Source organism: Vitis vinifera, chromosome 13 (genome assembly GCF_030704535.1).
Source record: "Vitis vinifera cultivar Pinot Noir 40024 chromosome 13, ASM3070453v1".
Taxonomy (NCBI): Eukaryota; Viridiplantae; Streptophyta; class Magnoliopsida; order Vitales; family Vitaceae; genus Vitis; species Vitis vinifera.
Genome location: NC_081817.1, coordinates 8,417,645 through 8,561,823, shown reverse-complemented (window position 1 = coordinate 8,561,823; position 144,179 = coordinate 8,417,645). Strand labels below are relative to the sequence as shown.

At 34.2% G+C, this 144,179-nt stretch overlaps 5 protein-coding genes and 1 non-coding gene across 18 annotated transcripts; 3 read left to right on the top strand and 3 right to left on the bottom strand.

Annotated features, from left to right (window-relative positions):
• Window positions 1-4,383: 4,383 nt before the first annotated feature.
• LOC100247223 (transcriptional activator DEMETER) lies at window positions 4,384-16,345 on the top strand. 3 transcript variants are annotated; one of them, XM_002267274.4, is made up of 20 exons: window positions 4,401-4,536; window positions 4,986-6,549; window positions 7,126-8,991; window positions 9,107-9,451; window positions 9,583-9,673; window positions 9,778-11,209; window positions 11,344-11,423; window positions 11,623-11,707; window positions 11,802-11,893; window positions 11,966-12,034; window positions 12,208-12,244; window positions 12,330-12,412; window positions 12,674-13,111; window positions 13,384-13,420; window positions 13,512-13,569; window positions 13,855-13,994; window positions 14,100-14,165; window positions 14,408-14,522; window positions 14,622-14,660; window positions 15,913-16,345. In XM_002267274.4, the coding sequence occupies exons 2-20, from the start codon at window positions 5,139-5,141 to the stop codon at window positions 16,023-16,025; spliced, it is 6,597 nt and encodes a 2,198-aa protein (XP_002267310.1). In that variant the 5' UTR covers window positions 4,401-4,536; window positions 4,986-5,138; the 3' UTR covers window positions 16,026-16,345. The 3 variants fall into 3 exon arrangements, with proteins under 3 accessions (XP_059598302.1, XP_010658708.2, XP_002267310.1); XM_059742319.1 differs by lacking the exon at window positions 15,913-16,345 and having other exon boundaries at window positions 4,384-4,536; window positions 14,622-14,939; XM_010660406.3 differs by lacking the exon at window positions 15,913-16,345 and having other exon boundaries at window positions 4,388-4,499; window positions 14,622-14,939.
• Window positions 16,346-43,437: 27,092 nt separating this feature from the next.
• LOC100250588 (uncharacterized) lies at window positions 43,438-51,147 on the top strand. 6 transcript variants are annotated; one of them, XM_059741873.1, is made up of 5 exons: window positions 43,438-45,704; window positions 49,538-49,640; window positions 49,722-49,778; window positions 50,111-50,607; window positions 50,797-51,147. In XM_059741873.1, exon 1 carries the CDS (start codon window positions 43,455-43,457, stop codon window positions 44,898-44,900), a length of 1,446 nt encoding a protein of 481 aa, XP_059597856.1. In that variant the 5' UTR covers window positions 43,438-43,454; the 3' UTR covers window positions 44,901-45,704; window positions 49,538-49,640; window positions 49,722-49,778; window positions 50,111-50,607; window positions 50,797-51,147. The 6 variants fall into 6 exon arrangements, with proteins under 6 accessions (XP_059597856.1, XP_059597855.1, XP_059597854.1 ...); XM_059741872.1 differs by having other exon boundaries at window positions 50,388-51,147; XM_059741871.1 differs by having other exon boundaries at window positions 50,111-51,147.
• Window positions 51,148-52,753: 1,606 nt separating this feature from the next.
• Window positions 52,754-102,695, top strand: LOC100264370 (serine/threonine-protein kinase CTR1). 5 transcript variants are annotated; one of them, XR_009467299.1, is made up of 17 exons: window positions 52,754-53,299; window positions 54,437-54,738; window positions 54,827-54,971; window positions 55,266-55,369; window positions 72,744-72,952; window positions 74,890-75,327; window positions 75,454-75,494; window positions 81,294-81,362; window positions 81,519-81,619; window positions 81,731-81,815; window positions 82,023-82,121; window positions 99,983-100,051; window positions 100,165-100,296; window positions 101,821-101,915; window positions 102,007-102,214; window positions 102,436-102,462; window positions 102,551-102,695. XR_009467299.1 is itself a non-coding variant. In XM_059741544.1 (15 exons), the coding sequence occupies exons 1-15, from the start codon at window positions 53,030-53,032 to the stop codon at window positions 102,122-102,124; spliced, it is 2,277 nt and encodes a 758-aa protein (XP_059597527.1). In that variant the 5' UTR covers window positions 52,754-53,029; the 3' UTR covers window positions 102,125-102,695. The 5 variants fall into 5 exon arrangements, 1 of the variants encoding a protein (XP_059597527.1); XR_009467298.1 differs by having other exon boundaries at window positions 102,431-102,462; XR_009467297.1 differs by having other exon boundaries at window positions 102,436-102,695.
• Window positions 102,696-104,425: 1,730 nt separating this feature from the next.
• Window positions 104,426-105,195, bottom strand: LOC104881173 (uncharacterized). Its single transcript, XM_010660395.3, has one exon. It carries the CDS (start codon window positions 105,087-105,089, stop codon window positions 104,508-104,510), a length of 582 nt encoding a protein of 193 aa, XP_010658697.1. The 5' UTR covers window positions 105,090-105,195; the 3' UTR covers window positions 104,426-104,507.
• Window positions 105,196-108,559: 3,364 nt separating this feature from the next.
• Window positions 108,560-114,379, bottom strand: LOC100854686 (pentatricopeptide repeat-containing protein At4g02750). 2 transcript variants are annotated; one of them, XM_010660394.3, is made up of 3 exons: window positions 111,305-114,379; window positions 110,111-110,409; window positions 108,560-108,937 (listed from the first exon to the last, which is right to left on the bottom strand). In XM_010660394.3, exon 1 carries the CDS (start codon window positions 114,173-114,175, stop codon window positions 111,395-111,397), a length of 2,781 nt encoding a protein of 926 aa, XP_010658696.1. In that variant the 5' UTR covers window positions 114,176-114,379; the 3' UTR covers window positions 108,560-108,937; window positions 110,111-110,409; window positions 111,305-111,394. The 2 variants fall into 2 exon arrangements, with proteins under 2 accessions (XP_010658696.1, XP_019079480.1); XM_019223935.2 differs by having other exon boundaries at window positions 110,233-110,409.
• Window positions 114,380-142,383: 28,004 nt separating this feature from the next.
• On the bottom strand, window positions 142,384-142,457 carry TRNAR-UCG (transfer RNA arginine (anticodon UCG)). The gene has a single exon. It is a non-coding gene; the product is annotated as a tRNA-Arg (tRNA).
• Between the last annotated feature and the right edge of the window lie 1,722 nt (window positions 142,458-144,179).

Here is a 144,179-nt window from a genome sequence, read left to right as displayed (position 1 = left end):
CAATCAATATCATCAAGTGATCCAAAATCCCCATATTAAGCGGGAGAGGGGTAATTACATGTGCATTTATTGTAATATTTTTTGCCAAAAAATTCCTTGAATGTCATGATTTATTCAATTTATAAGAAATTATGAACTTTCAATTAGCTCATTGTCAAATTGGTGTAACTAATAAGCAAGAAAGGAACTTTCTATTAGATCAATAGTAGAGAGTTATTTTTGGATCGGTCAAACAACGTCATTAGGTGGGTCAAAACCCTCGTATAAAAAGATAGAGGTCTCTATGGAAACACGTCATATATATATATATGAGAACATATACAACTATTAACATTAATACGTTACCTCCATTTTATCAATAATTTGTTGTCTCCCTATTTGAATCTAGTTGTTGTATATATGGAAATGCTTAATCGAACAATATTCACATGATTGAATAAGGTATCAATTACAACTTTTCTTTGATGTATTTTTACTTAAAGTAAAATAACTATTTATAATTAAAGTAAAATAATTATTTCTATGTGATACTTGATTTTTATGAAAAAGAAAAATTATTGCATTTTTTCTTTTTGTAATTATTACCCGTTCAACATACTACTTATCTCAAAGGCTTGGAGGCTCTTACCATTGTCATCAATTCACTGAAGGAAAAATTTGATTTTAAGTCTTTTGGTTAAAGAAAAATAATAATTTAATTGCTTTCAAAAAAACTTTTAACCTTTGTTGAGGAAAATAATACTCTTTGTGATTGAATTGTGTCATCTCTTAATAGTATTTTGGATTGATGAGGCATAAACCAAAGGTGTATTTCTAGTTGCCAAATTAATTGAAATTAGGAGATTGTTTTATGAATTGTACTATATATTGGTAGTCCATTGTGGTATAGATATATATGCTTAGATTCAAATTCAAATTATGTTATTTTATTTTATATATTGGATCATTTATCAAATTATGCTAAGATCTCTTTTTCAAATCAAAATCCTAATATTGGGTATCCTCTATTTATGGTAATGAAATACAAGTGTAACTACAACCTATTGCATACAAATTATATAATTCATTTATATGTTTACAACGACGATTGTCTTTTGTGTAAAAAAAAAATTACCTAATTGTTACCAAAATTACATTTTAAATTATATAAGTAAAACCTTAAACTTCTAATACTATGTTAATATTTAAATGGGTTGATTTCAACGAGACTCCCAAAGGTTTGATGTAAATACACCTAACCATAGTTTATTTCAACTTTCGTCAATTGGCAACTCTATAAAAAAAATTTGTTTATAAAAATTATTATTTTTTTAGAGAGATTTGAAGTAGGTGTGTTTAATAATAACTAAAATAAATAAATTTTATATATGTAATATATATATATATATATATATATATATATATATATATATTTGAAGATAAAATAGGAGTATTCTACTAGAATTTTCAATTATAAGTTGTATAATTATAAATTTAGGTGTTGTTTTTTTCTCTAATTTTTTGTTGAAAACAACTTATTTTCAAATTTTAGATCGTTTGTTTTTTACTCTTTATTAACTTATTATTTATTTATTAAATTTTTTAATTGAATAGAAAAAATTCAAAATATTTGATTTTTTCTTAATGTTAAAAATAATATTGATTGTTTTTTACTTTTAATACTTAATAAAAATAAAATACTAAAAAAATAAATAATTTAATACTTAACACTATTTAATTTTAAGTTCTATATAAAATTAAGTAAAAAAAAAAACTAGCATCAACTTAATTTGTCAATATCTTAAAAAATAAAATGGAAAGACTAACTTGATTTGAAAAAAAAATTGTTTAATTAAAATTTTTTTTAAATTTTTAAACATAAAAATTTAATTAAACAACAATAGCAGGTGCTCCAATTTTAACTTTTAAATTTTTTAACATAAAAGTGTATTTGGTAATAATTATAAAAAAATATTTTTAATTTTTATAATATATAAAAAATAAAAAACTTTAGTTATTAAAAATATTAAAAATATTTTCTAAAATCATTATCAAACACACTCTAACTCTTTAATCCATTTGAATTTCTTTATTTTTCAAGTTTGGAATCCATCAAAATTCAGATGGAAACATGAATTTTATTACATATACTATAGCTTAAAAATGAATCTTATTATTCTCTATTCCAACTGCGTTTGGACGCCAAGAAAATAAAGTAATTTCAAAACATCCAAATTTTTTACATCCTTTTATAAAATAAAAATAAAAAAAATATATATATATATATGCCGCATGGGCACCTTGTTAGATTCCAAAAGTGGCCGTCGTTCACCTTTCCCATCATTCCTTTGTTTAACGTTCATTAAAAACCCTAATGCGCCATGCCTAACTTTGTGATTTACTGAAACAATCCTAAGATTTTTAAAATTAAAAAATAAATAATAATAAAAAAATCTGTTGTACCCCACTTGTACGGACATCATCATTATCAGAAAAGAAAAAAAAAAATCCATTAAATGCCGGCATATGGGTGGATTACTTCTCCCATGTGTTTTCAGGTGTCTCCATCTTGCCTATCTTCTTCACTATGCTTTCTAAGATTTAGAAATGAAAGAAACCATAAGCAAATTTTGACTTTTTTTTTTTTTTTAAAAAAAAAAAAGCATACTTTTTTACATGATAATATTTAAAATTTATACTAAATATCTCCCACCCCTGTATTTTGCATGATTTTTTTTTTTTTTTTTTGGTGCGAGATTTAGGAGGATATTGGTCGTACGTGAAATCTTTCGGTGGAAGCATCAATTTTGTCGGTGGCAATTGCAATTTGCCTTGCAGACAGACAGTGTCATCAGAATCTCTCCACGCTGGTCGTCGCAGACTATTAACGTAGAGCATAGCACAGGGTAGCATAACCTCGGTGGTCCATCCACCGTGGGATGGAAGCTGAGAGTCGTTTTCATACGACGCACGACACGGACTAAATAAAACGTGGCGTCTTCTAGAAGTAAGGGGACCACTGGCTATTCTCCTCGTCACTGATACCATTACGAAGTCACGGACCAATAGGACTGCAGCATTTCATGCGTTCTGCCTGGTCAAACATCAGGACTTAAACCCTAGACCCACTCTCCTCGTGGCACGTGCAAAACCTGTGGTCTATAGTTAGGTGGTGAGAGAAAAGTCCTAGATTACCACAACTGCAGGCCATTTAGGTTTTGGCCTTTTAGGGTAGGGGCCCACCCAGGAATTGAAAATTCTGCCTAACCACTTTTGCTCTTAATTAGCGTGGAGGTGAATGTATAGGATTTTTCTGCCCCGTTGCAGAGTGAGTGAGGGGCAGGTGTCACCCTAACAAATCACACTCTCAATCATTCGTGGTAATTTTGATTGGATTGGTAATGATTTCATGGTGATTATATTAAACGGACTAAATATTTTTAAAATTGTGAAATAAGATTGGTACATTGAATTTAACAACTTTTTTATTTTCCTCCATGTTTTTCAGTGTCACGCATTTCTCAATTTTAGCCGCTTTCTTTTTGTAGCATCATTGACTAGAATATCATGTTTAAACGTTTTCCCATATGTAACTTTTGTTTCACGTGCCCATTATTAAAAGCAAGACAAGACAAAAACTCATCGAATTTTATTATTTATAGCATTTGAATATGAAATTTTAAAATTTTATTATTTTATAAATTTTTTAAATGATCATTAGTTTAAAAAGGATAATTTAAAAATATATAAAAATTATTTGTTCAATTTATGGAATTAAAATATTGTGATTATTCCACAAAATTTAATTTTCAATGCATTACCTTATAATACGTTAAGAAAGAATGGAAAATTTGACAATTCAAAGAGAAAGATCAGTACACACATCACGTGAAAGAAAAACAAAAATAAAAACCAAACAAAAAAAATTGACTTGATTTGTTTGCTTATTTGTTGAATCACGTGGGTGTGGGCGGTGTCTCACGCTTACCATAGTGGGGCCAAGACACGCGAGACACGCGGACCCCAATAGGGTAAATTTATAAAATTTACAGCGCGGTTGTCCTTGGCAGTGAAATGTTTTTAGGGAAAATACGGAAAATACACCGAATCTTTTACTGAACTCACAATTACTTTGAGGAAAGGAAATATTGAAGAGAGAAAAGGACGAGAAAATGTTACTTCCTAACTAGTCTTTTATGCGTGTTGAGAAACTCAATTCCGGCACTTCCCATTTCGTACGTAGCCACACCACCGCCTCCTGTTGAAATGACGAAAGAGTCCGCTTTGAGCAGGGAGCAAAAGGAGGGTGATTGCGACATTTCGGATGTGATTGGAAAAAAGGGGTGAAGTGCCCAAAGTAGTGAAACTTTATATATATATGCATTAATATATTAATATATATATATATATATATAAAAGTGTGGTCTATCTTTTCTTTTTTTCTCTCTCTCTTCCTTCTCTTCTCTTTTTCTGTAAAGATGGACGACTATATGCTTCTCCGGCATTGACTCGTCTCTCAGGTACCTAACTCAGGCCATCTCACACACAGAGAGATCGGTGAGCTCAACTGTAGTTGAATTTTTTTTTTGTAATTTTCTTCAATTTTTTTTTTTGGTTGTGGGTTTGTTTAATTGATTGGTATTGACCAAGACCCTTGTATGTGGTTGTGTTTGTTGCAATATCAAAGGAAGATTCTTTGGAGATTTTTGTTGATTTTATTTGGTCAATATTATCCGTTAAAAAGAGTATTAAATCTAGGAATATATTCTGATTTCACAAGTTTTTTTTTGTATTTATCAGTTATGTATTTCATATTTTGAATATGGCTGTTTTAATTGTTGAGAAATATTTGGCTTTAAAGCAGAGTGCTGGGCATCAATGGAGGATGCAATTGCGATTTTTTAGTGGAAAAACAATGCTTTATTTTGTTTTTCTTCTTTAATGCTTGCATGTTTGATTTGATAGAATTTGTTTGATTGGGAAATTGATTTTTGGGGCTTTAACAGGTTAGGTTCTGGCAATGGGGTAGGGGAGAAGGGTTTACAGAGAAATCATCAGAGGATTTTTGGAAGATAAAAAGCTTTTAGAAGAGTGGGATGTGTTGGAACAAATAGGAGGGAAGAAAAAGTTGGATTGCTTGTGGCACACAAATCCAAAGGATGAATTTTGGAAAAGGGATTTCAATCTCACAGGAAAATGACATGCTGATCGGGGGTAATTGGCTCCCAGCAGGCACTGATAAGCAATTTCTGGTGAGATCTCAGCCGGTTCCAGTTGACAAGCAGGTGAACCAGGCAGGAAGAACCAATTGGCAAGCACTCTTGGGTTTTCCTGGTGGGCATGAAACTCAGAATTGCAATGGGGTGGTTCAGAATCTGAATCTAGTTGATCTTGGAGGTCTGAGTCAGACATTATATAATTGGGATGGCAATTTTGCAGAAAAGAATCGATTGATCAATCACATTGCAGGTTCCTACAATCAAAACTTTGTCAATGGTGACACCAGCACCTACAAACATATCTTCACTGATGGTGGCAGCAGAGTCTCCCAGAGTCAGCCTTTTGCGAATAGTGATGGCACAGGTACCTACAGTCAGGCCTTGGCTAATGTCGGCCCAGGCATTTACAGTCAGGCCTTGGCTAATGGTTGCACAGTCCCCTACAGTCAGGCCTTGGCTAATGGTAGCACAATCCCCTACAGTCAGGCCTTGGCTAATGGTGGCACAGTCCCCTACAGTCAGGCCTTGGCTAATGGTGGCACAATCCCCTACAGTCAGGCCTTGGCTAATGGTGGCACCAACAATTACGGTCAGGCTGGCACCAACAATTACAGTCAGGCCTTGGCCTTGGCTAACGGTGGCACCAACAATTACAGTCAGACCTTGGCCTTGGCTAATGGTGGCACCAGCACTTACAGTCAGGCCTTGGCCAATGGGGGCACCATCTACTATCAGGGTTTGGGCAATGGCAGCACCATCTATGATCAGGGTTTGGCCAATAGTGGCACTAGCTCCTACAGTCAAGCCTTTGTTAATGGCAGTCCTGGAGCCTACAGTCGGCTCATCGGAAATGGGAGTGCTGGCTCCGGCAACCTGGCCATTGGCAATGGGGATGCTGCCTTGTATAGTCAGGCCATGCACAATGGTGATATTGATCTGAATGAATATTCTCTACAGGATCTTTTGGGACTGGCATCAAGTGCCTCAGTGGACAGAAGCAGCGTTCAGGCAGCAAATAGACCTCCGGCTCTGAAGCCATCTGTGAGTGAAGCACTGAGCAGAAGCATCCATACTGCCAACAGACCTCTAGTTCTAAAGACATCAGCGAGTGAAGCACAGAACAGAAATTTCCATGTGGCAAATGGGCCTCTAGTTCGAAAGGCAACCACAGGTGAAGCCCCAGAAAGAAGTCTTCTGAATGCAAGTAGGCCTCAGGTTCCAAATTCACATTCTCAGTTTGAGATCAATTGGGGGGAAGATAATTCCATTGACATGTTGCTCGGTAAAGAAAATCAATGCTCAGGTTCAAGCATGTGGAAGAACAGTAATGGCTTACTGCAGATACCTGAGTGTAAGTGGCTTGATCCCTTTTTCTTTGATTCATTTCTCTCTACCTTCTAATTTCCCTTTTAGTGATTACACTAGGCACTAATCATATATAACTTAAACAGGGATGTTGAGACACAATCGCATCACTGGTTCTAACTTGAATTCACAGAACTTGGGAACAAAGCTCTTTTATGTAAAATGTAGTCAGGTCCTAAATGAAAGACAAGCTCATTGAGAATTCTAACACACCATTAAGAAATCCAGTCTCTTCAAATAGTGCAAAAAGCCAAAATCAGGCCAAAAATGTCATGGGAAGCAGATGGAATTTTTCTAAATGAACACAAAATACAAATATTGAATGCCATAAAAAAGAAATAAATTCAATTTTCTTTAGTAGTAAAGAACCTCAGGCTGTGTCAGTTTTATCATATCAATGAAAATATTGCATTTGCTACAGAAACGAATTTTATTCTACACTGGACACCACAGACCTCTTTATAAATGGAGAACTTTCTCCAAGGATGTCAAAAACAATATAATTTACTAATTTAATGCTTTTACCATTTAACAGTCAATTGATGAAACTGTCTTTCTGCAGATGGATTCCCCATTCCATACCAACCTAGTTTCAATCTCAATTCACCACCAGGTGTGGAAGCCGATGCCACCTCCAGCATCACCAATTCCTTCCCATGTCCACCTGTCACTCCAGAACGGCCAAAGAAAATACTGAATTTTTCTGCAGATGAGGGCTCAAGCCCTGATAAAAATCAGGAGTACATCACATCAACAACAAATGGAGCTACTGAAAACCGCTGTGATGAACTCTTACACAACATTGTGGCATCATCCAGTGCTGCCCCTCCCAGTCCGTGCAAAGGAAAGAATATAGTTGCAAAGGAAGGTGATGAAGGCATCGACCTGAACAAGACACCTAAGCAAAAACAGCCAAAGAAGAGAAAGCATAGGCCAAAAGTTGTAATTGAAGGAAAACCAAAGAAGACTCCCAAGCCAAAAGTTGTAATTGAAGGAAAACCGAAGAAGACTCCCAAGCCAAAAGTTCCAAGTAATTCTAATCCTAAAGAAAATCCAACTGGAAAAAGGAAGTATGTTCGGAAGAATAATCCCAAAGTCCCTGTAACAGATCCTACAGATGTTAGGAAGGAGATACTAGATCCTTCCTTTGCTAGCGCCACAGCAAAATCATGCAAGAGAGTTTTAAATTTTGGGGAGGAAAAATCAGGTGACGGCCAGCATGACGTAGCTAGTCAGCAGGGGGTGATGCAACAAGATAATGAGCCCACTTTTACTTTGAATTTGACTTCTCAAACCAAAGAACCATGTACACGCATTAACATCATCTCTGGAACAAAAGTCGCTATGCAGAATGACCAACAGAATGAACTGGTGGTGAAAAGCCAGCAAATGTCAGCGGTGGAAAGTCAGCAAATTTCAGCTGATTATATAGCAATGCTCAAAAGGTACACTCCTGCAGCCCAACCAACAACCGAGAACCTGCAATTGGGCAATTTAAATGTCATATCAAGGACTGTGAACAAAGGAAATACCGATCCACGCCAAAGAAATAGCAAAAATGCTTATGTTCCCATACCTCAACACATCCATGCAGATGGAATAGGCCAAATTGTCATTCAACCACTAACTACTCAGGAAAATCTTGACAGCTCCAGAAGGCAGATGATGCAGAGTACATCTCAAACAAATAAGTTTGCAAATTCCAATCAAGCAACGGGATCCAAGAGGGATTATTGCCACACTATTGAGCAGTCACAGGCCCATGCTGCACATCTGATTGGCCCCTCTCTTTGCCAAGAGATATTTCAGGTCAATGAATATAACAGCAGCAATCTCTGCAAAGTTTTTTCAGATATGCAGAAGAAAAGGAAAACTGAGAAGGCTGCATATACAAACATGTCTACCATGGCTTCTTACACTACGGCTGGGGAGGATGAACTGCATCAAGCTGAAGCAAAGAGCGTGAATCAGTTGACATCACAAATCAACCATGGAATTCTTAACATTTGCTTTGAAGGTAACAACGATTCACAAAACCTGGCCAATGGAGTGAACAAGACTACCAGGGATTCATCTATGCATCAGACTACTGCTGGCAATTCTATGTGGAAGCATCATATTTCAAATGAATGGCCATCACAGACAGAAGACATGAGAGAGAAACAAGTAAATGGATGCACTCAGCTCCACAGATTAACTGTTCTTACTGCAGCTGCAAAAGATAAACTGCAGCCACCAGCTCCCATAAAAGCCCGATCATATAGTAGTGGGCAGCACAGCATTGAATCTTGTCGTGTCATTACATTAGCAGAGAAGCAGAAAGAACCTCTCTTCTCCAACTCACACTCATCCAGCACATATAAGCCATTTCTGCAAGAACCCAAGGACAAGTTGTATGACTACCACCAACCATCCATAAAGAAAAGAGGTAATTCTCTTGTTTTGAGACTTTTAAGAAACTTGACATTTAAAAAGGTTTACATGCATTTTCTACGACATTGAATTCTCATTAGTGTAGCCACTGAAGCGTGCAATTGGTGCAGGTCGACCAGCTAAGAAGAAACAACCAGATCCAATTGATGCTATAATAGAACGATTGAAAAGTCTAGAACTCAATGATACAAGCAATGAGACTGTGAGCCAAGAGGAAAATGCAATCATCTTATACAAAGGAGATGGTGCAATCATTCCATATGAGATAAAAAAACGGAAACCAAGACCTAAAGTGGATCTTGACTTGGAGACAGAAAGAGTATGGAAACTCTTAATGGGGGCAGAACAAGATGTTGGAGATTCAGATGAAAGAAAGGCAAAATGGTGGGAAGAAGAAAGAGAAGTGTTTCGTGGACGAGCTGACTCATTTATTGCACGCATGCACCTTGTTCAAGGTACTGGTATTTTTCAGCTGTTCAATCACGAGACATGACATATAAACCAGACACTGATTTTCTTTGATCGAGCACATAATTATTTATCCACATGCATATTAACCCAAAAATCATTGATATACATTTAACAGGAGATAGACGCTTCTCTCCATGGAAAGGATCAGTGGTTGACTCCGTCATAGGAGTATTTCTTACCCAGAATGTTTCAGACCACCTTTCTAGGTATACTTGAGGTTTTAGTTCAGTAACAAGATCAAAACCCTCTTGATTAACATTTGAAGTTTATATAAATGGATTATTACACTAACTTCTTTCTTGCCATGCAGCTCTGCCTTCATGTCACTTGTATCACGATTTCCTCTTCATCCAGAAAGCAACAAAACAAGTTACAGTAATGAAGCTAGCATATTGGTTGAAGAACCAGAGGTCTGCATAATGAACCCAGATGATACTATCAAATGGCATGAAAAGGTATCTCATCAACAAGTCTACAATCAAGCCTTTGTTGCATATTCTGAATCATCAGAGCATAGAAGAGACAGTCCAGATTCAGGAACAAGTGAAACAAGCTTAGTAGGAGCACCTAACCAGAGAGCAGAGGAAGAAGTCATGTCATCACAAGATTCTGTCAACTCATCTGTTGTCCAAACTACTGTACTGAGATCCTGCTCAGGATCCAACTCAGAAGCAGAAGATCCAACAACTGGGCACAAAACCAACAAGGTTCAAGCTTCAGCTTCAACAAACATTTTGTACATGGAAAAAACTTTCATGTCTCAAGAATGTCAGTATCATGCAAATAAAAGCTCGAACTTTGATGAGAACACTATGAGGTACAGAAAGCAAAACCCAAGATTGGACAGAGTGGAGAACCACACAGAGTCTTCTTCCCTTACCTATCTAATCAATTCTGGCAATTCCAATAAACAAGCACCAGCTGTTCCTTCCAGTAATTATCGATTGCACATGACCCCAGATTCAGGCATACTGGAAGTAGAATGTCTTCAAGTGTTGGGAGAAGAAAGTATATCATCTTGGCCTTCAGCTGCTTCTGGAATTGCCAACCCAAAAGATGTCAATTGGACAAGCAAAGGGACTCAACAAATGACAGAAAGTATTAGAAAAACCACTGCCCAACAAAATGGACTAATGAACCTCCAAGAAGCTACAGTAGGGAACCCGAATGCATTGCTAAGGAATTATCCTATGCAACAAAGTAGCATGCAACCAGGATGTACAACTGAAAATGATAAACAATCCTGCAAGAATCATGATCTTGAAAGGACAAAGACCTTTCAAATGCAAAGCATGCCAAGCAGAGAGCCTCTAAAACCTGCTGAAGCACTGGATACAAGACGAGACACTACCATGCATCAAATTCCAAATGTCCCTGAGCTTACAGAAGAAGCATCTAATGTCAGGGAGAGAGATTCTGCAGTGGATAAGCAAATATGCTTGGAGAATGAAGTGCTTGAACCACTGTCAAGAGAGCAAGTCCATTCTTCTAACAAGGAAAGTGGAGGGACAACTACAAATATTTTGAAACCTAAAAAGGAAAAGGTTGAAGGAACGAAAAAGAAAGCATTTGATTGGGATAGTTTAAGGAAGCAAGTTCAGGCCAATGGTAGAAAAAGAGAAAGAAGCAAAGATACAATGGACTCACTGGACTATGAAGCTATAAGATGTGCCCATGTTAATGTTATTTCTGAAGCTATCAAAGAACGAGGAATGAACAATATGCTAGCAGAACGAATAAAGGTATGGGCATGAATTCAATCTCAAAAGTCTTCAAACTTGTTAGAACTCACTAAACATGGCTTCTCCAATATGATGTTAACCATTAAATGTGTGCACTCTTAAATTAGATTAACACTAATAGCACAATTTTGCAGGACTTCCTTAATCGATTGGTCAGAGAACATGGAAGCATTGACCTTGAATGGTTAAGAGATTCTCCACCTGACAAAGCAAAGTAAGCCCTCCCAAATATTTTTGTTCCTTCTATCAAATAGAAAGAAAAACACAGATTTCAATTCCTTGTAAACACATGCATAATTCATCCCTTAACGAAATGACCATACATGGCTAGCATCCACAGGCTGTATGACAAATATTTTGTTGCATCTATCAAATTTATACTATTTGGTTTATAAAAATGTCTGGTGCTGTAGGGATTATCTGTTAAGTATACGAGGATTGGGTTTGAAAAGTGTGGAATGTGTGAGGCTGTTAACACTTCATCAACTTGCTTTCCCGGTAAAGCTTATACAGATAATACATATTATTTATAAACTTAATAGAGCAACCAAAATTGCATCACTCAGGATCTTGTTTTTGTATCTTTATAAAGGTGGACACAAATGTTGGTCGAATTGCTGTGAGATTAGGATGGGTCCCTCTCCAACCACTACCAGAGTCACTTCAGTTGCATCTCCTGGAACTGTAAGTAGTATAAGACAAGTAATCAACACCAAATTTTTCATTCCAAAAAACACCTAATCATGTCCCTGGTAGGTACCCTATGCTGGAGTCCATTCAAAAGTACCTCTGGCCAAGACTCTGCAAACTGGATCAGCGAACATTGTAACCCCTTAACACTTTCTTGGAGTAATTAATGTTAATAGTCTTCTTTTATTTCTTTGGTGCCAACAAGATATTCATGTTAAAGAAAGTATATTTATCTCACAAAAAACAGAATAAAGAACTACTATAACATTCTCTAAAAGTTTATTGATTTATGTAATATTTGGCACCAGGTATGAGCTACACTATCAGTTGATTACATTTGGAAAGGTATGTCATTACATTTGCTTATATGGGCTACTGCATTCATTAAAAACACGTTTTCATTTTGCCTCATTTGTTGATACTTATGTAGGTTTTCTGCACCAAACATAAACCAAATTGCAATGCATGCCCAATGAGGGGAGAGTGCAGACACTTTGCAAGTGCTTTTGCAAGGTTTGTACACCAATCTCTATATAATTACCATTCATCCTTACACCAGTATGCAGACAGATAACCTGAACACAAAACACATTAGAACCTCTATATGTATCAATAGGAAGGGGTCAATAGATCCAATGACTGCAATCCCTAAATCTCTGTTAATCACATAAGAGATGCTGGAGAGCAGGAAATCCTTTTACTAACCACTAAATCTTCAAATATTCAGTACTATTAACGATTAATGAGATTAACAGTTAAGCCTATTTGGCACAGTGCAAGGCTTGCCCTGCCAGCACCAGAAGAGAAGAGCATCGTGAGTTCAACTGCACCCAGTGTGGCAGACAGAAACCCCACAGCATTCATCAACCCTATTCCACTGCCTTCACTTGAAAGCAACCTACTTGGAAAAGAAGAGCAAGACACTAGTAAGTGTGAACCTATCATCGAAGTACCTGCTACACCAGAACCGCAATGCATAGAAACATTAGAAAGTGATATTGAGGATGCATTCTATGAGGATCCTGATGAGATTCCTACAATCAAACTGAACTTCGAGGAATTCACACTCAATCTACAAAATTATATGCAAGAAAACATGGAACTCCAAGAAGGGGATATGTCCAAGGCTTTAGTTGCTTTGGATCCCAAAGCTACCTCAATCCCTACTCCCAAATTGAAGAATGTCAGTCGGTTAAGGACAGAGCACCAAGTGTAAGTAACTTCTTTTCATTATCACAAAACAAAGGAATTTTATTAGACAAGCACCCATACAAGTCTCAACTGGTCCAACTTAATCTGGATACCTTCTGAACTGAACTTTCTAGTTTGACTGAATCTACAAGAAGTTGAACATTAAGAAAACATCCATGTTGCATCCAAAAAAAAAATCCACTGGCCCTAGTAAAACTGGTACTAAAGCTTTAATAACAGATAAAATCCTTCATGTTGCATTCTAACCTCCCTCCCATCCTGATCCGATGCAGGTATGAACTTCCAGATTCACACCCTCTGTTAAAAGGGGTTAGTTATTGCTCTTCTTTGTTCTATATTTGCAGAGCACTTTAAGTACCAAACTTGCCTTTATTCAACTGTCAATTTATAACTATTACAGATGGATATACGAGAACCTGATGATCCAAGCCCATACCTTCTTGCTATATGGACACCAGGTAAGGAAAATATAAAATAAATCTGAAATTATTGCTCAATGTACAATGTTTTAAGTGATATCAACAGTAACCCAGAAAAAGTTCCTCATAGGACAACATTCAGTGCAGAAAAAATGAGATCCTGCATCTTAGAATAGACCTCTTCCAGTGTTTGTGATAACATGTGAACATAATTAGAACTCAATATACATGATGAGAAGAATCTGTTAGTTAACATTTTTGCCTTAGAAAGCACTAACATTTTATAAATTTGTGGTAACAAAACTTGGAAACATTCATGACTAGGTGAAACTGCAAATTCAAGTCAACCACCAGAAAGGAGGTGTGAGTCCCAAGAACCAGGCAAGCTGTGCAATGAGAAGACATGTTTTTCATGCAATAGCCTCAGAGAAGCAAATTCACAGACAGTCAGGGGGACACTTCTGGTGAGGAAATCAATACTGTAGATGAAAAATAGCAACCGTTAAAGCTAATAGACATAATAAGCTGCTAGAAATTGTTTATTGATATTTCTGTTAACTCATTCACAGATACCATGTAGAACAGCCATGAGAGGTAGCTTTCCACTCAATGGCACATATTTTCAAGTTAATGAGGTAAATCTTATTCTTTCTCTCTGCTGAACATATTTTCTGTTAACTCTTTGGATGGTAGCACCACCACTCCCTAAAATGAGTTTAAAAACATGGAACCAACCATATTTGATCATCCAAAAAGAGCATGCCTCAATGACCAGGATGGAGAGACTTATCTACCCAATTTTTCTCCCTGCCACCTTTCAAAGACATTTATTTCCTGATCAGGTGGTTCTCTTACAAAAAATGATATTACCATGCAGGTATTTGCAGACCATGATTCTAGTATTAACCCAATTGATGTTCCAAGAGCATGGATATGGAACCTCCCAAGAAGAACCGTGTACTTTGGAACCTCTGTGACCTCAATATTTAGAGGTAAAAGAATAAAATACATATATACTGTATGCTAATTTAGAAATCGTAGTAAGGAGGTAGAGGAGAAAGAATTAACAAAATGATTCCTATGTTTATTAGGCTTGCCAACAGAGGGAATCCAATACTGCTTCTGGAGAGGTATGGGAATGCTACTTTTGATTGTTCTAGTTGCCTTATCCACTATGTTCAAAGTAGTGCATATGCTACCTGTGCCTGTGCTTATGCATGTGTCAAAACATGGAATAAAGAAGAAATTATGTGATATTCTGCCTTTACCTTATATTTCTAGACTCAGTTCTTGTATCTTCTTGTCCCCAACATCTAGATTTTTTTGTTAGGAAAAAGACAATGCAAGATCATGTGAATGACCAAAATAACCTTACTTTAAATGAATGCTCAATAAGTTTCAAGTTTCAATTTATCAAGCTTGTTAAAGCACGCATGCATAAGAGAAAGTAAGCACGGCCTAAACAGTATTATATTATTCTTTTCATATGAGGATAATTTACAGATACAATAGCATGTATATGTTTACAATAGAACCATGTCCCTATGACATGCTACCATGTCTTCAATTTAATGAACAAACACAAGCAAATGCATAAACCATGTGGCACTCTTGTGGAAGATGCACCATGATATGCATTCTAGATTAAGTTTCAACCAACTTGTGTGCCTAACCATGCTAGAACTTCACCTATACAAGCCACTGGAGGCAGTTGCATGATCCATTGTGTGCAAGGAATAAAAGGGTACCTAAGAACCTCCCAATGCACTCTAAGAAGTGTCTTAAAAATTGTGGTTACACAACAACTAAAAAACAAAAAGACCTGGAAAAAGGAAGAAATGGAAAAAACAAAACTATGTAGGACAAACCACATAGTAATATTTAGAAACAATTAAATGATGGACCATTCTTTAGGAGACGTTATGGTGGAAGAGAAATATTGCAGTTTAAAAATTCTACAGCCAGAATAAAGGTTTGCACTAAATAAGCTGCTAAAGATATAGTCATTGCAGTACAAAAATACTTCAATATAATATTCTATAAATAATAATAATAAAATAATAAAATTAGAAATGTTAGATAATTTTTTGGCTTAAATTAGCTAACCGTGTATAAATAGTTATTTTTCTGGTTGTCCTCACCAATGTACAAACTATGTGCTAGTTATTTCCTATTTGAATGTTCTCTATCCCCAATACTATTTCTTAAGACACTTCATCCAATATATCATATTTCCATGCACAGTTAAGGGTAGGCACAGCTAAAATTTCGCAAAAGATGTTCAACTTTTTGAGGAATCAGCATCAGTCCCATAAGTATCAGCAATGGATTATTCTTCAACCATGTTGTACATGCTAACTGTTGTAAAACAACATTTTGCAGGATTTGTTTGTGTGAGGGGATTTGACCAGAAATCAAGAGCACCCCGACCTCTGATGGCTAGATTGCACCTTTCAGCAAATAAGTTGTCCAAGACAAAAAATGAAAACAATTGATAAGTAAGACAGGACCCAGATAAAAAATTGCCAGCTACAGGTGCTAACCAGGGTCTCTCCAGGCTGGAGGAGATGGAGATTGCTAAGTACAAAAACAGGTCATTGCTAACATGTTGTACATTCAAATATTCCTCTAACATGAGATGCATTCACATGTTGCCCAGGTTGCAGGAGAAATTTTTTTCAAATTTATTTGTAAGAGCCCATGACAAGGGGCATGTAGCCTGTACATGACTAAAATGATGATCATTTTTTCAATTCATGCTCAAAACTGAGCCATTATTAATCCATTACACAATCATAGTGTAGCTTCAAAGCAACTTGACACCATTTTCTATTTGATGTATGTCTTGCAGAATGAACAAAAAATACATTAGTGATGCCTCTGCCACATACTTCTTAATAAAAACAATAATAATAACCAGATAATAATAATAATTATAATATAACCTTATCTATTTGATGTTGATCATCATTATCTAGAAGGAAGGCCCGACTACTGGACCTATAATCATCATCTAGAGGGGCAAGGAGAACTACTGGACCTATTTTCTGGGTTGTTAGAAGGATGAGTGGGGAGGGAGGGCAGCAGTGGGCCCATTTTCTGGGATGGAACTCATCATGGGATCTGATGAGGTTTTTCTGGACAGTCTCTGCATTATGGATATAGTAGTATATGTACTAAACGGAGGCAATTACAAAGTTTAAACAATTAGCTATAATCTTGTAGCAAATGAGAGGACCAAAATGAGTCCAATATCCGAACAATCACAATTCCAACACTTACGCATCTTCTATTTGTGTTGACTCTAACCTAGGTTAAAACAAAGCAGGCCACTGTGGAGCAGATGAAGTTTTAGCACAATTTGAATAGTGCATGGCATGACTTTCAATTGCATCTTATAATCGGCAGAACAAATAACCACTCCCAGTTGAAAAGCGACATGTATGGCAATCACATTCCACTCACCTCAATTGGAGGTTGGCAGGTGGCGTTTTGAGTCAGAAAGATAAATAATTATGTCTAATGAGCAATAATTTGCTATCCTAATAATTGGAATATCTCAAATCAAATAAAAAATTTTGAGTCACTATATGAATTAACTCGATGAAAACAATACATTTAAGTGTACCTCTCAAAAACAAACATCTTCCAGTTACTGATTAAAGACCCCAACACCTTCAGATGATCATTGCTCAATAGCTCAGAGGCAATAAGTAAAATATGGAGACTAAACCTGATTACGTTCAAGATGAAATCACAAACCCAAACAAGAGCAAAGTAAACATGAATGCTAAAGCCACTTATGTTCCAGATGAAATTACCAACCTAGCACTCCTCACTTATATATATATATATATATATATATATATATGACATGCAACACTTTCTTTGGGGTCACTGCTAGGACTAGAACCTGGAACCACCCAAACCATGCCAGTTGAGCCAGGGCTTAAGGGTAGTAGTAAGATTCTTACTTTCTGAACTAACCCAGCGTGAACCTCCATTCTAAGTAAAATCACTTGGTTTAACTGTTAATAAAGATATTGATTTTATTTTCATTTGTTCCAGTTCTACATTCATCATTACTCCAATGATCATTACTTAAGAGCTCTATAGATTTTATAATTTCAGTGATCTTGCAAAATTGTCTCAAACATCCTGAAGTCTTAGATGGAACATCAGAAGAGAGATTAAAACACATTTTGTTGATTTTCTTCTAATTTTCCTTTCTACTAGATAATTGCCCCACTTAAAAGTAAGCATGTCTTCCTTATCCTCAAACTATGCATTTTTTCTTCTATATGCCGAGATAAAGTAAATCAATCATATTCTGGGAGGCTTTAGAGAACAAGCAGAGATAGTACATTCAGCAGGAAATTACAGACATCTAACAAATGTAGTTTCCTAATATTCCTGAATATTGGATAATGTTCATGCTTGCATGCACTTGTAGAAACTCACCAAATTTAGTACTCATATACCATATCTTCTGTTCCCTCCTTTACCAATGAGAGTCTGGACGTGGATGCCCAAGACTATAGACTCTCAAAGCTTCCAGTAACATAATGGAGTCACTCCTCCAAGAACTTGACCTGCAATTATCCAGGATTTCATCAGAGAAAATAGTAGTACCATCGAGGAATTTAGACAAGCATCAACACATTTCTCTTGAAGACTGATGATTCATGCTTCAACTAGCCTTAAGACATATCAAGAGATTAAATATTGTTTTAAAAATGCTTTGTAAAGCATCATCATTTTCTGCAACTATTTTCTTCATCATATTACCCCTTTTGATGGTATTAATAGAACAATCTGATATCAAAGTGAGGAAAAAGAAGCATCATAGCAACATAGTAAGTAGCCATCCCAACTAAATGGGAATTAGAATCAGATTTTAAGATAATAAGCATGATGTGATGAGAATTAGCCTTGTTCGCTATAATTGGGTCAAAGACAAGACTTCGGGATATCTATTATCTCAACTTTAAACTGCAAGTGAATGCTCATACTTCAAAGCAGGCAAAACCCATGATTCTCTAGTAGCATAATTGCTTGCAAAGAACAACAAAACCTCAATAAATTTAAGTTACAAAAAACTCAATTTCTCTCATTAATATATATATATATATATATATATGAATATGAATATGAATATGAGAGAGAGAGAGAGAGAGAGAGGTAGGAGAATGAATAATATAAAAGGCATCCTACTTCAAACTTGCTATTCGAAGATTTTCCATAATTATAATCAACATTTTGTGCAAGCACTCAAATATTTTTGAAAAATGAAAAGGAATATAAGATTGTTATATTGTTTAGATCTACAACCTCAAAACAATAATAAAAATGTTCTCTAATTATTCCTGTTTTATTTTTTCTCATAGAAACACATTACACTATCCAATACATTTCAATATTTTCCTAATTATTCCAAGAATTTATTAATTGTTCATACTAATTGAAGAACAAGAACGCCCTGTTTTTGTTTCTTATATCGTGCACTTTGTCATATGCCCAAGTTTTGGACTTTCTCTAATTATTCCAGGTATTTTGCCAAATAAATCCTGAATTTCAAATTATTTCTGCACATTAATACCAAATTTGTTATTGTGCTTCTGTTAAGGCCACTATTTCCTACCTTTGCTCCATTCCCTTTCTCCTGCACATCATGCTTCTAGCCCAAATGACAGGAATCACACAAATACTCAGAAAGAATCATAGTAAATACTTCTACTAGCAATCAAATAAGAAAATCAGAAAAAACATAGACTTATTACTCTTCAAAGTGGTATTCTGACAAAGTGTAAACCATTTGGCAAACTCATATTTCCCAAAATAACATGAGGACACAGGAGAAATCTTAAAATACATAAATCAAACACTGTGATAAAAAGCTAACAGAAAATTAATATGAGAAAAGGAGAGAAGTAGAGAGAGACAAAGATGTTTCACATGTTCACTCCTTTATTATACCATTTCTAATCTTACTCATAAAATAAAAAGAAAATTACATGTTGCTCAATATTATACAACATTCAAGTTAAATGCCTTCTAAAATAATTCCAACAAATCTAACAAACCAAGGCGTGGGTGGTTCTCAGACATTTTTTTCCAATACCAATAGCTGGGCTGAATTAATAGAATTAAAATTGGGTGGGGGAGAATAACCCAGTTCAAATGGGTGACAAATACTTCTAGCGAACCAAACTTAGCTTTACTCTAATGTATCCCTTATTCCTTAAGAACAAGCAGTATCTATACTAATAGGTCGCCCGGTTCAATAACTTCTGTCATCACAGACATTACCTTCAATGACTTTTAACCAAGCATCTAACAAAAATATTCAAATAGAAATGTAATTCCCCATTAGGACATAAAATTAATTTATTTCACAGAAAAAAAGAAAGAAAAAATAAAACAAACAAACACCAGAGATGTAGATTTAGAGTTGCAAAAACCAAACTATCAACAGCGCCTTCATTCAAAATCATGCCAGTTCACACAGTTAAGACAAAACTAGCCTAGACTAAGCATGACTAATGAAGCAAACAAACTCTGAACCAAAAAAAAAAAAAATCATGTTTGGTTTCCGAGAAAATGCATGAAAAGCAAGAGAAAATGAAGATCGAAGATTTAGATTTCTCATTGACATGGAATCCAACTAAACAAAAACCTCCACCTAATTGGACATTGAACCGCACAAAAATAAAACACGATTCAAATTTAAAAAAGAAAAGAAAACATAATGAGAATTCAAAGTTTGTCTTTCAGCCTGTTTTCTCGGGAACCATATAAAGGATCATGGATCAAAATTCAGAATCAGAATGAAGAAGAGAAGGCACTTGCCTCGATCGGAAAGAGAAAGCGTTGGAGCTGCGACTCCCTCTCTCGAATGAGTAGTGACGAAGGATGAGGGGATTCGATATTTGGATTTTCAAGTAACAATGGAGAGAAATGTTTTGCCGCCTTTTGCTCTTCCCCTCCATTTCATTTCCCTCTCTTTTTTCACTGATGGGCTCATGGGCCCTACACTGTTGGATTGCGGCTCTCTGGAAGCATCCGTAAATAAGATAATCTCTAAATACGAAAATTAATTGTTAATTTAAAAGAAACAAAAAATGTGCCTTTTTTTTTTCATTAATGGTTTCAAGCCCATCACACATTTTGAAAAAGATGATAATAAATGTATTGTCTTTCTCTCTCTCTCTATGTCTATTTTATTTTCTTTTTTTTTAAATACAAATTATATATAAAATAGTAAAAATACCTAAAATAATTTTTTATTATAAGATACGGGATTTGTTCCGCATCTCGTTTTTTTAAATAATTTTTTATTCTCTAAAATAAAAAACCATAAAAACATATTTGATAATCAAAAATTATTTTTTGTTTAAAAAATAGGTGTTTTCAAATAATATCTTTTAATTGTTTCATTTATTTTTTTATGATTGTTTTAAAAAAAATAATTATATAAATATTTAGAATGATTAAAAATAAAATATTAGATATAAAAATTATTTTTAGTATATATTTAAAAATATTTTAAATTTCAAGCAAACTTTTATTTAGTAAAATATTATAGAACAATTTTTAAAGATAATTCATAAAAACTAAATTTGGTAACTATTTTCGAAAATAATTATCAAATAAACCCATGATATTTTTAGATACAATTTTCATATTTTTTTCCACTCATTTTTTAAAAACTATTCAATAAATAATTATATAATATAAAAAATTATTTTTAAAACATATCTAAATACATAAAAATTAAATTAAAAATATTTAAAATTTCCAAACAAAAATTATTCAATAATTTATTAAAAAAATAATTTTAAAAAATTATTCTTTGTGATTACTTTTAGAATTGTTTTCGATAAAGATATTTTTCCCTTTTTTTTATCTTTAAAGAATTTTTAGCAAAAATACCTTTTTTTCCAACCTCTCCAAAGCCATTTATCCAAAAGTTCCTAACTCATCAACGTTTCCCGTTCCTTCCTTTCTGTTCTTTTGCTTCCCTACCCGATCATCTTCTCCCTCAAATATGTATATATAGAATTCACGACTAGGCTGCCCACCGTGAGTTGCGGCAGCGCCAGGTCCGGCAGCAACATGATTTTTTTTTCTTTTTTTAGTGTAAAAAAAATGGAAATTTGGGGAAGAAGATGAAATGGAAGGAAAGGAAATGAAGAAAAATGAGGATTAGGGTTTTCAACATTTTATAAGTAAACTTAGTTTTAGAAAAATGAATTTTTTTTTCCTTGTATTTCCCTTTTCTTCCCTTCTTCAAATACAAATTTTTGTTTTTCTTTTGATTTTACTTACAAAATAAAAAATAGGAAAAAGGAAAAAGATATGAAAAATAATGGAAAATGACTAGGATTAAGTGATATTTTTTGGATAAAATTAATTGATTAAAATAAATAAAATAATTTTTATATTTATGAATTTAACCTTTAGTCAATTTTTAATATAAATGTTTTGACTATCTCACAGGTATTTTTGTTAAAATATAGCAAAAAAAAATGATAGGATATTAAATTTTTAATGACTCTTTTAATCAAATGACTTTTTTAGATGTTATAAATAATTTTTATTTATAAAAATAAATATAGGGAGAAGTAGGTGTATTTAATACCACAATTTATAAAAAAGAACACCTACAAGTTTTTTTTTTTTTTAAATAACCACATTTATAATTTTAAAAATAAAGGTCATTTTTTCAAAATAGAGAAAATATGATACCATAATAACGAAATTTTGTTACTAATAATGTATCACGTGTTCTAAAAAAATTATTAAATATATATAAATTTATTAGTAAATTTAAAATTATTTAGAAAAAATTTTATGTTCTTCTTAAAAATATTAAATACGAGATGTGTATGTAATTGGAATCAACTCATGAAAAAGAAATTTAAAAAACTTGTGAATTTTATTTTCTTCATTTGTTTGGTATTTAAAGGAATAAAATTTATTTTTTTATTCAGGGTTATAATATAAATGGAAAAAAAATGATCTTTTATTTGATAAAAAGGATTAAATAAGAAAATGATGAATTTTTATTTAATAAAAAATTGAAATATTTTCAAATTTTGAAAAATAGTATCCTCTTTAAAAAAATTTATATACTATAAGAAATTTATGAATATGATAAGAATTTACATTGATGTGATTTTAATTTACTATTAACAACCATTCCACTCTATTTAAAATAATATTATCTTAAAATATCTATAACAATATCATTGTATTATGAGGTTTTGGTTTTATTTTTTAATATCAAATATTAATATTAAGGTATCACTAACTCAACCAATTTCCTAATTTATATTAGATTGCCTCATCGTGGGCATTGATGATCAATTATATTGATGTAAATCGCTTTGTAACTTTCTATAAAAATGACGGGTCACTAATGAAACATTCATTTAGTTTTTTTCTTAATATTTTATTTTTTTCAATTTTTTTTCCATTTATTCTCCTTCCACTTTAGTTTTTACAACACATTACCAACACGAGTCAACATTGTTGAACCAACATTTGAAGACTTCTACTCTGTAGAATAGGTGAGAAGATTTATTATCTACATCAAACTCTAAACACTCCTACATCAATTTCATAATAAAGTACATCATGATATGATTTATTTTATTTTTTATAGTAGTTATAATTGTCAATTTTTGTATATTATTATAATATAATTAAAATTTTCATTATTCCTAGCTTGAAACTATATAAAAGAGAAAGATCTAGTAAATTAATAAATGTCAAAACTCATAGGCATAAGTTATATGTTACCAATTAAAATTATGCGTAACCAAAATCTCTATCAATTTTTTGTCCTTGATTGAGAATTATTAATTCCATGAAATGATACTTGTAATTTGAATTATTTTATTATGAAGAAAAGTAGGATTTTTTTGTTGGAATTTCACCATGCCAAAGAGAAGTATGTAATTACTAAAATGTATGACTTTATTTGCCCAAGATACTACAAACTTCTCTTTATGTCCAAGTAACCATTGAACTATGCAATATCTTGTTGCTTTTGTGTACTTTTGGTTTTGTCCCCCAAAGGCACTAAGATGGTACTCCAACATCTCTTTAGTTTCAACAAGCACCAAAACGTTTCATGTGGAAATAAAAGCCTACCTTGCCTTTCACTCAAAATGTTTCTTGCAATTTGCAAAAATATTTTTTGATGTATGCTATCTATATAAAAGATGTGAGGAGGTTGGTACACATTATGTAATGCATTTATAAGCGCAAGTTTCTTATTAATGATAACTACTCTTTGAAGGAACTCTTCATGCGTCAAACTTCTCAAATTTTGTAAGGCTCATGTATAGTTATTTTCTTTTTCACCTTCAACTTTTCATATTTTACAAACCAATGTGAGCAGTTGAATTTGAATATTCTACTTCATTTATTAGAATTGACCTTTTTTCATACAAAAGATTTTTCATTTGTTCAAGATCTAGCTATCTTAATTGATCCTTATCAACTATCCAAAATTCAATCACATCAGTGCATGAATAATCAATGGGATCATAGCTCTTTTTCTTGTTGTAAAACCTAAAAATGAAAAGTATATGATTATTAATAATTGTTAAAACAAAAATTTATATTCAAAACAACTAAGAAGTTATTTATATCGATTTTTTAGCCGTAAGTTGTAATGAATGTATACAAGATCATTAAGTATTTGATGTTCCAATCTATTCCTCTTTTTGGTGTGTATATGTTCAAACACAATCCAATTCCTTTCACACCTAGAAGAAAATGGAGTTTGACTTAATATTTGAATTGCCAACTTTTCCAAATTTGGTGCACTATATCCATGTAGCCTCTACCATTCATCTAGATATCATTTTCACATAAAATAAAAAAAAATAAAATAAAAAAAGCATTAGCAAATTTTAAAATATAATAATCTATATTTTAAAGCACACTACTAACTAATGAAAAATAGCAAACACACTAATGAATTATCTTTTACCTTGTTCAAGTATTTCATGTGAAAAATAAGGAAGCTCTCTTTCAAAACTTTCTAATCAATCACGAAACAACTTCAATTCATACATCACTTTATGCTTATTTTTCATAACTTTTTGCTCAATAACTTCCATGTCACCTCCAATAACTTCTAACTTGTTACAAAAATTTTCCTAGTCATATTGGAAGCATGAATTCAACTAATAAGTTGCTACAAGAATGTTTATTTTTGCATAAATGAAATTGTTAGAGCTAAAACCAATCTAAACAGGCCAAAAGCATATATTACCATTCTAATCATGCTCAAAACACCACAAGGGCTCTATTTATATTCACTTTTCTCATCACAGAGCCTATTCCATAATGTATGGTTGTTAATGGCAATCAAAAGGAAAACTAGATCAATGGGAATCCTATAATATTATGAACTAGATTTCTAAATCCATTTAGGAAAGTCTAGCGTTATTCTTAGAATTGATGGAAGATTATGAGCTAGATTTCATTTAGGAAAATTTAACATTCTCTTACTTGGTTCATTTATTCCATCATTCACCATAGTAAGAAACAAAATACACGAATCATGGTGTTAGGTTCTCTAAAATGAGTATTATCTTCCATGTATCACAATGCATTATGTCTTTTAAACACTCACCTTCGTTACTTAATGGATAAACCTTATGTCTATTATAGGTCCAAACATTAGCAATATTTCTCCAATGAATGAATGTGTACACAAATTATAAACAAATACAAGAAATTGTTACCACATAAATAGAGTTTCATCACAAATAACATTCATTTTTACAATGAAAATCATATAAAGGAACCAAGTCCACATGATCTTTGAATTTCGATGGTGGCATGCCTTTTATTAAAGGATCAATTATCATCAATTTAGTGCTAATGTATTCAATAACCATTGTTTTCTCCTTAACATGTTCCCTTATGGCTAAATACTTGATATTGATGTGTTTGCTTCGACTACCACTATTGTTGTTTTTAGCCATAAAAACTGTAACTGAATTGTCATAATATATTCTCAATGACCTGGAAATTGAATCCACAATTCTAAGCCCAGAAATGAAACTCTTCATCCATACACCATGCAAGGTAGCCTCAAAACAAGATATGAACTCAACTTCCATAGAAGTAGTAGTCAAAGTCCACTTTATAGTTCTCCATAATACAATTCCATCGGCAAACATAAAAATGTATCCAAATGTTGATTTTCGTGAATCAACATAGCCAATGAAGTTTGAATCTGAGTAGCTAAGTACCTCCAGATTATCAAATTGTCTATACATAAGCATGTAGTCTTTTGCCTCTTGAATGTACCTTAACACTTTTTTTGCAACTCTCTAGTGGTTTGTACCTGGATTACTCTGACATCTTCTTAACATCCCAATAATAAATGCATTTTCAAGTCTTGAGCATACCTAAGCATACATTAGGTTTCTAACAACAAAAGCATATGGAATGTTATTCATTTCTTCCACTTCAATATCATTTTTCGGGCATTGGTTCAAATTGAACCTGTCACACTTCACAATGGGAGTTATACTTGGTGAACAATCTTTCATCTGAAATCTCTCTAAAACTTTGTTCATATAGGTCTCTTGAGACAAACCCAAAATTCCTCGAAATCTATTTCTATGTATCATAATGCCAATAACATAAGATGCATCACCCATATCTTTCATGTCAAAGTTTTTGGATAGAAATTGTTTCACCTCATATAGCAAACCCTTATCATTGGTTGCAAGTAAAATGACATCTACATATAGAATAAGGAAATAGATTTTACTTCGATTAATTTTCTGGTATATACATTCATCCATAATGTTCACTACAAAACCAAATGAAGAAATAACATCATGGAATTTCAAGTACCACTGATAGGAGGCTTGCTTCAATCCATATATGGTTTTTTTGAGCTTGCACACCAAATGTTCACCATCTTTAAAGGAAAATCCTTCTAGTTGTTTCATGTAAACTTCTTCCTTTAAATCTCCATTGATGAAAGTCGTTTTCACATCCATTTGTTGCAACTCTAAATCAAAATTTGCAATTAACGTCATAATAATACAAAAAAAATCTTTCTTGGATACAGGAAAGAAGGACTCCTTGTAGTCAATTACTTCATTTTGAGTGAATACTTTAGGAATGAGTCTTGCTTTATATCTTTCAATGTTGCCTAATGAGTTTTTCTTTGTCATAAAGACCGATTTACATCCTATGGCTTTTGCACCATCAGGTAACTCAACAAGATTCCATACTCTTTTAGATGCCATAGAATTCATCTCATTTTTCATGGCATCATACCATAAATTTGATTCTTTGCAACTCATGGCTTGTGAAAACATTTCAGGATCATTTTCGATTCCAATGTTATAGTCAAATTCTTGTAGATATATGATATAATCACTAGGAATTGTTGATTTTCTTACTCTAGTAGATCTCCTTGATGTTGAATCAACATTTTTCTGAGAATCATGTTGTTCAACAATTTTTGGCATTTCCTAAACAACTTGATCTATTGGATTATTCTCATTAGCTTGTATAACTTCAACGATTGGTTGCTCAACTCCCATTTGAACTTAAGAGGTGCTATAAATTATAACCAACCTTTCACTTGAGGTGGAATGTTGATTTGTCTTAAAGACTGTGCTTTGGGATTGATCACTCTCACTAAATAAGTCATTCTTAAGAAATTTTGCATTTCTTGATTCCAATCCTAGTGTTGTGGGATGGACAATAGAATATGTACCCTTTAGACCTTTCGGCATATCTAACGAAAAATTCACTAATGGTCCTTGGGTCTAATTTCTTTTCTTAAGGGTTGTAAAAACTCTTACTTCAAACGAGCATCCCCAAATGCGCATATGTCGCAAACTTGGTTTTCAACATTTCTATAATTCAAATGGCGTCTTTGGGACATCCTTAGTTTGAACTCGGTTCAATATATACATTGTTGGTTTAAGAATTTCAGTTCACAAGGATTTAGGAAGCTTGGAGTTGCTAAGCATACTCTACACCATGTTCAACAACATTTAATTTCTTTTCTCTTCTACACCATTCTAGTTTGGGGAACTAGGCATGGCATATTGGGCAAATGGACCAGGTGCTTGTCCATCCTTAGTGTATCTACCATAATATTCTCCACTTTTATCTATTCTCACTATCTTAATTTGCTTTCCACATTGGTTTTCTACTTCAGCCTCAAAAACCTTAAAAACATCTTATGATTCATTCTTGTTATGAAGTAAGTAGAGATACATGTATCATGAGTAATCATCTATGAAAGATGTGAAGTATTTCGAACCATACAAGTCCATGTCTAGACTATAAATTTCTAAATGTATGATCTCCAATATGTCAATGTTTCTCTTGGCACATTTCTTTGACCTGTTGGTCTACTTTCCCTTAATGTAGTCTACACAAGTGTCAAAATTAATAAAATCCAAAATACCAAGTACTTCATCATTTATTGATCTCTTAATTCTTTCTATGGAGATATGCCCCAATCTTTGGTGCCACAACATAGAGGAATCATTATTCATAACACATCGTTTAACACCAGTGTGGACATGCATAACATTGAGTAGTATCATTTTGCAAACTAATAGAGAAAAGATCATCAGACAATATATCATTCCTAATAAGATCAAATTTATAAAATAAACTAAATGATGTTTCTAAAAATTTAAATAAATAACTAAAAGGTATAAGTCTTGAAACTGAAATCAAATTCCTAGAGAAACTTAGAATATAAAATGTCTTTTCCAAATTTAAAATAAACCACTACTTAAAACTAAAGTGCATGTCCCAATAGCCTCCACATGTGAACGCATCTTGTTTCTTGAATAGATGTACTGCTCACTTCCCACTGGCTTTCTTAGGTTTTGCATACCCTGCAAGGTATTTGAAATATGAATTGTAAAACCAAAATCAATTCACCGTGTTATGATTAACATCAACCATATTAGATTCATAGCAAACAAATGAGATTTGATTACCTTTTTTTCTCAAGCCATGTTTGAAATTTGAAGTAATCTTTCTTCATGTATCCCTTTTTTTTGTAGAAACACTTGGATTTCCTTTTGATTTCTCCTTGGGGTAGTATTTTACCTTTCCTCTTTTGTTGGACTTGGTTCTAGTTCTTTCCTTGTGTTGCCAATAATGCACTCTCACACATTTCCATTACTAGTTTTCCTTCCTCTTGGACGCACATAGTCAAAAGTTCATTGATTGACCATTATCCTTATGTGTGTTATAAGTAATGATTGAAATGTTGGGATAAATTGGTGAAATTTCACTGATATTTCGATTATCAACGAGGTTGAACAAGATGTTTCGGCATTTATCGGCTCTTTTGTCGATTTTTTGAGAAATTTCCCAATTTTTTTGGCTAAGCGGTAGCTAAGGGATTCGAACCTAGCCAAAAGGCTTGGGTTGAAGCCTAAATACCACTAGGATAACTTCATCCTTGTTTATATATCTACATAAACATCAATATATTAAAGTCTATTATTAGAAGAATATTTTAATAAATTAATTAATTCTAATTATTTTTTTAAAAAACTTTATTTAATTGATTATTAAAAGTATTAAAACCATCATTATAATTTTCTTAAAAAATCTTTTATTATATCAATTATAATTAAATATAAAAAATATAAATATTAAAAAAAATCATATATGTATCGTAATTTATTTTACATTATTGAATGCATTTGAATTAAATAAATTATAGTTTTAATATTGAATGTATCATCATTTCACTTTTAATTTTTTTTATATTTATCCTTTTAATTTTATTTAATTTTGAATGTTTTTATTTAAAATATTAAAATATAAATTTATTCAAAAATTACTAAAATGTAAAAAAAAAAATAATGAAGTTCTAATATTTTATAAATTAAAATTAATTTGACAAGATAAATAATTAATATAATTCTTAATAATTTTAATTATTTAAATAAATTAATATCAATAGCAAAAAGTTGTCACCACAAGTAATAAAATTTTACAAATTTAAACTCAAATAAAATATTTTATATAAATGGCTTTAATTTTTTATTTAAAACATAATAAAACATTTTTAGTAAAAGTAGTTTTTTATTTTTAAAATAAATGAATGAGAATATATCAAAGGAATTTGAGATAATTTTTTCTATAAAAAAATTGATAAATATTATGCTTCACAATATTTACATTAATTACTTTTACAAAATAACTTTAACATATCTTAATTATTTTATGATTTAAAGTTTTTCTAAGTATTTTCATAAATTTTGAACAATTACCGTCTCATTAATATTTTTGTCAAAATATCTATCTATATTTATGATATAGTCGTAAAATCCAAGTACCAATATATCTGTATTTATCGATATTTTCATCCTTGGTCATAAGAGATTTTGAAGGGTCTATATTGTTACAGAAGAGTGTTCACTATATAGTGCACAAGGAAAGATTTAGACATCCCAACCTAAAGAGTTTTCAATTGACCCACAATGTCCCTCGTTTGCATGATGTGCCCATGCACACTTCTCACATTGGTGAACCTTAAGGATGAAAACTTCATAATCAGGATCGTGGTAAGTGTCTTATTTGAAGTCTCAAATTGTTCATCAATAGCCTTCAATAATGTCTTAACTTTATCATGTTGATCGATTGAACCTCAAATACTAGTAGAAATCTTGGTCTTTATGAACATCACACTAAGGTGATTGGATCGCTCCCATCGTTCATAAAGAGCATTTTCATCTGCAATGTTGGTCGCAATAATGATCAGTTTGTCTTTCCTAATAACATAATCAATGTTCATCCACCCTAAATGAAAAATAATTCTTTCTTTCCATACTTTATAGTTGTCACCCTTTAGTTCGGGAATATCACATCTTATATAAGAAAAGTTCGCAAGTTGCATGACTACATAAAAATTAAACATAAATGCTTATATAACAATAATTTGAGGCTAATAAACATATATCATATTTTACCAATGTAAATCATGTTTCAAAAACATGAATCTAGTGACATAAAACTTGTTTGTGGGTTAAAGTTCTAATTCAGTTAGATCCATCTAACTTTATGATAAAATTATCAAATTATGTTCATTTCCTAATTTTTGTGGGTAAATTAAGAATATAATTTGATATTATATCATAATTAATCATACAAATATAATAAAAATTCTTGTGGGATAAAATTTATTATATTTAAATATGATTAATTACAATCAATGTCATTTTTCTATATGTGATCCTAAAGCACTTAATATATAATTTTGCATAATTAAAGATGTTATGACTAATCCCAAATTAATTAAAATTATATGGATTACTAGACATCTAATTTTATTCACAAAATTGTTCATATAAATTGCATGTAACTATAATCAATCTTTACATACATGAACATTATCTAAATTAATGTACTAAAAATTCAAATTGCATGTATAATGAAAACAATAAATTATACATACAAAAAGGACATAATTTTAAGCACATAAATGTCCATATCTCAAATCCACAAAATGGTATTCATTAAATGACAAATTTATGAATTTTTCATAAAAACACCAAACATATGAAATTTTTTCACAAAAATACCAAATTTATGAAATTTTCACAAAATACCTAAATTTTTAAATTTCTGGAAAAATTTTAATTTTATTTTATTTTTATTATGATAAACTTGATCTCTTAACACTCTTCCAACAAAAAGAGAGTGTCATGGACACAAAAGGAAGCAAAAAAAGAATAAAAGAATAAAATAAAATAAAATAATCAAGACACATAATCAATTTTTCCAGATTGCACATAATTAAGGCAAAGACAATAAAATGACTTTAATATCAATTGTTAGAGTTAAAACTAATCTAAACAGGCTAAAAGCATATGTCACCAATCTAATCATGCTCAAAACCTTAATAGCATATATCAAATGTGGAAATAAAAGAAGAACCAAAATATAATTCCAGTCATTGATGGTTTGAGAATTCAGAAATCAAATTTGATATTCAAATAGGTTGGAGTGCTTTTAAACCCTTAATCAATCTCAAACGATGGTGTATATATGTCTAAATAGAGATTGAAGGCCTAGGGACCTAACCACAAGGGCTCTATTTATATTCACTATGCCCATCACAGAGTATATGCCATAATTTATGGTTGTTAATGGTAATAAAAAGGAAAACTAGATCAACAAAATTCTAGAATATTATGAGCCAGATTTTTGGACCCATTTAGGAAAGTCTAACATTATTCTTAGAATTGATGAAAAATTATGGGCCATATTTCATTTAGGAAAATCTATCAAAAATTATTTTTCTTTAAGTCTCTTGAGAAGCCTCCAATACTTGTAAGCATTAAACTCTAACTTATGATTGAATTTGGAATATGTCCATGACAAATATTTACTGTTACTATTTTTTAGGATTTAAGAATTAACTTACATAAAAATTGAAATTCTTAATATGTAGGTGAAGTAATTTTTGGAGTATGGAACCAATTGTTTAGAGATGCATGTGGCTACTGCTCACCTTGAAGAGTGGGCTTTGGTAATTGAGAATTTGGTAGCTACCAATGGGACCCTCTCTGAAGCAACAAGACTTTTTGGTAAGTTGAGGACCATTTCTTATACTATGTGGTCTACTTATTTCAGACACTCTTTAAAATATTTTGTACATTCTAGAAAAATTTTTGTTTTGGTAGAATGAGTGGGGGTTGAAGTGATCAAATGTGCATGTGTTGTTGGGTTGCCTGAAGTCGAGGTAGTGCTTAAACTATATAATTCATATGTGTATTATCTCATTTGTTAATATCACTACTTGGTTCAACCTCTAGTCCTATTATTTATTATTTTCATAGGGTATATGTGTAGAATACTTTCATCATCTAATAGCCAACCATGAATAGCAAGTCATTTTATAATACCACTAGTTTGGTATATACCTTAGCTTGAATAAAATAATTAACAAAAGTAGCAACCATTTTCCTAAAGGTCGAGTTTCCAATAATTGAAATCCAATAGTTGGGGTTCCCCCACTTAATACCTAGATCACTATAAGCTCTCAATGGAACTAGTTTATTTAACCCAATGACCGATATCCCTCTAACGACCAAATTGGTTTAAAGGCATTGGATGGAGTGATAGTTCTTACCATAAATGGCTTTCATGAGAGCTTGGGTAAGGACACAAAAAAGACCAATATGTGGTCCAATAAGCTCAAGAACTGGAAAAAAATATACATCACAAATAATAGTTCTTTAAGAAAGGTGTGATAGCAATAAACACATTTTTTTCCCAAAAATTTGTTTCAATACAATATTAAAAGAGAGCATGGTGGTTTGAATTTGTTTTAGAGTTTGTTTCTTTATTTCTAGAACTAGCTAGCTTAGGCACAAACAAAGTGGCTACAACACATAGCCTTTAAAAAAACATATTGTTCATTATTTTTTGCTCATAATTGTGAGTTGGATTTAGTTCCAACACTCGATCCTTTGCTAGATTTTCAAATTCCTAGTGATGTTTCCATCTACACTTGTAAGAAATGAAGAAAAATTGACATTAATGATGTTATAAGGAGGTTCTCTAAGAGCAAAGGATTAAGAGTTTTTAGTAATGAACAAATGAGTTCTTTGTTCAATGTCTAGTGGTTGACTATGGATGTTTGACTATCTATTCGTAATTTTTAATAAATTTATTTTTGTTAGGTGTCAAACACCTTATTTATATGGCTAGATTCACAAGTAAAGCTAAATTATGAGTTACTGAATAATTTGGGCAATTTTATCAATTTAATATTAGGTTTCATCACTAAAGCTCTAAGTTAGTCAGATGCTTACAAAAATGAACATTTTGGGCTCCTAGTGTAGACATTTTGTTTCTTTTTCTTTATTTAATTTAAAATAGGAAGATTTTATCAATGAAAAGTATAAAAAACAAGAGATCCAATTTAATATTTATTTCTAATAAAAAAAAAACAAGAGATCCAACTTTTTGAACAATGAGATACATTGATTAGACAAAGTGGTCTTCTATTATAGATATAGGGAAAAAATATCATCATTTTATATGACAATTAGGAGTAGGAGGTTTTGTTGAACTAAACTATAAAAGTTTTGTCTAAACTATAAAAGTAAAAACTAGTCAAATAAATTAAATATATATATATATATATATATATATATATATATATATATATAAGAAATTAAAAATATAAATTAATATTAACATAATGATAATAAGATGGTTTTCACCTTATTTGGACCCTGGTATTTTTTTTGAAATGTCAATTGTAGGCCTTATGTTATACTTTTATTTCACAATGTTATCAAAGCTTACTATTAGAAATCTATAAGGAGCTGCTACAACCCTTATGCTTCATTAATTAGCTTTTGAGATTTGTATTTGTTAATATTGATAAAAACTTTGTGTTTCTTTCTTGTGAAGTAGACAACTATTATCTTTGCAATTCTTGGAATTGGTCCTTTTCACATTGCTTGTTGGGAACATGTAAGAAAGTTTGTTAGTTGAATGATATTCATGTTAATATGCAAGGGGCATACTTGAGTGCATTCTTTTGCTTTTATTAATTTTCTCTCATGAACTCTATATCAATAGATCAACATTAGAATAAATGAGAGTTCAAGTTCATTGTGTTGCCTTTCAAATCTATAACTTAATTTATTCATCCTTCATTAGCTTTAATTTATGAAGATATTTATTATAAATGAGTTTTGATTTTTTAGAATGAATTTTTTATTGATTCTTATTTTTATTTTTATTAATAAGTAAAATTTAAACTCAGTAATGAATCAATTATCAAATCTTATATATGATTGTTTAGGCATTCACTAGCCATTATGGTTATGAAAATTTTGTTGAATTTTGAATTTCATCACCAAGTTAGGTTTGGTTAATATTTTTCATAATATAAATTATTTTTTATTGTAAATTATTTTGATTGTTTTTTTGCAATTTCCTCCCATTCACTCTAGTATTTAAGAGGTTGAGGGGATTTAGGATGGTTAACAAACTTGAATATTCTAAATTAATTTTTATGAAGGTTATGGGCCTATTTGGTTGGTAAAAAAAAAAAGAATTCATACATAAAGTGCAAACCTTCGACGGAGGAAGCGGGGACACAATGAATTCTTCGTTGTCGGGAATAGAAGGGCAAGCGTATATGTATCTGACGAAGGGCCTGATTTCAATCTTTACTTACTTGAAAATAGAAAGCATTGTTGGGAGGTTATAACGAACTTATTGCCTTCCTTACCTTACTCAACAAGTGTAGTATACTTTGTATCAATCTTTACCTTTCCGGTATCTGTCCCTGGCTCAATGGAAGCAGTACAAAAGGAGTCTCGTTTTCTTGCTTAATTGAAAGCAATAGAGGGTTAGCCAGTTCACTTTCTTGGGACTCCAAACGAGCCAGGCCGCCTTCCCCACCGGACCAGAGGCGGCCCACATAGGATGATTCATGTGAAACAAGGACCAACGGAGGAGTAAGAGGAGCTAATTCGTACTGATACTGAATCGAATGATTACGAGATAGACAATGAGACAAAGCCAAGATGGGAGAGCACTTAGACAATTCACTTTGAGTACAGGGAAGTCTGCTGGTAGGAATTCCTCAGGGCGTATTACGGCGTGCTTGGTGGAGAAGAAGCGAACAAAGGTACGCTCGCTTGCTGTCTTGTTCTCTGCCGCGAACTGGGATCGCTAAGGAACTAATTCCACCTTTGGTTCTCAGTCACTCTTTTTGTGGTTTGCTCTCGCTCTTTCTGTCTTTCTTTTTGTGGTGTGATCCAGCTAGTGTTCTTTCTTTGTTCTTTGCCTGAAGAATGAAAAAAGTCATTTCAAAGCATATTAGGTGGTAAAATCTATTGGTCAACCCAAGCAAAACACCATCTTCAGCTGTGGGATCCCTTGGAAAGTGATCATCTCCTTCCTTGCATTTATTTTCATGTCCTATTTATTTTATTTACACGCTTATTAGGTGAAAATTAGTTGTAAAAATTAAATTAATTCTTTTTAAAAAAATTTATCTCATCTTAATAAAATATACTATAATTTTTAATAAAATTAAAGATTAAATCAAGAAAAAATGTTAATAAAAATGATTTTATCATGTTTGTTTTATTTTTAAAAAATATAAAAATATATTTTTATTTTAAAATTAATAAAATAAATCACTTTTTAATTTAAATGAATTGTGAATCTAAAAATTATTTATAAATTTATAATATAAAGTTACTTAAAGAAAACATTTTATTAATTGGAAAAGAAAAAAAAACATTTTTCAAACATGTTTTTTGTTTTACTTGTTCTAAAAAACTTTTTTATTAACTCAACCAAACATGTTTTTTTTTTTTTTTTTTGAGAACAAAAACTGTTTTTCAAAATTCAGTTCTCAAACACAATTTTTTTTCTAAAAACATCAAAAACTGTTCTTAAAAACTATTATCAAAAACCGTTTTCTAGAACAGTTTTCAAAAACAGCAACCAAACAGGCCCTATAATTTCACTTATACTTATTTGTTGATAAATGCATAATTTAGAGATTTTATATTCTTTTTATCTTTGTTTACAAGTTGGAAAGGAAACTAGTTAGCCAAAAAAAAGGGAAATCATAATATTAGGGGAGACAGTATTGAAAACCATGAAAGATTACATCCATGACTCATAAGGAGGTTGAATTGTGTTTTTGTAGATTATGGTTTGTCTTAATCTTGTTGAAATATATCATAAATTCATTATTTTAATAATATGATATGAGTATTTTTTTAATAGAAATTTTTAAAAGATGATGTTTCTAGAAGTGTCGATAAAATTAATCAAAGATGACAATCATATAAGTATCAATATAGGTAATTTTGTAAAAATGATTTCAATAAAAAAAAATGTTCGAAGATGACTCTTTTACAAGTGTCATTGTTAATATTATTCAATGATGACATTTTTTAAAGCATCATTGAAAGCATTAATAAAAAATGATGTTTCGTAGAAGTGTCATTGTTGATTAAAACATATAATGATAGGACATAAGATGACATTTTAGGGAAACATCATCTTTTACCTTTCTTGACACTTAAAAAGTGTCATTGTTTCCCTTTTATCTTGTAGTTTCATAAATCATTCTTCCTACAATTATATAGTTTGCTACATTATTAGTGACCATATGAATTACATTGCTTGGACCAACCCATTCAATTATCTCCTTAAATAACTAAAACAAATTAGTTGCATATTTCACAATATCTAAAACATCAACGGATTTCACAAATGATATTCCTTGATGACAATATATAATGAAATTGATTAGTGTTCGTTGTTTGTTATCCGTTCAATCATCACCCATTATTGTACATACAATTTTTGCCTAAATTTCACAATAAAAGTTCAAAAGTAATTGAACTTTCTTCTTGACAATTTTTAAAATATTAACTTACAATTGATGGTAAGTTGACCATTATCTCCAAGATTGATTGCAGATATAATATCTAGCATTGACTTGAAGTAAAAGGAATTCACATCATTAGTAGTAATGCATGCATCATAAAAAAAATCTTCCAAAGGTCATATATGCTCTCTAAACAACTTTTTTTCCCAACCAACAAACTTTTTGTGGATTAAGCTTTTGGAGTAGTTATTGGTGCAAAATACTTGGCCATTGTTGATTTTTTTTTTCTTTTTTTCCATTACTTGTTGGTATAGGATTTTCCATTTCTTCAACTTCTTCTTTATATTCTGGCATTACCCTTTCAAATTATGACACATTAAGACCATATGGATGTTCATATTCATAAGCTTCTTGAGTTTTTTTTTTTTTCTTATTTCACGAACTCTTGTAAAGAATTTCTCATTCGAAATCTAACATCAGGAGGAACTGATTTTCATTTTCATGATCCAATATCATTTTTCACTCCAGTAAGCTGGTATTGTTTCATTTTATGAATTCCCCCACCTTTTGCAATTTTTTTGCAATATAAACAAATGAGAGTTTTTCTTCTCTTTGCATATTTTTCTTCATAAACATGATTCCATGTAGGGTCAGTCTTGCCTTTAATTGATTGTGAATTTGTGGTTAAATCTTGACTAGATGATGGAGTCAAGTTTGATTTCCATTTTTCTATCAAATTGTAAACAAAAACAACAATTTTAATCATCAATATATATATATATATTATCAAACCACATCGATTTAAAGAGTTAGAAATTTTTAAAATAAAAATTTAATTATAAAAACATAAATTTATTGCAAAATAAAAATTTTATTTGAAAATCATAATTTTATTTGAAAATCATAAAATTATTTGAAAATCATAAAACTATTTTCAAATCAGAAAATTACTTTCAAATAAGAAATTTTAATTAAAATCAAAATTTTAATTTAAATTTATTTTAAAATCAGAAATTTTAAATTTATTCAAAATCTAAGAGAGTGGACTTACACAATGATTCATTAATTTTAATTAAAATCACAAATTTTAAAAATCTAAAGTTTAAAAAATAGAAATGGAAAATAAATATTGAATAATAATGGAAAATTGGAAATAAAGTAATAATTTATTAAAAAATAAATAAAAATGGATGACTTACCGTTACAACAGATATTCTTGTTTGCATTAGTAGCATCCTTGTTGGCGTTGAAATTGGAGGTTGCAATTGGAGGTGGAGGTTGGAGTTGGAGGAACCGAGGAGGAAAGACTACAAGCGTTGGAGTTATGCAATAGGCAAGTTAAGGCTATAAGGGAAAACTGAAAAAAAAGATTTTATATTGAGGTAAACGGTGTCGTTTCATGCAAAATGCATCTAAACGACGTCGTTTTGAAATGAAAAATAGAATGCTTGGAGTCATTGGATTCGTGGAAAACCAACCAGTTCATCGATTTGACCATTGGTTTTGGCAATTTGCAGCCGATTCAAAGGTTGGCTTGCTTAAAAGGGTCGAACCAAATCGAAATGGTGATTAACCGATGATCGGACTAGTCGATTCAATTTTCAAAACATTGGATAATACTAAAATAGTAATTCTCATCAAAATTTTGAAGCATATGTAAACTTTAGTTCAATCAAGTTATTTGTAATAGATAAATGCAATACAAGTACACTAAATGTACAAAGCAAATGCATTAAGGTTATGTTTAGTTTTCGAAAATTTCACAGAAAATATGAAAGAAAGAAATTAGAGAGAATAATGAAGAAAAATAAAAAAAAATAGATTTAAAATCAATAAATTATATTTATATGTTTCTTCATACTTTATAAGTTGTATTTGCTTTGATTTCATATTTTTTACAGTAAAACTAAATATGAGAAAGCCATTTTTTATAATATATATTTTTTTTGTTTCATTAGTACTTTCTAAAAACCAATCATAGCCTAAAAGTTTAATTCGACACTGACATGACCAATTTTTTTCTAGCACATGTTAATACTCATTTGTGCTTTTGCATCATACACAAGTTACTATGAATCGACCTAGAAGATAATTGTGGACCCCGCATTTCGACTCATGCGTTTCCCACTCGATGACGAGCTCGATTTTTATTTTTGAAAAATGATTTATTGATTATTCGAAAATGTCTTGGAGTCGCCACTTATTTTTGTTTTATTTTTAAAGGGTAAACAAAATAAGAAAGAAAAACCTTAAGTGTGACTCCTTACTTTGGAAAAGGTGGTCTGTGAAAAACCGAATCGGGTTCGAGAGTCAGGTTACTTATCAAGAAGGTACGATAAAAACCGTAGCACCCTTTTAAGTCCCTAAAAACGGGTCTCTACTAATAAAATGAAGCAATCATGGCAGTGGACGAGTAGATCAATGAGTACCCAGAATAAATCATGCACACGTGAGAATCAAAATATGCTTGGACAATTACCAGAGTGAAAGTAGGCGCGTACCTGGGCGACGAGCCACCATGCGCTATCAAGAGAGAGGTTAGTGCACAATTAAGGAATAATAGCATGCATGTCGGAGAGCAGGATAAATAAATCATGTATGATAACCAAGTCAATCAATCAAATCAATCAATAGATCATAAGATCATGTGTGTGGGGCCCCCACCAAAGCCCGATTAATCTTGCATGAATTAATATCACAAATTCCATTATTTAGGAATTATGAAGATTCATCATTCTTGCTTGTATAAAAATTAAAAGAAATATAACATTATTTAAAAATCGGAATGAAATTAAAATTGTTCGAGAGAAAATTAGATTTTTGATTATTTGGAAATTGAAGTCTCGAAAATTATTTGAAGACTGGAGTCTTGAGAATTAAATTTAAGAATTGGAATTTTGGATATTAAATTTGAAAGAAATTAGAATTTTGGAAATCGGAAATTAAGTTCAGAAATTGGAATTTTGAAGAATTGTTTAAAATGGAATTTTGAAATAAATAACTAAAATAATAATAATTAAATAGATTAATGTGAATATCGGAATTTTCAGAAATAGCAATTTAATTCGGAAATCGAAAGTTTTAAATGAATTGATTTAAAATGGAGTTTTAAAATAAAGTTTTGAAATAAATAAATAAAATACTAATGATTAAATAAATTAATGGGATTATGGAAATTTTCGGGATTAGGAATTTTCGGAAAATGAAATTTAAAAAATTGATTATTAGGAAATTAAATTTAAAATTAGAATTTTAGAAAATTATTTCGAGAATGGAATTTTTCAAATAAATAAATAATAAATAATAAATAAATGAATAAATTTGGGACTTTGAAATTTTAGGAAATTTTAAAAGAGTTAATGGAGAATATATATATATATATAAAAGAATAAATAAAATAATCAAAGAAACAAAACTTTCAACATTAAAAATAAAAAAATAATAAAAAAATGATAAAAGATAAAAAAACCAAAACGATGGCACGTGGCCATTATAAGCTGGAGGGCAAATCTTCCATTCATTTGGCCGCCCATGCCCACTGCTTGTGAATGTGTAGTATTAAAAGAAAGGAAAAAAGTGGCAGGTACCCAATTTATAATATTATACGCATATGCCTGAATGGATTCTTGTCAGGAGACTGAAACAAGAAGTGGCGGCGAGAATGGAGAGGGCGCGGTGGTATTTGCAGAGGGGGGTGGAGTTGGACCAGGAGACTGCCCCGACGACGGTGATGGCATGTTTGCCCAAAGGCTCACGCAAGTTCCGGCCATGGATTCCACCTTCACCCGATGTTGACGACGAAGCTGATGGCCCATGGTGAGCGCGAAATGCAGGTACCTCTCCGGCGCCCTATAGTATGGCCGAAAACTGAGGCTAGCGGGGATGGTGGTGATGGTGGAAGCCTCGGTGTTGGAGAAAGACAGAAAGGTGGAGGTGGAGATAAACAAAAAAAAAAAGGAGATGGAGGTGGAGGTGGTTAGCATGATGAGTTCATGCATGGAGGTCTGAAACGGGTGTAGTGGTCAGAGAGATAAATGGGTATTGATAGTGGGTATGATGATGGGTCGTGGTAATATGCATCTAAAAACACATAGGGGAAGCAGGGGAAAGCGACCAAGAAAAATAGAGCATAGGAAAGGAAACAAAGAGACGAGCCTAAATAACCATGTTTTATGACTCCACGATGGACTCATGCTGGTGGAGAGGTTGCAAATCGATTCCAAACAACAACAAGCAACAAAAAAAGAAAAAAAAGAAAAAAAAGAAAAAAAAAAGAAAAAAAAAGAAATGCATCCCATAATATCTGAATAACAACAGAAGAAGCAAAACATCCAATAATCTCTAAATATCTTGTAATGAGCGTGATAAAAAAAAAACTCACCGATTGACAAATCAAAATCCAAAAAAAAAAACAGCAGCCGGGACTCCCCTCCAGCTCTCATTGTCGTCCCTCTCTCTGCCCTTCTTTTTCCCGCTCGCACCTCTGCTTTCAATGGGATCCGTCTCTCTAAAAGAAAACCTCCAGAATCCCCTCCATAACGAAAAATCCACCAGCCCACCTCCTTCTCAAAAAAAAAACTCCTCTTCCTTTCTTTCTTTTTTTCTTTAGCTTCTCCTCCAAGACATGTTTGTATCCCGTCCCATCTGCCGCCCAAAAGCTCCCCCATCAGTCCCCTTTTACTGCCCCAAAAACAGCTCTCCCCATCATGTCGAGTGGCTCGGGAAAAAAGGTAGGAAAAATAAATAAATAAAAAGAAAACTCCCTGCCTCCGGGGGGTCTACAATAATGTTTAGCATGTTCAAAGCATTTAGGCTTTTTTTTTGCTTTGTACAAGAATACATTGAATGTACAAGACATACACTGGTATTGTGAATTGCTTCACACAAGTCAATATGGTATTCGTATAATAATACATCTCTTTAGAAATTAGGTAAAATATCAAGTGACACATATGACACAAATGTACTAAATCTATTAAGGAAAATATATTAAAAATTAGGAAAATATATTGAAAATACTAGGCCTTAATGACAAAATCCTATGTTGTTTTATATTGTCAACGCTTATGTGTGGCTTTTGTCAAACATTTACAATATAAGGCACTGTTGATGAACCAACCAACCTTAGAAGAAAATAAGGTCTTGTTTGGGAACTGTTCTTGAGAATAATTTTTTGTTTTTTGGAAAAAAAAAAATACACAAGAAACATGTTTGATGACCAAGAACTGTTTTTTGTTTTTTGTTTTTAAGAATAGAAAATAAGGTGATTTCATTAAACATCTTTTAGTTATTTTCACTTATTTTTTGAAGATTGTTTTAAGAAACAATTATAGAAACATGTAAAATGATTAAAAATAAAACACTACATATTAAAATTATTTTTAAAACATATTTAAAATATTAAAAATAGACTAAAAATATTTTAGGTTTTCAAACAAACTTTGATTTTAGAAAAATCAGAAAATAGATTTCAAAAACTGTTCTCAAAAACTATTTTTTAGAATTGTTCTTGAAAACCGTTACCAAATAGGTCCTAAGTGTTTTGGCATCCTTAAACCATATAAGTTTCTTTAAAATTTTGAGTAATATATGAAAATTAGAAAAAAAACTAAAGTATTAAAAATAATTTAGAATTAGAATTAGAATTAAAATTTGATTAAGATAGCTTGTCTTTTTATTTAGCATAAATAAACCTTTACCATAAGACTTCATACTTAAAATATATATTTAAAAAAGGAATTGAGGTTTCTATCCAATATAGATCACTATGAAATATTAGACAATAAATTTTCTAGGTTATTCTTTGACTCATTTATTCTATAAATCTAGTTATATCTCATTCAATTTTCACAACATATAATTTATTAAACAAATTCCACCTTTTCCATTGGAATATCCTAATTTTGATATTGTAATATTATAGTAATGAGCTTTGATTAAAATAAATTAAAATTCAAAGTATACTAATAAATTAAATAAAAATGACTTTTTAAAAAAAATATTTATATCAATGAGAAGAATGGAACAAAATGTGAAATTAGAGGTGAAGAAACCATAAAAACCAAATCAAATAAAAATTACAAAACTTTCATCTCTTATAATTTATAATATTTGATGAATTTATTTATATTAATTATTATATTTAATTTGTAGGCTTTATTAAAGTAATTTATTGATCTTAGATTATAGTAAGAACAAATCTTTAAATAAATTTATTATTAAAAATTTTAAATTTCAAACACAAGTAAATTTTAATTATTTTTAAAAATAACTTGGATTTAAATCCTAAATTAATTTTATCATTTAATTTTACTCATATTTTTTGAGGTTTTAATTAAATATAATTAATTTTAATTGGTTTAAAAACTAGTTAAATATTTTATTTATTTTGAATTAAAAGGGAGACGAATGGGATATCAAATGAAAATGTGAATTTGATCAACTTTCAAATCACTAAGGTCAGGATATATATATATATATATATATATATATATATATATATGATATGTGTTTTGTGCCTTACAAGTTCCGTTTGGTATTTACCCAAATCCTCAAGCTAGCAATGGCCCTGGACAGGGCCACATTCGAAGCCCTAGTCCCATCTCGATTCATCACGTTCACCTTCCCAAACCCCATCTCCGGCCAACTCCTCCGAGTCGCCGTCCTCGACTCACCCACTCCCGCCACCGATTCTCCCCGAGTAGCCGCCATGCTTGTTCCCCACCACCGCGAACACGACTGGATCTTCTCCACCCTCGATGGCCACCTCCAGCTTCTCCTCTCCTCCCCATCCATTTCTCGCCTCATCCTCGCTGGAGACCTCCCAGCCGCCGACCACTGCTCTCCGGTCATCTACAACCGTTCGGTCAACGCTGATACGGAGTCGTATCTTGTGAAGCTCCAGGGGAACCTCATGCCTCTTTTGCTTGCGTTGTCGCCAAAATCATTTGCCGAAAACGGTTCACTCGAGATCCCCTTTTTGAGCTACGATGATAATGTGATTGGCAGTGTGATAGTGGAGAAATGCGTGGGCTCTTGTGTGGGTGAAATGCTTGTTGAAGATGTGGAGATTGAGAGTACTGAGTCGAAACGGGAGTTCCGGAGGAGGTTGAGGTTTAAGCGAATGCCAAATTTGATTCAAACTGAGGTCTCTATCGTTCCGGCTGTGGGTTCGGGGGGCATTGGAGAAGTGGAGTTTAGACTTGATTTAGGAGTTCTGGTTCATCCATACTTGGCTCCAATGGCGGCGAGTCTTTGTTTGATTTGTTCTTATATTGAAGAGCGGATTAGAACTGGGTTTACGCCGAAAGCTTTGTGTGTTGGAGTTGGAGGTGGGGCTTTGCTTAGTTTCTTACAGACCCAATTGGGGTTTGAGGTTTTTGGTGTGGAGGCGGATGAAATTGTCTTGAGTGTTGCGGAGCGGTATTTTGGATTAGAAGTTGGTGAAACTATTCGAGTTTTTGTGGGAGATGGGATTGAAGTTATCGAGAAAATAGGCTGTCGAGTCATGGAACGGAATTTGGGTTCTTTTGGTGTTCATGAGGTCGAAAACCCTTGTTTCATGAATGATATTAATCAATGTGGTACTAAATTTGATGTTATTATGGTTGATTTGGATTCAAGTGATGTATGTAATGGTGTGAGTGCACCGCCATTGGACTTTGTTCAAAGGTCCGTTCTTTTGTCAGCTAGATCGGCTCTTTGTAAGCTCGGGATCTTTGTTATCAATGTTATACCCCCGAACAGATCATTCCATGAAATGTTGATACATGAATTTCGAGAGGTTTTCCATGAGTTGTATGAAATAGATGTTGGAAATGGAGAGAATTATGTTCTTATTGCAACAGTGTCACCTATTGACTCCACTTTAAGTGGCAGTGAGAATGCCTTTCTGGTGAAGTTGAAACGGTCTATTTCAGGAGCATACATGGATTCCATAAGGAAAATTTGAGGTCAATAACTAACAAAAGTTGAGGAAGGTACACTTTGAAAAAGTTTCCAAGAATCAAAAGAAATCTCCAAAGGATGACCCAAGGATCTGTTCTCCTGTAACAGGAACCGATTTGAATAAAAATGAAGCATAGTTAAATATTTTATGTTATCCCCTTAAAAGGTTTGCCTGACTTATGAACAATCTTCCCCAAATACTCTTTGCAGAAGGTGTTCATGTTTTCAAATACATTTTGGAGATGGTGTTCAGGGTCAAGCAGGGCAAGCTCCAAAGGATAGGTCTGAAATTTATGCTCCTTAATGGGGATCTAATTTGAATGAACAGAAGTGCAATCTACAAGGTTTAAAATTTCTATGCTCTGCATGTTTGCAGTTCTTAGATACTGAGCCAGTAAGGTGATTATATGAGCATAACCATGAGAGGCCTGATGTAAGTGCAGATGGGAACAATTGGTGAAGAACAATACCATCATTCCTAAGACCTCCACCAACATCTCACCAGTCACCACCACTTCCATCACCTTCATTGGAGAAGCAGGTGTTCCCTTTCCTCACTGCAATTCTTGAAGCCTTGCTACCACATGGCTGAAGAACTTCAAAGTTGGTGCCACTGTTACTATCACCCTTTTCTCTGCATCCGATGGAGAAATCTAGAGACTTCAAAGGCAGTTGCTGCACCACAATTCATGACCTAAATGAAGGAAACTTGGTTCCCATTCGCCCATCTTCATGTGCTGAATCCATGAAGTTGTGAGGGTGTGGGAGAGGGGAGGTGTTTTCAGAACTAGGTGCTGCTCGGATACAAGTGAGAGTTTTATTATTTGTTTGTTTGTTGGGGATTAGTTATTATTTGTTTGGCTGCAGATATGTTTTAGTGAAGTTGGGTCGAGGTCCTTTTGGGTATGAATTTTGTGTTTATTGTGTTTGATTAAGATGTAATTCTATTCTAGTATAATATAGTTGCTCTGTGGGTTATGCTATTGTGTATGCAAGTGCGTCATAATAAAGAAAGTTTTTCTTTATTTAAGTTGCATTTTTTCCACACTTTATTTTACAATATGGTATAGGAGCAAGGTTGGTAGGGGCTAATTGTTCAAGATGCTGTTTGCAGTCATGACTGCAAACAATGCACCTAGTAAGCTCCAAAGCTCGTGAAACCTGAATAAAATCCTACATTGAAGGGCTAGATTTCTGAGACACTGTTGATTTCTGAGACACTGTTGATGGTAGCACCGCTACAACACTTGTGAAGGATATTGATGGATTCCAAAAACAATGAATTAAATTCAATAGAGGCAGTTTATTTGCTCAGGACAATGATTGAAAATGAGTTGTAAAAGCACACCGAGAGTATAAACACAGGGAAAGTTGCATAGTTTGCTTTCACATCCTTGCTGTTGCATCCCTAAGACAGCTTCACTTTGTGATCCAGTTATTCATAGGGTTTCTTGCTGATTAGATGGTTGAAAAAAGCCTTCCAATCATTAGGTGGTAGAATAACCTTTGTGTAGTTTTGTTTGTCTCTTATCCCTTTTGTGCAACCTAAAGAGGAGAGGGTTGGGTCTAGGGATGGTTTCTTTGAGGAATGTAGTTCTCCCAATAAAATAACTATGGAGATTTCCTATGGAAATAATGTTTTGATATAAGGTTATATCTATAAGTCATACTCTAATGGATGGGATGCCAACATTGCAGCTAGGTAGTCACATCATTGTCCTTAGAAGGCTAGTGCTTGGGTTTTCTTGGATTTTTTTCTAGTCATGTATCCTCCTACGTGCGTGATGGTGGTAAGATTTATTTTGGAGAAGATTGTGGGTTAGGAAATCAACCACTTTGTTCTCGACTCTCATCCTAACCTTACTGATTTGAAAATTGAGGATTCTAAATCTCTCATATTATTCATGTGTACTTGTCTCATCCTTTTCTAGATGTCAGAGTTTGGTTATTAACATCCTCAAACATATTTACATAAAAACTTTTTTTTTCAACTCTTTCTAAATTTGTGACTTCAACATCTTTCTTCCAACCAATTTCATTTGGAAATCTAAAACCCCATTTAAGATTTAAAGTTGGTGGACAACAGGAAGGTTAATATCAATGACTTGCTACAATTGAGGAGGCCTTATAAATCCCTTAATTTGAATTGATGCACTATGTGTTTGAGGAGCATTGCATCGATTGACCATCTTTTTTCACAATGTCCAATTACTTTAGGATTGTCACATAGATTATTCAAATTAACAATGTGATAAAATTGATGACTATTTCTTTGAGGGGGGTTTTTGGAGTATCCTCCAAGGTAGAGTGCTTTGGCATGTTGGTTGTCTCATATTGATCTGGATAGAGGGGAAGGGGGGGAATACAAGGATTTTTTAGGATAAATGAAGGAACTCAGAGATTGTGTGGTATCTGATTTATTTTTTTCCCCTATTTCTTTGCTTTATTATTGAACTTTTGAGGGTACCCCTCTTAGTGTTTTACAACTTGATTGGAACTTGACATATTGGTTGAAAGGGTTAGATAGGGAGTTTCTCCCTATATGGAGTCCACTTCTAGTGGGTTCATTTATGTTAAATATTGATTGATGTACTTTGAATAACCCAATTGAGATAGGGATTGAGGTGCTATAAAAAACCATAGTGGTACAGTGTTGAGACCTTTTTCAAAACCTATTAGAGAGGGCCTTGCCATTGAGCCAAAAAATTTAGTTCTTTTAGAGGGTAAGGTATAGGCAAGAGCTCTTTGTCTTTCTAACTTATGGTTGAAAGGGGATTTTGCAGTTTTGATATTTTGACCAAATCCAAGAGAGGACCCTGGAGGTATGATGGTGGCTTTGTAAAATTCTAGATGTTGCTGGCGATTTGGATTGTTCCTTCTGTGACTCTTGGTTTAGCTAATAATATCGTTGGTCATTTAGAAAAACTAGGAGCCATGCATCTACCTTCGTTTGTAGGAGACATACACCCTGGAGAATTTATGGTTGTTCCAATTTGTTCCAGTTCATGTTATATACTTGAGATGTATAGATGCTGTATTGTTTTTGCTTGAGAAGTTCACTCTCTTCTTTTGATCAACTTTTGTGCGTTTTTGGAAGGATTTCTCATCTTTGATTTGTGCTTAGAAAATCATATTAATGGATTAGTTTATTTCTGATAAAATAAATAAGTAAATAGATAAATAAATAAATGGTGGTTGGAAACAATTTTTTAGAGGACAAGCTACTTCCTGTATCAGTAGGTGAGATGTCAATCTGCCAATTCTTAATGAGGGTAAAATCTCTTTTTCGTGAAATGTCATAAGTAAATCTTGAAAAGAAAATTAGTAAAGCAAAAAGTGAAGAGAAATGTTTTAAAACAAGCATAATGAGTTAATTGTGGTAATTCTGGTTGGCCATCCTAACATTTCTCTTAGAATTGGAAAACCTATTAGCCAACCAAGATACTTTAGCTAAGCAAATGGTTGGAGTCTCTCCAAAGATAGAAAAAACACTATTTAGTAGAAAAAGAGGTAATTGAAGATGATGAAATGCTTCTTGGCAAGGGAAAGAAGAGAAGAATAAATGAGACACGCCGCAAGAGAAAGTTATAGATTAAAAGAGTTGGGAGGAGAGATAGAAATGAGTTAGTATACAAAAAAGTCGGACAATGTAGTGGTGAATGCTTTAATTGTGACGAGTGAGGTTATTATGCAAGAGATTGTTAGACCAGAAGAAAAATAACAGTAACCTAGTGACATCTTCTAGCCACTGAGATTATAGTGAAGATGAAGAAGATTTTCAGGCATTATTAACGACATTTGACCCTCAAGTAGAATTTTAGAAAAGTAGCTCTGAGTTCCACTGTTGCACATCAAGGTTTCTGGAAGGTCATTGTTGTTTTCCTCAATTGCCATATCCAATCCCCAAAAAATGAGATGTAGTGAGGGTGAAGCAAAAAGGCTAGGTTTTGGAGATGTGTGGCAATTGGCAAATGCTTGGGAGGAAGTCCATGGTAAATGTTAAATGTGTAAATATTTTGTAAGGCTATTTTGTGTGAGATTTTTAGTTTTAATATAACTGTGAGAAATAACACTAATCTTCAAGAGCCCTCCATCATTGCCTCACTACTACCTTTGTGAACTGATGTCACCTCTCTTCGCTGCTATTATTGAAGCTTGTCCAATGCCATGGCTGGAGAACCCTAGAGTTGGTGTCGCCTTTTGCTCTCCCTCTTCACAACCTTTGATGGAGAAATCCGGAAGACATCAACGTGGTTGCAACACTGTGTTTCAGTCCTTATATAACACAACCTTGTTCCCAATCGCTCCCATCTTCATGTTTTGATATATGTGAATTTTTTCTTTGTTTGGTTGTTGGGGACTTGTTTCTGTTCGTTTGGCTGCAGATATGTTTTGGTGAAGTTAGGGTTTAGGTGCTGTTTGATAGAATATTGTGATCATGTTCCATGATGTGTGAAATTTTACAGAATATAATACTGTTCCATTTTTTTATTGTAATATTGTGTATGCAAGTAAAACATAATAAAGAAAGTTTTTTTTTTTTTTTTTTCATCTGAGCCATATTTTTGTTGAACTTTATGTTACAATAGCCTCTTCAATTGAAGAAAACTAACTGCAAAGTTTTTCCATCACTGGGTTTAGTGATGCTGCAATTGGCAATACTGGGAACAATGATATCTCTATTTGCAACACTGGGGATAATAATGTGAGGGTTTTGAAGCCATAATAATCTTCCAAAGCTCTTGTAGGTGTACATTTTCTTTATTGTATTTGGATTTTGATTAGCCATTTCTCCCACTGATATCTTTCAAAGTTAATTTTATAGGTGGTTCAATTCAATATATTCTTATGCCTACATTTCATGTGTTGGAATTGGTAACAGGTAAGCCTCTGCCTTATCCTGAAGTTTCCTTTTCATTTTCACTATTCTCTTTAGAGGGAAACTTGAGGTGCCAGGGTAAAATCTGTTAAATATGGCTTTTAGATTGGTTCTTGCTCCCCCATTTTGATGTCTTGATTTGTTAACATTATGTTTAGTTTGACTGAAGTACTACTCTGCTAAAGAGAATAATCCTTCTTGGCCAGCATTTGACTACCTGTATCTGCATCTATACTAATCTTCAATTTTGAAGCCAGCTTAAAATTTGTTTCCATTAATCCCTCTATTTATGGGCATGGTAGTGATTTGAAATTCTAATTACTAACTTTTTGCAGATGAAAGTTCTTAATATAATATCCAAGTGATAACACTGCAACTGCACCACCTCATCAAACACCCCACAACAGATAAATTATCCCATGCCCCTAAGTTGAGCACAAAGGCTGACATTATTTCAATCCCCCAATACCAATGGCTTCAAGTGATTATTATCTCTGGTTTCCTTATAGAGAATATTTTAAGGATTAAAAAAGATTACTTATTCCAATTGACTTAATTGGAACTTGATAGTGAAGTTTGACCAAACTGATGATTAATTCTATGTCAAACTAGTGGGGAAGGTCATGAAGCATCATGACAAAACAGGATTGTTGATTATGGCATTGTCTACCAGTGGTATCACTGTCTAGATTGAGTAATAAGCAGTCATAAGAACTTTGAGACAACATGATGTGCATAGCGCTAAAGTACATGGTCCCCATTTACACTGGTTTCAATTATTCAAGGTGGATACTGCTGCTAGTCAATGAGTCTTTCCTCTCTCGACCAAGAGGTAAAAAAGCTCCACCTGAAATGACCTTTTCTGCAGCATTGAAAGTTTGGAATGATCATCCAAAGTAGCATTTGCTGCTCTCCAGAATCCAGTAATGAAAAGTTAAAATGACCTATAATTCATTGTTAGGTGAACAAAAGACTGATAAATGGCCGCAACTAACCAATCTTGATCTTGCATTTTGTGCAGAAATCTCATGACACTATCCTTGTTGGAGATCAAAGTGGTATTAACCGACGCCCAAGTTTCCTTTGAGCTTCTTTCCTGTAACTTTTGGCTGGACAATGCTTTGTTAAGGGATGATGGTTTCCTGATCTGACCTTGGACGTGGTTGGATCTCCCTTGTTTTGGGAAGATTTCATGGCTGGCAGCAATTTATAGGACATTTGGCTTGATCCTTTAGATGCTATGGTTTCTGTATTTGGTTCTTTAGTTCCATTATGCTTGGAAGGAGTATTGTGAAGGCAACTTCAAAGCATGTTTTGTTTCCTTTAAATGTCTTTTACCTTAGCAGAAAAAGAAGACCTTGTTATAGTTTCACCTTGTTAGTTGTTTCCATGTCTTTCTAGAGAGAATATGGATTGTCATGCCTTATTAGGGTAGCAGTGATTCTTTTCAACTTAAGCCATTTGGATATATTTCTTTCCTTTTTTTAAAAAAAGAAAAATAATAGTAATTTCTATAAAAAAAAAATATAAGAAAGATAATGAATTTTAAAAAGTATTTCAAAAATTAAGATAGTGAAAAAATTGATTTAAATAACATAACAATTTATTTAATTAAAGATTAATTTTTATGTCAAGATGAAAAAAAAAAACTTTAAATTTGAACATCTCATATGAGTTTTATTCATATTTATAGCAATTTAATAGCCTAATTTATCAAACAATGAATGCTGCTTTTTAAAACTCATAGTACCTTCACAGTTGTTTAGTAGTCTAGTTCACCAAACCATTAATGTTGCTTTTTGAAACCCTTGACACATTCATCATATGCTTAAAGTCAATTACTTTTCCCTATAATAGATTTTTTATGGTTACGGCGGGGGTTGGTTAACCTAAGCCCAACTTCAACTAAGAAATAATTAATCCAAACTCAATCTAACTTGAATTCTAACTCAATGTATTTAACTCAAATCCAATCAAACCTTTTTTTTTTTTAAAGTTCGGGTTGAGTTTAGGTTGTTTAAGTTAAACTCAAATTGATCGAGTTAGATTTGGGTTGGTTGTATTGCATAATTCAAAATTGATTTATAATATTTAAATTTTTAATGTATTTATATAAAAATTTAAATAATAAATAAAATAAAGTTTTAAGGTAACAATAAAAGAACAAACATAAATTTATATGTTTTTTTTTAAAAAAAAATTGATATTTTTCTTCAAAGTAGAAACAAATGAATATTATTATACATGATAAGATGTATTATAAATATTATAAAAATATTAAATCAAGTTCAGGTTATGCTTAGTATTATTCAAACCTTAACTCGATCTTTACCCAAATTAATTTCAAGTTGCAAATACTTAACTTAAACTCAACCTAAGTATTAAAAATAATTACTCAAACTTGTCCAAATGTCACGTTAGGTTTGGAATAACCTGTCCAAGTTGCATCCCATAATTATGGTATAAATATACTTAATAACTATTGGTATTACATTTGGTGAATAACATCCCGTAAATTTATTTTGTTTATAAATTTTTTAGAGTTGAAAAAAAGTTAAGTATTAGACTTACAAAAATGAGTTTTGATTTCATCTCTTTAATCAAATAACCCGTTATGGAGAGTCTAAACTTCAGACAATGGAAATGACAAATTTGAAAAGCAGGGAAGACTTGATACCCTAACATTTTCCTTATATTTATTGTATTTTGTGAAGAGGGTGGTGTCCCATGCAGGAATGACTGACAATTTGATTCTTGTGGGGCAAGACCCTATGGTGGAGGTGCAGTCCCTTTTCTATAAAACCCATGTGTCACTTGTTTTCCCATATTATTTATTCGAAGACTGAACCCACCACTCCAATCAGATTCAATGAACAGGGACATTAACAAAATGTACCAACACCAGTTCATTTGTATGACATGTTTTTTTGTTTTGTTAATGATAAATAACTGGGAGTAACGTTTTTTTTAAAGATCAAATGTACTAGGTTAGAAATAATTTACGACTGGGAGAGTAAGATGCGGAGACGGAGACATAAGGGAGAGGAAAATAGAGGCAAAAGATTTAGGTGAAGACAAAAATAGAATATTATGGACGTAGGTTGAATGCGGAGTGATGAAGATTGAAGTGGAAGGTCGGTTACTTTGCAGTTAGGTTAATTCAACCTCTCTCTCTCTCTGCAGTCTGCGCATGAAATCGAAGAGTATTGTAGCATCTGTGAGAATGGGAGTTTCATGATTCTCTAGGGTTTTGGATGGAACCTCATAATAGGCATGTACAGGAACAGATTCACTCCACCTCCAACCGCCAGCTCGCTTATGGAAGGGAACACTGGTCCAGCCCCAAAGACACGACGTGCTCCAAGAGCTGGGCTCAGCAGACCGAGGAGAGCTACCAATTGCAGCTCGCTCTCGCACTTCGCCTCTCCTCCGATTCTTCTTCTGCCGCCGATCCTTATTTCTTGGATTCTGCTACCGGTGATCGCCCAATTGGGTCTGCCAGGGACCTCTCTCATCGGTTCTGGGTACGAGCTTTGTTTGATTGGGGGTTGAGAGGCTTTGTTAGTGTTATGCGGTGGTTGATAGTGTGCTTGCTTTGCTTTTGGGCATTGAATTTTGAAATGGGTGAATTCTTGAGAATGCATATATGGTATTGTTTGATATGGTTTCCAAACGAGTGGGGGGTTATTAATGTTTTTGAATTCTCTTGTTAAAAATTTTGTTCCTTTCTGAAGATCACGCCATTGCTCTGAGTTACCTCTTTTGGTACTCTTATACATTTCTCTGATTACATTTTATATGTCTCGCATGGGTCATCTCTTTTCCCCCGTTATTGGAGTTTAATGACTAACAGGATTCATCGACAACAGTAACTTTAAGTCTAACGAGTTTAGCTTGAGATTGGCTCGAGTCGAGCAGAGGCTAATTCAATACGATTTTAGAGCTTCCTGAACTTTTGAGACAAGCTTGAGCTGCTGCCTACTTGGCTTGGTTTACTCATGAGTTGTGACTCAGTGAGCATCCTTAGGCTATAAAATTAATCATGCTAATTTGGTTCAGCTTGTTATTGACTTGATTAGATGCTTACTTGAGATTTTTTATGAAATAAATGAGCCAAGGTCAATCATATTTTGGAGCTTGCTAACTTTGTTAACCTAGATCTTGCAGTGTTTTGCTTGCTTGGCTCAGCTCAGCTTAGATCATCCTATTTCTTCCTTGCAAATCATCTTCTTTATTATCCTTCACTGGGCATTTATTTCAAAGTTTTTCTTAAGAAACAATGAGTGGTGCATTTTTTGTCAATTCTAGTGAAGATTCTATGTGAATCCAACTTAATTCAGTAATAAAGTTCATCATCCTCACTTTACATTTATATAAAAGGAAGGTTCATTACCATACTCATGTTTGGCCTTTTTGGCATCTTTGTATACGTTGTGTATACTTTTTTGCACCTCTGTAGGTGCTATTAATACAATTGATGTTTTACCTATCAAAAAAAAAAAAAAAAAAGAAAGGTTGATGGCACATTGTTTTTTATATTTTATTTTATCTTTCTTAAAATCAGCAAAGAATAATTAGTTGAATAATTATTCTTATGCTTTATGCTTGCATATTAGATTGATGCTTTTATGTATGCTGTTCTTATGTCTTCTGTGTTGTAGGTCAATGGCTGCCTGTCTTACATTGATAGGGTTCCAGATGGATTTTACCTGATACATGGGATGGACCCATATGTATGGACTATAAGCACTGATTTGAAAGAGACTGGTCGGATCCCATCTTTTGAATCATTGAAAGCTGTTGATCCTCGTGATGATTTCTCAATTGAAGTGGTTTTGGTTGATAAACATCGGGATCCTTCTTTAAAGGAGCTACAGAATAGGGCACTAAGTCATTCTAGTAGTTGGATTAAGGCAAAACAAGTGGTTGATGAGCTTGCAAACCTTGTCTGTAATCACATGGGGTGATTTCCACTCCCCTCCACTTTACAATATTTAAATTAATTCCTGTCTTTTTAGTCTTCTAACGCAAGCTTCCATTGTGGTCACAAGGGGTGCAGCTTCTTCTGGAGAAGATGGTTTTGCCAACCACTGGAAGGAGTTTTCTGGCATGTTGAAGAACAGCCTTGGCTCTGTTGTACTTCCAATTGGAAGCTTATCTGTTGGCCTGTGTGTTCATCGTGCACTTCTATTTAAAGTAAATCTCATCATGTAACTGTAATTTGTATGCTACTTAAAATTATGATATTGTTTTAAGTACTAGTATTTTCAAGTTGTATATAAATTTAGTGGAGCAACGCACTCCTTTCCTAGCTTGCTTACCTCTTCTGTTAGTCTTAGTCAATATATCATAAATGGTGCCAAATAAACTTTGAGTATCTATTCCATTTTCCATAGCTCAGAAATCTCTATAAATCCATTTTTTGTAGGGTAGAAATCTTGATAGAAGGCCTAACAAGACTAATTTGCTTGTTAAATGTAATCTTCGCAGGTGCTAGCAGATGTAGTCAACTTACCATGCCGGATTGCAAAGGGTTGCAAATATTGTAGAAGCAATGTTGCTTCCTCCTGCCTTGTGCGATTTGGCCCTGAAAGGTATTTGTGTTGAGAAGTTATTTGAATTTTTTATTAAAGCTGAAATTTTTTTAAGCCATCTGCTAAATAGTGTAACATATTAATAAGCTTGGGAAGGTTATTTTATGGAGAATGTTTTGAAATATACAAATGGGTAAAATTAGGGATCTCAATGGGGCTGGTTTGGGGCTGATCACTCTTATCTTGGGTTTCCTCCTAGCATCTAAATATCATCCCATCCGTGGATGAAACCTGCATCAAGGCAGGGCAGGTAGTGTTATTTTATTTTATTTTTCTATATACATAAATTCCTATTATTTGGCCAAGATGACAGAGATGAAAAATGGATACCAAATGCAGAAATGTATATTTGATTAACTTATATACACAAATCAGTTTAACAAAGAGTTGAGAAGAAGACAAGAAATCAAAGAAAGAAGGATGTGACAAAAAATGGATACCAATTGCAGAAATGTATATTTGGTCAATTTATATACACAAATCAGTTTAACAGAGAGTTGAGAAGAAAACAAGAAATCAAAGAAAGATGTGATGTGATGGTTGTCCCCAATTTCAATTCCATAACAACACAAACCCAGAGAAGATAAAGTTCTTTTGCAATCAACAAGATATAATAAATCTCTTATCAATCAACAGATATTATTTAACAATTATCTTATGAGCCCTTCCACCATAAATTAGATCGGCCTAGGAATGAGCCTTACCTCCTCATTTGCAATGATTTTGAAGTGGCTATGTACTGTGATGAAGAATAATGGAAGGACTGCTGTGTTGAATGTTGCAGCTATAGTGGTGATGATGTTATACTGATGATCATGCTAAAACGATGAAAAGGAATGGAGAGGTGGGGATAGGGTAGTCAGTTAGGAGGCAGATGCTTAGAAGTGGATTTGGGGAAAAACTTTTTCTTATAATCGGCATAAGCATAACTAGAAAATGGGGAGTGATAAAGGGAAAAATTGTAATACAAGTTTAATTTCATAAGTAACTGAAGTGAGTTGGGTTAAACCCAAACCTGACCCTGATCTAGGTTTGACAAACAATATCATATCTGCCCCTACTCTAGTTATGAATTTAACAAACCCATTCTAATAGGGGTGGGGCTGTGTAGGTTGGGTCTCTAATTGACATTCTTGGGCAAAATGGAAGCCAAAAAAAACAGTGAGGCTGTGTTTAAGGGCTTCTATGGTTTGTACAGGAAGTTAAGTTGAAAAATGAGAAAAGATGTGTACAAACTTATCAGGGTGATCTAAAGGTGGTGTAGAGACTTGAATGAAGTTAGGTGCAGGATGAAGATCTTATTTCTCTTTTTGTAATTTTATTTTATTATTTTTTGAATTTTTAGTAAGCATGTTAGGAAAAAATGGAAGATTTACCCTCATATATTAGATATAATTTCTCTTAATAAGCTACATTCTTATGTTAAATGCAGCCCCATGGGGTACTTAAGACTTGATAATTCTTGACATGTTAGAATTACTGACATTTGCAAAAGAATTATGTATCTGAAATTACCAAAGTTCAAAAGAAGACAATAATAACAAATATGTTAGAAGTTGATGGTACTTAAAAGTGTCTCTTGATATGGAGTTGATCTTGAATGGGGTGTATATTCTAATTAATTTTTATGGATTTTTTAGGCCATGTAAGTTCTGTCTGATTAATTAGAATACCTGAATTAATTTAGATAAGTTTAATTAAGTGTTCTAGGTTCAATTCAAGAGTATTCCTAAATAACAGATTATTCAACAATTGAGACAATATATAAAACTTAAAATGAAAAAGAATTGAGACAATGATATACATGGAATCCTTGAAATTTAGGGACAAAACCATGTTTTGATCTGCTGATCCAAGTCAAATCCACTAAAAGTTGAGGTTATATAGGATATCCAACCAAATCTCACCAATCCAATCTAGGCTTCAGCTTTGATCCTTACTGTTTCACTTCCCCAGTATGAACCATATTGTGCCATGGTATTTCACAAATCTCTATTTACTATATTTTTCACTCCACAATTTGAATCCATGAAGCTTTGCTCCTCACAATTTGAATCCATGAATCACCACTCCTCATGAGCACCTAATTTGTTTCACTAGGTTAAATAGTTCTAAAGGTCTGTAGAAGATTCTTTAGAAAATCTAGGAATGAAAGATCAAAGCATATTTGGTTTTTGGAAAGTTATCTCTGAAAGTTTTCTCTAAGTTTCATAATGCTGCTAAGTTGTTTTTCTAAAACTCATAAGATGGGTAGTTATAGAAAAATCACTTAAGGTTTCTTGTGGGGTCTAAAGAAGAAAGAATTTTAGTCAAGGTAGGTAATTTTTCAGATTTTCAACCTGTGACAGTTGATCAATTGAGAGTGTTTTGATCTAGGTAGTTGCAATTTATTGTCTTGATTGATCACGATGATACTCGATTGATCTAGGTTCAAAATTCTGCATCAATTTGATAGACTTTTGTAGAAACTGAGAATAATACAATTGTATATTCAATTGTGTATATTTTACATAATCGGGTCCCTATTTAACATATACACAGAGCAAAATATGGAAATATAAAAAGCAAACCAAACATTTAGCCTAAATATAAGATCTAATTGGGGCCTCAATCTTCTACCACAATATCTTTCAAATCACTCCCCAAATCATACGGGATTTCCACACTCCTCCTCAAGTTGGATCATAGATATTAATCATGTCCAACTTGCAAATAAAATCTTTAAAGCTAAATTTCTGTAACCCCTTGGTGAATATATCTGCCAATTGTTCCCTTGTAGGGATATAAGTCATGCAAATCGTCCCTTTCTCAATTTTCTCCTTTATAAAGTGTCCATCCACTTCTATATGTTTGATCTTATCGTGCTGAACAGGATTATGAGAAATACTAATGGCGACTTTGTTGTCGCAATAGAGTTTGATGGGGAGCTCTACTGTAATGTGTAGTTCTTCCAATAGTTTCTGCAACCATAGTCCTTCACACATACCTTGTGCAACTGCTTTGAATTCAACCTCAACACTGCTTCTGGCTATTACACTCTGCTTCTTACTTCTCCATGTTACTAGATTTCCCCAAACATGGGTGCAGTAGCCGGTAGTAGACCTTCTGTCTTTTGCTAATCTCGCCTAATATGCATCTGTATAGATCTCTACCTTTTTACTGTCACCCTTCTTAAAGAATAGTCATTTCCTTGGAGAACCCTTTAGATATTTGAGGATCTTATATACTGCTTCCATGTGACTTTCCTTTGGTGAATGCATATACTGGCTAACCAGGCTTATGACGAAAGCAATGTCTGGTCCAGTGTGAGAAAGGTAGATCAGTCTACCTACTAGTCGCTGATATCTCTCTCTATCCACGGGTTTTCCGTCGCTTTCCGTCCCTTTTCTTGCCTTGATAGGGATATTCCTTGGCTTGCAACCGAGCATGCAAGTCTCAGTTAGCAAGTCAAGTACATACTTTCTTTGGGAGATACTAATTCCCTTCCTTGATCTGGCGACCTCTATTCCTAGGAAATACCGCATTTGACCCAGATCTTTTACTTCAAACTCTGTGGCTAAGACTTTCTTCAACCTCTCCACTTCTCCTGTGTTATCTCTAGTGAGAATGATGTCATCGACATACACGATTAAGATGGTCATCCTTCTATCGTTGGACTGTTTGAAGAATATAGTATGATCCAACTGTCCCTGTTGGTATCCTTGATCCTTCATCACCTCATGCTTGATCAACTCCATGAAGCCAGCCATTGGCAAAACGTACATGTTCCTCCCGACGACAAATAATGTGTGGGATGCAATATGGGAAACATACTTCGATGCCGAGAATGCTTCCCAAATCTTTGAACTCAAGATGCGGCTCTAGCAGATGAAGTAAGGAGATCGGGAAGTCATGGAATACTACACTGAGACGCTGGGTTTGTGGCAAGAACTCGTTCTTAGCTGCGAAGAGGAATGGGAGTGCACAAGTGACGGTGTGCGATTTAAGAAGAAGATGGAGAACGAGAGAGTCTTCGAGTTTTTAACGGGGTTGAACCGTGAGCTTGATGATGTTAGGAGCAGAGTTCTCAGTCGTTGGCCGCTGGCCACTGCCCTCCATCCGAGAGGTCTTCTCTGAGGTGCGACGTGAGGAGAGCAGAAGAAAAGTGATGTTGCGGGAACATATCACTTCTGGGCTCGAGGCTTTAGCACTTGTAACCCGTGGGCTTCATGTTGGATTTGGCCCAAGACAGTCTAAGAGGACTTATTGTGGGCTTGTAAGAAAACGGGCCACACTAAAGACACTTGCTGGATTGGAAGCCTAGATAGCCCAATAAAGCCCATAGTCATCAGGTCTCCACTGAAACCCAGGCAGACAAAACACCCACAGAAAATCATCAGTTAGCTTCTAGTGTGGGGTTTAATTCCGACCAGCTTGTGAAATTATAAGTTTTTTTCTAATTTCCAAGCCTTTGGTCAGTCTTCTACCACTATGTCCTCTGGTTCTTTAGCCCACAAAGGTACCTTTCTAATAGCACTTAGCACCACGTCTCATATTACTCCCTGGATTATTGACTCTAGTGCATTTGATCATATGACTGATGCTCATCATTTATTTTCTACATACTCTTCTTGTGTTGGTAATTTAAAAGTAAAAATTGCAGATGGTACTTTATCCTCAGTTGCTGGCAAAGGGAGTATTCGTATTTTTGAGTCTATTACTCTTAACCCGGTCCTACATGTTCCTAATTTATCTTACAATTTGCTGTCTATTAGTCAGTTAACCAAATAGTCTAATTGCTCAACTAAATTCCTACCCTCTCATTGTGTCTTTCAGGACCTATCATCGGGGAAGATGATTGGTAGTGTTAAGGAATGTGAGGGGCTATATTACTTTGACGAAGCTAATGTGAGTGGACAGTGTCCTCCTACTGTTTGTAATTCTGCATCTAGTCCTGGGGAAAATGAACTTTTGTTATGGCACAAAAGGATGGGTCATTCTAGTTTTTAGTACTTGCAACATTTATTTCCTTCACTATGTTCAAATAAAGCTTCATGGGATTTTTAGTGTGAAGTGTGTGAACTTGCCAAACACCATCGTGCATTTTTCCTAAATCTAAGTATAAATCATCCATACCATTTACTCCGATTCATAGTGATCTATGGGGACCCTCATGTACCCCTAATAGGACCCATAAAAAAGGGTTTATTACTTTTATTGAGGATCACACTCGCCTGTGTTGGGTATATTTGTTGACTGATAAAATTGAGGTTCGATCAGTCTTCATGAACTTTCACTCTATGATACAAACTCAGTTTCACACCAAAAATTCAAATTCTTCGTACTGATAATGGTACTGAGTATTTCAATCACTCCTTGAGCCATTATCTACAGGAAAATCGTATTATCCATCAAAGTTCTTGCGTTGACACCCCTAGGCAAAATGGGGTTGTAGAATGGAAAAATAGACATAGTCTTGAAGTTGCTCGTACCTTGTTGTTTACCTCTCGCATGCCCTCACAATTTTGGGGTGACTCCATTTTGACAGCCACATACCTTATTAATCGAATGTTTAGTAGGGTCCTATCTTTTGTCACACCTCTCCAGAAATTCCAAGAGTTTTTTCCCCATTCTAGACTCGGTGCACATTTTCCACTTTGTGTCTTTGGGTCCACTGTGTTTGTCCACGCTCACGCACCTAAGTGAACAAATTGGATCCCAGAGCGCTTAAATGTGTCTTTCTTGGCTACTCTTCTACACAAAAGGGCTACAAATGGTATGACCCAATTTCATAGAAGCTATATGTTAGCCTAGATGTCACATTCTTTGAGCATACTCCCTACTACTCGCTTCAGGGGGAGTCCGTGAGTGAAGCTAGACCCCCCTTAACCTTAGACTACCTCGATGTTGCTGTGTTCGAATCCAACCCATGCCTTATATCTACCCCTTTGCCTAATACAAAAGGACACTTGAACTCAGGGGGAGATACGAAAATACAAACAAATAGGGAAACACTCATCTACTTAAGGAGGCCAAAATCGAAGTCCAATGAGACACTCACCTTCGAAGCACTAAAAGAGTCAGAACCGGTGATAGTTCCAACCCCTCAGCAGTCTGGCTCCAATCTTGATCAGATAACATATGACTTACCCATTGCTCTTAGGAAACAACCTCGTTCATGTACTCTCCATCCTATCTTGAAATTTGTGAAGAAAATATTCTTCTTTTTTCTGTGTCAAAACTGAATACAAAGTGACCTATATATATACAAGTGGGATTCCTAATCTAAGCCATATAATATGCACAATCACTATCTCTAAGGAAACAATAATTAATTAGGAGAGATTCTCTCATCCATAAAAATAGAAAGTATCCTAACACAAGGAGAGATTCTCTCATCCATAAAAATAGAAAGTATCCTAACACAATCCCTCTAATCTTGGCACTTAATTACAAATCATAATCCCATATTTCCACACTCCCCCTCAAGTTGGGTTGTAGATGTCTAGCATTCCCAACTTGCTTTTCATGTTTTCGTAGGTGGCCTTTGGAAGTGCCTTTGTCAGAATGTCTACTGTTTGACGACTTGAAGGAATATACATAAGTCTGATTGTTCCCCCTTCAAGTTTCTCCTTGATGAAGTGACAGTCTATCTCCACGTGCTTGGTTCTGTCGTGTTGAACTGGATTCTTTGCAATACTTATGGTAGCCTTGTTATCACACAAAACTGTCAGAGTGGAGTTTGATATAATTCCAAGTTCCTTGAGTATTCTTTGGAGCCACATTCCTTCACATATCCCATGAGCCATTGCCCTGAATTCTGCCTTTGCACTGCTTCTCGCCACTACGGACTGCTTCTTGCTTCTCCAAGTCACCAAGTTTCCCCACACATAGGAACAATACCCAGTAGTTGACCTCCGATCTGTCAAGGATCCTGCCCAATCAGCATCTGTGAATACCTCAACTTCCCTACTTGAGGTTTTCTTGAAGTAGAGTCCTCTACTCGGGCTCTTTTTAAGGTACTGTAAAATTCTGTATACGACTTTCATGTGTCTTTCAGTGGGATTGTTCATGTAGCGGCTTACCATGCTCACAGCGAAACCAATATCGGGCCTTGTGTGAGTTAAGTAGATCAACTTTCCTACTAACCTCTAGTACCTGTCTTTGTCAGTTGGATGACTGTCATTATCTTTATCAATCTTACCAATAGGATCCATAGGCGTGTCCACTGGCTTACAACCTAGCATTCCAGTCTCCTGAAGTAGATCAAGGACATACTTCCTTTGCGTGACCACAATTCCCTCCTTAGTTTTGCCAACTTCCATGCCAAGAAAGTATCTGAGTTGTCCAAGATCTTTGATTTCAAATTCTCTTGCTAGCAGCTTCTTGAGATTCCCTATCCCTTCTTCATTGTCTCTGGTAATTATAATATCATCAACATAGACAATGAACAAAGTCATTTCACCTTCCTTAGAGTGCTTCATAAACAGTGTGTGATCTGCTTGACATTAGATGAACCCATGTTTTTTCACAACTCTAGTCAGTCGATCAAACCAGACCCTAGGTGAATGTTTTAGACCGTATAGGGACTTTCTCAGTTTACACACTTTTCCTGAATTTTCTGGAGTTTCCATACTAGGCGGAATCTTCATGTAGACTTCCTCTTCTAGTTCTCCGTTGAGAAATGCATTTTTGACATCAAGTTGGTGCAGATTCCAGTCCAAATTTACTGCAACTGACAATAACACTCTGATGGAGTTGAGCTTTGCTACTGGTGCAAATGTCTCTTCATAATCAATGCCATAGGATTGAGTAAATCCTTTAGCTACTAGTCGAGCCTTGAACCTGTTTATACTTCCATCTGGATTGTGCTTCACGGTAAATATCCACTTGCATCCAACAGGCCTCTTACCCTCTGGTAATTCTGAGATTTCCCATGTCCCATTTTTCTCCAATGCTTGTATTTCTTCCTGAACAGCAGTCTTCCATTCAGGTTGTTGAAGTGCTTCTTGGATGTTGGATGGGATACGATCATCTTCAAGAGAAGTGATGAACGCTTGGAAATTCTGTGAAAGCTTTCCATAGGACACATGATTACTGATTGGATGCTGAGTGCAGGATCTTACACCTTTCCTTAAAGCAATGGGTTGATCAAGATCATCAAGGTCATTACTGGAATTTAGATCATAAATTGTGTTACCTGGTTGTGAGTTTGGGTTGCTTGGATCCTAGTCCAATTCTTGGTTCTGCTCAGGTGGAGTGTTGTCCTTGGGCTCCTTTTGAGGAGGTTTCTCGGGCTTTTCCTTTAATTTTTTTCTAGAATAAACTATTACCTCTTTACTGCCTTGTGTAGTTGACTCAGGTGTGACAAAAGGGACATCCAAGGAATTGTTTTCGGGGACAGAAAGAGTAGTATCTGTTTGAGGAGGCAATGATGAACTCAAAGGAGAAGTAGTGCTGATTTTGGTTTCCCAGAATTGGAATTCATCTGTGGACCAGTTCTCCCCCTGAATTGCAGTTTTGGGGTAGAAGGGTTGATTTTCGAAGAAAGTGACATCCATGGAAGTGTAGAATTTCTTGGTTGTTGGAGAGTAGCACTTGTATCCTTTTTGGTTTGGTGAGTACCCGAGAAAGATGCATTTAGTGGCTGTCGGATCAAGTTTACTATGTTGGGACTTATGGATGTGAACGAAAGCAGTACAACCAAAGACTTTGATTAGGATAGACGAGATTATTCGAGCGGATGGATATGCAGCGAGGAGGATTTGACACGGGGTTTTAAATTGAAGAATCCTAGAAGGCATTCGGTTGATCAAGTAGGTTGCTGTGAGTACAGCTTCACCCCATAATTGTTTAGGCACGTTTGAAGCTATCATGAGGGATCGTGCAACCTCCATCAAATGTCTATTTTTCCTTTCTGCAACTCCATTTTGCTGTGGAGTATCAATGCATGAGCTTTGATGTACGATGCCATTCTCCAGAAGATATGACCCAAGAATGTTGTGATAGTATTCTCGAGCATTATCTGTCCGAAGGACTTGAATTTTTGCCTGAAACTACGTCTGAACCATGTTGTTGAAGTTTTCAAATATTTCCCTCACTTCTGATTTCTTCTTCATAAGGAATACCCAAGTCACTCGAGTGTGGTCATCAACAAAGGTGACAAACCATCTAGAACCTGTAATGTTGTTGATTCTAGAGGCCCCCCAAACATCACTGTGAATCAAGGAAAAAGGATGAGATGGTTTGTATGGTTGAATGGAATAGGAGTTGCGAGTATGTTTGGACAATTGACATATTTCGCATTGAAAATTTTTGGAATTTTTATTGAATAATGATGGATATAGTTTTTCAAGATAGGAAAAATTTGGGTGACCTAATCGGTAGTGCCATAACATAACAACACTATCCGTCTTGGTACTAGGGTTGGAAACTACACAAGCAGTCTTCATTGGTAGCCTTCGAATTTCCTCAGCTCTCAGAAGGTAAAGTCCAACACGCACCTCAGCATTGCCAATCCTCTTCCCAGAGTTCAAGGCCTGAAATTCACACATGTGAGGAAGGAATTTAGTAACACAATTAAGATCTTGTGTTAGTCTACTTATAGACAATAGGTTGCAATCCAATTTCGGAACATAGAGCACGGAGTGAAGAGTAATATCCTTGGAAATAATAACTGAACTTGTGCCGAATACCCTAGAAAGGGTTCCATCGGCAATTCGAACAGAGGAATTGTTATGGCAAGGAGTATATTCATGAAACACCATGAGATTCCTAGTCATGTGATCTAAAGCTCCTGAGTCCACTATCCATGTAGTGTGATTTTCCTGTCTAACATTTAGGGCATGGGAAAAAATACCTTTCTGGGCTACAGATGCGGTACCAATAGTTGTTCCAGTTGATTGAAGAGTCTGTTGGAACATTTTCTGTAGTGCCTCCAATTGCTCTTTGCTAAACAGTCCAGGATTTGAGCTAGTGCCAGATGTGTCTTCTTCGGCTGTAGCGGTGTAACCCCGGCCTTCTTTGTTTTGTTGTGGCCGAGAAGGTTTCCAATCAACAGGTTTACCGTGTAGATGCCAGCAAGTCTCTTTCATGTGTCCAGGTTTTCTACAATGCTCGCACCATGGACGATTCTTCTTTGTTTGGTGGTTGTTGTTGTTGGATTGGGTTCCTCGTGCAACTAGAGCTGAGTTCTCAAGATTTTTGGAGGAATTTTGGGTTCCCAACATCACTTTTTGTCTGCTTTCCTCTCTGCGAATTTCAGAAAAAACTTCCCTAACACTAGGTAATGGCTTAATACTTAGAACTCTTCCACGTACCTCATCTAAATTCTTATTAAGGCCAAGTAAAAATTTGTAGATGCGTTCCTTTTCAATGACCTTCTTGTATAGGAGTCCATCTTCGGGACACTTCCAAACCAATTCTTCATAAATATCGAGTTGTTGCCAATACCGTGAAAGGATATTAAAATATTCGGTAACAGTTGAATCTCCTTGTCGAAGATCCTGGAGAATACTCTTGATTTCGAAAATCGCCGAGGTATTATCGATGTTGGAGTAGGTCTCTCTAGCTGCATCCCATATCTCCTTTGCTGTGCCATAATACATGAAGTTTTCTCCTATGTCATTGGTCATAGAGTTAATTAACCAAGACATCACCATACTATTTTCCAACTTCCAGGTTCGGTATCCTGGATCATCTTCCTTCGGCTGAACAATGGCTCCCGTAAGGTATTCTTCCTTACCTTTCCCGCAGATGAAGATCCAAACAGACTGAGCCCATTAAATAAAATTCTGCCCATTGAGTTTATGACCTGTTATGGGAAGAATGATGCCGTCTGTGGTGCTGGCACTGCCGGAGTGAACTGCTTCAGGTTTGGACGTCACCTCCGAGTTTGATCCTTCCGTTCTGCTCTCCATGGAAAAAGATGATTTTTTTTTTTATACGTGGTTCAGATCTGAATGCTCTGATACCATGAAGAAAATATTCTTCTTTTTTCTGTGTCAAAACTGAATACAAAGTGACCTATATATATACAAGTGGGATTCCTAATCTAAGCCATATAATATGCACAATCACTGTCTCTAAGGAAACAATAACTAATTAGGAGAGATTCTCTCATCCACAAAAATAGAAAGTATCCTAACACAAGGAGAGATTCTCTCATCCATAAAAATAGAAAGTATCCTAACACAATCCCTCTAATCTTGGCACTTAATTACAAATCATAATCCCATATTTCCACAGTCTTATAATGCTCTTTTTGCAAAGTGTTGTGCTTTTACAACTAACCTTGATAGAATCCAGATTCCTGAAAACATTCAAGAAGCCTTGGAGATTCCAGAATGGAGAGAGGCAATGATGGAAGAAATAAGGGCATTGGAAAAAAATGGGACTTGGAAAGTGATGACTTTGCCAAGAGGGAAGAAACTAGTGGGTTATAAATGTGTATTCACAGTGAAATATAAGGCAGATGGCACAGTAAAATGATACAAAGCCTGCCTGGTTGCAAAGGGGTTCACTCAGATCTACGACATCGACCATACCGAGACATTTGCACCAGTGGCAAAGTTGAACACCATACTAGTTCTCTTATCCTTGGCAGCAAACCTAGACTGGCCATTCCATCAGTTTGATATCAAGAATGTCTTTCTGAATGGTGAGCTGGAAGAAGAAGTGTTTATAACGCTACCACCAGGGTTTTGTAAGGAAGAAGAAGAAACCGGGGTATGCAAATTGAAGAAATCTCTGTATGATCTCAAGCAATCTCCAAGAGCATGGTTCGATAGATTTGCAAAGGTAATTAAGAACCAAGGATACGAACAGGAACAGTCGAATCATACTATGTTTTTCAAACAATCCAACGATGGAAGGATGACCATCCTAATCGTGTATGTCGATGACATCATTCTCATTGGAGATAACACAGGAGAAGTGGAGAGGTTGAAGAAGGTACAGAGTTTGAGGTAAAATATTTGGGTTAAATGCAGTATTTCCTAGGAATGGAGGTTGCTGGATCAAGGAAGAGAATTAGTATCTCCCAGAGAAAGTATATACTTGACTTGCTGACTGAGACTAGCATGCTTGGTTGCAAGCCAAGCGATACCCCTATCAGGGCAAGAAAAAGGACGAAAAGCGATGGAAAACCCGTGGATAGAGAGAGATATCAACGACTAGTAGGTAGATTGATCTGCCTTTCTCACACTAGACCAAACATTGCTTTCGCCGTAAGCGTGGTTAGCCAGTACATGCATTCACCAAAGGAAAGTCACTTGGAAGTAGTGTATAAGATCCTCAGATATCTAAAGGGTTCTCTAGGGAGAGGACTATTCTTTAAGAAGGGTGACAGTAAGAAGGTAGAGATCTACTTTTCTTAGGACTGAGGATCTTGGAGACTTTAGACCTATTAGCCTTTTGGGGGGGGGGGGGCTTTATAAATTATTGGCTAAAGTGCTAGCTAACAGGCTTAAGAAAGTGGTAGGAAAGGTGGTTTCCACTACCCAGAATGCCTTTGTGACGGGAAGACAAATTCTTGATGCATCCTTAATTGCAAATGAGGTGATAGACTCGTGGCAGAAAAGAAAAGAGAAGGGCTTATCTGCAAATTGGACATTGAGAAAGCTTATGACAACATCAATTGGAAGTTTTTGTTGAAGGTCTTGCAAAAAATGGGCTTTGGATCTAAGTGGTTGGGGTGGATGTGGAGTTGCTTGTCTTCAGCCAAATTCTCAGTTCTGGTTAATGGGGTTCTAGCTGGCTTTTTCCCAAGCACTAAGGGGCTTAGACAAGGAGATCCCCCATCTCCCTACCTCTTTGTTATGGGAATGGAAGTGCTAGATGTTCTCATTAGGAGAGCTGTGGAGGGGGGATTCTTATCAAGGTGTAGCATTCGGGGTGGTAGTAGATCTACTTTGAACATCTCCCATTTATTCTTTACTGATGACACAATTGTATTATGTGAGGCAAGTAAAGAGCACCTAACTCATTTAAGTTGGATTCTCCTCTGGTTTGAAGCTGCTTCAGGTTTAAGGATTAACTTAGCCAAAAGTGAAATTATCCCAGTTGGTGAGGTGGATGAGATTGAAGAGTTGGTAGTAGAGTTAGGCTGCAGGGTGGGATCCTTGCCCTCTCAGTATTTGGGTCTTCCTCTAGGGGCTCCTAATAGGGCTCCTTCTATGTAGGATGGGGTGGAAGAGAGAGTAAGGAGGAGACTTGCGCTTTGGAAACGGTAGTATATTTCCAAAGGGGGGAGAATCACTCTCATAAAAAGCACTTTGGCTAGCATGCCAATCTATCAAATGTCTATTTTCCGTATGCCTAAGATTGAGAGAAAGTGCAAAGGGACTTCCTGTGGGGGGGACTTGGAGGGGAAAACTCATCTAGTTAAATGGGAGGTGGTTTGTACAGACAAGAACAAGGGTGGGCTAAGCCTAAGGAAGCTAGCCCTGTTGAACAAAGCCTTACTTGGTAAGTGGATATGGAGGTATGCTTGCAACAAAGATAATCTTTGGAAACAAGTGATCACGACGAAGTATGGGCAAGAGGGCCTTGGATGGAGGTCAAAGAAGGCTAATGGGGTAGTTGGAGTAGGGGTGTGGAAGGAGATCTTGAAAGAATCTGTTTGGTGCTGGGATAACATGGTGTTTCTAGCTGGGAAGGGCACCAAAATCAGATTTTGGACAGATATTTGGTGTACTGGTACAGCGTTGTGCCACTGCTTCCCTCACCTTTTTGTCATGGTTGTTCATAGGAATGCAACGGTTGAGGAAATGTGGGATCAAAATTCTGGTCAAGGAGGTTGGAATCTAAATTTTTTGAGGGATTTAAATGATTGAGAGTTGGATATGGTTGGGGATTTGCTCCATGTTTTGAGGGGTCATAGGCCTTCTTTAGAGGAAGACTTAGTTCTTTGGAGGGGAGGAAGAAATGGTCAGTTCAGGGTCAAGGAAACTTATAGTTTGCTGGCCAATCCTAATGACACCGTTTTTCCTTCAAGGTGTATTTGGGTGGATAGGGTGCCAACTAAAGTCGCTTTTTTGGCTTGGGAGGCGACGTGGGGGAAGGTGCTTACTCTGGATAGGCTTTAGATAAGAGGGGGGCAACTTCCTAATTGCTGTTTTTTGTGTGGTTGTGAAGAAGAAAATGTAAATCATATTCTTATACACTGTATAGTGGTTAGAGCCTTGTGGGATATTGTTCTTGGGTTAATAGATGTAAAATGGGTCTTTCTAGAAGCTGTAAAGGAGGTCTTAACTAGCTGGAGGAGCCCCTTTGTGGGGAAGAAAAGGAAAAAGGTTTGGAAATCCATCTCGTTGTGTATATTTTGGACGGTTTAGAAGGAGAGGAATAGATTAACTTTTGGGGGGGGGGGGGGGGGTGTGTTGAATATCTAGAAACTAAAGAATTTTTCTGTTTGTAATTTATGAAGTTGAGCCAAATTGTATTTAGGTGAGGAGTCTCTCTCCCTTATAGGCTTTTTGGAGTGGGTAGCATCCACTTAAGGGAAGGTGAATCCTTTCTGGTTTTGTTGTTCCTAGAGGCCTTAGCCGCCTTGTATATCCCCTGTATACTTTGTGGCTTTTTGCCTCTTCTTTAATGCATTTCTTTTTTACTTATCAAAAAAAAAAAAAAAAGAGGGTAGAGATCTATATAGATGCAGATTGAGCGGGATCAGCAGAAGACAGAAGGTCTACTACCGACTACTGCACCCATGTTTGGGGAAATCTAGTAATATGGAGAAGTAAGAAGTAGAGTGTAGTAGCCAGAAGCAGTGCTGAGGCTGAATTCAAAGCAGTTGCACAAGGTATGTGTGAAGGACTATGGTTGCAGAAACTGATGGAAGAACTACACATTACAGTGGAACTCCCCATCAAACTCTATTGTGACAACAAAACCGTCATTAGTATTTCTTATAATCCTGTTCAGCATGACAAGGCCAAACATATAAAAGTGGATAGACACTTTATAAGGGAAAAAATTGAGAAGGGGACTATTTGCATGACTTATATCCCTGCAAGGGAACAATTGATAGATACATTCACCAAGGGGTTATAGAAATCTAGCTTTGAAGATTTTATTTGCAAGTTGGACATGATTAATATCTATGATCCAACTTGAGAGGGAGTGTGGAAATCCCGTATGATTTTGGGGGTGATTTGTAGGATATTGTGGTAGAAGATATTTAGGCTAAATGTTTGGTTTGATTTTTATTTTTTCCATATTTTTCTCTCTGTGTATACATTAAATAGGGACCCAATTATATAAAAAATATACGATTGAAGTATTCTTAGTTTCTTGATATATGCATATATTTTAACAAAGGGTGTAGATGCCTTGATGGTTAGGCTCCTTGTTTTCCATATTGGAGGTTTGAGTTTGAGTTCCAAATCCCTCCCCCGTCTTGAATTTTTAAAGCTGAAACTTAGACCTACTGAGTTTCATCAATTTTTGGCATTTATCAGATTTTTCTGAATTTATTGCCAATTTTTTTGAGGCATTTATAGCTATATTACCGATTTTTCAATGGGCCACATCAGCCCACCAAACAGGGGTTTAAGTAGCCCACAGCCCACCAAACGAGTCTCCCATTTTTGTATTGGCCACCACTGATAACTGAAAAATTTCTAAGATGTTTGGGTATCAACAAGCTGAAATTTTAATCCATGGTGATTAGCATGGTCAGTTGCTTGCACACTGCAGCCTAGACCAGGACAGCCTTCATCCCTCTTCTCTTGTACTCATTTTCTTTTCTCTGTCTAAAAAGAGCTCTAATCTCTCCCTGACAAACCCTAAACTTCTCTGTCTTATGTCTCACTTCGTGCTCTCATTGAACCCACTAGGAAAAGAAGACTCTGTTTTTCCATTTTTTTTTATTTGTTGGCCAGCTTTCTTTGAAAGATCACGAGAAAGCGAAGTTCAAATTGGCTCTTTTTTTTGAAGAATTAATGCCTTATATCTTGATAAGTCCTTGGTGTAATTTTTTTTTAAAAATTTCTGATTGGAATGAGAAAATATATTAGAAGTGGCTAAGAGGAGGTGCTTCATAGTACACACAATGTTTACAATAGATGCCTAGTGTATGCAAGAGGGACATAAACAAACAAAACCTGTCTCCTTACTTGAAGCTCAACCATTCTACAAAATCAGTCATAGTCATTGTGTGATCCTCATGTACACCCCTAACCCATAAGTACATAAAAATTCAAATTTGATTGTTTGGTCTGATTGCTCAGTATCATTAGAAGACCTTCTATTCCTTTCCTTTCTGAGGGTCCAAAACAAGCACAAGGAGGGGGTCTTATAGATCAATTTTTTTTTTCCATTTTTTCCCATGAAATTGCTGTGCCAACCCAAATGATTCCTTCTAATTGAAGATTTCATCATCCAAACCACTCCAAAGAGAGAAAATATTAGGTGCTACAACATACTTGCTTTAGATCCATGTAGAAGCAAGTGATCATTTGTTTCCTTGCCTTTGCACAAATAACACCTATTTGGCAAAGTCCATCCCTTTCTTCTGAGCTGGTCAAGAGTTAGAATTTTTTCCCAAGATGCTTCTTGATTGACCTTTGTTGGTGCCCATGTGCTTCACACTACACTTGCCAAGAAAGGCTCTTTATCTTTCATGGAGAGGGATGAATAGAGGGATCAAACCAAAAAAATTGCTGCTCTTGGACTCATGCTATCTCAATTTATCCTCCACTTCCCTTTTAATTGACAAAGTTTGTAATTTTTGTAAGAAAATATCTGCTTCATTAAGCTCCCTATCATTAAACTGCCTTGAAAAGTCGTGGCTTCAACCACCCCTTTGCCAACCTGCTCCCATGCTTCCACTAGCTATTCATCTTTGTCAGATGCAATAGAGAATAAGTTTGGGAAGGCTTCTTCCAAGGTTAAATCCTTGCACCATAATACTTTTAAAAATTTAAGTCTTCTCTCATTCCTAAGTGAAAAACAAGACCACCTTTTTATACCCTCCCATTCATTTTTGATGGCTTTCCACACCTGCACTCCATATCCTTCTCTCACTCTCTTGAACACCGCCCCCCTTCTCTTTAGAACTTCCCTTTTATGATTTGTTTTCAAAAGGACTCCCTTTCATTAGCAATTTCTCCAATTCCACTTACCGAGCAAAGCTTTGTTCCAGGCTGAGTCTAAGACCCCCATCCTTCTTTTCCAAGAAGACTATGGTCTAATTAACCAAATGAGGTCGTTTCTGTAATGCGCCCCCTCCCCGCAAAAAGTCTCTTTGGATCTTCTTGAATCTTGAACTGATAGGTCCTTGGTGTAATACTTACAACTTAATTGAATGTCTATTATTTTGTATTTTTCACGATATAGGATGAATTCTTTCTTATTTATGTTAGTCAATAAAAAGATTTATGTACTTTCCCAGGGAGTATTTGGTTGATTTGATGTGTAATCCGGGTGCTCTGTGCTCACCTGATTCCTTGCTCAATGGTACATCTTCCATCTTAGTTTCTTCGCCCTTATGCCATCCAAGATTTAAATTGGTTGAAACGGCTGAGGACTTCAGGATATTGGCCAGACTGTATTTCTTTGACTGTCAATCACTTAATATTGCATTTGATGATCCTTCCTCAGGTGATTCCCCTGTTACTTATTTCCATATATTTTGCAATTTCTGTAAGTGTTCTGATAAGAGTTTCTTCATGCGTGTATTCTATTCCAGAATATTTATTACATCCATATTCATCCCTGTCTGTTTAGAGATTTATTTTTATATTTTCTTGAAATGTACCATATCTTCATTCTTGTGCTCTTGATATTTGTCTTCAGCAATCTGGTTGTTTCTGTAAAACCACCACTAAAGGATTGTATATGATTCATAGTGAAAAGAACTGGGATTCTTAATTTTTGTTTAATTGTGACTTATTTTTATAAGTAAGAAAACATACTAGAAGATGCCAAAGGGCATGCAACTGCCACTCCCAATTTACATGTGAAGTACATGAACAACATCCAGAGGGAAAGAATGCATTTGTTAATGAAGTCTAGAAAATAAGCCCTTCCTACCAGAGGATGATTTTACTGTACCTTGAAAACCATTAAATTTGACCTCTTCAAAATTTGTCCTGTTCTGCTGTATCTAAATACATGATGCCAAATAAAGAGGGTTGTCCACAACTTTCTCCTGTTCTTCCTGACAAACTTCCTATCCCACCCTAAAAGCATCTTGATGCACTGACCTTGGGAGAACCCATACTAATTCAAAGAGAACAAATATCTTCAATCTTGAGTCATTAGGAAAGTAAAAGAAAATGATTAATGGACACTTCAGCCAATTTGGAATAATTGTCTCTTTTAACAAGCTGGTTAATGGTTTAAATGTAACCAAATTTTATTCAATTTTAGTTTTCTTTAAAAGCTTGTTAGAAGGTTGGAAATTGAAATTAAACAGAGAACATAATTTCAAATATGAGTAAAATGAAGAAAATAAATTTCCCAAAAAATGAATAGAAAATTACAATTAATGTTAATCATAGCTAAGAGATTAGAGAAGACTTTAAAATGCTTTAGACTGCAATTGTTGAAGCCTTTTTTCTTCTTGACAATGGAAATGGACCAGTGAGTCTGCTTTTCAAAGGCCTCCACTAAAGAGGAATCCTCTGCTCACAAGTTAATCTCCACCAATGAATGGTGGCCAGGAAACAATAATAAAACTTTTGACGGTGCTAAATCACTGTTGGTTTTCTTTTCTTTTATTTTTATTTTTACATGCATAATTTCCTTTTTGTTCATTTATGCAATTTTCCTTTTTGGTACATGCAATTGAGCCTGGAGCCTTCCATCCCCATCTGAACCTCTTCCCACCTGAAACATGCTTTGGCGGCTTGTTTGATATAATTTCATATTGTGTTAATTACTTTTATTTCTTCCTTAAGTATTCATGAAAATCATGCTAACACTTGAGTTGTTCAGAAGATATGCCCTCTAAACTGATCATCTCCGTTGTTGCTATAATAATTTCCTTCCAAAACACCCAAAAAAATATTTCAAACCATTTGGTTTCTTGTTATGAACTGCTGCTCTGTGAGCCATCGACCGAGTTTTAACTTTTAAACATTTACCTATATCATGATTAGTGCCAAACAGATTCAGTGTTTATTTTATATGATTTGACCTTAGAACAACGGATAAACAAGTGCTTCTTATTTTATCAGACATATTATGAAGGTCTGAGATGCATTTCTGATGCTTGATGTAAAGGTGGTTGTATGATAAATGTTAAGCCTTCATATAGCACTTTGATGCTTCTGTATGGTTAAGTTAGTATCATCTTTGAAGAGGATGCTAACATGGATGCTACATCCTTTGGCAAGTTCAAAACAAAATAATTGATAAATTGCAACATAGGTGCCTCTGATGGAGTAGGCATGTCATTGAAAAAGCTAAATCAGGAGTATCATTCTCAAATAGTAATAATGAATGCAAGGCAACTGTCATTCACCTTCACAAAGGTTTATATATTTTGTTTTTTTTAAGTAATTTATTTGGTTTTCTTTTTCCCCATCGTGTAGGTGCTGCTGTTGGACAAGATGATAACTCAGATTCACGGTTCCCTAAACCTTTTGATAGGAGTTACACTGAGAGCAAGAACCTGGTATCAACTTCAAATAACCACCATGAACTTTTTCTGCCCCAAAGGACTGCACGACTTGTATCCCATGATAGAGATCCCCAGATGCAAAACTCGTTCAATCCTTTGCCAAATGTCATAAACTCAAAACACTTGGTCAAAGGTGCAGTTCGACCAAGTCACATCCTACCAATGGGTAATAGAGATGTTCAACCTATTTTGCCCTTTCCTAGGCCAAGGCCTGGTACAAATAAGAATCTGGGGTTCATGGAAAAGAATCACTCAGTAACAAGTAGATCAAGTCTAAAATATTCTCTTGTAGAGGAGGATCTGGAGATTCCGTGGAGTGAACTTGTTTTGAAGGAGAACATTGGAGCAGGTAAGACAGACCATCACAGACTGCAAAGCTTACAAACCATTGACTTTCAACTTCTTTTTCATGCTTGCAATCTGTTTCCAATGGGATAACATTGTAAATGAACAGTATTGGTGTAATGCATTTCAGGTTCGTTTGGAACTGTTCATCGTGCTAAGTGGCGTGATTCAGTAAGAAATTTTTTCCCTATATTCTTACTTGGCAGTTTGGAATAGTTTGGTACATTCAGTAAGATGAATATTTTGTCTAATATTGATATGGTTATTTTGTTAAGTTCATGTGTGTTTTATTTCTTTTCAGAAAACATTGTTCTGAAATTGAATATATGCATGCAGAATCAATTTTTTAACCCCCTCCTTTTCCCCTTTATTTTCATGAAATGAAGTCAGATACTTGCATTGGAGATGATATAGCAGTTGTTTCTTCTGAATTGAGTTAAATGACTCTTGAAAAAAAGTACTTACCCTGACTGAATTCATTAAGTTATGAGGAAAGTTGCGAGTCATGGTAGCTAGAAGTTCTTGTGGCCTGTTGCATGGATCCCTTTTTCTTTGTATTTGCTTGGCAGAAATACTGGTGTTGGGATTTGGATTTATTTGTAATCTTATGATGAAAGAGAATAACACTATTGTCTTTCATTTATTTCTTTTAATGTGGATATGGTACTTTAGTGATGGGAATCAACGTTAGAATGTCCTTTGAAGACTTGTAAGAGAAGGGGAAATACTGATTCTAATGCCTAAGCCTTGATTTGGGACAAGCTTCCTCTTGGGTACCACAATTAGTTTAAATTTCTACTTTAGTTGTTTAAGGTTCTAATTTAATTAGTGGTTGACTTTTTGTCTGGCTTCTTTTTTTTTCTTAGTCTTCTTATCATATTAGAATATATATATATATATATATTATTTAGTTTCTAAATAAGATTCTTAACCTATGGGGAAGGGAATCAGAATTTGTAAAAGTTTTCACATATTTTGTGTTTCTTTTCAGGGTGTCTAGAATTTTCAAGATCCTGCATCATTTGGTTTAGTTTGTTTCTTGCTAAGGGAGGCTCAAATCCACATCATACCATTTGTAATGAGGTATCAGGATTTATTTGAAAATTTAAAAAGTAGGGAAATGAACTTAGCAAAGTCAATCCCAACGCATTTGGGATTTTGAAGGGAGAGACTTGTTGGTTTCCCTTGTCATAAAAAGAATATCTAGTAACCAAACACAAGGTAAGAAGACTTTCTATGAAACCATCAAACTGTAAAACACCTAAAACAACCAGAAATAATTATTTGTTTCAATTAGGAATAAAACCTTATGAGATTAGGATTAAGGTTAGGAACAAATAAATAAATAAATAAAGAAGAAAGGAGAAAAATGTGGTGTAGAAATGTTTAGGTTTATGTAGCTTGACTTCCCTGTACCTTTGCATGTATTTATATTTGTTAACCTATATTGCATGGGTTTCAGTATGAGTGTTGGATGTGGGCTTGCATCTAGGTGTTTGATCCTTCACAACTCAAATTTTAAGTTACGAGGTTCAGTTTAAAAGGAAGGGACATGGGTATTGGGGTAAGACATAATAAAAGAAAAATCAATCAAAAATAAATTAGAAGTGAAAGTATCCATTTTAAAAGCTTCCATATTTTCCTTGTAATTTTTTTTTTTTTCAATTCTCCCTAAGAATTCTTACAAAAATTCACTTTTCGGCTTACTCTTTTTAAGAAAGTTATGAAAGAATAAAAGGATATTGATGAAAAAATCAAATAGTCACACCTAAAGTAAAATAGGAGTGTCTAACAAGGATCTCATACCTACACCCATGTTGTGTTGATATAGGTACATTGGGTGAAATTGAAGGATCTGGGTATCATAGTTGTTAAATAATACTTATGTTGTAGGGGTTTATGTTTGGGTATTGGGTACGGGCATGTGTTTAGGTGTCTAATTTAATTCTTTACACCTACGAATTTCAAAATAGGGGGATTTGGCTAAAAAGAATCTTAATAATGGATATAGACAATTGGATATAACATGATGGTGGGGAAAAACAAAGAAAAATCAATTAAATATTCCTAAAAGAAAAGGATATCTTTGATAGAAACCTTTCTTTTTTCTTCTTCTATCTTTGTCTTTTCTTTCTTATTCTTAAATATTTTTATAAAAGTTAACTTCCAACAAACTCTCTTTTTCTTAATGTAATTATTTGCTAAGAAATTTGGAAAAAAAAAAAAGATCAATAAAAAATCAACTAGCTAGATCCAAAGCAAAGTAGGAATATCCAATAAGGAACTCATTACTAGACCTATGTCACAGGTACGGTTGGTGAAGTTGTAAGATCCTAGTATCATAGGCTGTGGAAGAATGGAATTAAGGCAGTTGTGATTTTATAGAGAGAATTAGGTAACCCCATGATCAAAGGGATTTGTTGTAATTTAGTTAGGAAAGTTCCTAAGTTAGGTGCTAGGATTTTTTGTATATATATATGTGTGTGTGTGTGTGTGCGTGCGTCTTTGTACAAAAAAAAATTAAGGAAAAGAATTTTTTGCCTTATATTCCTTCCATCTCTCTTCTACATGGTATTGGAGCTTTAGGCTCGTAAATTCGGGGAGAGAAGATTTTTTTTTCGGTCTTCATTGTCGAGTTGAAGACTAGAATTGACCTTCATCGTCCATCTTAAAGTTTCCTCTTGTCTGAATCAAGCCATTGCAGCAAGTTAGATTGTGAACACAACACCAAAGTGGTTGTTGTCACCATGCTGTTACATCACACCCTCTCCAGATCACAAACTCATTGTGAAACAAAAGATCATGTCATTAGTTTCATCTCTGATAGCAATAACAACCTTTGTTGTTGTACTCTTTGTCCTTTATTGCTAGTGAGCGTGTCATCGAAAACAACAGAGGATTGCGTTCTCTGTCGTTCACCATTGAGGAGTTCATGCTGCTAGCAACATTGCAAGCTTCAGAGCTTTGACCCAATCACCACAGACAAAATTCCATCATCATCAGCGCCCTCGCCGTCACCCTTTGCTGTCGGCTTTGTCTTTGCCTTGCATCCCTATCACCTTTGTCTTTGCCTCGCGTCCTCGTCACCCTTGGATCTTATTATTGTCATTGCCCTAGGATCTTGCTGTCGTCATTGGTTTTGCCTCTACCTCATGACCACATCTTTGATTGCTAGTAAGGGCTTCAATACAAGTATTTAAGGTTTGCCTATTATGCTAGTTAAGTGGTTAGGTTTCACTATTTAAGCCTTACAATAAAAACAAATAAAAATGAAAAGGAAAAATGTCAGAGGTATTAGAAATTACCACTATCATTTTTCAATTTGAAAAAGTGATTACTTGTCCCAACACAAGAGAGTTGTATAATATTCAAATAGCATACAAGCTTAATGGAAAGAATTATTTAAAATGGTCGCAGGTTGTTTGTACCTTTCTAAAGGGAAAAGGGAAATTAAGTCATCTCGTAAGAATATGACCAAGGAGAGGAGACCCTAAGTTTGATGCATGGGATGAGCAAGACTTAATTTATTGTAAATCATCAAATTAACACATTTACTCTTGTTTATTTTAACTAATACTTATCCTCATTGTCTTTAGCTCACATTTATTTTCATTAATTTTAAGCAATAAATATATTTATAAAAATCCATATTTAGAGTATTGTAGATACATAAGAAAATCATCAAATATTTATTATAAAAAATGTGTCATGAATGTGAAATCATAATCCTAAAATATACTCTCAGTAGTGTGGGTAAATGAGGCAAAAATGATTTGAGATTAAAAATAAGTTAACTATTTTTGACTTAATAATTGAAGTTAAAAATAACTTTAAGTTGTAATATTAGATAATTTCACCAAATATGCTTAATCTACCTAATGATGTAAATTACGTTATTAAGTCACATTAAGTTATTAAGTTGATTTATCAAACACCTTCTAAGTGTACATGTGTATTAGAAGATTGTGGTGGTGGCTGCCTAGTACTAGTAGTTACTTGTTGCACATAATTTTGCTTACCATATTCACCAACAATAAGGTTCAATATGATTGATATTTAAACCGGAATCACCTTGAGGACCCAAGAGCTCTAGTGTCAAAATTTGAATCACCAGAAAAATAAGTTCCAAAAAATCAAATAAACAATCTGCCAAACATCAAAACAAACTTGCCCGTGTTCACTTAAGGAAAAAAACATAAAGAACAATTCTCTAAATACTTTTTCTTCGTTTCTGTTAAAAAAAAAAAAAAAAAATTCTCTAAATACTAAAATGAATCTGTCCAAAAAGTCCAAACTTCTAGCAGCACAAAAACCACCAAAAACAAGCTGTCCAGCCCCTCTTCAGCCATAGACTGTTTCTGAAGTTAATAAATTAGCAAACCAGCAAACCAGCCATAGACTGTCTCAATTTTAGAAGTATACAAGGGCATGCTGTTGAGGACCAATTCAAGTGGGAAGGAGATGGGATGGGGATGTGGGAGCTTTTAGGTTCAAGTACCAGTAGAGACCAAAAAATGTTGTTTTTCAAAAGGAAATAAAAGTATCCAAGGCACTAGTGTCACTTGGAGTAATGATAGAACTCCTTCCAGCATCAATAGTTTCAATTCCCCAATACAAGTTCCTTTTATAACAGAAAGCATTCACTCCAATTTCTCTATTTTTACTACCTAACTGCAGACGCTAAAGTTATCATAAACAATCTCTAAATAAGTTTGAAGGCAAAAGAGAGTTGGAGCTTAGAAGGTCTTTTTAGCAAAGTTGAAGTTGAGATGCTTTTGTAGAAGATGTTACTCAAAGAGGCTTTGGAAATTTATTTTTAGTTTTAATATTGAGCAATAACCTTTTTCTCTGAACTTATCTTTTCGAAGAAACATTTTACTAAAAGTTATCGATTTGTAAATGGGCCCTAGGAAACTTCCAATAAATAGAGGAGGACAATGAGAGCCATGCATGAGAGCGAAGGTAATATTCTATACTGCATAAACTGGTATTAAGCTTATGAGTCATTATAAGTTTGGGAGAGAGTGATTGGGCCAAGATTTTTTCATATGAAAATAATTGGCCTATGTTGTTATTATGCAAATATTAAGATGTGAAACAATTCTAATTGGGCTGTTAATTTGACCTTATTTTCTAAACAAAAGGAGTGTCAATCAGACATATTGATGTGATTAAGAACAGGTATGACAATGGAGGAGGGAGAGATGGATGTTGGTTGAGACATAAGTGCATAGGTTCCTACCAGAGGTTTGTGTTGGGCCCTTATCCATCTGGATTGGTTATAAATGAATTTATTAGGCTTATTTAGCAAGATGTTCCATGGAGCATTTTGTTGGCTTACAATATGCTTTAGTTGGCAAAACTAGAGGAGGTGTTAACTCTAGCTAAAAAAGTATGAAGAGATACTATAGAGGTCAGCTGCATGCATGTTTGGTATACCCATTATTAGTGACAAAATGGAAGCTATATATTTTGTCCTGTAGAAAAGTCACTTGCAACCATGAATTTGAGTCTGTTTCTTGTGGTTCTGTCTCTGTTGTTTCTTATTAAGGTGGTACTGTGTGTAAGCATGCACGCATGTTGTGTTACTGATGTTGTCTAATGTGAAGACTATTTGCTAGTTTTAGAAGGCATATGATTGTCAATTAGTCATATTGCACAGTAATAAAAATTCCATCTTTTCTTGGATCTCTTTTATCCTTACTAGAGTAGTGCATAAACCTTTTGGAGCTATGAAAATGTCTTCTTTTTCTTTACTTTTGAAGAAATAATTGTTTTTTAGTGATTTTTTTTTCTGATATATTTACATCTCCTTTTCCTGTAGTGCCAACACACACACACACACACACACACACACACACACACACACACACACACACACACGCATGCACGCACAGAAGGATTTTGTGATCATTTCCTCCGTATTATAGAGGTTCAACTAGCTCACTTGCTTAACTATTATATTCTAAGGATGTTGCTGTCAAGATTCTCATGGAGCAAGATTTCCATGCAGAGCGCTTCGAGGAATTTCTAAGAGAGGTACTTAGCTACTTCCTGCTATTTCCAAATAAATCCTCTTTTAATGCATGAATAAATGTCTAGTTGAACTGTTTTTGGGTTGGGAAAATATTCTGTGTCTCATCTTTTTTATTATCATTTTAAGTCTGCAGTTCATCTCATGTATTTTATTGGCAGGTTGCAATCATGAAACGCTTGAGGCATCCAAACATTGTTCTCTTTATGGGTGCTGTTACTCAGCCTCCACATCTGTCCATAGTTACAGAATACTTATCAAGGTTCTTTATGATTTTTTAGATATTGCTTATTTTCTTATACCCTGTTTACAAGAAGTCGTGCAAAATGAATCTAATATATCACTGAATTAGAATATTGGTTTTGCATTGCAGAGGCAGCTTATATAAACTCTTGCGCATGCCTGATGCAGGCATGGTACTGGATGAGAGGCGTCGTTTAAATATGGCTTATGATGTGGTATGGCAAATGCCTCAGTAGAATTCTTTTTATTTATTTTTAGATTGATCTGTTTGTGCAATTACTCTAATCATCCTTCCTTAAATTTGCTCCCCACCCCACCCCACCCCACCCCACCCCACCCCACCCTACCCCATCATCACCATCGTACTAGGATTTTATTTGTACATTCTCCTGGATTTAGGAGCTGGTTATTGCTTTGTACAGGCAATGGGGATGAATTATCTTCATCAACTCAAACCTCCTATTGTTCATCGAGATTTGAAGTCTCCAAATCTTTTGGTGGATGGTAATTATACGGTAAAGGTAAGATTTGAAAACTCAGTGTCTGATATACTTCTAAGCTCCCCTCTTTTGTATTTTGTGTCCAATTAACTATATGGTAATTGAATCGCCTCTGTGAGAGAGCGCTATCTGCTTTGTTTGTTTCTATGGGCTAATTCGATACTCAAATAGGAAAGTTAATCTAGATGGTTCTTGTTGTCCACAACCATTCCTAACTTACTTTATTAAGATGAATTCTTTGAATAGCTTGGAGGAGTATGAGGTTAAAGAGAAAGCCTGTTTGGTTTCACTTGGTGGTGGTTACTTCATTACATAAACCCCTGAGCTATTGGCAACATCATATTGTGATACCTGATATATTGACCACATTTAGTTTAGACCTCCAAGTGAAATCATAACAGATTTGTTCTCCACTTTCCTTCAATATCTTGCTCATACACCATTTTACTAACAATTATTGGATAAAATGCCTGTGTGCTTACCACTCTGGATATGAGAAAGTAGTTTATCTGATCTGATGCGAGTTGTGGATACTGGTTAGTGGAAATGAAGAGTTAGTACATAATATAGACTGGTACTATTGCTACTCCTTATCCAATGAAATGAAAATTTTCTGTTGTACGTTTTGAAATACATCCCATTTTCTAAGACTTCTTCATAATATTTTTACTTATCAGTAAGGGAAATAGAATTCGCTACCAGTAGCAATTAGCTTCTGGGGAGGATGTAGATTTGGGATCTACTAAAATTGAGACTTACGTATTGATTTTGCTTTAATTCATTGAGATTTTTTTTTTTTTTTTTACAACACGTATAGACAATTGTGTTACAAGAAAAGGAAACTACAATTATATACAATCAAAACCTAGAAAGAGTCGATGATACGGGATAGATGACCACCCACAAAATTGCTCTATGATATGAGTAGAAGATATTTGACTTTTTAAAGAAGAAACATTGAATCCCCAAAATCCTCCTTATGAATTGGGGGAAAAAAGAAAAACTTTCACAACACTTCTCCTAAAGCTGGTTTGAAGATATCTACCATTCCTAGCTTGGTAAATTATAGATTGGAATAGTTGCCTTAGAAGCCCTTGGTTAGAACATTAGCAGACGGTTGTTTTTTTTTTTTTTTTAAAGATAAATGACATACAAATTAAGCCATTCTTTGGCTTTTACTTAATAAAGTTTTTGTCCATCTCAACGTCTTGAGTTCTATTGTGTTGAACAGGGTTGTGACCAATATTGATGACTACTTTATTATCACAGTAGAGCCTCATAGAACTATCATGAGCCACCTTATCCTTCATTAGCTACCTTAGTCATGTTAATTCACAAATTCCATATGCTATTGACCTGGATTCAGCTTCAACTCCTTATCTAGCAACATTTGGTTGTTTTTTACTTCTCTAAGTTAGCAAATTGCCTACAATAAAGGTACAGTATCTAAAAGTAGATCTCCTATTACTTGTAGAATTTTCCTAATTGACATCAGTGTAAGCTTCCACTTCTAAATGATTATTCTTAGAGAATAAAAATCCCTTTCCAGGGGTTCCCTTCAGGTATGTCAATGTCTTAAAAGTGACATTCATGTGATCCTCATTTGGAGAATGTATAAACTGACTAACAACACCCACAACAAAGACAATATCAGGTCTAGTATGGGAAAAATGGATGAGCTTGCCAACTAACCTCTGATAGTTTTCTCTACTCAGAACAATACTCTCTGCTGCTACTCCAAGTTTGTGATTTGCATCTGTTGAGTGTCTCTTGGTTTACACCCCAACATAGCTATCTCCTTTAGTAGGTTTAGGATATACTTCCATTGTGAGAAAATTATCTTTCTTTCATCTAGCAACCCCAACCCCCAAGGAAATATCTAAGATCACCCAAATTCTTAATTTCAAATTCCTTGGACAATAATCCCATTGGACTTTCTATTTTGACAACACAATTACAGATTAAGATAATGTCATCAACGCAAACAATAAGAATAATGATTTTATTGCCTTCAACATGTTTATAGAATACGGTGTGATCACCTTATCTTTGCATATATCCCAACTTGTTGACCGATTTCACAAACTTTTCAAACCAAGCTCTCAAGGATTGTTTCATACAGTGGAGTGATTTTTTCAGCTTACAAACTTGCTTCCTTCCAAAAGTTTCCTCAAAGCATGGAGGTAATTCCATGTACACTTCCTCCTCTAGATCATCATAGAGGGACACATTCTTTGCATTCAATTGCTGCAGAGGTCACTCTAAATTCGGAGCAAGTGATAAAAGAACTCACACTATGTTCATCTTAGCAACTGGTGCAAAAGTCACCTCCTGATAGTCAATGTTGTAGGTTTGATGGAACCCTTTTACTATAAGTTTAGCCTTGTTTCCATTGATTGTTCCATCAACTTTAAACTTTACCATCAATGCCTATTTACAACCCATTGCCCTCTTTTTGGTTGGTAGTTCCACAAGTTCCCATGGATTGTTCTTATATAAGGCCTTCATTTCCTCTTGAATAGCCTCTTTCTACTTTGGATTTGTTAGAGTTTCCTGTATAGTTCTAGGAGTATTAGCATAAGAAAGATTAGTAGCAAAGGTCTTGAAAGATTAATTAAGTCTGTCCTAAGAAACAGAATTGGAGATATGATGTTGAGTACAAGAGCTAATACCTTTTCTGAGAGCTATTAGCACATCAATGTGAGATTGTGATTCATAAATGAACGCATTATATATAGACTATCCTGAATTTTTTAGATCCATTATGTCTGATTTAAAGGATTGATAGTGAGGAAAGCTTTCAACATCTTTATTCCTTCAAAAGTACACTTGCTGCTCTCTCTTTTTCTTTATGATTCTCATCCCCATAATTTTGAGTAGAAATTGGAGTACTTTTTCCCTTGTGGTTACGGATTTGAACATTTTGTTTTCAAGAAATTTTTTGAGTGTTCTCAAGGAAATCAAAGATATTAGGAGACAAAAAAGAGGGCAATGGAATGGATAAAATCCCCCAAAACTGATCTTCCACCTTGCTACTTTCCCCTTGAATAGAAAGATCACTTATTTTCAGAAAAAAAAAAAAAAAAGTAGCATCCATTGTCACAAAATATTTTTTGAAAGAAGGATGATTACATTTGTGCCCTTTTTGTGTTGGGAGCATATCCAAGAAAAAGCCATTTGACAAATTTAGGATTCAACTTGATAATGAACATGAGCAAAGACAAGACACCCAAACACTTCAGGAGGAAGAGCAGAGAATATGAAGCTGGACATGGAACAAAATTCTTTGAGAGTATTAATGGGTGTATTGAATTTTAGAACATGAGTTTGCATTCTATTGATCAAATAAGAGGCCCGCAGGAGAGCCAATGCCCTGGTTAAAATTAAGATAAATGGGGTGAGGCTTACAGAGGAACAAGAAGTGAGGGAAGGTATCAGCCTTTCAGAAGCGGGAGCCCTTGAGTTTCCTTTTTCTGAGGCTGAGATCTATGCAGCATTAATGGGGATGAATGGGGACAAAGCCCCGGGTCCGGATGGTTTCACTGTAGCCTTTTGGCAAAGATGTTGGGAGATTGTCAAGGAGGATGTCTTGGATATGTTCAAGGAGTTCCATGAACAGAATTCCTTCATTAGGAGTCTAAATCATACCTTTTTGGTCTTGCTTCCGAAGAAAGGGGGGGGCGGAGGACTTCGGTGACTATAGGCCAATCAGTTTGCTTGGGGGTTTGTATAAATTATTGGCTAAGGTGCTGGCCAACAGGCTTAAAAAGGTTATAGGTAAGGTGATTTCTCCTGATCAGAATGCTTTCATCAAAGGGAAACAGATTCTTGACGGTTTCCTAATCGCAAATGAGGTAATAGACTCTTGGCAAAAAAGGGGAGAGAAAGGCCTAATCTGTAAATTGGACATTGAGAAGGCGTATGATAGCATCAATTGACAATTTTTATTAAAGGTTATGCAAAAGATGACCTTCGGATCAAAATGGATAGGATGGATGTGGAGTTGTATCTCCACTGTCAAATATTCAGTGCTGGTGAATGGGGTTCCAGCTGGGTTCTTCTCAAGTTCTAAAGGGTTTAGGCAAGGGGACCCCCTTTCCCCCTTCTTATTTGTCATGGGAATGGAAGTTCTAAGTGCGCTAATCACGAGGGCCGTTGAAGGGGGGTTCATCTATGGCTGTAGGATATGGAAAGGTAGAGGGCAGGCCGTCAATATATCTCATCTTCTGTTTGCGGATGATACAATTGTATTTTGTGAGGCAAAAAAAGAGTCCTTGTTGTATTTGAGTTGGATTCTCTTTTGGTTTGAAGCTGCTTCAGGTTTAAAGATTAATTTGGACAAAAGCATGGTCATTCCGGTAGGGGATGTGGAAGGGGTGCTTGAAATGGCGGCTGAAATTGGGTGTAGGGTGGGACAGCTGCCCACTGTTTACTTGGGGCTGCCCCTTGGGGCGCCTAATAGGGCCTCCTCCGTTTGGGATGGGGTGGAGGAGAAAATGAGGAGGAGGCTTGCTCTTTGGAAGCGACAATTTCTGTCCAAAGGAGGGAGAATTACTCTTATAAAGAGCACGCTGGCCAGCATTCCTTTGTATCAAATGTCATTATTCCGTATGCCTAAATCAGTGGCAAGAAGGCTTGAAAAACTTCAAAGAAACTTTTTGTGGGGAGGAGCCAATGGGGGGAACAAGGCTCACCTAGTCAAATGGGAGGTGGTGTGTGCAGATAAAGAAAAGGGAGGGTTGGGGTTAAGGAAGTTAGTTTGGTTGAACAAAGCTCTTCTAGGCAAATGGATTTGGAGGTTTGCGCGCACTAAGGAGGAGCTTTGGAAAAAAGTGCTTGAGGCTAAGTATGGGCAAGAGGAGCTTGGGTGGAGGACAAGGAAGGCAAATGGGGTGTTTGGAGTTGGAGTTTGGAAGGAAATCTTGAAGGAATCCGCTTGGTGTTGGGAAAACATGGTGTTCAAGGTGGGAAAAGGCAATAAAATAAGGTTTTGGATTGACCCTTGGTGTGGAAACAATGTGCTGTCCCAAGGCTTCCCGGACCTCTTTTCCATGGCTGCCCAAAGGAACGCCACAGTGGAGGAATATTGGGATCAGAATCTGGGTCAAGGAGGGTGGAATTTAAGGCTGTTAAGAGACTTCAATGATTGGGAGTTGGGGCTGGTGGGCAATCTTTTAGTTGAGTTGAGGAATTATAGAGTAACTGTGGAGGAAGACTCGGTTCTTTGGAAGGAAGGAGAGGACGGGCTGTTTAAAGTCAAGAAAGCGTATAAGGTGTTGGCTAATGCTGTAGGAGCGGACTTCCCTCATAGCAATGTTTGGGTGGACAAAGTTCCAACAAAAATTGTTTTTTTTTGCTTGGGAAGCTACTTGGGGGAAGGTTCTTACTTTGGATAGGCTGCAGAGAAGAGGGTGACAATTCCTTAACCGGTGTTTCTTGTGTGGATGTGAAGAGGAAACGATCAATCATATCTTAATTCATTGTACGGTGGCAAAAGGATTGTGGGATATCATTCTTGTGTTGTGTGGTGTACAGTGGGTGTTTCCAAATTCTGTAAAGGAGGTTCTTAGTAGTTGGAAAGACTCTTTTGTGGGGAGAAAAAGGAAAAAAGTATGGAAATCCATCCCGCTTTTCATTTTTTGGACAATATGGAAGGAGAGGAATAGGCTAGCTTTTAAAGGGGGTGTGTTAGCTTTTCAGAAGTTAAAAACTTCGTTTGTGTGTAATTTTTGGGGTTGGGCTAAATTGTACCATTGATATGGAGTCGAATTCCCTAATAGGTTTCTTGGAGTGGCTAGCCTCCAAGTAGGGGTTGGGTTGTTTCGTTTTTTGTTTATGGGGTTTGTAGCCTCGTATACTTCCTGTATGCTTCGCGGCTTCTTGCCTTCTTTAATATATTCGCTTGCTTATCAAAAAAAATAAGAGGCTGCCAAAATTGGCTTCCGCCACCTGATATTGTTTAGGAACCTACCCCCATTTGAAACATTAAAGCTCTTACAACTTTAAGTAAATGCTGTTTTTTTTCTCTCAACTGTCCCATTTTGTTATAGTTTGTCAATGCAAGATGTTTGATGGATTATCCCTGTGTTCATCAAGATTAGTTCCTAAGATTTTTGAAAAATCCTCTTTTCCATTATTATTTCTTAAGATACAAATTTGGGCTTAAATCTATGTTTGAACCATCTTGTGAAAATTTTGAAAGGTCTTAACAACCTCAAATTTATTTTTAAGGAGATATGTTCACAACAAACAAATATGGTAATCAATGAAAGTAATAAACCATCTATAACATGTGATACTTATTGACATGACAAAGGTCCCACAAATCACTATGCACAATAGAAAAAGAACTTAATTTTTTGTAAACTTGGGCATGAAAATGAGTATGGTGATGTTTGGAAAGCTCACAAATTTCACATTGAAAATCTGAAATATTTCTATTCTTGAATAACAAGGCAAACTACTTCCTTAGGTTGGCAAAACTATGTCTCAACCTGAAGTGCCATGATTTGATTTCATCCTCACAAGGCAAAGAAGTCTCACATTAGTGAACCCAAGATATTCTCCCCATAGCTTTAGGTTCCTTCTCAAGGATATATAGGCTATCCACATTTTTAACATCATCAATCCTCCTTCCTGGAGACAATTCCTGAAATTTATAGGGAGCAGAAAAAAATTTGGCTGCACAATTTAGGTCTCAAGTAAGTTTGCTAATTGAAACAAGATGGCAAGATAAGTTTGGGACAAGTAAAATGGGATATAGAGTTAGATTCTTTGAAATAGATACCGAACCCTTGCCAGCAACTGAGGATAAAGACTCATTAGCTATTTTATTATTTAATGACCTTCAACATGGAGAATAGGAAGTAAATTAATTTGAAAAATCTATCATTAGATCTGTGGTCTCTGAATCAATTATCCAAGGGTCTGATTTCATTTTTGAAGTATTCAAAATAGTGAAACATTACCCATTTGTTCCAAGTGACAAAAAGAAGAAATGGTTTGTGTTTGCCTTATAAATGTATAAAAGTGATTAAGTTGTTCCTTGAATATTCTCTGAGTGTGCAGTGACCTGATTCTTTGGTAGTTCAGCAGTGGCTTGAAGTCCTTTGTCATTATTTCCAGAAAACTTGTTTCCTTAGCTCTTACCTTGAGGCTTTCCATGCAACATCCAGCATGTCTTTGTATAGCATTATTTGTGACTGCGATCACACATAACTTATCCCGTTCATCATTCTTCTTGCCAACATTCCTTTGCCCATTTAATAAGGCATCCTTGGGTTTGGTAGTGACTAGGGTAGAATTCTGTGTTTGAGTTTCTCATCATGACTAATCACCTTCTCTTCTCCCTTCTATTGGAAGCATAGACTTCTCTTAGTGAGGGAATGAGTTTGGTGATGACTAGAGGGCCTCAGGTTTGGTGATGATCATGCAAAATTCTCTATGAGGTTCCTATCATGACTAACCACCTGCTCTCTTCCCTCATAACATAGGCATAAACTTCCCATAGTGAGGGAATGGGTTCTTTTGCTAGGATTTGACCACGAACCTGATCTAATATAGCATTCAGGTCTTCCAAAAAATCAAACACCCATTCCTTTTCTATCACTTGTTAACCTTAGCACCCTCTACTACACACTTCCACTCAGTCTTGGTAAAGATTCATCTCTTGCCATAGTTGGTTGATGGCGCTGTGATAGACCATCACTGTACTCTTGTTTGGTCTCATGAACTTGACACCTCAGATCATAAAGATGGCATCATTCCCAATATTAGAGTAGATAAGTGTCACGACTTCTTATAAATCTCTAAAAATAGGAGAAACCAAGTAGCTTTGATTGATATCTGGTTCCATGGAGCTGATGAGCCATGACATGACCATGGAGTTTTCTGCATCCCAAGCAAAAAACCTCAAGCCTTCTGGATCCCGAGTCTTCCTTAAGGTATCTAGCAGCCCCATCTCCTACCCTTGGTAAAAAGCTTCACAGACTGGGATGTTTAGCACTTAACTTTGTTTGAGAACTAAGATACCTTACTGCTTGATGGTCAGGGTACCACACAAACTCTCAAGATAATAGGTAATACCTCTAATGACAAAGGGCTTACACATCTGTATAAAACACTTTATCATTAGTGCAATACCTCTGTTTAGCCACATTGAGTCTTTCATTGAAGTAAGTGACAGGATGCCCTTCTTGACTTAAGACATCAACTATGCCAACACCTGATGCATCACATGCCACCTCAAAGACTTTTGAAAATTTCAGATGGCTGAAGACATGTGCCTTGACATTTTGCATTCATCTCCTCAAATGCCTTTCTTTCCCCGTCATTCCAATGGAACTCCCCTTTTCTCCTGTAATCAGTACTGAGAGTCATTATAGTACTAAATCCCATAATTAATCACCTATAGAAAGCAGTCAATCCATGAAAACTATGGACTTCATAAATAGTCCTGGGCTTAGGCCACACTCTAATAGATCTAACTTTCTAAGGATCAGTTTCTATGCCCTTTAAGGAGATTACAACTCCTAAAAAGATCACTTGGAATTGAAGGAAATAACATTTCTTTAGATTAACATAAAATTTTTCAATCCTTAAAAGAGTGTCAAACACCTTTCTAAGGTGATCTAAATGCTCTTCTTGAGCTTGACTGTAGATCAGGATATCATCAAAATAGACCACTAGGAAGTAAGTTTCCTATGAAAGGAGGCAAAACTTGTGCCATAACCCTCATAAATGTACTAGGTGCACTAGATAATCTAAAAGGCATGACTGACCACTCATAAAGTCCATCTTGGGTCTTAAATATAGTTTCCCACTAATCTTCTGATCTAATATGGATTAGTGATGATCACTATTAATCTTGGAGAACTGCTCTTATTTTGCCATAAAGTCTAACATGTCTTCTAACCTATGGGAAACCTATACTTTGCAGTTATTTTTTTTTATGGCACCATTATCTATGAACATTTTCCAAGAACCATCATCCTTAGTGGTAAACAAGGCGGGGATAGTGCAAAGGTTAAGATTATATTAAATAAAACTTTTTCTAGTAGTCTATCTACTTGCCTATTTGTTTCAACTCTCATTGGGATTCAATCCATAGTACTGAAGATTAGGTAGTTGAGACTAAGGATTAAAATTTGTTCATTTATTGTTGAAATATTGATTGAAATATCAGCTTCTAGTGGCAATGGAAACAATTTCATAGTCTGACTTTTATCTCATTGATTTTCGGAATTTATCTTGAACTTTTGCCTTTTTTTTCTTCGAGATTTCCTGATTAATCGCTTATAAATTGGCAAATTTTTCCTGCATCTCACACTTTTTTCATGCGTGTGTGCCACATTAGCAATGCCTAAAAAATTTAAGTGTGGAGAGGTGAGGCTCGAACTTAGCCCCTTCGTGTAGAATGATGGCACCTCATCACTTGGGCAACTTTGCCCTTCTTATAACATATACAAATATTATGTATAATCCTTTTTTTTTGTGATATGTCCATGTAATTTTCATATTTCCTAATTAAATACAAGATAAACATGAACTCGTAAATTAAATTATGAATGTTTGTTAATAAAAAAAATCATACATATATCATTTCTTTTATATCCTTGAATATATCCAAACTAGATATACATCATTTTAACATTAAATATGTTTTCAAGTTCTGCATATTATTGCCAAATATTACGAATTTTATCATACATATATTATTATTCTTAAATAAGATAATTTCAATGTGTATTATTGTTTTTTTATCATGGGGTTTTTTTCCAACATTTGTATAGACTACAAGTTTTAATTGATTTCCTTCCCATTGATAGTTTTTTCCTGGATTTTTGTCCAATATTTCCTCAAATTTTTGGAAAATCAAGTCACCAATATTTTGTCAGTCTTTGATATTTTCATGCTTGGCTGAGACCCTAGAACCAAATCAATGGTGTTGGTGTTGTGCCAACTGGATACCGATCTGTCTAGCTTTATCGGAGTCAGATGAACTTATTCCCTGCACAAAAAGGATGTCCAGACAGGTAGTCCAGACACGCCTCTCCGAAGCTAAAGTCAGAAATCAGTAAGGATGAATTCAACTATTTTGAATGGCTATGTAGCATGTACCTTTTTCATGCTTCTCGAGGGGTTTTTATAGAACAAATGGTACCTTTGTCACAACATTGATTGTGCATTCATGCCTTTCTTGCGATGATGATTGCCATCAAGGCGGATATCAAGCCTTAATAAGACAGTCAACGCCATCATCTCAGCGCGGATTGGGGAATCATACCAAGCAAGAGCTGTTGACGGGTGTCATTTGTTGGTTGTCGTGCAAGAATCTCGGACCATGTAGTTGATTGTGCATTTACGTTTGTTGATGTTGCTAATTGCATGTAACGACTAATTGACATTGATTTTGGGTATAAATGCCATCTAGTCTATCGCTCAGGCATCAAGTGTGATTAATCATGTGTTCAATGCTTGGAAACTTTGACTGGGTTAGTTTGTCTGTTTGGAAGTCCTTGTTGGCTTGGTTTGTCCATTCCGTTTGACATTGAGGAAGAAGGAAATTTCTCACTTCTTGTACCAGATGGAGCTTATTTGGTCCAAACGAATTGATCCCAGATGGATTATCTACTTACCTTGGATGACCAAAGGGTCTTGAGTTTGGAAAGGACACGTGGAGGGAAGCTCCCCACAAATGGTATGTTGAATGTTCTAGTAACTCACTAGGTAGATTTTTAGGAGTTATATCTTGAATATTAACTAAAAATTTGTTGACTCAGGGTGGGAATGTAATATTGGATGCTAATAACTCATGAGCAACATGTTTAATTACCAAGGTTAATATTACACCCAAATTTTTCTCCTTTCTCAAACTCATTTCATGTTAAAGTATGAAGGTTTTGCTTAAAAGTTTGAGTAGAAATTTTAGGTGCCTAAGATGTTGAATCCATTGATTGGGTCGATGTCTTAAATTGTGGCTTGCTATCCTTTTCAGTGGGTTTATGTGGTTTTAATAGGATAGACTTTGCCTTTGGGGCTTGGTTCAAGTGGTAAAGGATTAGGGAAGGTTTGTGAGAGGTTCCAAGTTTAAGTCCTAAAGGGGACAAAAAATTACCTTTTAGAAAAAAAAGAAAAAGAAAAAGGATAGGCTTGCCATTATAATTTAACAAGAGTTTTCCCTACCATGATGGGTGACATATGTCATCTAGTTAAGGGTGACCTAAGAGAATAAGAGCAACATCCATGGGGAAGTCATCACACCAAATTCTATTTGAATAGTCTCCCATTGTAATAGGACTACAATTAAGCTTTATCTACCTAACTCTATGTGCATGGAGATGTGGTTTAGGTTGAAGTCTTGTCCTAGCAACAATAGCTTTAGAAATTACATTCATGCAGTCGTTACTATCAATAATAAGCTTGCAAATTTTATCCTCACATTTAATGTGTCAAAAATACATGTGCACTTCTACTCATTGCCATATGCCAGAGTGAATTAAAATATACTGCATGGCACTAACTTAGGTGTCATCATTAGCCCATTCTTCAACATCCTCTCCTTATTTAGACACTTAATCTAGGGGCTCGTAAACTTGATCACCATCTTCACCTTCTTGTGAATCCTTAGGCTTTCTATGGTTAGGGTGCGATGTAGACAATGTAATGCTATATGAATAATGGTGACACTCTATGTTAGAACTACTAGACTGAGGATTACTTGAAGCTGACTCTCCACCCCTATCACTACTCACTCCCTGACTAGCATTGTTATTGCCACGTAAAGTAATTTCATTGGCTTTAGCTTTGCTAGTGGACCTCAAATTTATTTCCTACCCTATCCTAGGATAAATGTCAAGAATGGTAAGACTCCCTGGATTGAGAAATCACATGCCATCACATGCCTCTAAACAGAAATCCTAAGGTATCTCTCAATCTCTAAAACCTTGTGATAGACTTCCTAAGTTTTAGGAGAATGAAGGTTTACCTTTTTTTGACTTTTTGATCTCAACCCATCAATGAATTTTACCATAGTTACTCAATATTCCTCTCTCAAATTGCATCTCAATTGAAGCTCTTCAAGTAGTATGTCTCACTAGGGATAATTGCCTAAATTTAATGCACCAATCTAGCAACTACCTCTCATAATATGTAGGGAGATATTTTTCTTTCATATTTTATTTCATTTTAGTCTAAAGGGTCATTGACCCATTGGTTCCTCACCTAAATGCTCTAGGTTAGACTGGATACCTTGCCAATATCGCTTGGTAAAACCAACAACTTTCATTTTGGTGAAGCAAATGCGTTGGCTGTTCAACATGTCATACCATTCAAAGTAATCCTCAAGATCAACTTACTAATTAGGGAAAACATTAGGGTATAACCATCCACTTTAACCTTCTTGTTTATATCACTTGAATTATCCTTGAGAAATGTCTCAAAGGTACATGTCTAATAAGCTGATAAAGTTCCTATTGTCACAGACTTAGTCTTTCCCTAAGCTCGTGTGGCACTTAGACAAACCAAGACACTTGATCTTGCTAAGTCAACCTTACTCCTGATGCTTAGCTCGCTAGGCTAAGATGTACACGACTTGGAAGCTTTAGAAGGCATAGTAGGCAATACTTAATGAATGGAAGCTTTTGTTGCTCTCAAGGATACTTTACAAGTGCTTAGGAAGCTCACTTGCTTGGTGCCTTGGCCAAATGAGGGCCTCACCTATTTTTAGGCACCTTAGGAAGTCTCTAGAACCTTGGAGGGTTTCTTACAAATCAAGAATAATCTAGAAGCTCCTACACTAGTCTATGTACAAGGCTATGTACAATATGTCTTTGGAAGACTCTAGAACACCCCACACTATTCCAGTGGTCTCCTAGCCATGTGTAGAGATGTGTGGACATCTCTAGGCATCTCTAGAAGCTTCCACACTCTTCCATCTTGTAGCTAAGTGTAGATGACTTTAGGGGTCTCTAGAAGCTTCCTTCCCCTATATAAGCCCATGGGGAGGGTCATTTGGAGCATCTTGTGACACTATGGTATCCTCCCATTTGTTATGGTATTAAGGGGTCATTGTCATCCATGTCTCCTAGTCCATTATTAGGATTATTGTTGAATGTGTCATTTTGGACTTTACTTCCCCCTATAAGTTTGCTAAAGTTCTTTTGTGAAGCACTAATGCATGTGGATACGAGGCCTTGGAGTGATCTTAGACTTCCTAAATGGATAGGATTGTGGTCATTAGTAAGCATTCCATCATGAGACTCTCCCTGATTTTGTCCTTTGGTGGAGGAACTTGTTGACTAAACTGATGTCCTTCAATTGGGATATCCCTAAACTGACTGGTAGTTGGGAGAATTGCCTAGCCATGTCAGAATGAAATTCAGTCAATTCAGAATGAAATTCTGCCAAAAGGTCATTTTAGAGTTGGTCTATTGAACTTTGTTGAGATAATTTGGGTCTTGGATTAGATGATTCATCAAGGTCCAGGAATAAAGCAAGTATAGAAAAAAAATTATGAGATTGGTGTATGGAACTTTAATTTTTATTTTATTTATTTATTTTCAAATATGTTGATATACTTCTTAAATCACTATTAAGTAGATAAATGGAAACTGCTGACATGTGATGTAAAAATTAAAATTTAATAATGGAATATTTTTTTTAAAGGTAAGGTTAGGAAGGAAGAAGACAATTAAAGAGTTCAAATAGAAGAATGAAGGTTGTAAAGTAGTTCGCTAATCAGAAGATGACTCACAAATTATTGTTTTTTCCAAATAATAAAAAATATGAACTTTAATGAAAGGATACGTAGCTTGTCAATTCTTTAATTAGTCTCTAGAGTAACTGTCATCTCATAATTAAAGTTTGTAAGGTGTGAAATTGCTATTCTAAAACCTTTTATGATGGAAGTTGGTTTTTTTTTTTTTTTTTTTGTTGGATCAATTTTCTCTGATACCAAATTGATGTAGGACAATGACAACATTTTCTTTGTATAGAAGAGAAATTAAGATAAGAATGGAATTAGATGATAAAAGGAGAAATTATGAGAGAATAAGGAGAGAGAGAGAGAGAGAGAGGGGGGGGTGTGGGGTTCTCAAATTAATAATGATCCTTCCATTATTGTAATCAATCCTATTTCTAAGCAATTGAATATACTAATCCTAAAGGAAATACAATTTTAGTCTAGTTGAAATATTAAAGTGATAAGTATTGGAACTAAATTAAAAAAGTTAATTTTAATAAGAATAGAAATCCTAATTTTAAGGAAAATAGGAATCCTAATTCGGAGCACTCTTGCTAGTATGCTTATTTATTTTATGTCCTTGTTCACTATGCCCAGGTCGGTCAGATTGAGATATTAGAGCAGATTTAGAGGGACTTCCTTTAATGTGGGGTGGCTCTAGCACGGAAGCCTCACTTAGTAAACTAGGGGATTGTTTGCTTAGATAAGAGGAAGGGTGGTTTGGGTGTTAGATGTCTATCTTTGCTTAACAAGGCTCTTCTTTGTAAATAGTGTTGGAGCTTTGTAACAAGGCTCTTCTTTGGAAGCAGATTATTAGTAGAAAGTATAGTGTAGAAGAAGAGGGGCGGTGCTCCCGTGAAGTGCAAGAGGGGTATTGGGTGGGTCTTTGGAAAGCTATAAGAATGGAATCTCTTGAGTGACAAAATTGATTTTGAAGTGGGTAATGCCAGAAGGGTGAGTTTTTGGAAGGATAATTGGTATGGTGATAAGGCCTTATGTGTTTTTTTCCCCTCCCTCTTTTGCTCTTACCTCTTCAAAAGAGGAGCAGGTGGTGGACATATGGGGCTCCACAATTGAGGGTGGCGGTTGGAATCCGATGTTCTCTAGGCCTTTTAATGATTGGAAGGTGGATATTGTGGATCTCAAGAATCCAACAAAAGAGGGTATCCCAAGACTTGGAAGATAGGGTGCTTTTTATAGTGACAAAAGTGCGGGAAGTTTTCTATTAAGTCTCTCTATGATGCTTTGGAGCTAGGTGATGTAGTCCCTTTTCCAAGGAGTATCATTTGGAGCCCGTGTGTTCCTCCTAAGGTGGGTTTCTTCTTTTAGGAAGAAGTGTGGGACAGAGCCCTAGCTTTGGATCAGGTGAAAAGGAGGGGATGGTCTTTAGCAAAGGATGCTTCCTTTGCCATGTCGAAGAAGAGACCATTGACCACATTCTAATTCACTGTGCTAAGGCTAGGGTGTTATGGCAGTTACTTTTTGCTCTCTTTGAAGTGTCCTAGGTCCTGCCCTTATTGGTTAGAGAGACTCTTCTCGGATCACATGGATCCTTTGTGGGCAAAAAACGTAAAAAGGCTTTGAAGGCGACCCTTATTTGTATTTTTTTAGTTAGTTTGAAAGCCTTTTGATAATGAGTTGTCGGTTCAAAGGCTGAAAACTCCTTTGTTTGCACTCTTTGGGCTTGGACTAAGTTGTGTATAGATGAAGGGCCTCTTCCTTTTTGGTGATAGTTGTATACTTCCTATATGCTTCGGGTCACCTTTTGGGTGCCTTTTCTACTTATTCAATACAATCTTATTTTACCTATCAAAAAAAGATCCTAATTTAAGTGAAAATAGAAATCCTTTTCATCCTCTATGTCTACATCTAGAAAAAAACTTGAAATGAGTTGTTTTGATCCCCATCGACATATGTGGAGGAAGTAGCTACTATGTTGGGTTTTAGAGTGGGGGTGCTTCCTTCCACCTACCTGGATCTACCTTTGGGTGGTGCCCTTTCTAAATTAGCATTGGTTTGGATGCGGTAGAAGAAGATTTCACAGAAGGCTTGCTACGTGGAGAAGAAAATATTTTTCAAAAGGTGGGAGGTTAACTTGGTTTAAAAGCACCTTTTTTTCAACTTGATTTATTTTATATTGTTTTTTGTCATCCTAAGGAACGTGGACTTAAGTCTTGAAAAGATTCAAAAAGATTTTCTATAGGGAGGGGGCGCTCTTGAGAACCAAGTTGGTTGTCTGCTTGCATGAAAAAGCAACAAGGAGGTCTTGGCATTAAAGATGTCTCTATCATCAACAAAGTGTTGCTTGGCAAGTGGAGTTTGGATAATCTTGTCAAAGAAGTAGTCTTTTTGAAAGTAGGTTATTATTGGGAAACTTGGGATGAAAGAGGACGGTTGGAGTTCTTGTGAACCAAGGGACAGGTTTTGGGGTGGGTGGAGGGGTTGGGTTTGGGAGTGGAGAGTTTGGAAGATAATCAGAAGAGGGCCGGTCGGACATCTTCAAAGTAGAACCTAAAAAGGAGATGGAAGGAGGGTGAAGTTCTAGAAGGATGGATGTGTGGTGAATCTCCTTTGAGCATTTCTGCCCCTTTGTTGCATGCCACTGCATCCTTAAAGAATGCATAGGTGGTGGATATTTAGGAGCAGTTAGGTAAAGGTGGACATTGGAATCCACGCTGCTTTGGACAACTCCATGGCTGAGAATCAGAAAAAGTTGAGAAGTTTCTTTTAAGGTTGCAAGCTGAAACAATGGTCAGAAGTGAGGATGACGTGGTTGGGATAGAAGAGTCAAAAGTTTACAGTCAAACCCTTCTATTCTTCTCCAGCAGACATAGTTTGGAATCCTTGGGTGCCAACAAAGGTTGGGTTTCTTTGCTTGGAAGGTAACATGGTGGAGGATATTGGATCTGGATAAATAACAAAGGAGGGGATGCGATTTTGTGAATAGATGCTATTTATGCAAAGATGCAGTAGAATTAGTGAACTGCATTCTTCTCCACTAGGCAAAGGTTGGTGTTTTATGGAAGCTGGTTTTATCCTTGTTTGGCATTGCATGGATGTTGGCTTCTTCAGTTTGTGAGGCCCTCCTTGGTTGGAAGGGATCTTGTTTTTTTGGAAAAAGCATAAGAAGGCTTGGAAGGATGCTCATTTTTGTGTGTGTGTGTGTGTATTTATATTTAACAATTTGGAAGGGGGAAAATCAAGGGGCTTTTGAAAACGTGGAGTAACAGATCAAGTGCCAAAATCTTTGTTTTTTTCCACCTTTTTTATATGGATTAGGAGATTTGTAGATGAGATGTCAATGTCTATGATAGACTTTGTAGATTGGTTGGGTTCTTGTTTAAGGGAAGAGTGTTGTTTTCATTTCTCTCTTCTTATTGTTGCATTTTGTTGTCCTTTGTATATGCCCAGTGTGCTTGGATGTGTTTTTTTATCAGGCACTGTTAATATTATTTTTGCTAGCCTATCAAAAAAGGAAAAAAAAAAAAATCAAAGTACCTTGTTTCCTATTCACAGATTTGATCAATACAGCTATAAGTGAGGAAATCTGGAGAATGTAGAATTCATCTTGGAAATAGTCAAGGATCTTATTATCAAGTAGTGTTCTGAAACCTGGACTACACCAAACATCCAAAATTCAAACTGTTGGAACCATGAACTGGTCAAGGATTCCATTTGTGGATCAGCAGAAACATCCTAAAAGTGTAACAGTGAAGGTTTAAAGGCTTGATTCTAAGATCTAAGTACGTATGTGCCACCATCAAGATAGTATGGGGCCACGTGAACGTTTCTTAGTTACATGAAAGTGTCCCAGAGTCATAATTTGTTAGTTTCTTGTTGTGGGTCCCATAGTTGTTTATGTAGAGAAATAGGACTATAATGACGTAAGTGAATCATCATATGTTGCTTTCTTGTTTTTCAACCTTTTACTTAGGTCTTAATCAATGGCTGGAAATTCTATTCAAAGGCTAGGATTGGGTATAGTTAGCATTACAGGTTTGAGAAGAGGTCATAGTAATCTCTTCTGGTTTTAGTGAATATACAAATTGAGAATTTGTAGTCTTAAAATCCTTTGCTTGAAGGCCTTCGTCTTCTTAATTTATCTGTGGTTAAAATTTTTCTTAATTTCTCTTTTTTGCAGGTTTGTGATTTTGGTCTTTCCCGTTCAAAGGCAAACACATTTCTTTCATCTAAAACGGCCGCAGGGACAGTAAGTTCTATTCAAAACTGAAAAGTTAATGTATATAATCTGTTGGCATGCTATTAAAAGCGAGCAAGGGATGGCTTCAATTGCTAAGACTTACCTTTGATTTTTTTTGTTAGCCTGAGTGGATGGCACCAGAAGTTCTCCGTGATGAGCCATCAAATGAAAAGTCAGATGTTTACAGCTTTGGTGTAATCTTGTGGGAACTTGTGACCTTGCAAAGGCCTTGGAAACATTTAAATCCAGCTCAGGTAGTTTGTCATTACCTTGCAGCAAGCTATAATTGTTAGTAAAAATATTTGGAAGATATCAGAGAACTTGTTTGTAATATTAAGTTGCTATTTGGTACAAACTAACTTCTAGGAGGAGGTTACATATTAAAGTTTTCTAAAGAAACAGAAAATAACTAAGAACTATGAAGAAGCATAGATAATTAGGAAAGGATATGAAGTATTCCTAGTACTCTGCTGATAGGAATTGGACTTGTTGTAGCCAAAGCGAAATTTATAACTTGATTAGGGGTTAGTTGGTGAGAACTTAATGTTAGATATAATATGCTAATATTGTTCTTTTGAGACGTGGTAATGGTTGATCTAAATTGATCTAGCCACCAAAGCCATCTTCTATAAGTTCAAATTACCTTTTAAGGGATCTCAGAAGGATGAAAAAGAAGACCATCATTCTCTTTAAGAGATTCATTGTCATTGACACAGTTAAAATCTGATGCTAAAAGCTTTTTGAGTGCATCACCTGCTTTTTTTCCTGGTCGTATGGCACTATTAGTGCTGAAAAATATTGAATTGGAAGTTATAATCCCTTAAATCATAGAAATAAGGAGAAGAAAAGAAAAGAGGGTGAAGTAAAAGAAGGGAATGGAAGCTAGAGATGTAAGCAAAGAGAGGTTTCTGTCAATTTCATTGGATTTGTAGTATCCACGTTCTATTAGTGGAGTTACATAAATACTCTTGTGCACAGATACTAGGACTTTAATGTTCAATCAATCATACCTGCACTCTCCAACTTCACCCAGCATAGTTGCATTGACACGTTGCAATATGGGTGTGGGTGCGAGATCCTTGTCGGATACTCCTACTTTGCTTTAGATATGGCTCTTTGATTTTGAGTTCTTTTTTTTGTTCTATTTTCTACTTTCTTGGCAGATTATTCTTTTGGAAAAAGAGAGAATTTAAGAATACTTGAGGGTAAAAAAGAAAAGATAAGGATAAAAGAAAAAATATGGGAAGTTCTTAGCAAAGATATCTTGATTTTTAACTGGTTTTTCTTCCTTTCTTTTATTATGCAGTATCCTTGTATTCATATCTAAATTTGGGATTCTTTTTAGCTAGATCCCTGTAACTAAATTCTGGAGTAAAAAGAATTTGAGTCCTACACTTGTACCCACACCAGAGTCCTAGCAACATAGGGTCTGATACAGCATATAGCATGGAGGCTTCTAAGTCCATTTCAGCAAGAAAAAAAGGAGCTTGGTTGACTCATCGACTTTGCTTCATTACTGAAATGTCAAGTGCAGCCTAATGTTCATATGGTGCTACTAGAAACTGGAGTCCTCACTCCTCACACCAGTGAAGAGTCCCACTAGACAAGATCCCAACTCTTAATGCCATTTGCCCATCATTTGATTCTTACAAACATGGGTTTGTATATCCATGCATGCATGGAAGCAATGTGCATACTCTAATGAATGCATTCCTGCAAGTGGCTTACTCTAGTGTTGACATATGACTCAAATACATATGATAGGACGGCTTTTGCAGGTTGTAGCAGCTGTTGCTTTCAAGGGAAAAAGGCTTGAGATTCCAGCTGAAGTAAATCATCAAGTCGCCTACTTGATTGAGGCCTGCTGGGCTAAGTGAGTGAATATTCACAATTCTTATATTGAATTTTAGAGTTTGATATGCACTTTTACCTCCTGACAACAAAATGCTAATTTAATGTTGCAGTGAGCCCTCGAAGCGTCCTCCTTTCTCCTTTATCAAGGAATACTTGCAGCCACTGATCTCATCCTCACCTCAACCATTTCAAGGGTCACATTCCAGAAATTACCCGAAGGGTGGTTAAACATTGAGAATAAGCAATCAATCACCAATACAATGTCAAGTTTTTGGAGTTCTATTTCTGTTAGGAGGTCCCTTACTCTCATCATATCAGGTACAAGACATGTGCCTTATATTGGAAGCTCTTCAGAGAACAATTCTGTTATTTGATGTCCTAGAGATTTGCTTTCTTCCCTGGTGGATTGGTATGCATGTACTGACCCATGTGGAGGAGAATTAGTGTGTGTTATGCTTTGGTCTAAAAATTTTCAAAGGTGATAGTAAACTTGAAAGTAGACTTTAATGTTTGTGTCTATTTTGTTGTTGGCAGGGCAGTTGCTGCATGTATGCCGTCTTCCTTTTGTGAGTTGAAGAACTGACTGACAACCATTTATTTGTTAACATGGGACTTGAATCATCTTTTACTGTCTCAGTGTTTTTTCTTTGGTAGATACTGCTGTCATCAAAGCAAACATCAGTGGGGAATACCAGACCTCTGTAACATTTTGAGTATGAGTGAAGGGGGAGATGGTGTCTTCTGTAATTATTACTCCATGTAATAAAATAGTTAACAATGGTGATGCAAATTCGTAGTATCCATGTTCATGCTCTCCACTTCTCTCTTAAATAATGATATTTTAGGCTTCCTTTGAATACATTTTCAGTTAAGAATGTAAGAAGAATAGTTTCATTTGTGTCTTAACAAATTTTTTAAATTTGAAATAATAAAAATTTGTTAATATTTAAAATAAAATATTTCTAGAAATGAAATATGAGAAAAATGAACAGCTTCAATAAATTGATTACAAATATGAACAAAATTACAAATGAAAATCTAAAAAACCAATAAACTTGGCTATTTTTGGTCCAAAAGAGCCGAGGACCAAAAAAAAATACTATAAAAAGAATTATGTTTCATGTTTGTTTTCAAAATACAAATATAATTAAAATTCTTTAAACATTTATATTTTTTTAATTATTTAATTTTTATATAAAAATCAATAAATTAATTATTTAACTTTCAAATAATTTTAAAATAATGTATAAAAAATCATTTTTTTTATTCTAATTTTTTTATTTTCCTTTACTTTTACTCTCCCTTTTCTTTCCCTCAAATTTTTAGTCTTCTCAAAATTTTTGTCAAAATTTCGGGTGACCAAACATGGCCTTCTTAGAACGTAAGTTATCCCTGCCAAGTATAATTTCATATTGCCTTTGTACCCATACATGTTTGTTTAATTAAAAATGGTTTATTTGATACTAAAAAAAGGGGCAATGTGGATGGAAATGCCAGCCTGATCTGAGGGGTTTTTTAATTCCTACTGCAAGTCTGCAACCGTAAAAAGTAATTCTTAAAAAATGATAGTTGAAAAAATATTGATGGATTTAGACACTTTCACAATTTTCAAATTCTTAATATACATTTAAAAAAATTGAATTTAAACTAAAAATGTCTATTGAAAATACATTGTCTCTTTCTACAATTTCAGAAAAATTGGATTTATACTAAATGCGTCTCTTGGAAAGACATTTTCTATAATTCCATAAAATCTAATATATACTAAAAAAGTCTTTTCAACGTATGCTCTATAATTTCATAAATTTTAATTTATATTATAAGTATCTCTTGAATTTGATTTTATATTGAAGATGTCTTTTTAATAGGTGCATGTTGAAAAGACACTTTCTATAATTTCACAAAATCCAATATATAATAAAGGTGTTTTGAATAGATGTCTTTTATAATTTCACAAATTTTAATTTATACAAGTGTCTCTTGAATTTGATTTTACATTTTTCATAATTCCATAAATTCCAATATATAATAAAAATGTCTTAAATTTTAATTTTAATTTTCACCTTCCACGATTTCATAAATTTTAATTTATATCATAAGTATTTTTTGAATTTGATTTTACATAGAAGATGTTTCTTGAAGTGTCACTTTAAGACACCTTTAATATAAATCCAAATTTTTTGGAATTATAAAAAATATTTTTTCAAAAAACATCTTCAATATCAAATCAAATTCAAGAGACTTGTATAAATTTTAATTTATATTCAAATGTATCTCTTCAAAAGACATTTCTAACATTAATCTAATTTTTTTGGAATGGTAGAGGGCATCCCATAAAGTGACGTCTTTCAATATAAAATCAAATTCAGGAGACATGAAAAACGGGTTTGCATTAGAAAAATTAAAATATAAATTTTATTTTCCAATTTAAGGTATTTTAAAAAATAATTTCTAAAAATCCGTACATTTATAAAAAATCCCCTGATCTGATCTAGGGTTGACGAGGAGGGGGAAGAACTCTCGGTCACAGACTGAATTCAAATGTTAGATACAGAGAAACAGAGCCAATATACAATTTCTTGAAATAAATTCAAAATAAATCGACAAGAATTCAAAGAAGGGTAATGAGGATGAATATAAGAAGAGCGGCAATGAAGGAGTACTTGAGAGCAGCTACGAGAATGGTGAGAGAGATGAAGAAGAGCTGCCACAGCACCTGAACACTCGCCCATGTCAACACCCCACTCAATCCAATGGCCAATATGTTCTCTGGGTTTGGGTCTAGCAGATCCCTCCACTTCACATTCAGTATGGGTCCTTTATCCTTCTTCAAGTCCTCCCCTCCCCCATTTTTTGACCTTTTCTCTTCTTCTCCCTCCTTTCCGTTCCCCTTCTCTGCTTTCACCACCAATTTTCTGGGGACATGAAAGTAAGGGTAAATGGAATTCGCTGTTGCTTTAAAGGATAAAATTGGTGTGGTTGGCGGATCTGATCGAATTGAAAATGGAATTGGAGGGTGGAAGAGGGCAGTAGTAAACCCTAACATGTTCTCTTCTTCCACACACCGCTTCAATGGAGAGGAAGGGCTTGGCTTCTCTCCCTTTCCTTCTACGAGTATTTCATTTTTGTAAAATGACACAAATGCCCATCCCAAAACCCTGGATTTTCCTTTTTCCTTTTCATTTTTATACATTTTGTAAAAATAAATAAAAATAATAATAATGGAAAAGAATAATGAGCGGGCCGTAGGGTTGTAATTCCAGTGAATTGGGTTTCAATCATAATAAACACAAATTACCTCAAGGGAGATATATTTGGTGATATCACCTTATGTATGTTGTCATTTGATTTGTACAATATAAACAAATCATCTTTAACAAAGAATAAACCACATGGTTTTTGAATATATTGAATCACATATCTTCACCATATGTATTTACTATTTACTTTAATCTAGTATATCTCTAAATTATTTGAAGAGTTGACTACCTATTGTTTGCTTAATCGATCTTTATGATATCATAGACTACTATGGGTAAATATATACCATGACTGAGATATATTATTACATATATTTGAAAGATAACCAAAATTTGCATAGGTTTAATTCTTTTTGAGTAAAATATACTCGTGTCAATAGTTCTACAAAGATATTGTAATATATATTTTACCCATTTTATTGTCATCAAATTGATACAAAATTGTATCTTTTTAGCAAATTGGCAAAGAATATTATGTTTAGTCATGTACAACTTGTAAGATACATCAATATATGAATTCTGCTAAGGTATATTACATTTGGACCAAATATTTCTTAATTTCCTTTTTTAGGATAAAATAAGTGCTGGTTCGCTTCAAGTGAATAAATAATGATAAGGAAGTTAAGTGCACATGATTTGTCTATAAAAATGTGGTTTAAGATTTTTTCTATGTATACATCAATTGATGTACTAACATTGCCCTTGGAAAATACTTGATCTCTATCATTTTGAGATCCTTCATTTCAAATTCTTTCTTTTAATTGATTGTTCTTATGAACTCCTTAAGAGTTCTAATAAGGTTCAAATCATCCACATATATTGAAATAATTTTAAATATCACTTTTGATATCTTAATGAAAATACATGTGCGAATAATATTATTTACTTATCCTTCCTTTATCAGATACTCTTAAGACAATTGTAATGTATGTGTTAGGTTAGATATATATGTCCTTCTAAGATTGTCAAACTCATCAAATAAAGAAATGTTTTTGCATCTACAATAAGAGAGTTTCTACATGGTCAATGCCAAGTTTTCATAAAAAAATCTTGTGCCACAATCGTGTTTTGTAGGAAAAAATCCATCTATAACCAATAGGCTTTATGTCGTCAAGTGCTACAAGTTCAAAATCTTATTTTGTTAATGAAGTTTGATTTATTTGGATTTCCTCTTATCTATTTTGACAAATCATTTCTATGCCAATGATCATTCATAAATTGTGATTTCAGGTGCTCATACTCTTTTAAGATGCCAATGGCCACTTGAAATGAGAATATATTGTCAATGACAATGTTACTTCCATCTCATGCCTCTCGTATATGTTCTTAACTTATTGAAATTTCATTAGCTCCGAGTACCTATGCCTCTTCAAGGGCTAATTGTTTAAGTTGCACTTCTTTAGGGACTATGTATCTCCTTAAAAAGATTCATTGAATAGAATCGTATTTCTATTATATTTCAATTTTATTTTAAGAGAGTATCTTTTTAATCTACTCCTCTTCAAGGGCTCTTAGTTTATCAACTTGGGACTCAAATAAATTCCATAGACACTTTTGTAACAGTAGTTTCTTCTATAGAGCCAATTTTTTTTATATGTTTTTCCTTGTGTCTTCCTCTTTTGAGGAATTATATTTTTTTGAGCTTATAGGTTTACCAAGCTTTAGGCATGCCTTAAATTCATTTGTTATGATATTAGTTGATTGTCTTAAAGGAACATTAAGTCATGCTGAAATGTTTGAAAATGGAGCATACAATTGTCAATTTTATTTATTTATTTATTTTTTTGTGTTAATGATTGCATATGGTAAAGAATGTGCAAGTCTTTGTAATATAATGATCTTTCAAACGTTAGTTTACATTGATTTGAGTGAGGATCAAGATGACTAAAATTTCATGTATTTCAAGCAATTTATCTCATCCTTCTAAAATTGACTTATCCCTCCTTCCCCCCACCCCTAACGATAGGAAAATTGCCCCATCAAAATGATAATCCACAAAGCATGTCATAAAAGGATCACAAGGTTCAAGATAATGTATAACAAAGGAGGAAGTGAATCCAATATAAATACCAAGTCTATGTATAGGAACCTAGTATATTATGTAAGATCAATAGGGATATAAACAACCAAAAACATGTAGATGAGAAACATTTGGTGATGATTTAGAACAAGTTGTAAATGGGAGATTTTGTGAGTAGTTATTGGTCGAAAGCAGATTAAATACACAACATGGGATAATAACATGTTCTTAAAGCAGGAGGCACCTATGTTCTGAAAGACAATGATCTAACAATGAGTTGTAAACATTTGATAAGAGAGTTAGCCAACCCATTTTATGGATAAACAACATCAAGAGAATGTGCATCACTCATACCAACTGACAATAGTCCAGGAATGTTTAGGATAAGAATTTATCAATGTTATTAAGATGAATTGTTTTAGCAGGATTATTAATAAATTGAGCCTTTAGTAAAATAATCTGAGCAAGTAGCCTAACAAATGCAATAATGGAGGTAAAAAGAAGACAAAAATGAGATCATCTAGTTGAGACATCTATTAATACCATAAAATAAAAAGATTGTCTACTTGATGGAAGGTCAGTCCATAGATGTTCCCTTCAATTCTTTCTTAAAATATGGGAGATGCAGATTCAATTTTGGTAAAGCTTAATAATTAATTTGCCTTACCAACAAACACAAAATCATTAGGCACAAAAATCTTTTGGTTTTGTAAAGGAAGGTCATTAGAATTGTTTATGATATGATGCATCATTGAGGATCCTAGGTAATCAAGTTGCTCATGACAAAGAAAAAATATGTTTGGGTTATGAAACATCTAATTCATGATGACATATGATTTAATAGGTTTAATACAACTCAAAGGAGAAAGTAATATGTACTTTTGGAAGAAATGACAAATATAATGTGAAGATATGTAGCATTATCATTATTTATTGTCTGAAAATGATATCCATTTCTGAAAAAAATCTTTGAAACTAAATCGATTTATTCTAAACTTAGCAGGATATATGCCACAAGGAATATGAAACATAGGTAAACTAAATAACACAATAGGGGCTCTTTTAGGGCTGTAAATGAAGTTTACTGAACCTAATACAGTGTTGACATTAGTTTGACTAATATTAACTTCGAACTGGGTGTGGAGCTCTGTGGTCTCAGTTTCAAATTGGGAAGTCTGGCAAGTGTGACTAGTAAAAAAGACACTGAATTCATGTGGGGAGGGCTTCGAATCTATGGGGATTCAAATAAAGCCACTAATCTGTACTGCTGTGACTTCAAATAAAATTTAAACATCACAAATTTTCATACTCTTCTACGTGCTTTTGCAGTTCTTCTCTTAGATAGGATTTCCCTTTTAAATATTTGTATGTAATATCGCTTCATGCTTTATCAAGGTTGTTTCTCAGTTTTTCATTCAGTTGTAGCAAATTTGGGCCTCCTTGGCAAGTGACACCACCAAAGAATATGAAGCAATGAAAGTTCTCCTAACTGCCAAGGCTCTTATCTACATTTCTAGAGAAGTATTTATATCTTTTATCAGCATTTTCCACAAAGCAAGAGAAACAGTTTTTCTGAAAAACCAAAGCATCAATGCCAGGTTGCCAACTAACATCTCTTTTGGGGGAAGTATGGTCGCAATACCTGTCCCTCACAAAAGATACTAATGTCAATTTTCAGCAATATAGCTCAGGAACGCAAAAATAGCGTCCGACTCTTCCAGACTTGTTCCATATTTGCTTCGACCTTCATCACCCCGAGACCTGAAGTGCAAAAAGCAGCTCCAATTAATAAAGCCAAAGTTCATCAAAACTTGAATTGGAATTAATAAAAATTGAATTCATGGAGAGTATAAATGAACCTAAAAAGAGAAAATGATATGAAAAATTTCACAACTGCATATCAATCAGATAACTTGATGCTGATAGCTCATTTTGGCTGGTAAATTTTTTTTTAACACCAATGACCCAAAAAATAAGTCACTCTGTAATATAATGCAACCAAGCAGTGTGTTAAACATGGCCATTGTGATACATCCAGACATGTACATAATGTTTTAGGTGGTGACTCCTTGGCCTTCTTGTAAAACGCACAAAATAACTTGGGCATAAGAGGAAAATGAAATGGGAAGGTGATGGATATAAAGATGTTAAATTACACACTTATATTAGGTGTAACTATAGGAAGTCATAATATTTTATTTTATTTTATTTATATCAGGGTTATTATTATTTAGTGATAAAGTTATATTATAGTTAGGATTATTTAAATTAGTTTCCCAAGAGAGTTAGGATTGTCTATCTATATTTTTTTTTGATTGGAAGGATTGTCTATCTATATAAGTATAGGCCTTTTGATGTTAAGCATTTTTGACTTTGATCAACAATATTTCTAATTCTTTGGAATTTCTCTTTTCCGCTTCTATTTCTCCCCCTTTTATTCTTTTAACTCTACTGTCCTACATTAAAGGAAACTTGATAAACGTAAACATTAAGATTTGTTAACAGTACAAGTCTAACAAAACATTATATTTAAAATCAAAAGTTTCAATTCAGATCAGGAAACTTGTCTAACAATAACCAACCAAGCAAGATCATAGATCCAAGTATTTCATATTGTATTGGGCTCTTTTTCTGCCATAACTTCAGCTGATTTTTCAGAAGCCTTCAGTTCTATTCAGCTTTAATAAAAGTATTTCATATACTTTCATGAGTTTCTTATTTGATATATATTGCTTTATGGAAAATAAAAGAAATAAAAAGATATTCTGTAGAGTGCTAAAGAGTAAAAACTTAGCACTACCAAATGATGCAATCTAAAATGCAAATTGCTAAGATACCAGTGTTTTTGTCAAATAAGGAGGCAAGACATATAAAGGACATCATGTATTCTGGTAACTTGGATAGGAGTGGTGAAAGGTGATCATAAATTTATACCTTAGCAAATAAAAAATTGAGCCCCCTAAGTCTTCACTGCCACTTCTTGCTACCAAGGTTAGTTCTAAGTAACAAACCCCCCCTTTGCTTGCATGCCAAAGTAATGGACTTAGGAAGATTACCCCCTTCATCCTCCTACGGCTCTTGTAGAAGTTCAATGTTAGGATAATGATTTTCTCTTCACTGCAACCTGATCCCCTCATCAAGTGTATCCAAAGGCATCCCCACAAAAAGCAGACTGGTTTATTTCTTTAAACTTTGAAGCTTTGTCGCGGTCCAAAACTTTTCATCCAGCAAGTCTGCAGTAAAAATACTCAAGTTAAAAAGCAAGTGTAGGTGATGGAAAGCTCAGAAGCACAGCAATGGATCCAAATTTCATGACTTGCCTCCTTCAGATGCAATCTTTGCCCTTAAGTGTTTAAGCAAATAAGAACAGCATTGCTAATCCATTACATTACCTTTGTAATTGGAAAATAGCCTACAATTATTAGCACCATCAAAGTTATGAACTTATAGGATACACCCATGTGTGTTAAAATTGTATGGCTTTCTGTTTAGAAGATTAATCATACAGAAAGCCACATCCATCAAACAAATATATAACATCTAATTTCATCCTTTATTTTAACATAATCTCAAAAGGTTTCTATGCAGTTAACCAATGTGACTAAATTTGAGTAGCCAAAATCATTAAATCAAGTTAAGACTCTGATATATCTGATCCAAGATTTTGGCACTGATTAAACGATAGGGCTTGGTTTTTTAATTTTTTTATTTTAGATTTTATTTTTTGGTTTAATAGGTTGGAGTAGAGTGCTATTTTTCAGACTACTTAAGCTATCATACTGTTATGCAAATGGAAATGATAAATCTAATCAAACAAAGAATTGGCTTTACCAGACTTTAAAATGTATCTTAATATTAAATCTTTAAAAAAAGGTGACTGCCAAAAGTCTTTTTGATGGGCAAAGTAACTGCTAAAATTTCACCTATGCTGCAGTGTCTATAAATATTACTCTACAATATTATAATTTTGTTTCACTGGATTCTTAATTTGCAAAACAAAGTCCCACTGCCCAAATAGAAGAAATGATTCCTGGTTTCAACTCTTTCAATACTCATCTTGCCCATCAGAGATTGGGTATTAGACTCACAACTATGGGAATGGTCAACACAAAAATTACATGTTCTTACCTTTGAATTTGAGCCATTTTGACTCCTGATCCATTAAGCTACAACCGGGGTGGGTCCCTGGCCATCCAAGAATGCTCACCCATGACAAACTCACCAATAGTCCCCACAAGAACATGAACCATCGCGAAAATGGTGGAATCTATTTCCATCTCGAATAATGATCTTACGCAGGGTGACCTTGGACATGAATTTCATGAAAGTGTGGCAGTCACCACAAATACGCAGGTTCTTTATAATCTGAATGGGTGATCCATTTGGCGTGCTCAAGATTCCAAAGACAACAGCAAGTTTCTCACTGTGGTAGAGAAGCTCATTCTGCTTTTGTTCTTCTTCCACATCATGAAGAACAAAGTTCGTGTCTGGCATGTAACCTGTTGCTCTGAAGCATCCATAGTACTCCTTCAGTGCTGAGTAAATCTCTTCAATCTGATCATGTGTCCTATCCCCTGTAACAAAACAATGCAACTTGTTCTTGACCTGTATCCAACTGATTCCTGGTTCTTTGGTCAATCCCTGATCTTTCATCAATTTTCGTATTTCCGCTACCTTGTCCCACATACCTTGAGAAGCAAATAAATTGGATAATAAGACGTATGTCGCAGATTTTGGTTTTGTCATCTGAAAAAGCCTTTCAGCAACTCTCTGGCCAAGCTCAACATTACGATGGATCCTACAAGCCCCAAGTAGAGCCTCCCAAATTACAGAATCTGGCTTTACAGGCATGTTCTCGATTAGAGCCTCAGCTTCAGAGAGGTATCCAGCCCGCCCAAGAAGATCAACCATACAAGTATAGTGATAAACCAATGGCATGATCCCATACTTTTGGGTCATGGAATTGAAATGCGCCCACCCCTCATCCACTAACCCTGCATGGCTGCAAGCACATAAAACCCCAAGAAAGCTCATTTGATCAGGCAAAATCCCTTCAACCTCCATTTGTTCAAAAATCTTGATGGCTTCTTTACCTAATCCATTTTGTGCACAGCCAACTAAAACTGCATTCCATGTGATCAAGTCATGCTCAGGCATTTCCTCAAACACACAAAAGCCATCCTCATATCCACACTTGAAATACATTGTTATTAGAGAATTTCCAACAAATAAAAATGTATCAAATCCAAGTTTAAATATCAAGGCATGGAACTGTTCCCCCAATTTGATGGCACCCAGGTTCCCACAAGCACTCAAAAGGCTAGTAACTGTTAATTGGTTTGGTTTTATTCCTCTGGCTAACATGTCGAGGAACAAGTCCAAGGCAACTTCTCCATGCCCTGCTTGCACATAAGCTGATATAATCGCAGTCCAAGACACAACATCCCGTTTGGGCATCTTTTCAAAAACAACACGGGCATCATCCAACATGTAATTCTCTGAAAGTCCAGAGATGAGAGAATTCCAAGACACTGTGTCTTTCACTCTTATTGTCCTGAAGACATGAGAACCATCTTCCACATTCCCACACTTAGCATACATGGAGATCAACCCATTCATTACATATGAATTGAATTGGCACCCTGTTTTAATTGCAAGTGAGTGTATTACTCTACCTATCTCAACATCTCCAATGTTGGCACATGCAGAGAGAGCACTGGTGAAACTGGAATCACTTGGAACAGAACCTGATCTATGGAGCTCAATTAACAGCTCTAAAGCTTCTCTGCTTTCTTCATTCTGCACAAACCCAGCAATCATGGCTGCCCAAGAAGCAGAATTCTTTACAGGCATTTTCTGAAACAAATCTTTTGCTTCTTTAAGCATTCCATTCTGTGTATATCCAGCAATAATAGCATTCCATGCAACCACATTCGGGTTCAGGATCTCATCAAATATAAGTCTGGCTTTCTGAATTCTTCCAACCTGGGCATATGCTGTCATCATTGCTGTTTTTGTGGCAACAGTTTGTTCAGGGACTCGCTCATACAGTTGAATTGCATCATCCAATCTACCACACTGTGCAAAAGCTGCTATCATTGTGGTCCAAGAGTATTCATTTCGCTCTGGCATTGTTTCAAAAAAGTGCATTGCCAAATCCAAACTCCCATTCCTTGTATAAGCATTCAATATTGCTGAGCCCACAACCACATCCCCCTCATATCCTGTCTTGATTGCAATTGGACGCAAACTCCCAATCAATTCCAAATCATCCAAACCAGTAATTGCTGAGAGAACAACCACAAATATTGACTGGTCAGGTCTCGCCACAGTTCTGCACATCTTCACAAAAACGTCCCATGCTTCCCAATAATCACTTATATGAACATACCCAGAAATCATCACCATCCAAGAAACCGAGTTCCTCTCAGGCATTTGATCAAAAAGCTCACGCGCTTCACTCATCCGATAACAATGACAATACCCAGTGACAACCGAATTCCATGATGCAACATTTTTCTCTGGCATTTCATCAAACAACTTCCGTGCATTCTTCAAATCACCATTCTGAACATATCCACTAATCATAGCATTCCAAGAAACGACGTTACGCTCCGTCATTGATTCAAACACCTCCCGAGCTTCTTCTATTCGCCCTTCCTTCGCATACCCGGTTAACAAAATCGTCCAAGTCCTTATATTCTTACCCACAAAAGCGTCAAAAAGCAATCTAGCCTCATCCACTTTTCCATTCTGGGAATACCCATTAATCATCGAGTTCCATGAAACAACATCTCGTTGAATCATTTCATTGAACACTCGGCGGGCTTCCTCGACTCGCCCAAGTCGACCCAGTTCCTGAATCCTGGTGTTGCATTGGAAAAGATGGGTTTGAGGGGTCTCCTGGATCGGCAGAGAGAGAGTAGAGATACAGCGAAACGTACAGAGGAAACGACGAATCACTGGGTATGGGGTTGATGCGGTTCTCCATCGAATCATTAAATAGGTGGAGTGTTATTTATTGCTTCTTCTTTTTTCACTCTGGTTGGTTGCCACGGAAACGGGAGGAGAAATTGAAAGAATGGGTTTTGAATAACTACTTTTGGCGCGTAATGTCAACGGTGAATGGACTGGCAATTCCTCCTCTTCTTTGTGAACACTCGTCAAATTGGTATTTTCATATCCCCTTGAAGAATAATGAATATTTTAGTAATTAAGGATAAATTACTGTGGCTTTCTTGTAAAGGAATTACATGCAATTTTTCTATACTTTGTTTCCTTTGATGGATAGATTGGTTTCTCTGTAGATTTTTATAATTACACCAACTTCTTTCAGCTTGAGCTGCGTAAATTAACTTTCTTTTAATCTAATTTTTTTACATTCGGAAATTACCTTGAATTTTATTCAAATAATTTGTTTATTCACTTCAATTTAAATCTTTAAATTAATTAGTGTCCAAATTAATGCTTAATTAACACTAATTTTAATTAAATTAGAATTGATTACAACCAATTTACTTATTGACCTAAATTGAATGGACTTTAGCATAAGTTTGATTTGATCTGATTTGGTTGATTACGTTAAGTAAAAATTGAATCAAATTTTTTATTTATATATTTTTGGGGAGCATGGGTTCACTTGAAAATGGTAAATATTAGATTTTTTTGAGAAACATAATAACAAAGATTGGCTTTATGGTTTGTTTATTTGTGTGAAACAAAGGTTTGACTAATATATTGATTTTGATGATAACAAAATAAGGTTTATAACTAACGACGCCAAATGTCCTGGATTAATCTCGTGTCAAAACCAAGAGCTAAGCAAGCATAGAATCTCTCTACAACATTGGAATCACTCTAAAGAAAGAAAGGATTCGAATTTTCGAATGGCTAAAAAAACTGCCTTCATTATTTTTTTCATCATTCCTTAAATAACAAACCAATATTCAAATCTCCAACTCCAACTAAGAAAGCATTAAACTCAAAAGAAATAAACTAGGAAAACAATGAACTCGGAAAGAATAACATAACAAAAAAAAAAAAAAGAATTGTAATAAATGCATAAGATTCCTAAAAGTCCTTTGCATCACATAATAGCTCCCATGGTTTACAGAATTATGGGATATTCTTCTCTTGATTTGCATCAAATTGTCGGCTCTCTCGAAGAACTTGACTCTGGTAAGTTTTGACGAATGTAAGCATCAAATAGATGTGGGTGTAAACGCTTGACTTCTGAAGCTTGCAACCAGATAGAGTCCGAATTTGGATGATTTGTCCACTGCACTGAGAACTTGTAATATCCTCCTCAATGAGTTGTAACAAATTAATGGTCAAGAATGACAACAATCTCATCTCATGGTGTTGTATTTTCTAGAACTCGTAGAACTGGTGTTGCCTTTGGTAACGGTATTGTGATATTTTCATCGACATCACCTTTGAACTCAAAAAGATCTTCTTTGTTAAAAACGGGGCTAGTGCTGAATTTAGAGGGTAATTCAATAACTTATGCATTGGTTCCCAACTTCTTAGTTACTCTAAAAGGATCCGCTCGGCATGCATGCAGCTTGGTAAAACTCCTCGGAGGGAATCACTCCGGCCTTAAACGAACAAGGACCATATTGTCTTCATTAAATTGTTGATCTTTGTGTTTTGCATTTGCTGAAGCTGCATAAGAATTCGTATGGATGGTAAGGCTCCGTTTGCATTCTTCATGGACACCTCGCATATAGCTAGAAAAATCTAGTGCAACCTCACTTGGTCTGGGTGGCAATGGCAATGAATTAACATCAAGTGGAGTGCTAGGTCGGAGCCCATACACCACTTCAAATGGAGTGCAACCTATTGTCCTGTTAATAGAATTATTGAAAGCAAATTCGACATGTGGAAGCACCATATCCCAATTGGTCACATGATCCGTGACAAGGCAACGTAATAGATTTCCCAAACTCCTGTTGGTTACCTCAATTTGGCCATCAATTTGGGGATGGAATGCACTAGAAAACATAAGCTTTGTTCCCATCTTCGTCCACAATGTTTTCTAGAAATAACTCACAAATTTGAAGTTGGAATACCATGCAAACGGACAATTTCTTATAGAAATATTGCAGTAACTTTTGATGTGTCATAAGTTTTGTGACATGGAATAAAATGGGACATCTTGGAAAAACGATCGACCACCACCATAATTGAATCATGTTGTCGAAGAGTTCTTGACAACCCAAGAACAAAGTCCATACTAATATGTTGCCATGGTTTTTCGGGAATGGGAAGTGGCAAATAGAGCCCTGCTTGCTGCTTGGTGCCTTTGTTTAATTGGCAAATCCGACATTGATCAACCATTGTATGCACATCTCTTCGTATCTGAGGCTAATAGAACCGATCAACAACAATAGCAAAGGTTTTATCATGACCGAAATGCCCAGCTAAACCCCCGTCATAGAGTTCCGTAATTAGAAACTCCCAAAAAGAGCCACACGGAACGCATAGTTGTGATTTTTAGAATAAGAAACCACCGTCCAACATATAATCATTACTAGATGTGCGTTGATGAGTTGAGAGATCACTCCATATATTGCTGAAATCTTCATCGTTGGCATACTCTATTTTTAGATTATCAAATCCTGTGACATTAGCTGAAAACACATGTAACAAGTGTGGTCTCCTGCTTAAGGTGTTAGCCACCTTATTTTTAGCCCCTGACTTATGTCTAATAACGAATTTGAATTGCTGCAGATAATCCATCCAACGAGCATGTCGTGTATTCAGTTTACTTTGGGAAGTTAAATGCTTCAAAGAGTCATGGCTGTATAAAGAATAAACTCTCTGTGGATCAAGTATGGTCGCCAATGCTTGAGAGTTTGAATTAAAGCATAGAATTCCATATTATATACCGAGTATCGTCGGCGAGTATTGTTAAGTTTCTCACTGAAAAAAGCAATAGGGTGCCCTTCCTGACTCAACACACCTCCGATGCCCACATGTGAAGCATCACAAGCTATTTCAAAAATTTTAGAGAAGTTTAGTAACTTAAGTATTGGTGCTTGCCCTATTCGTTTTTTAATTTCGTAGAATGTCTTGGCAACTGCAGCACTCTACATAATATTTTTTTCTTTTAAGCACTCGGTGATTGGGGCCATTATAGTGCTGAAACTGCGAATAAATCGTCAGTAAAATGTAGCCAAACCATGGAAGCTTCTGACCTCGGAAAAATTGTGGGGCGTTGGCCAATTCTGGATAGCTTGCACCTTTGCGGGATCAGCCTCAACACCTTGATAAGAAATTATAAAACCCAGAAACTTGACAATTTTCTTTATGAACGAGCATTTGTCCCGATTAATATAAAGTTGTTCGACTCTCAAAACCTTCAATACTTGCTCAACATGGCTTAAATGATCCTGAAAATTTTGGCTAAAAATCAAAATATCATAAAAATAAACAACGATAAATTTTCCCAAATATGGTTTGAGAATTTGTGTCATCATGCGCATGAAAGTGCTTGGCGCATTAGTTAATCCGAAAGGCATAACTAGCCATTTGAACAAACCATCCTTTGTTTTGAAGGCCATCTTCCACTCGTCCCCTGACTGAATACATATTTGGTGGTAACCACTTCGAAGGTCGATCTTAGTGAAAATAGAGGAGCCACATAGAAAATCCAACATATCATCAAGACGGGGAATGGGAAATTAGTACTTCACAATTATTTTATTAATTTCTTGGTTATCGACCCACATCCTCCAACTACCATTCTTCTTTGGTGTGAGTAAAACCGGAATAGCACAAGGCTTGAGACTTTCTTGAATAAAACCTTTGTCTAGTAATTGTTGAATTTGTCTGCTAAGTTCTTCATTCTCTACTAGGCTCATGCGGTAGTGTGGTAAATTAGGCAAAGTTAAGCTAGGGATCAGATCGATAGCATGTTGCACCTCCCTCATTGGAGGTAGTTGTTTCGACACTTCACCCGGCATGATATCCTGAAATTCCTCCGACATTGCCGTGAATTCTGCTGGAATATTATCGTCTACCTGTTGTACTTCACGTTTTATGACCATAAGCAACATATCAGCCTCATGCAAGACTCATGAGAATTGTTGCATTGTCAAAACTGGGACTGCTTCTTTTCTTGTCTCAAATTTTGAAATCTGTAAAGGATCCAAAACAAATTTCTTACCTTTGAAAGTAAAAGAGTAAGTGTTAGCATACCCATTGTCACACCCCAAGACCCATTCCAAGGGCGTGACGGTCATTTCACACTTCAAACCCGAAGGCTTACAGTGTAACCTGACTCAAACAATTATCTTGTAATCGGAAGTTACCAATTACCAAATACCTGTTCAGAGTAGCAGAACAAATCTAAAATCCTCAAAATTCAATTTCAAAACTAAAACATCTACTATCCAAAATCCATTGTCCAAATATTTGCAAACTTAAACAATTTAAGTATTAGAACAAATTTCAAAATCTCCAAAACTCAACTTTGATCTAACATAAAATTTGAAGGATCAATATCCAAATAACTTCCAAATACCAAAATATCCAAATGAACACAACTAACAGTTAAACAAAATCCAATATAAAATCCTAAGTCAAATTCTAATGATGACCATTCCTCAGCCTAGCCATCACTCTTCACCCGAATTAGGGGTACCTAAAAAGTAGTCAACAAATGGGAATGAGCTCACAACCCAATAAGGAACATTAATGCAGTTCATGGATCAAATATTTCAAACTCACTTGCAAAATAGGAGATATTGTAATCAATCATTTTCATAAAGCTGTGAGTAATTTTTTTTTTTGCCAATACATTCAAAATTTCTAACTGTATGCATTTATTTCTGATTCAAACAATTTCATAACAAATTCAGTCAAAACATTCCAATAATTTATTTACTCTGGTCATCAAACATCAAAGGGTGCCTAGTTATGTGGGACTTTTCAAATGGGTGGCTAGCCTCAAATTGTTCCTTTAAGGTGGACGGAACCAAACACTACTAGTACTAGTAACCCCTAACTGAAACCCCTAGAGGCTGGAGTTCAAATCAATTACATTCCCTACCAAGAAGTGTAAAGGTCAACTATTATATCCTATTGACAAGGGCCAAAAGTCAACTATTATATCCCGTTGACAAGGGTCGCCAAACAAACCAGAGTCAAATATTTACTTCATTTATTCAAATTTACAATATATAATATCTCCACATTAATTTGTCAAAAACATAATATAAAATTCTAACATACTTTTCATGCAAAACAGGTTTGATCCATGCATAAAACGGAATATAACTCAAATGTTTTCAAATAATGTATATATATATATATAAATTGTTTAAAAAAGAATTTAACAACTGCATTAATTTCCCTTACCTCAAAAGAAGTCATCAAAAACTTTGGAGAAAAAATAATCCTGAAAATCTACTCTTCACCTAACAAAATATAAGAGGAATAACTATTACTATTTATCTAAAATTATAGGTTTGACAATCCTAAAATTTTAGGTATTCAAATTAATATATATATATATATATATATATATATATATATATATATATTTTAATTTATGAAAGATAATTTAATCTATTCATATTTTAAAAATTAATAAATTTCTAATTCATATAAAACTAAATTTATTTATTTATTTATTTCTTGGGACGCAACTTAATTAAATTATAATTTATTTTAGTAATTAATTTCTATGTTATTTATTAACTTACGCTCATAATTACAATATAAAAAAAAACTTTACTTCCTTTTTATTTAAAACTTCTATTCTCTCATATTTTTTTTTTAAACATAAACTTTATTCCCAACAATACTCCATTATTGCCAACAAAATAGTAGACATATTATATTTTTTTTCATTCTCCAATCCCAGTGTGCACATGCGTCCTCCATTTTTTTTTTTTTATCCTTAAGCCATTCTCCAATTCCATAGTGTGCACACGCGTCTTCCAGGTTTTTTTTTTCCTAAAAACTTAAGAATTTCCAATTTCCAACAATAAATCAAAATCTTAAATTTTCACTATTTGATATTAAAACGAATTAAAAAAAAAAAAAACTAACCCTCATCTAAATCGAAATCTTCACAGGAATCTTTTTTTTTTTTTCTAAAAAAAAACTTAAGATCTCCCCAATTCCAATAATAAATCAAAATCTTAAATTTTCACTATTTGATATTAAAACGAATTAAAAAAAAAAAAAACTAACCCTAATCTAGATTGGGGTTTTCCAAAAAAAATATATTTAATGTGCTTGAAATTAGCTAATGAATCTAAATTAATAATCTAGGGGTTAGAATCTTACCTATAGAGATTTGTTCTTCAAACCTTGAAATCTAACCTCAACTTCACATTCTCTGGAAACTCTCTGCGAATAGGAATACGATTCAAAAAAAGAACAGGAAGAAGAGAATTTTCTATTTATACCTAGGGTATTATTCGTAAAATTACCTTTTCACCCCTCTTCCATTTTATTAAATTAATTAATTAATTAATTTAATATCATTATTAAGAATTTCCTAAATTACCCTTTAAAAAGCAAACTTGGGCGTTACATACTCCCCTCCTTAACAAAAGTTTAGTCCTCTAAACTTGACATACTTGAGTCTTGAAATAATTGAGGAAGTTTTTCTCTCATCTCTTATTCTAACTCCCAAGTGGCCTCTCGGATACTATGATTGCTCCACTGGACCTTTACCAACCTGACAACAGCATGTTGTAGTACCTTATCCATCACATCCACAATTTGAACGGGTACCTCTTCATAGGTCAAGTCCTCAAAAATTTGAATAGGCTCCAACTCCACAACATGAGAGAGATCATAAATATATTTCCTCAAGTTCAAAACATGGAATACATTATGAATCTTAGATAGACTTGGGGGCAAGGCCACTTTATAAGCCAAAATGCCTACTCTTTCTAATACCTCAAATGGTCCCACAAAACGAGGACTGAGTTTCCCTTTTCTTCCAAATCTCATTATAAACTTCATAGGTGAAACTTTCAAGAAAACATGATCACCCACCTCAAACTCCAAATCTCGTCTGCGATTATCAACATAACTCTTCTGTCTACTTTGTGCTGCTTTCAATCTTTCCTTAATTAAAAAGACCTTTTCAACAGTCAACTGCACAAGTTCAGGCCTTAAAAGTTTCTTCTCTCCAACATCATCCCAACAAACAGGAGATCGACATCTTCTACCATACAACGCCTCAAAAGGTGCCATCCCAATGCTAGCTTGAAAGCTATTATCATAGGCAAACTCCACTAGGGGCAAATAATCATCCCAATTACCTTTTAGGTCCAAAGCACAAGCTCTCAACAAATCTTCTAAGACTTGAATTACCCTCTTTGATTGACCATCAGTCTGTCGATGAAAAGCAGTACTAAAACTCAACTTAGTACCTAATGCTTTTTGTAAACTATGCAAAATCTGGAAGTGAAACAAGAATCTCTGTCAGATACTATAGAAACAGGTACACCATGCATTCTCACAATCTCTTTAATATAAAGAGAAGCCAAACGATCCATAGAAAAATTAACTTTCATAGGTAGAAAATGAGCAGACTTTGTCAATCGATCAACAATCATCCAAATTGCATTATTACCCCCTAAGGTCCTTGGTAACCCAGTCATAAAATCCATAGTAATATGTTCCAATTTCCACTCGGGAATAGAAAGTGGTTGCAAAAACCTTGCTGGTTGTTGATGCTCAGCTTTCACTTGTTGACACACCAAACACTGAGCCACAAATTGCGCAATATCTCGCTTCATTCCTGACCACCAATAATTCTGTCTCAAATCTTTGTACATCTTTGTTCCTCCTGGGTGGATCACAAGCCTAGAACAATGAGCTTTCTCCAAAAGCTCTCTCCTTAAGTCTCCATCATTTGGGACACAAAGTCTAGTCCTAAACCTCAAAACCCCATCATCTGATAAAACAAAATCAGGCTTACTACCCTTTTTAACATCTTCCATAAGTTGCACTAAATTCAAATCATTCTCTTGCAGGGCCTTAATTCTCCCAACTAAGTCTGGCTGCACTCTAAAGTTCGCCACAAGAGCTCCCGAGTCTAAAACTCTGATATGAACTTGTAAACTCTTCAAATCTCCCAATAATTGCCTCTGACAACCTTTAATAGCTGCTAAGGAACCAACGGATTTCCTACTTAAGGCGTCAGCCACAACATTCGCTTTCCCTGGGTGATATTGAATAATGCAGTCATAGTCTTTAAGTAGTTCAATCCACCTCCTCTGTCTCATGTTCAACTCCTTTTGGGAAAATAAATACTTCAAGCTCTTATGATTTGTGAATATCTCACAAGTTTCACCAAAAAGAAAATATCTCCAGATCTTAAGTGCAAAAACCACTGCAGCTAACTCCAAATCATGAGTAGGATAATTTCGTTCATAAGGCTTTAATTGCCTAGAAGCATAAGCTACAACTTTCCCATGTTGCATAAGAACACAACCCAAACCCTGATGAGAGGCATCACTATACACCACAAACCCTCCTGAACCTGAAGGGATAGTCAAAATAGGAGTTGTCACCAATCTGTTCTTTAACTCTTGGAAACTACGTTCACAATCATCAGACCACTCAAACTTAACCCCTTTCTGAGTCAAATTGGTTAGAGGTAAGGCAATCTTAGAGAACCCCTCAATAAACCGCCTATAATAACCAGCTAGTCCCAATAAACTTCGAATCTCGGTCATAGTAGTAGGTCTTCTCCAATTTGACACAACATCCACCTTTCCAGGATCAACTGAGATGCCATCATTGGTCACCACATGCCCAAGGAAAGAAACTCTGTCTAACCAGAACTCACACTTCTTGAGTTTAGCATACAATCGCTTATCTCTGAGAGTCTGTAATACAATACTCAAATGACGTTCATGCTCCTCCCTACTTTTTGAGTACACCAAAATATCATCTATAAAAACTACCACAAACTGATCTAGATAGGGCTTGAATACCCTATTCATTAAGTCTATAAAAGCAGCAGGTGCATTAGTCAAACCAAAAGACATAATCAAAAACTTATAATGCCCATATCTAGTTCGAAAAGCAGTCTTAGGTACATCTTCACCTCTAACCCTTAACTGATGATAACCAGACCGAAGATCAATCTTAGAGAACACACAAGCACCCTGAAGCTAATAATACAAATCATCAATCTATGGAAGGGGATACTTGTTCCTCACTATCACCTTATTCAACTCTCTATAATCAATGCAGAGTCTCATAGATCCATTATTTTTCTTTACAAATAAAACAGGAGCTCCCCAAGGTGAAACACTAGGCCTAATGAAGCCCTTATCTAACAACTCCTGGATTTGAATCTTCAACTCCTTAAGCTCCATAGGTGCCATCCTATAAGGGGCCTTAGAGATAAGAGCTGTCCCTGGTGCCAAATCAATGGTGAACTCCACCTCCCTCTCTAGTGGCAAGCCAGGATGATCCTCTGGAAAGACATCAGGATAGTCCCTTACAATGGGTATGTCTTCCAACTTTAAATCATTTTCCTCATTCACAACATAAGCTAAAAAGCCTTGACAGCATTTCCTAAGCAAAGAACTAGCTCATAAGGCTGAGATCACATGCAGTGGTTTGTTCACATGCTTCCCCTCAAAACTAAAATTAGGCTGACCAAGAATTTTAAAAGTCACTATTTTCCCAAAATCATCAACAGAAGCATGATAAGAAGCTAACCAATCCATCCCCAAAATCACATCAAAATCTTGAAGGTCCAGAAGTACTAAGTCAACTGTCATCTCTTTATACCCAATCATCACACAACAATCTCTAATTATTTTATTAAGCACGACAGAATCTCCTAAAGGAGTAGCAACAAATAAATTAAAGTCCATATTATCAATCGGCATACCCAACAAACCAGCAAAATATACGGAAACAAAAGAGTGTGTTGATCCAGGATCAATTAAGGTTCTAGCAAATAAAGTGTGAATTTGAAGAGTACCTGTCACTACATCAGACGTAGCCTAAGCATCTCTATGAGTCATAGAAAATACCCGCCCTTGAGCCCTAGGCTTTTGTCTATCATCTTTATTCTCCTCTTTAGGCTTCCCAAATACAAACTTCCTACTCTCTGGACAATCCTGAACCATATGTCCTTGTTTTCCACAACCAAAGCAAGCTCCTATCTTTCTATAGCATGACCTACCCCCATGCTTCTTGCCACAAGTAGGACAAATCTCATCTAAATTTTGTGCTGCTTTTCCTTTATTCTGATTTCTACTTAGAGCAGACCTTTTCTATGCTTGGTTACCATGAGCACCATCATTTCTATTCCTCTTCTTTTGTTGTTCCCTATACTGGTGAAGCTCTTCATTATCCTTCTCTGCAATAAGGGCTCTGTCTACCGCTTCTGAATAAACACTAAGCTTCAGAATTGATATCTTATTCTTCAGATAAAGCTTTAGTCCATCCTGAAACTTTAATGCTTTTTTCTCCTCTATAGCAATCAACTATGGGGCAAAACGTGATAGTTCGGTAAACTTAGCCTCATATTGGGCCACAGTCAAATCCCCCTGTTCCAAATGGACAAACTTTCCCACCTTTTGTTGTCGAATACTGTCAGGAAAGTACTTCTTATAAAAAGCCTCCCTAAACTGACTCCAAACAATAGGCTCTTGATCCTCTAAAAGCCTCTTAGTCATGCGCCACCAATGGTCTGCCTCTTTGTCTAGCATAAATGCTGCATATGAGACTTTTTGCTCCTCAGAACAATCAATGACATCAAAGAATTTCTCTATTTTCATAATCCAAGCCTCTGCCTCTATTGGATCTGAAGTACCAGAAAAGTAAGGGGGACCCAACTTCTTAAAGTCTCAAAGGCGCTACCCCTAGTAGATGAGGATTGTCCTTGACCATTACTTCCAGTAGCTCTAGCCTGACGCTCAACTAAGCCAGCCAAAGTCCCTAAATATCTATAAAGCCCTTAATTACTCATAGGGGGCAAAGCCTTAGGTGGAGGAGGTATATCATCATTAGCCTGACTGTTTTAGGAAGATGCAGGCCTCCTTGGTGGCATGGTGTCCTATAAAGCAACATGTATAACTAAATTAGTCACTAAGAAGTCAAATAAGCAAATCAGAATTGTAAAGAATAAAAGGAATCAGACTAGATAAAGTTGAAACTTAAACTAATGCGTCAGTCATCTATTCCCAAAGGTAAACTAAACAAGTTCCCATCAAGATCACAACCTAAAGCTTTGATACCACTCTGTCACACCCCAAGACCCACTCCAAGGGCGTGACAGTCATTTCACACTTCAAACCCGAAGGCTTACAGTGTAACCTAACCCAAACAATTATCTTGTAATCGGAAGTTACCAATTACCAAATACCTGTTCAGAATAGTGGAACAAATCTAAAATCCTCAAAATTCAATTTCAAAACTAAAACATCCACTATCCAAAATCCATTGTCCAAATATTTGCAAACTTAAACAATTCAAGTACTAGAACAAATTTCAAAATCTCCAAAACTCAACTTTGATCTAACATAAAATTTGAAGGATCAATATCCAAATAACTTCCAAATACCAAAATATCCAAATGAACACAACTAACAGTTAAACAAAATCCAATATAAAATCCTAAGTCAAATTCTAATGATGACCATTCCTCAGCCTAGCCATCACTCTTCACCCGAATTAGGGGTACTTGAAAAGTAGTCAACAAATGGGAATGAGCTCACAACCCAATAAGGAACATTAATGCAGTCCATGGATCAAATATTCAAACTCACTTACAAAATAGGAGATATTGTAATCAATCATTTTCATAAAGCTGTGAGTAAATTTTTTTTTTTTTTTTTTTGTCAATACATTCAAAATTTCTAATTGTATGCATTTATTTCTGATTCAAACAATTTCATAACAAATTCAGTCAAAACATTCCAATAATTTATTTACTCTGGTCATCAAACATCAAAGGGTGCTCAGTTAGGTGAGACTTTTCAAATGGGTGGCTAGCCTCAAATTGTTCCTTTAAGGTGGACGGAACCAAACACTACTAGTACTAGTAACTTCTAATCGAAACCCCTGGAGGCTGGGGTTCAAATCAATTACATTCCCCACCAAGAAATGTAAAGGTCAACTATTATATCCCATTGACAAGGGCTAAAAGTCAACTATTATATCCCGTTGACAAGGGCCACCAAACAAACCAGAGTCAAATGTTTACTTCATTTATTCAAATTTACAACATATAATATCTCCACATTTGTTTGTCAAAAACATAATATAAAATTTTAACATACTTTTCATGCAAAACAGGTTTGATCCATGCATAAAACGGAATATAACTCAAACGTTTTCAAATAATGTATATATATATATATATATATATATATATATATATATATATATAAATTGTTTAAAAAAGAATTTAACAACTGCATTAATTTCCCTTACCTCAAAAGAAGTCCTCAAAAACTTTGGAGAAAAAATAATCCTAAAAATCTACTCTTCACCTAACAAAATATAAGAGGAATAACTATTACTATTTATCTAAAATTATAGGTTTGACAATCCTAAAATATTAGGTATTCAAATTAATATATATATATATATATATATTATTTTATTTATGAAAGATAATTTAATCTATTCATATTTTAAAAATTAATAAATTTTTAATTCATATAAAACTAAATTTATTTATTTCTTGGGACGCAACTTAATTAAATTATAATTTATTTTAGTAATTAATTTCTATGTTATTTATTAACTTACGCTCATAATTACAATATAAAAAAAACTTTACTTCCTTTTTATTTAAAACTTCTATTCTCTCATATATATATATATATTTTTTAAACATAAACTTTATTCCCAACAATACTCCATTATTGCCAACAAAATAATAGACATATATATATATATATATACTAACAAAACTCTCCATCCGTACACACACCCACACCCCATATATACATACATATATATATATATATATATATATTTTTTTTTTTTTTTTCATTCTCCAATCCCAGTGTGCACACGCGTCCTCCATTTTTTTATTTTTTATTTTATCCTTAAGCCATTCTCCAATTCCACAGTGTGCACACGCGTCTTTCAGGTTTTTTTTTCCTAAAAACTTAAGAATTTCCAATTTCCAATAATAAATCAAAATATTAAATTTTCAATATTTGATATTAAAACGAATTAAAAAAATAATAAATTAACCTAATCTAAATCGAAATCTTCAAAGGAATCTTTTTTTTTTTTTCTAAAAAAAAACTTAAGACCTCCCCAATTCTAATAATAAATCAAAATCTTAAATTTTCACTATTTGATATTAAAATGAATTAAAAAAAATAAACTAAACCTAATCTAGATTTGGGGTTTTCTAAAAAAAAAAAATTTAATGTGCTTGAAATTAACTAATGAATCTAAAATAATAATTTAGGGGTTAGAATCTTATCTATAGAGGTTTGTTCTTCAAACCTTGAAATCTGACCTCAACTTCACGTTCTCTAGAAACTCTCTGCGAACAGGGATACAATTAAAAAAAAGAACAGGAAGAAGAGAATTTTCTATTTATACCTAGGGTATTATTCGTAAAATTACCTTTTCACCCCTCTTCCATTTTATTAAATTAATTAATTAATTAATTAATTTAATATCATTATTAAAATTTCCTAAATTACCCTTTAAAAAGAAAACTTGGGCATTACACCCATCGTAGAGGACTTTCCGATCGTAGAGCCATAGGCGTCCCAATAACATGTGATAGACTGTCATAGGGATTACATCGCACCAAGCTTCATCCATATATTTTTTTTCCCAAAGAAAATTTAACCAAGCACCATTGCTTCACTAAGACTGAATTGGCTTCATTAACCCAGCTGATCCTATAAGAAGTAGGATGGTTCTCAATCTTCAACCCCAAACGTTCAATAACCATTTCGTAGATCACATTCATGCCACTGCCATTATCAATAATAACATTATTAACCCAGCTGATCCTATAAGAAGTAGGATGGTTCTCAATCTTCAACCCCAAACGTTCAATAGCCATTTCGGAGATCACATTCATGCCACTGCCATTATCAATAATAACATTCAAGGCCTGACCATTATGCTCCATATGAGTGTGGAAAACATTGGTGTGCAGCTACTCGGGATTCACCTGAAACTCTCTCTTAGTTCTCATGAAAACTCGCTAGATCACGTAGATAGGTAGGTCCGACGCACCCAAGTGCTCTTCCTCACTATGATTACCCTCTTTGGTTTCCTTTCCATCCGTGTCTTCAACAACGTCCACCATTAATAATTTTTTTTCACATATAAAGACTAGTTTTTTTTTCTCTTATAGGATAAACAACAACATAGTGTCCGAATCCTTTACATTTATAACATTGTGGCATTTCACTGGTAACTTTTGCTTTTCCCTTCTGGTCTCCACTTGCAATGCTCTTAGATTGATCTTTCAGCAATGAAGGCTTTTGGAATGAAGGCTTTTGGAATGAAGGCGTGGTAACACGTTCTTGTCTTGAAGCCATTGATGGCATTTTCCTCCCAAATGAAGGCCTCATTTGTTTCTTAATATGAAGTGCTATTTGATACACCTCTTTGACGATGATTAAACATGCAATCCACATTTCTTTGTGTAGTTCATTGCGTAATTCAGTATTGTATCGAGCTAAAGTTTGTTGCTCAGTCTCCATGATCTTGCTATGGGCAGTTAACTCATGGAAACGATCTGTAGATTGATCAACACTCAATGACCCTTGCTTGAGTTGCAACATCTTCTCGAACATCATCTACTCATAATCAATGGGCAAATATTTTTCCTTTAGTCGTTTCTTCATCTTTTCCTAGTTAGAAACTGTTGGTCGTCGTGTATGACGTAATTGTTCTTCCACACTTCCCCACCATGCTCGTGCATGCCCCTTCAATTTCATCCGGACATAACGAACCTTTTTATTCTCCGATACATCAAACCAATCGAAATAATCCTTGATAGTTGTTAACCAATCCTCAAAAGCATTGGGTTCCAAATTTCCAAAAAAGTCTGGTACATCAACTGTCATTCTCTTGGTTAGTTCATTAAGAGGTTGATAAGCTGCACAATGACCAGCATGACCTCGGTGAAAATTTTGCCTATGACGTCGGATTTGAGGCTCATGATCCTCAAACTCCTGATTTTCTTATTTTTCTTCATTTTCATCAACATCTTCATCACTTTCGTCCAACCTCCTCCCATCACGAACTGCTTTGTGCCCTCTTCGATTGAAGTGCCCATACTATTCTCGAGCGTATCACTCATCCATGACATCTAGTCAATGATTGAATTGCTCCAACATTGTGGCGATTTGATCTATTTGGTGCTGCAACTGGGGCTGGTTTGTGTTTTAGTTATTTTGGTTTTGGTCATTTGTATTTTGGGTGTTTGCCATGGTGTATGAATTGCCACTGCGAGTTACAAGCATGGAACCGCTCTGATACTAGAATTGATGCCAAACATCCTGGACTAATCTCATGTCAAAACCAAGAGCTAAGCAAACACAAAATCTCTCTGCAACATTGGAATCACTCCAAAGAAAGAAATGATTCAAATTTTTGAATGGCAAAAAAAACTGCCTTCATTATTTTTTTCATCATTTCTTAAATAAAAAACCAATATTCAAATCTCCAACTCCAACTAGGAAATCATTAAACTCAGAAGAAATAAACTAGGAAAGCAATGAACTCGGAAAGAATAACATTACAAAAAAAAAAAAAAAAACAGAATTGCAACAAATGCGTAAGATTCCTAAAAGCTCTCTGCATCACATAATAGCTCCCATGGTTTACAGAACTATGGGATATTCTTATCCTGATTTGCATCAACTAATAGTCCTCTCCTCCTCCTCCCATTTTTTTTTTAATGAAAGAAGACTATGAAATAGAATACCTATAAATATAATTGAAATATGAGTCACAATAATATTCAAAACTAATTTTTTTAACATCATTAGAGAAATTTGACCACGAATGATTGATTCTAAATTACAAATATCTTTATTAACTAAGCAATTTTTTGTTCTATTTGTTTCCCTATAAATATGACGATAATCATAAATATATTGATTTTGAGATAACTTCCAAATATATTTCACTAATAACATAATAAAACTAGGCATATTACTATTTTTATTATAACAATCTATAACTATTTTCAAGTCACCCTCAATCTCTAAGTTTAAGAACCCATTGTTCTTGGCATTTAACATGTCATCTCTTAAAGTTATACATTCTGCAATAATTATTGAAACATTACATATATATTTACTAGTAGTCATTTTTATAGTACCATTAAAGTCTGTAATAACCCATCCTGAAGCACTTTTATTCTCCATCCTTGAACCATCAAAATTTAATTTGAATCTTCCATTAAATTGAAGGAATCCAACAAACCCATTTTTCAACCATTTGAGGGACATTGTGTCAATCATATAATCTTGAAGATTTTGAAAATTTAAAGTAGCTTTCTCAATGACAAGAAAGGGGTTGGGTTGGATCTTTTTAAATAAAACCTAATTTCTACGAATCCATGCATTCCACAAGATAATGGAAATTTTTTCCATAGGATGCTTGTAAATTTTGCAGTTAATTTTATAATTTTTATACACTGTTTCAAGCCAAGATAGGAATTCACCTTCATAAAAGAGAGGTGTAAGACAATTATACTTAAAGTGAACCCAAATTCCTTGAACCAAAGGACAATAGTTAAAAATATGGTCAATATTCTCAATATTTTGTTTGTAAAGATGACAAATGTTTGTAATTTTCAATCTTCTAGCAATTAAAAACTCACAAGTGGGGAGGACATCTCTAATAACCAGCCATAAGAAAAACTTTATTTTTGGTAAAAGATTTAACTTCCAAATTCAATGCAACATTTTTTATCTAGGGTGAGTTGAAGGTTTTCTCATTGCCTAAGTTGTTGACTCAAGGGTAAACTTATCATGTTGAGAGAAACCCCAAAAAATCCTATCCTTAATGGGAAAGGAAAGGATTGGAATTTCTTTAATATTTGGCAAAACGTTTAAGGGAAGGAATGCCGAAATAGATTAGAGATTCCGTTTATTGGTATCCTGATTTATAAAATCATGCACTTTGGCATCCCAATTGATGTAATGTAAATTGTTTTCATCTACGAAAGACACAAGAGGCAATATATATACCCAGTAGTCTATCTAGATGCAAACTTTTTCAAACTGGACATTACAAAGATAAATCAAGTCAAAGGAAAATCAAGAAGAAGAAGAAAACGTCAAAGAGAAGATCAATTAAAACTTATTCTCTAATATCTCTTTATAAGGTTGTTGATGCGCTAGGATCATATATTTTATTATTACTTAAAGACCTAAAATCGTCCAAGTGACTTTGTTCTTTTATAAATTGAATAAAGAATCTTTCTAAATGAAGACTAAATTTGTTTAGTGTTATTCATAGTTAAAAGGATTTTTAAAATGACAAAAAGTTCATATAGTTGGATTTCCCTAGCTAAGGATGTTATGTTAAAGATGCTAAAGTTGCAAAAACTATAAAGTTCATTTATGCATATATTTTAATGTTTTTTATTAAAAAAAAAATGATTGATTGTTTCAAGAATAAAAACTCATACTTTGACATGAAGCATGCGATTTTAAAGGAAGCCATAGAGAAAACAAAGTTTTTCGCTAGGATTTAGAACCCAAATTCTAAATTGTTTGTATTATAGAAGCATATTGAGTGTATAAAAATGTCATGTCATATTAGTTAGTGTAAAAACTAAATGCATCTTGTCTAATCCAATTATGGGCTTGGATCACTTGATCAAGTCCACATGGTCTTAATCAAGGAAGAAAATGTCGCGAAATATCGGCGATATATCGTCGATATATCGCGTATCGGAGGCAAGCGACATGATATTTCGAGGAGATATGTCGGAGGGGTGATTTTTCGCAAAAAATCACCAAAAAATCAGCAATTAGCGATAAATCATCGATTTATGCAAAAAATTGCTTGGAAATCCATTTTATCATCGATTTTTTGGCGATTTTTAGCGAAAAATCACCTCTCTCTCTCCAGCGTGATCTGACGGCCCAGATCACGCCCGTGTTGATTCGACGACCAGATTTGAATCCCAATGGTAATAAGGAGACCCAACGGCCAGATTGCTCCCAAATTGTGATCCAACGGCCAAAATTAAATTTCAACGGTAACTTAAGGTTCCAACTGCTATTTTGGCCCAAATTTCGTTTATAAATAGCCCATTTTGCATCAATTTCATCCATTTTTGCTTTGATTCTTCATTTTCTCTCTTATTACTCCAATTTTTTCTAAGGTTGCTTAATTATTCAATCATTTTAAGGTATGTTTGTTTTAAATTGTAATTAATTTTGTTTGCAATGATAATTAATTCATGTATTTTTAATTAATTAGTATGTTTGCAAGGATGATTTAATGTTATTTTTAAATTCAATTGTAATTAATTTGTATAATTTGTATAATTTTATTGAATTAATTTAGATTAATTTGATTATTTAATTATAAATTGATATATTTATTTTAGATGATCATTTATGATTTAGAATTGCATTAAACTAGTTAACTTAGCTAAATTATTTAATTAATTTAATTAACATGGTAAATTATGTAATTAATTTAATTAACATGAAGTAGTATATTTTGAATATGAAATATATTCATTTTTATGATTATTGGGATTTATTTTCATATTCAATTATGATTAATTTCTATATTTAGTAAATTTATCATAGAATTACATTTAGATTCAAAAAATTAACTTAGTTAAATTATTTAATTAGTTTAATTAAATATGAACTACTATATATGGAATATTAAATATGCTCAATTTTTTTTTATTATCGCGATTTATTTTCATATTCAATTATGATTAATTTCTATATTTAGTAAATTTATCATAGAATTACATTTAGATTTAAAAAATTAACTTAGCTAAATTATTTAATTAGTTTAATTAATATGAACTACTATATATGGAATATTAAATATGCTCAATTTTTTTTATCATCGCGATTTATTTTCATATTCAATTATGATTAATTTCTATATTTAGTAAATTTATCATAGATTTACATTTAGATTTAAAATATTAACTTAGCTAAATTATTTAATTAGTTTAATTAACATGAACTACTATATATGGAATAGTAAATATGCTCAATTTTTTTATTATTGCGATTTATTTTCATATTCAATTATGATTAATTTCTATATTTAGTAAATTTATCATAGAATAGAATTAAATTTACATTTAAAACATTAACTTAGCTAAATTATTTAATTAGTTTAATTAACATAGATTTAAATTTAAGTGTATTTTTCTTGCAATAGATTTAGCATGGCTAGTGAAGGTGGTTCTGCCATGCCAAGGCGAGATCCGACTTGGAAGTATTGTTCACCAATTGAGGGTAACCGAAATGGAACAATTTGTAATTTCTATGGGTTGGTAATGAAAAGTGGAGGCATCACGCGATTCAAGTCTCATTTAACGCATAAGGACCCGCATAACAACACCAAAAAGTGTCCAAGAGTGCCGCCCGTGAAAGAAGAGATACGATTGCTGGTGCATGACAAAAAAAAAGCAAAAGCAAAGAAAAATGCTGATATTGAAGACATTCGTAGTCAATTACGTGGCACAATGGGGACTCATCATACACATTTGGTAAACGAAGATGATGATGATGAAGATGCTGAGGATGAAGATGTGTAAATGTATCCGACAGATATGCACCCAGATGAGCGAGATGCATATCAATCTGCAGTTCGTGCCTTGAAAGCATCTAATTGGGAACGTGAACAACATGAGAATATTGTAGGAAGCAAACGCAAATCGGGAGAGTCTTCTACTGGTATATCGTCGACATTCGCATCATTCACCCCCTATTGCCCTTTTGCTTTACAAGTCTTCTGCAGCAAGACAAAAAAATATCAAAGATATATTCAATGATGGTGCAATTAAAGAAACGATGGGACGCTTAATCAGCAAATTCTTCATTTATGAGAGTGTCGCACCCGCAAAAGAAAAGTCTCATCACTTCAAGAATATGATTATTGGTGCACAACAAGCAGGTAATTACTAATTTATCAAATGTTATATTGTGTTATACTTTTAGTAAGTATAGTATTTTGTGACATGTTTTACATATGAAGTGCAGGAATGGGAATTGAATCTCCATCTCCATATGAAATAAAGAACAAATACTTGGAAATGGAGTACAAAGAAATGGAAGCTTATGTGAACCAACAAAGAGAAAAATGGAAGACATATGGGTGCACAATAATGTCAGATGGATGGACAGGGCCCACGAAATTAAGTATTATTAATTTCATGGTTTATTCTAAAGGGACCACAGTGTTCCTTAAGTCAGTCGATGCATCGAACTATATCAAAGACCACAAGTATAAGTGAGCTTTTGAAGACTATTATCAAAAAAGTCAGTAAGGAAAATGTGGTCCAAATTGTCACAGATAATGGGTCGGCATTCATGAAAGCAGGGAAACAATTGATGAAGAAGTATAACTTATATTGGACTCCGTGTGCGGCGCACTGCATCGACTTAATCTTTGAAGACATCGATAAAAGACCTAGTGTTATCGAGGTGATAAACAATGCTCGCAAGATAACTAACTTCATTTACAATCATGGTTGGTTACTAGCACAAATGAGAAATTATTGTGGTGGAGACATTGTTCGACCACGAGCTACAAGGTTTGCTACCAATTATATTGCTCTTGACAGTCTTTTAAAACAAAGGGTTGATTTGAAAAAATTGTTTATGAGTGATGAATGGGCACAACACAAACTCAATCGAACAAAACTTGGATGAGAATTGGAGCAGTTATTGTTTGACCATACATATTGGGACAGATTGACAAATATAGTTTCATTATATGAGCCATTATACGTGGTGCTTCGACTTGTGGATTCTGAAGTTGTTCCCACAATGCCATTTGTGTACGAGCTTATGCACATGATGAAAGAGAACCTTATTCGTCAAGGAGTTGGAGATTGGATGTTCAAAATAATACAAGATCGTTGGGAGAAAACACTAAAACATCCACTTCATGCAGTAGGTACTTAAGTACTATATATCTTTATAAGTTTTTACTTTGTATTTAAGTTTCTTTTTAAAAAAATACTAACTCTACTAAATTTTATTGTAGCATACTTCTTGAATCCAAGATTTCAATATAGGCATGGAGTTGGTAGTGATCCGGAACTACTTCAAGCTGTCCATGATGTTTTTGCAAAATTAGATCCAACTACTGAATCGCTTGGTCAATTTGGAAATGAGGTGAATAAAAAATTGTTATTGTTGTCAATAAAACAATAATTTCATTCATCAATTTATTTGAACGTTTACTAACAAATTAAATGTTGAATACATAGCTTATACTTTTTCAAGATGCAAAAAGAGGATTCGGTGATCGAGTGACAATTGCAGTAAGGTCAACCATGATGCCCAGTGAGTCTTTATAGGAAAAAATTGATGATCATTATTGTAAATTCACCACATAAGTATTTATATGATTATCAAATTCATTGCAGTTGAATGGTGGTTTATGTATGGGAATCAAACACCTACATTGAGAAAGTTAGACATCAAAGTTCTCTCACAAACTGCGTCATCTTCTGCATGTGAGAGAAATTGGAGCACGTTTGCTGTCATCCACACAAAGCAACGAAATCGTTTGACTTACCCTTGATTAGAGCAATTAGTTTTTTGTTACTATAATATGAGGCTAAAGTTACGCGATATGGAGGTAGAAAATGATCGAGTTGCTGAAAAAGATTACCTTAATCTTCTTGACATTTCAGTCGAGGTGGGTGAGGAAGAAGATGATCAGTTGTTCCAGTGGGTTAGGCCTATACACTTGGATGACGAAGTTGGAAATCCTGATCCACGAATTGCCACTCATGCTTGAGAATTTGGAGTTAATGTTGAACGTGTGTAATCCGAATAAGTTCACTCTGAAAGTTTTAGCAAAGATACTGATGATTCACTTCACGCGGTATTGAATTCTCACCAAGAGATTGACTCCACAAGTGCTGGCCATAGTAGTAAACCTAGTGCTGCAGGTACTTCTGCTTCTGGTTACGATGGTTCAAGAGGTGGAACTGATGATAGAGTTGATAATGGGGAGGAGATATTGATGAATGTCGACATAGTCAATATCCAATCAGCCAATTTACTTGTGAAAATGATTTTACACACTGCACACAAGATGAAGACCATGACTCTAGAAGAGCTGGTCCAGGCATAAGAGCTATTGGGAAGCCTTATAAAGGAAGAGAAAGAATGATGGAACCATGTAACGAGGAGTTACTTTAAGGGAGTTTTGAATCTATGAGTATAGGGACTCAATTTAGTGACTCCTCGAATGAGGCTAATGTCTACCCTCCTCATGTGATGAGTTATGGTCAACCTTCAAGTTCAACAGATGAAGAGTATGGTATGTCGCGTTATTCCCTTTCCAGACAAATACCATACCAAGTTCCATATCAGATGGAAGAAGGATTTGGCGTTAACACATGGGTGAACTTTGAGTATCCTATCCATGTAGAGGCAGTAGGCAGGACTCAAGAGATATATGCATGGCATGTTAGAATTTATAACCAATATTATCGAGGCTCATTGAGTTAGTACCAATATTGTCTCCAACAGCAAGCCGGGGTTCCTTCATCTATCAATCCCATTGAACCACATCGATCCTCATTTTGGTACTAAAGGGACATTGCAATGTAATGTGTACAAATTATTGATATTTAATGAAATGAAGTATTTTATGTGACTTTATAATGAGAACAATTACGAAATTAACATTTATTATAGATCGACATGATATAATTACATCTAATATTGCAAATTATATCATATGTATATCAAATTTTTCAATAAAACAACTTTAAAATGTCTATTATACTTCTAATTATATTATTATGAGGTTTTCCTTGCATTTCCATGAATTTTTAACAATTTTAAGCCTACCGATTTTTTTTTCCAGAATATTCCTCCGATATATCTCCGATACATCCTTAAAATCGAAGTACCGATATATCCGTGATTACCGATATTTTCATCATTGGTCTTAATTAATCAATTAGTTCTAATGAATTTTAATTAATTAATTAGTCAAATAAAAAAATTAAAAATAAATAATCATAAGTTCTTGTACAACCTTACATTTTTATCAAAATATTATGCACACACACATGATAAAATCTAATTTTCCTCAAATTTTATGCCAATAAAGACTATGAACTTGAATAGGGACCACTAAGACACATAGGAAAATATTGATTTTCTTAAAATCTAATTTTGAAGTTGACTAAATATTTTACTTAAAAGAGTCGATTACACTCTAGTATCTCATGATATTAAATCAAGATGAAATTTGATTGAATCCAATCTAATTGATTTCTTGAGTTTGTGTCTAACTATCCACTATATGTAGACTCTCCATGAATTGATGTCTATAATCTAAAGAAACTACAACTATTAACCTTTTAGAAGACTACCTTTATAATTCTTGAGTCTTATATTCTCTTATTTTATGATTAACTAACCTACTTTAATTCATAAAAAGAAAATGTCAAATCCCATTTAAGGAATTACTATTGCCACAAGTCTCTAAAATAATTTAAAGGGGACAAACTATCTTAATCTCATGAGATATCATGATGTCTATCTTGAGAATACCTGTTGTCACTTGTCTTAATTAACGGTGATATAATCCATTGAGAATATATGACTATTTTAAGATCTTACTCATATGTCCAAGTCATTGTAAGACCTCAACAATAGCTCAATATTCTCTCAGGATTGAGAATTCATGCAATATAGTTGTTTGGTAAGTCATGACTACCAAATAGCTAATGTCATGACTCACCATAGGTCTTATATAATATGTAACCATACATAGTAGTTCACTTATGTATCATGAAAAACTCATCTCGATAACCAAAAGAAGTCATTTCTCCAATTAGGAGGTAGTGTATTACAACATTTGATAGATTGCCTAAGTCTATGAATCGGTTATTAACAACTCATCAACTTGCAAGGAAACTATGACTTGAATATTCCATGTAATTCTTAATGCACTCAAGTTATATATAGTACAAGAAATGATGCAATCATGGATAGAAAAGTGGAAACTGAAATCATGATATGAATGTATTGATAAAATCTCATTTTATTTCATCATATGAAGTTTTAAAATTCACTATCCTAACAATAGTTAGTAATAGATGAAGAGGTTCATGGTCCAAACACAACATATATACAAAAAATTAACAAATCTTTCATTTTTTAATTTTTGAAATCCACGTTTTTTATTTATTTTTAGCATTGACATCCTTTATATTTTGAATTACAAACACTATACATGAATTACCTTTAATCATTCATAGATTATCCTCTATAGCTCCAATTTAATTTTTTTCACTTGCAATTTTTACACTGTAATACAAATTACCAAATCAACTAAATTCTAGGGTTTCAACTTTGTAGCAAAGGGAAAGAAGAAGAAAACAAATTACTAGCTTGGTGAACCCTTAGGTTTCAACTTACAACTTTGCAACAAAGGGGAGGAAGAAGAAGAAAAATAAGAAGTACCTCATAATGCCTCTTTAATTCTTAAAATTAAAAAAAAAAAGAAAAAAAGAAAAAAGAAAAAACACGACTTATCCTCTTTAAATTTTAAAATTAAAAAAAATCATAATGTCACCTTAGAAAAAAAAAAAAAAAGACCATAATGTCACCACATTACATCAACATTTTAAATCACCTTATAACATCTCTTTAATCCTTAAATTTTTTTAAACAAAAAACCATATTGTCACCACATTATATCAACATTTTCATGAATCCATCGTGAAGAAGAAGCAGGTTATAATGTCTCATTAATTATTAAAATTTAAAAGAAAATAGACCATAAGGAGTGGTCTTGTTGTTTGGCTAATAACACAAGGAGTGTAGAGTAATTTTTAAAAATAGAGAAATGCTTTTGTATTTTGATTGAACCTCAAGGAAGGTTCTTGTAATGTACCCTTTATGATAATTATGTTTGAATGGAAAAGTTAAGACTTTGTTGGATAATTGTTTTTTAAAATAGTTTTTGAAAACAATTTTTTAAAATTGTTATATGATGTTTTGTAGAATAAATGTCTCTTTGGGACTTCAAATATTTTTAACATGTTTTATATATTTTGAAAATACTTTATTTTTAATCATTATCTATATTTATATAATTATTTTTTATAGTGCTTAAAAAATAATTAAAATGTGTTATTTAAAAATACCATGTTTTTTGTTTTTAAGAATAATTGACAGATATATTATCCTATTTTTCTTTAAACAATTACCAAACATACCCTAACTTTCTTAACTTTTGTTTAACATAAATTTTTATTTTTTCACCCAAGTCTATTTCTCACTTAAAAATAAATCAAATTATTCTAATTTGACTGAAAAATGAATTTATCATAAATTAGCAAAGGTGTTGTAAAGAAAAATCAAATACAGCTAAATAATTTTAACCATTTTCTATTTTATTTTGCAAGCAAATTTAGATCTAAACTTTTTTCAAAAACCCTTACTAAAAAGTCCTACAACTTAAGACTCGATTATTTTGGATAAGAAATGAGTTTAAAATAAATCCACAAAGTTCTAAAATTAAAATTGATATTCAATTATACATAGCAACTATTTTTATCTTGTAACTTATAATTTTTAGCTAGAATAAAAGTGTTTGTGGTAGTTATTTTAGGAAATGTTTTTAACTTTTATAACACTTAAAATTTTTATTCTTTAAGTATTAAACATATTAGAAACACTTCTTATAATAAGTGTCAAATGCACTCTAAGCTTTTTAAATTTATGTGGATTATCTAAAGATTCATCACTCAAAAATAAAAATAATAAAAATTGAATCCAAAATTAATTTACTATTTTTTTTTTCAAAGTTCAAATCCTTACAAAAGAAGAAAATGGAAATAAATCAACTACCATTCTTCAAATAAAATTTTCTCCTTTAGAACTCCAAAACACAATTCACACATATTTAAACTAAAATTTTCAATTAATTTTGAAAAAAAAAAAAAAGAAGAAGAAGATTTGATGTTATAATTTCCTAAATTGAAGATCCAAAAACCAACCAATTAATCTTAACACTTGGATGCATACTTCAATAATTAAATATGTGATCACATAGAAATGAGTAAGGTTATGTTTGGGAATTGTTCTCAAGAATATATATATATATATATATATATATATATATATATATATATATATATATATATATATTATTTAAAAAAAAACATAAAATCACGTTTGGTTATCAATTGTTCTAGAAAAGAGTTTTTGAGCATTGTTACAAAAACAAGGTTTTTTGAGAATGTTTCTTAATTGTTTTCACTTGTTTTCTATCAAATGTTTAAAAAAATAATTATATCAATACCGAGAATGATGAAAAATAAAGCATTACAAATAACAATTATATTAAGAACTATTTGAAAATTTAAAAAAGAGGTTTTGAAAATTCTTCTTAAAAATTTACATTTTAAAAACTATTTTCAAACAATTCCTTAGTTAATCAATAAATGATTAAGCTTTCAATATTTTCTTAGCAACCAAACATAATTAGAAACCCTATTTATTACCTAGATACCGTTTTCCTAAACTAATTACATAATTCATCATTTTGTATTATTATAATACATTTTTGGTACTTTGAGACATTTAGAAATATATTAAATTACTAGCTTTTTGAAATTAGTAATTTGCAAATCTTTTATTTTAACATAAAATAATATAATATATATATATATATATATATATATATATATATATATATTTAATTTTGGGATATTAAAAATATATAAAATGTTTATTAATAATTAATTTTCAAACTACTTAATAAGATTAAGTTTTATTATATATACTTAAACAAATTTAAGTCTATTTAAATTTAATTCCTTTTGCGTGGAAATGTTTAGCAGCTATCTATTTCTTTGGTCAATTTTATTTTATTTTTAAACTAAAACATTTGGTAGAAAATGGGAAAAATTTGTGCATTGAGAAATGTTTGATAAAACATAATACTTATTATTTAATGACTTAAATCGACTTTAAATTAATTTTTTTGAAGTTGTTAAAATTTGTCACTATTTTATTACTTTAAGTATCAAAATTATTTGATGAAATTAATTTAAAATTTATTCTAAATCATCAAATTGATGCATTTACCTATATTAATTTTAACTAATTTGATTTTAATTCATATTTATTTCATTAATTTTAAGGGATAAATTTATTTATAAAACATTTATATATAACGTATTGTAGATACATAAGTACCATAAAATATTTATTATAAAAAAATGAATCAAGAATATGAAATCATAATTATAAAATATACTTCTATTAATACAAGCAAATGAGATGAGAAATACTTTGAGATTAAGAATAAGTTAATTATTTTGACTTAATACTTAAAGTTAAAAATAATTTTAAGTTGTAATATTAAGTTGTTTTACCAAAATATGTTTAATTTATTTGAAAATTTAAATAAAGTTATTAAGTCATATTAAGTTTTTAAATTAAGAATTAATGGGTTAAGAATGATGAAATATTCCTCATATTTGTAAATTTAACATTTTCCATATTTTTGCTTGGAGGGTAATTCATTTTTGACATAAATGCTTTTAATTATTTTAAATATTTACTTATAGGTTTTTTTTAAAAAAAAATTACAAAAAAAGAATGAAGACATTTTTGTCAAAATATGATAAAAAGTTAGATTTCCAAAATTAGGTTTCATCTTTTAATCAAATAACCCTTAAATCAATTTGCCAAACACTCTCTTTGTTGGGTATGCATTAGCTTCCAATATTCAAACCAACCTCGAATTTCTTGGTTTTTCAATTAAATTGAAAGTTTTGAAAAACAATTTTATTTGAATAAAAAAAATTTCAAGAAAAATTTATTATTCTTTTCTATATTTTTTTCAATGTTTGACTTCTACAATCGAAAAGAGGTTAATTACGGGACTGTCAAACTTTAATTTTGATAATTTTCTATTTTATATTAAATTTAAATATAAAATTTTATGAAAAAACGGAATCAAATGAATTTATAAAAAAAAAACACACTAAGATGAATCGACCACAGTGGGAGTCGAACCCACGACCTTTTGATCCGAAGTCAAACGCGCTAATCCACTGCGCTATGCGGTCTTAACGTGAAAGTTGTGGCTACTTGTTTTAAAACAACAAATTTAATTTCATTATTTAAAATTTATAAGTTTCTTTATTTTTTATTCTTTAAAATAGTTTTTGAAAGTAAAAATTGCTTTCATTTAATTTTGAGGATAAAAAAATATATATATGAAAAAAAAGTTTTTCAATATTTTTATTTTTATTTTAAGCAAACTCAATTTTTTTTTAATTTATATTTCCATTATGAATATGGATATCTTTATAAGAGGGGAAAGGCATTTCAATAAATAAAAAAAATATAAATAAAAACGGTCCTTTTAGAGAGAAAAATTGTGGGAATGGGTTGAGTGCAAAAATGCTAGGCAAAGTCATGCTTCTCATCCAAATGGGCAGTCATATGGCTAAGAGCTATTGCTCTTTCTTTTTTTTAAATAAAAAAATTCATTATTAAATCATAGTCGTCAATGTTGGTTTTTAGCATAATCTTGATTATAGCTTAAAATTATAAGAGCAAATGTTAATCCTAGTATATTAAGTAACACCAAAGTTGCTAATGTTGGTTCTAATGTAGCTCAAAACTACTATCGACAATGTTACTTCTAATATAATTTTGAATATGGTTTAAAACCATCATTAATAAGATTGCTTTTAATATATTTATTATGTCGAAGCATCAATTGCTAATGCTGATTCTTATGAATTTATCAACTTGGTTTAAGGTTATGGTTGTTAATCTTGATTTTTATGTAATTAGAAATTTTTTAAGGATATAATATCCTTAAAATTTTCTATTTTTCTCCTATTATATTTACGAAGTGATTCATATGATACCTATTATGAAGAATTGTTATCCTATTATTGTCCTCTCAAATTCTATTAATTGTAAGATATAGTTTGATTGATTCATCTATGATCATTGTAATTCGTTGATGAGAAGGATTAGTACTAAAAGTTACATTTGACTAATATGTTAGCTTCAATGATGTTATAGTTTGACTTCCATTATTGTATGTATGACAATATCACTATAAGGAATAGGAGAGGTCATCAAATGTGTGAACTCATCCTTTAATGCCCAATATTGACCTATGCTTTCATATATTTCTTTTAAACTATAATGTTGGCCAAACATACAATTTGGGAAGACTTATTTTCCATTAAATTGATGGATTTTTTAGATCAATGTGATACTGCATTCTACAATGATTATATTTAATTTGTAAGCTCTCTTGGTTGAGTATTGATCAAGGCTTGGTTGAGAGTTGGTTGAACTTTGAAAAGAACAAATGGTTATTTGTTGAACATTAAATACACTAATAACTAGGCAAACAATAAAATTGGAGCTCGATTAGTCAAACTTTTATTGTTTTAGGTGTTAGAGATTGTTCTCTATAAATTGGAGAGTCCTCATGCATTTATTGATAAGAGATCTTTTATAGTATGTGGTTCATATTGAAGGAAAGACATATATGGAGAAACATGGGCAAATGTCATTGTTCTGTTTCGCCCCACTCCGACATTTGTCATTTAAGCTTGTATTTTTATTATTAAAGGCGAACGATAGGTTTGGGGGTGAGGGGGGAGGGAGGGTAATGCCCCCACCCCACCTCCCACGGTATGGTTCAGGGGATTTTTTGGAATTTCATTACCTGAGGGTTGGTATAAATACCTTTTATATAACCTCTAATTTTACATATAGTGAAAGTCTTTTTCCTTATTCCTGTGTATATAAGCAATCTG

Excerpts from the sequence above, each read along its gene's own strand:
- LOC100264370 (XM_059741544.1), top strand. The coding sequence starts at position 53,030 with ATGGAACCTCATAATAGGCATGTACAGGAACAGATTCACTCCACCTCC. Across the intron at positions 75,495-81,293 it reads GTGCTAAGTGGCGTGATTCA|GATGTTGCTGTCAAGATTCT; the intron begins GTAAGAAATTTT and ends TTATATTCTAAG. Across the intron at positions 82,122-99,982 it reads ATGGTAATTATACGGTAAAG|GTTTGTGATTTTGGTCTTTC; the intron begins GTAAGATTTGAA and ends TCTTTTTTGCAG.
- LOC104881173 (XM_010660395.3), bottom strand. The coding sequence starts at position 105,089 with ATGTATAAAAATGAAAAGGAAAAAGGAAAATCCAGGGTTTTGGGATGG.
- LOC100247223 (XM_059742319.1), top strand. The coding sequence starts at position 5,139 with ATGAATTTTGGAAAAGGGATTTCAATCTCACAGGAAAATGACATGCTG. Across the intron at positions 9,674-9,777 it reads GTTTCAGACCACCTTTCTAG|CTCTGCCTTCATGTCACTTG; the intron begins GTATACTTGAGG and ends CTTGCCATGCAG. Across the intron at positions 11,424-11,622 it reads TCTCCACCTGACAAAGCAAA|GGATTATCTGTTAAGTATAC; the intron begins GTAAGCCCTCCC and ends CTGGTGCTGTAG.
- LOC100854686 (XM_010660394.3), bottom strand. The coding sequence starts at position 114,175 with ATGATTCGATGGAGAACCGCATCAACCCCATACCCAGTGATTCGTCGT.
- LOC100250588 (XM_059741875.1), top strand. The coding sequence starts at position 43,455 with ATGTGTTTTGTGCCTTACAAGTTCCGTTTGGTATTTACCCAAATCCTC.